The 144,179-nt window shown below is 43.3% G+C and overlaps 3 protein-coding genes across 6 annotated transcripts; 2 read left to right on the top strand and 1 right to left on the bottom strand.

The window, feature by feature from the left end:
- Nucleotides 1-32,458: 32,458 nt before the first annotated feature.
- On the bottom strand, nt 32,459-34,179 carry LOC118795343 (protein FAM43A-like). Its single transcript, XM_036553766.1, has one exon. The coding sequence runs from the start codon at nt 33,951-33,953 to the stop codon at nt 32,913-32,915; it is 1,041 nt and encodes a 346-aa protein (XP_036409659.1). The 5' UTR covers nt 33,954-34,179; the 3' UTR covers nt 32,459-32,912.
- Nucleotides 34,180-38,408: 4,229 nt separating this feature from the next.
- Nucleotides 38,409-66,650, top strand: LOC118795341 (probable cation-transporting ATPase 13A3). 4 transcript variants are annotated; one of them, XM_036553765.1, is made up of 33 exons: nt 38,409-38,616; nt 47,321-47,391; nt 47,791-47,964; nt 48,121-48,291; nt 49,234-49,304; nt 49,618-49,701; nt 50,362-50,431; nt 50,608-50,742; nt 51,390-51,462; nt 51,779-51,910; nt 52,531-52,713; nt 53,201-53,358; nt 53,453-53,641; nt 53,990-54,051; nt 54,223-54,373; nt 54,597-54,713; nt 55,053-55,070; nt 55,160-55,313; nt 55,699-55,819; nt 56,216-56,340; nt 56,973-57,145; nt 57,891-58,019; nt 58,661-58,740; nt 58,830-58,872; nt 59,126-59,235; nt 59,530-59,626; nt 59,825-59,897; nt 60,012-60,189; nt 60,815-61,002; nt 61,362-61,450; nt 61,584-61,664; nt 62,931-63,023; nt 64,508-66,650. In XM_036553765.1, the coding sequence occupies exons 2-33, from the start codon at nt 47,341-47,343 to the stop codon at nt 64,670-64,672; spliced, it is 3,738 nt and encodes a 1,245-aa protein (XP_036409658.1). In that variant the 5' UTR covers nt 38,409-38,616; nt 47,321-47,340; the 3' UTR covers nt 64,673-66,650. The 4 variants fall into 4 exon arrangements, with proteins under 4 accessions (XP_036409658.1, XP_036409655.1, XP_036409657.1 ...); XM_036553762.1 differs by lacking the exon at nt 62,931-63,023; XM_036553764.1 differs by lacking the exons at nt 38,409-38,616; nt 61,362-61,450; nt 61,584-61,664; nt 62,931-63,023; nt 64,508-66,650 and having other exon boundaries at nt 47,341-47,391; nt 60,128-60,189; nt 60,815-60,893.
- A 1,351-nt stretch (nt 66,651-68,001) lies between these two features.
- Nucleotides 68,002-98,168, top strand: LOC118795757 (dynamin-like 120 kDa protein, mitochondrial). Its single transcript, XM_036554473.1, has 32 exons — nt 68,002-68,161; nt 69,491-69,812; nt 71,381-71,474; nt 71,919-72,026; nt 72,719-72,772; nt 75,412-75,476; nt 76,056-76,175; nt 77,146-77,199; nt 77,594-77,698; nt 78,138-78,224; nt 78,337-78,450; nt 78,623-78,703; nt 78,817-78,891; nt 79,298-79,369; nt 79,748-79,847; nt 80,344-80,474; nt 80,666-80,738; nt 80,842-80,914; nt 81,012-81,127; nt 82,218-82,282; nt 82,822-82,898; nt 84,021-84,186; nt 84,621-84,773; nt 85,164-85,272; nt 85,484-85,563; nt 85,765-85,905; nt 86,222-86,338; nt 86,769-86,862; nt 87,697-87,807; nt 96,230-96,298; nt 96,624-97,303; nt 97,633-98,168. The coding sequence occupies exons 1-30, from the start codon at nt 68,133-68,135 to the stop codon at nt 96,292-96,294; spliced, it is 3,051 nt and encodes a 1,016-aa protein (XP_036410366.1). The 5' UTR covers nt 68,002-68,132; the 3' UTR covers nt 96,295-96,298; nt 96,624-97,303; nt 97,633-98,168.
- The last annotated feature ends 46,011 nt before the right edge of the window (nt 98,169-144,179 follow it).

The following is a 144,179-nucleotide window of genomic DNA, read 5'->3' as shown; positions in this document are numbered from 1 at the left end:
ATACTGGGAACAAGTAAAAATAATCAGAAATGGTCACAGGGACTCATCATATTTAGAGTTGCCATGTTTGGTACTCTGTGGGCCAACTGTATATCATCAGTAAGGCAGGATTAGGGCCATTCTTACTCTCACATGGTCTCCCATAAAGATTAAAGTGTGTCAACTCTGATACTGTGCACCTACTGAGTGATTACGCTTGAGTTTTATCCAGACTTTGGTGCTCCATGATAGAATGGAATCATTACTTAATCATAAATTAATTACCTTATAGTGAAATAATGTATCTAAGTAAGAACACCTGAACATCTAACCATGATCACTATGATTAATCAGGCAAATTTTTCTGACTGACTCGGTCCTCTATAAGTGTAATGTACTATACTGGGGATTACCTTTAATCAGAAGGTCAAAATAGTACTGCCTAAGCCCCTCCTACATTTGCTTTCATTGGTTTCTCAGAAACAACATTGTGTAACATCAGCATTTATGGTTGTGGAGGTACATATGTGGTATGCTGTACATATGTATGTATGCTGACCGAATGTGTATCTTAATTGAGATGTATATTATTTTTGGAGAAAAATTATGCTGTCATATATGAAGGATGAAAATAATTTCTTGAACAAAAATCATACCAAAATGGGAATATTGTAGATGGAAAAACTGCATCTCATATCAAGCAATATGTCAGTATAACAGTATACTGTAATTAATTTTAAAAATCATGCCTTCCTATCTTGCCTCTTGAAGCAAAAAATCCAGCTACTATCTGAGTTTAAGAGCGTGAGAGTGGTGTCTGTCGTTAATTTATTTTCAGGCCTTACAGTGTCAGTTGACAAAGTAGCTATTCGAACCGATAACCTGTATTTGTGCAAGAAAACCTCAGTGGTGACTTCAAAGAGACCATTCTGCTTTGTGTATTGTATTTTTACCTCACCAGCAGCATACCTCTAATTCTTATCTCTGTGTCCACTCCAGCAAAAGGAAACAGCTTAGCTCCCTGCGAGTGCCTGGAGGCTAACAGCATCTTAAGAAGCCATGCTAAATTTAAACGGCCTCTTACAGGAGCCTTGTATCCCAGTCAATGCTGTGGATGGCAGCTGGTCCTCATTCATGTTCTGCACGTACACTTGGATGTGTTCTTAAACACCGAGAAGCTTTGAGTGAGCCCTCCATTGCTTTTGAAAAAGAAGAGTACCTTAGGCATAAATTTTAACTGTCTAGAAAATACAAATACAAACAGAAACAGTGTTTTGTGTGGGGGGAAAAAAGGCAAACTGGTTTACATATTTTTGTAAATAGTTTTTGTCTTCTTTTTGAGTTGTCTGTCTCTGTTTTTGTCTGGATGAAGCGCCCATGGAGACAGTTTCACTGACGTACTTAATCAAAACAATAAATTATACATTTTTGTTTCCTGAGGAAATCAAGTTCCTTCCTCCGTGCATAAAAATAGCTTTAATCTGTTCCATGCAAGGTTGGAGCTTATACCCAGTGGCAATTAAATAGTAAATTGGCTTCAGGGCTAACCTTCCTGCAGAATGTGGGACCATAACCAGGATTCCAGGCTAGGATATGACAAGGAAACTAATATTTAAAGTTAGTCATATGAAATTGAAATATATTGTAGTACACTGATAAATATGTTGCTTAGCTCAAGAATATATTGCAAATATTATTAAGATATATTACTGCAAAATAGTTTGCATATTTTAAATATATTGATTTTAGCTGAATAATATATTAAAATATATCCCCTCTCTCTCATTATCACTATATTTATATTTGTATGGGTAGCAAGCACTCTGGAGTAAATTATGTCTCTATTAAACAGAATGGTAAATATTTCACTTAATGACACCTCCTTTTTCCACTTTATTTGATGTGTTTTTATCTGATAATGAAGTATAACATTTACAGTTTTCCCTTTATCTGTGTTGTACGCCAACAGAGGACTATGCTGTGTTATGAATTGTAGTGAAATCACAAGGGAGGATATATGAAATTGTTGACTTCTCCAATTGTGAAGCTACTAAGTAGACTGTAGACTGTGCGTCTACAGGCTATAGTTTATGTGCACTACCATTAATTTTTACTGTCTGTCAAGGGGTTTTCCTGGATCCCCTTGTGCAAGTCTGTTCACTGTTTTATAGTCATCACTTGCATTCTCCAGGATCCTCCATTTATGAAACACCCTGAAGATTACTTATTTACTTATTTACAGTCATTAACGTCATTGGGTGAAGCAATTAGGTTATTTGCTTGAACATAATAATGGTGATATTGTTCCACTTACTGTACATGTTGAACCATGTACACACTCATGATCTCAGCACTATTTGGCACTGACACATGATTGAATATGTTTGTGTTCATTTTGTTCTGTTTTTCACTTTGTACAAGCTCTTTGGAAGTTGATCTGCACTTTGGAAGAGCACCCGCTAAATGACAAAACATAAATGTAAATGTACATGGTACAGAATAAATACAATGTTTGTATAAACTTGTTATTCTAAGTTAAGGACGACTCACAATATGGTGCTATAGGACTGAATAGTGTTTAATTTACCGGAAAGTAAAAATAATACTAAAAACAAAAACAATCAAATATGTCTGTCTATTTAACTGGCAGTATGTATCCAAGCATTGGCATATTCGAATCAGATACTGAAACATGCAGTTTTACTTATGAGTGATTATTGTTTTACTCATGTCTCATTAAGCTGAAAGTAGACAAAAAAGGAAATGGAACCAAAATAGATTCTATTTTCTCCAAGATTCTGCTTTTCGCTGTCAGAACAAATCTGGCGTAACTGGTGCTGATGTTTTGCTGCAGGGAAATTTGTCTGCAATTGATGTGGTGGACAGTGTGCCAAAATTAGAGGATATTTAGAGACAAACACATGTGAGCTGACAAAACCTTGCATTTTATCCAGTTTTCCTTTGAAAATGGTATTAATAGATTTGGATTTGGCCAAATTTTCCAAGGATCAGGCTTAACAGATGATGAAACACCACTTAAATTAATTTATTTGATGATCTAATGTGAAGTGTTGTCTTGTGGTCTCCCAAAGGCCCATACAGGATACAATTCGCCCTCTTCCAAATTAGTTTATCGAGGAAAGCCCTTACCCAAACAATATTAAAGGTTAGGCCCTTTCTGGGGTTTCCTACAGAAATAACCACAATGATCCTGAGTTCTAAGCTTACTTCTGTGCTATCTAGCCTCTTCTGAACACACATAATTCTGATGCAACATCATACCATGCCCTTAATAAATAGCCACGCTTGGACCATTTTTTACTCCCTGCCTTATCTTCTTCCGTTTGTTCTTCCTTTCCCTCTTAACTTTCCTGTTGCATTACATTCCAGAACCCCTAAAATATTTTCTAGCTCTGGTCTCTGCTGCTGTGACTCAGTATCAGCATTTGTTCATTGTTTTCAGTTACAAGTCAGAGACACTGTTCACAGCAGTGACAGCGTCTCCATCTCTATATTTATGCATACCATTGTTTAAACTGGAACAAAGCACATTATTTCATTAAAAAGATGAACACACTGGATAATTTTTAAAGTATAGCATCGCAGAGAGAAAATTAAGATAGTTTACAAACAATTAATTTTATTCCAAAAAGCAAAAAGTTGAAATTCTATATAGGTGCTAGCTAACCCAGTATTTTTGGGAAATTGATTAAAGGGTTTCTGAGTCACTAAGACAGTTACAGTACTTGTACTGTGCATAGGCTGAGCCCAACAGCCTGGGTTTAAACCTGGCTGTATAATCTGCTGACAATAACCTGGAGCCTACAATGAAGGAAAAATGGCTTTGTTTCACCAGGGTAGGGGTGGGCAGGCCAACCAAAGTCCCCTCATTGCACCACTCCCGCCAAACTATGACCCATTTTTTTCCATTCAATTCTTTAGCAGATGCTCTTATCAAATATTTACATAGCATACATCTGGCATATTATCCCATTTACACAGGGGGACATTTACTGCAGCCATTCCACTTAAGACCTTTGCTAAAGGATACAAAAGCACTGACCTGCATCTGAGAATTAGAGCTGCAGCTCCTCAGCCACAAGCCCAGCTCCTTGACCGACTTTTACACAACAGTGGGCACCTTTCTTTCTAATCGGTTACATAACGTTACCCTGTTATACAGTTCAAATTACTTACTGTGGCAAGCGTTCTTTTTAAAATGTGCTGCTGGTGTTAACAGTCCTTTAGTATGTGACTTAAAGAGTTTCACAGCTACAGTCCAGTTAGTGTGTATCTGATTTCTTGACAATGATTATTGGTCGATACTTAACCTTATACCTCGGCAAGGGCCTGCATTCATTAGTGACCTTGTGCAGTAGCACTTTTCTCAGAACTGAGAATACACTGTGATTTCTCATAAATGAGAATTTATTTCAGTTTTGACCCCTCATGATGGACTTTAACAGTCTAATGTGAATTTTTTATGCTATATGTTAAAAACAGGATTCTTCTGTTCTGATATTACCGTGATTTTAAAACAGTGACTGTTTGAAAAAAAAAATGTCCATGAATGTGATACACATGCAATATTGAATTCTGAAACTTGTCTGTGGAAATATAACTGTATTTATGTACCTCAAACAAATGTGACAGATTATTTGATATACCTTCACATGTTTGCAAAAGATGGCATCATATTTGTTTTTTTTTGTTTTTACTGACTTTCTCAAAATGTACAATACAGAAAATAAATTCATATTCTTGGAAAAAATAAAGTGCTATTGAGTGGTAGAGAAACCAAATTTGTGATTTTCAGTGGAAGTCAAAAGAAATATGATTACATATGAGACACATAACAGAGTAATCGGGGTTTATTTTTGCCACTAAAGATCGCTTCTCTTGACACAAAAAGCCTTATCTGATTTTGACCCGGAGTTCAGTGGACCAGGGATTTAGTTCCTGCTGAGTTGTCTCGTGATTGAAACCGGATTGTGACCTAAGGTCGGCTATGTTCTCCAATTAAGGAAATATTAATCAAGATTACTGTGTGCATCTCCAACCCTGCCACATGTCCCTGTCTTTCTCAGTGTTTTAAAAATAGCTCCCAATTTCACCCCCGACAGTGTGCGCAGAGAGGCCCAATCCTAACATTCGGATGCTTTTCTATGGTACAGAATTCGACCAGCGTCACCAATAACATCACCTTTCTGCTGCACCAGCCACATTCACATCTATTGGATTATTAATTGTGTACCTTTAAATTTTATGTCATGGATCAAGATACTGTGTGGATTTAACTCATCCCTTTCAGAACAGGCTTTGGATTTTTCCAAACATGAGGGGATGAATGATATTCTGGACAATATTTGTATTACAGTCAGCTATCATCACATTTTAGGCTCATGTCACTACACATGAAGTCTATTAATTATATATAATGAGTATATATATATTTATTTATTAACACATCATAACCATTTATTGTATGAGGTGTATGGCGTTAACAGCCTTGTACAGCACAAGCTGTGTGTGAAATGTAATATTCATGTAGGTTGGTAACCGATAGGATCAATAGCTGCTGGAACAGAAGTCTTGATGACCAGTGATTAATCATCATTGTGAAAGCCTAAAATCAGTATTGGAATCTTTTGCCTTAAACAGATATGAATGGATCAATGTAGCGACTTGATGATTCAGTTCATGGGGTGGGCATTACTCTGAACCGCTGCCAAAGAGAAAGGGAAGATCAGTGCGGCAATTGTGATCATATAGCTGCAGTTTTTACTGCATGTATCCCACTCACACACACATACACAGCTCTAAGCATTTGGACGTATCAGACAGTTCAACAGCACAAACATGCAGCTGCCATTCATTGGGGTAACTGACGATCAAATGTAATTGTGTATACCTCTTTACACAAGGGGATGGCCACCTACCATTTGTAAATTTTGTTTCTTGGAAGTGATTCCACTGATTGCAAATTGCTCGTCATTAGTGCACTGTGATCATGAACAAGCCACAGATTCTTTGTGCGTGGACCAATCAGCTTAGTGCAGGTCACATTGAAAATTCTTTCTGCCATTGGCTGAAAAATGCAAGTGTTATTTTCTGGCCCATTATGAACGAAGGGACATTGTCTAAAACGGAACATCCATGGGGATGCTTTCTGATGCATACAGCACAGCAAACACTTAGAGTGCAGAAGGAATGCTGAAGATGAATATCAGGTCATAATAGAACTGTCATCATAACTAAAGTAAAATGGGACTAACTTACAGTACAGAGTGAGTAGCATTCATTTATTATCTGTTATAAAACTGAAAAAGGGAGAGTAATAATGGACAGCCTTCCTGAAAATGACACTGACATATATTGCTGATTGAGAGCAGAAATTCCCAGTTGTGGATTTGCATTGGGTTTGTTATACCCTCTTCCTCTTCTGTGGGACAAACTACATTGGTTTTACCTGCCCTGAGGTGTGTATAACCTGTGCATTATTTCATCTAGTTGCTCTATTTGCACACATTAATGTGTGTTGTAATTCTCAGGGGAATTCCATGCCCATATCAGTTTTCCTTCATGAATGTGGTTATGTGCTCTGCGGTTAACAAGCCTCCTACGGGAACAGCTTTTGTTCAAGATCATTTCTTTGTCACTAAGAAGCCTCACTTTCAGTCAGTGTCATTCGTATTATTACAATTAAGTGCTTTCAGCTCACAGAGACACATTCTGGAAACAGGGGAGTCGTTGGTTGCTTGTGAAGTGATTTTGAAAACCCCCTGACTTTATCCAACGTTTTTTTTTTTTTTTTTTCCTTCCGAACTCTGCTTATTTGCCTTCCGTTTCATTCTTCATTCTGGTCATACCCACACAGCACAGCTCATTTGGTCTGCTGCGGCAAACATGCTTCAGATGATTTGGGCGCGGGAACAGCAGATAAGGAATACACCAGGGATTCCTTTTTGACAGGTGATTACAAGAGAATGAATGGGTTACCAATGTGTCCTGCCTCCTCACGTGTGTCTCCGCTATTAAGCTGAGAGGCCATTAGTCACAATCTATTGTTAGCGGCAAATTCCTGCCTACTAGGGGGAAAAAAGGCACACGAAAGATTAAGCACGTGCGCAACAAATGTGGTCTGAGCAATATGTTAATGGCATAATAAAATACATTGTCTGTGTAAGCTCATCTGTTTTATCCCCTATGTCTCCCCAAAGCACGTGTGGACTCTGTTAAAATAGGGCACATATAAGCTGAAAGCACTGCCAGGATTAATTCATGTGTTCCATTTTCTGACACACTCTGGGTGTATTAAACGTGCCATCAAGGGTCCTACATAAGAGCTGTAGAAAGCCTATGTGCCTACATAAGACCTCTGTAGCTCTTTCATCAGCACATAACACACAATGTATGTATATACACACACACATACATTTAGGTGTGATTACCTCAGTGACGTTATATGATTGAGGGTATGTATACTGTATATATAATATGCTTTATGTATACTAGCCTTTCTACATCTCACCAGACCTAAGTTTTGTTTATGGAGTGAAGCTTTTCCAAAAGGACAGAGGGTATTTGATCTGAGAGTCACACCTCTGTAGAAACAAACCACAGCGCTTCAAGGACATCTTCGCTGTCTCCTCACATCCTCCCTCAAAAGAGTCCTGGGGTCACATGTCACACTGCTGCAGATGAAATGGGTTCCACTGCCACCCTAAAGGAACAGGGTCACATCGCGCTGTAAGTGTAAGCAGTGACATATCGCTGTGAAAAAAGCAATCAGAGCTGTGTGTGCGATTCCTTCCGGGTTGTAGGGAGGGCCTCCTGGTGGAATGGAGGGTTTGCACAGCAGTATTATATTTGCACAGGGACACACCTATATTCATACAGGGATATTCCGATTTTAGCACAGCAATATTACTACACTCATACAGGAGCAGTCCCGCGTGTGCACATGGACACTCATAATGTCCAGTTCAGTTCAGCGATGTTCCTGTATTCTCACAGGCAACATTAATGAATCTCATCTGGTTTTAATGGAGCACCAGTCCCACACGATACTGCTACTGCAGACAAGCACTGTGCTCAGAGTAGGTCACTGCAAGTGTACCTCTTAACATTAGTCCTACCCCCACGGGGAAACCGTCTCCCAGCGCCACTGTGCCCACGTGCCTCGTGGCCCTGGCAGCCCACGCCAGGCCCTGGGCGTGCGGGGTCGCCATGGCAACGAGCTGTGGGAACAGCAGCGGTGGAATGTGAGTGGGCAGGCAGGTGTAGGTGTCTGTCCTGTGATGTGAACCAAAGAGTGCCATCGTGATAATCAGAATACCGGAAAACCACTCTGTGACTTGTGATGAACTTACACTACAGAATGAACGGCATTCATGTATAAATACATGCTATCAACTCAGAATGCTACAGAGAAGCAGGGCAGAATTGTGTTCTTCTATATGCAGCTTGTAACCCTTTGATATTGTTCCAGTGGTCAAGAATCCCAGTACCTGCTCCCTCACAAAATAATGGTAGCATTATGTAGCAGTATCTGGCAGTTAACCAGAAAGTAAGATTTTAAAAGTCTGTGCAAATATGCCCTCAGTAGATCTTCAAAGTACTAAAAGACATGAATGTGAGGGGTGATGGTCTACCGCCATGCATTGTTTAAAGGCTATGATTTATGAAGCAAGTGTGCTATATTTAACAAGACACGTGCTTGAGTGTCATGTGGGTCTGGGTTCAAGCCTTGGTCTTGTGTTCATTTGACGCTCTGTGTCATTGTTTGCTGGAACAATGTGAGAGACACAATGAGATTAAACAGATGTGCCGAGTGTGCACTACAAGGCCGTCTTCCAACAGACCCTTTTTTAAATCGTGGCGACTGCAAAGCTTCATGAAGGACAATGATTTTCTTTGTTCTAACATCACCACCCCCTGGCATGGCCTTGATTTCTCCAGTATGGCTAACAATGCAAGATAATTCAGAGGCTTAAGGCTTTGAAAGGTGTCATTTTAAAAGTTTTCAAAGGAAAAGTCATATCTCTCACTTTTCATATTTCTAGTTTCTTACTTTGTTGAACTCTCTTGAACCTTTTGGATCTCCTGTCACATATATTGTGTATTTTGCCATTTACTTGTGTTCAGTATTCGAACATATTTTTAAATATAAAATATTTTATAAAATATAAACATCAAAGTGACCAATGTATAGTAGCGAACAAGCCAGCTGGTGAAGCTTTTGGTAATAAAACATTTTATGATGAATATTACCTCGCTTTATTTACCCCTTACTGTTAGTAAATATTCTGGTGCTGTTGGACAGAAACAGTGTATAGACAAAAAAAAACAGAGCTGCTTTCTTTTCCATTTTTATTGAATTGAATCATTCGATCCAGTTTGGCTTACCAAATCGATTCATTAGGCTAGCAGCAGAACTGCTGTTTCTGTACAGCCGGGCTGTGGTTGTCATGGTAAATAAAATTGAAATGTACACATCTGTACCTTTTGCAGAGACTTCAGCATGTTCAGCATTTGAAAAAATAAAACTTAACCGGCTCACTCAACGTGTTGAAAGAGGTGGATAATGGTGATTGAATATTCACCATTTACATAGCAAACTAATTTTTTAACACTTTATTTCACATCACGTTTTACATTCGTATCACATTAATAAGAATACCGCCTTGCATCCATCACATTCAATGAACCAAGTATATCAACTGAACTATGTGGACCAGATGAGCCAAAGAACTAAAAGCTTGAAAGAGCAAAAAGAGAATAAACACTGAAGAAAGACTGAAACATATCAGACAGATGTCTGGTCAGCCGATGTTTTAATAATACTTCCCGTCAGACGAATTAATGTACTTCAAACCTTTAGTTGCTGACAATTTGACTGCATTTTGTTTGAATAGTGTATTTCTTTGGCCTATTTTGCATTGTTCATTCATGTCAGTGCTTAGCATGTTGCTTACTTCCATTTAACAAATGCTCTCAGGCTTCAGAAGACCACAACAATCACCAGTTTTGACTGGCTTGTAGCATTTAAGATTTCTGATTAGTTTTCCCAATATTAAATGCCACCATTAAATACACTGCCATGGATGTGTCCTGTGTTATCTGTGCTAGAGATATTCACTCCCTGATGTTCAGTGGTGGATCTCCAGTGTGAAAAGAATGAGATGACAGAGAAGATTAAGCGTAGTAGCAACATCCTGACAGAAGGATCCCAGAGCTGCAGTTAATTAATAAAATGCCTTGAACAAATGGCAGATTCTTAAGATGGCACCGCGCCGCGATATTGGGTCACAGGGTCAGCGCAGACAGTCCGTGTGTTTGAGACAAGGAAATGTCATTTCCCTTTTGTCATTTATCATCCTGATGGCAGGAATTATCACGTGCAGTCATCTTACAGCAGCGTCGGCCCTGGCTGTCCATTAAAGATCAGGTGCTCGCTTTCCTGCCAATGTGGTCTTGTTTATCCGGGTGGAGATGGAAGATATGGACAAAGACGGCTTCAGTTTTTCTCAGTCCTACAAAAGGCTTTGTAGAACATATAGATCCGCCCATGAACTGAAGATGGTGTGTTATCTGATGTATTTCACGTGTACAAATTATTTTGCGTTTGTGTCGAAATACTCTGTCCTGCTTTTGTCAGTGAATTAACCAATCAGTCTACAGTCAGATATCCCCGAAGTGTTTCACAGTGCACTGTTTCCTGAGGGAGTATAAAAACAAAATCATGTGAAGCTGAATGGCAAAAAACTGAAAAATGATTTTGTGACCCTTTGCAAAAGGCAATCAAGGCCAACTCCTGTGAAGTGAAAGGGGTTTGCTGGCTTTTGATAACATAAGGATAATGTAACACAATATTTTCTCAGTTCTTTTCTAAATTGTCCTTATCTCACAATGTGTCTCTGCCTGACAGTCTCTGCATGTCCCCCATAGACATATTATCATTGTTTGTAAGACTGCAAAGAGATCTCAGGTGCTAATGTAATGGTCAAAACCTGTCTCCCTGTCTCACACATGCCTAAAGCCTCCCAGTAACGGAAGCAATCCGTGTTGTGCCTTGAGCTGTAATGAGAGCTCATTGGTATTTTCTGATATTGTCTGACAAATCATTGACTCCCAAGGCATTCAATGAGGATTATTTATTTAACACTCTGATGGGGGTGGGGTGGGGGGGTGGGGAAGCGAGTCCCATTCCTACAGATTCTGACATTGTTAAACAGCTCACACCTCTCACACAAGTGGACTTTCAAGAATTCCCCTTGTAATCAGGCGGGTGACGGTTCATTTTTCAGTGTCAGTGACTAATCAGGCGATCTGAAAACCAGTCAGAGACTGGTGCGATCTTCCATGTTTTCATGTCCTCATTGGTTCCCTTTCATTCTCGCTCAGGGCTGTGGCTTAATCAAGGTATGCCTGGTAATGTTGAAGGGATTGATGGGTTGTTTTTAAATAGGATGTTGACATTTCACCCATATCTGCAATCCCTCTCAAATGCAATAAATATAATGACTGTTACTGCATGCATGTTGCACACAGCTTACCCCTGAAAATGGCTCATTTCTTTCATAAAAAATGATTAGCAAAACACAGTTAACCATCTGTTGCTTATTGTAATGTATAAGGTAACTGTTTGTGATATTGTACAAAACCAAATGGATTTGGCTTTTTCAAACTACTGTTAAATAAGAGCACTCCATCTACTGAAAAGAAATGAAAGTAAAAAAAGGTATTAAAAGGTATTAAGTTTTAATGTTGTAACATGTAATAGATGTTAAGACTATAATGGAATGTTCTGTCTTTAATGTAAATGTAAAACATATTTTAAAATAAATCATTAAATATGTTTCCATTCATTATACTTTATAGCATTATTTGTTGCATTCAGAACAGAATATTGCTATATATTGCCACCTAGGAACTTTAAGTAATCCTTGTCAATAGCAAATAATGCACTCTAACACTACTTTAAAATGTAATTTATACAGACATCATGTGCTCAAGGATAAAGGTGCATTTGGTGCTAGCCTCTGGTAGGTCTTGCTATGATGTTCATTTATATTGAATTGCACAGCAGATAATGTTAGCTGTAAATATTATTAGAATCCAGGAAATGGATGGTTTTCTAACTCCGTTTCTGACCAGCATCAGTTGCACATACTGGTAATAGAATTGGAGAGCCCCCAATGACTATGTTTGATTGTTTCCCCACAACACACAAAGGAAAATGTGTCACAAAAATAACAGTTAAGTCAATACTTACATCACTGATCCTCCCTCTGACCTGCTTATCGGTTTATTGAAACAAGCGCGTATGTCTGAGAAACCCACTCCCCTATCCATTTTAGGTAACTTTTTAAAGTTTGCCATCTATGGAGGTCTTGGTCATCACTGACTGTGAACATCGATATTTATGCGGGGTTTTTGGGTACCCAACTAGGAGCAATTGCATCTCCCAGAGACAGACGGAGGACATAGCCCCATCAGTTTGGACATAACGCTGTCCAAGCTGTTGAGTTGTTGACATTGTTGAAGCTGAAGCCTCCAAAGCCATCACAATTAATTTTGCGGAGGCTGCGTGATGAGTTTTTGAAACCGAGAGGACTTTGTGGGGAATTACGCACTTTCATTAAATCTGTCCCCAAACATGCAGATGACCCTCTGTCCCAGGGAGGCCTTTGATTTTCTCAGAACAGTTAACTCACAGAAGCTTGGCACTGCCTGTTACATCATCAAAATCCAAACGGTTGTTCTGACAAAAAGTAATTAACACTTGACTAAAGGCAAGCTGCACTTAACATAATTCATATGTCATCTATTGGTGTTACCAGGCTTACTCTCATCTCATTTGGGTGTGTCCCTATGCCTTGTGGAGTGGTCATAACCCGCTTTGATGGAACCAGCAGTTGCTCTCTGAAAATTTGCCCCTAGGTGAGTTTGGTTAGATCTATGCATTCAAGTGTTTTCTCAATGGAATTCCTGAAAACCAGGAATCATTTCTGCTGCATGTTTTTTGAAGATGTTTTTGAGCTGGCATCATACTGTATAACTTCATTAGACATGCACTGTGAATAATAACCACAAGGCTGACAATGTTTTGGAGGAAAACCCAAAGAAACCCTTTAGAAAAGTGAACCTAGTTTCCAACCTACCTGTAATCATGAACCAGTGTACAGCTATTATGCTTTTTGAACTCTCAATACAAAAAAGGTCAGTTTGTCATCAAAAAGTTATGCCTCCACCCAGTACACTCCTACTTTGCTCCACGTGCGACTCTTTGCTTTGCTTTTACACAAATTGAAAAGAAATCATAATAATGGTGCTTTGGTTTTGCAGCAGGTTTACATTATTTCTGTTTATGAGCGTTTTAGGGAGAATTGGATAGGGAGAGTCAAAGTCACATCTAAAAGACAAGCAAATGGCACTTGTTCTACCAAAAACCTCTCAAGCTGCCTGTGCCCGTTGTCAGTGTTCAGCGGCTTCAAATATACAGTGTCTCTTGATCCTTTTCTGATTCTGTAGTTCAGTCGATTAATCAAAAGTATCACTGAAAAAGGCAGTGACCTTTTCTGACAAATTTTTAAAACTGCAGCAGAGAAATTGACAACTGATACAAAAGACAGAGAAAATGGAGACACCCTTTGCTCAGCTAGCACTAAAAGACAACAGCTTAAATATTTTGTCCTCCATGTTCTCATGCAGAGGTTGCATAACTGAGGTGGTCACCAATGGCTGACCTTAATAAAGGCTACAGCTGTCAGCTGCCAACTGTATATCTGTGAGGGAAAACAAGGATACTGGCCTCTATTGGTTCTGCTGTTCCGTGTCAGCCATTCTGTGTGCACATGTAATTAGACAGCATGAGCAATCATTTATTGGTTCTCAGGGGTCAGCTAGAGGTTTATGTAATTTTGGCCTCATACGCGCGAAGTCACCCCGCCATGTGTTTTGTTTTGCGGTGCTTATGTCACCTCCAACAGCTGTGTCTGGGGACGTTGGGTTTTCAATGTGATGATCTAGGCAGTTTCAACAGCGGTTCCTGTGGGTTGTCACGTCGTTGATCTGCACACATCTGTTCCTCCTGATAAAAGGACCGAAAAATGAGTGGCATGCAGAACCAATAAACAAAGCCTGAGGAGATGCTCAGAACGTTCTTGGCCCAGCCAGAGTCTGCATCAGAAGGGGGCGTGTGACCCAGTAAACCCATGCAAGCCAAATTAATGCTGGGAAAGTATTACGCTTTGTAGGAATTTTCCATCTTTTACATCGTCTGCATAAGGAGAAATTTACAGTGCGAGAAGATCATGTCGTAATTTAGCTCGCTGCAATAAATCAATTCATCTGCTCGGTGCAGCTCACTGATCAGTATTTTACCCAGACAACCGTGAAGCTGATATGGCAACTGTCTCCTGAAATGAGCCTTGTTGCAGAGAGAGTTCTGCAGCTGCAACACACGAATATTGAATAGTCAGCTGAACATATCCCTATGCATCTGCAGTTGATGTATAAAAATTAACCCATAGAATCAAGTTTTCATAAATCAGCATTGCAAGCGCTATGAACATGGCATATACTCTTGATTCATCTTTATGTCTATGTCAACACACACACGCGCGCGCACACACACACACACACACAGTTTTAGTGCAGAGAGTGCACACACATATACAGTATATATATAGTGTGCACTCTCTGTACTGAAAAATTCATTTCAAGCTCCAATTTGATACACTGGTTATATTAAGTACTGGAAATAGAAGTGACCTTTCAATAGAAGTTTCAGTACTAAAAGCAGATATGATTCAAACATCTGGAAAATATGGTTTTAAAAAAGGACATACTTTAGTATCTGACTGTGAATCCACAATAAACCATTAATAACAGTATTATAACTCTTAAACATGTGTCCCCATGACTTTGCCCTACTGATCTCCCTCCATTTGCTAGTGTCTATTACTGTTGGACAAACCATCAACAATGTATTTGTGAATTATTCATAAAGCTAATATCATGCAGCTTCATTAAACATTTACAAGCAGAATGTATTCCAAAGTGTTCCCTTTATGACATTTTAGATGCTGTATGGCTGTTTGGGGTTTTTATGATGATACAAGTATGGCCACGTGTATGGAATTCTAGATGTAACTTCAAAGAAAATGATCAGGCCACTGCATATTCTGGTCTTCCAGAGGTCATGCTGAAGGGCCGTCTTGGTATCCTAGGTAGATTATCCTACTGAATCTTTCATTGAAGTGTGGCCAAGTCTGTTGGGTCTTCTCTGTGCCTAGTTAGGGAAAACATTAATCTTCCTTTAAATGCATGTGTGGTGGTTCTATCACTAATGAAAATCCTGGTTTATGAGTACCATTCACTAAGTACACTGTCTGTATGTTCCACTCATTTTTCCCCCAGGGACTCATTTATATATATTTATTGACTAAGAGAAATCTTAAATTAATTTTCAAGTATGAATTAATTAGTCATGTTCAATTTTAATGGTGAGGTAAAACACTGGTAATTTATCAGAGAACAGCCTTAGGTGCTATTTAGCATTACCATCAGACATGAATGGTGTGACATGAATGGTTCTTCACAATGAAAACAATTATGTTGGTAATGCAACAAATATGCGGATATATGAAAAGTATAATTGTTTTTTGTTTTTCTACGCATCTGCCTCTCACTTACTGTCTACACCCCTGAGGCACAGCTCCTGCTTTAATTTTTTGTATTTTTTTCATATTTTTTCTTTGTGTTTTATTGGATGGTAAGCAATCAGTTGTCCATATAATTGTGAATGGTCCATCGTGATAGCCCTGACAGCAAGAAGGCTTTTTCTTTAATCCCATTTAACAAGAACAGATTATTCTCTACAGCTCTGCCCTGCCTGTGTTCAAGGAATAAAAATAGCAATGGTTTGTGTCAGTCTTCAGTGCTGCTATTTGTTCTTCATGACGCCCCGAGTGTTAAGGCCTTATTAGTGGTTGATAATAAGCCTATGGGGAGCTGCGAGGCTTAACTGGGGAAACTTGGAAGTGAAAGCATTGGTTCCCCCAATCTGTGATGGAAAATCTAGTGATTTTCCAAAAGCCTTTGGAAAGCCAAAACTTTCTGAAGCTTTTGGACACAAACGACAAATACATCATCCCAGATTCCGTAGTGCACAGTTTTTGTTTATGAAGGTTAGTTTCTTCTCACAGTATACATGTGATAACATTCAGACTGTTTCACATTTTTAATTACTGTTATTAGTAGTGAATTACACACAAATTTCTCAGGATTAATCAAGATATTTTGAAAGATGGGTATTGGCTACATTTCTGTTGTATTCTGATAAAAACATATGATGTTATGTAACCAGTGTAAAATCAAACACAGAGACATGCTTTGATCTTAGGCAGAATAGCTGAGCAGTTTGAGGAATGCATTTTTTACTACAGGAATTGGTTAGTGTGCAAATTATGATTCAATGAAGGTGACGTTCAAAGTCACAGACGTATATAGCCTTATGTGTAAGTAAATCTTTGGGGGGTAAGTCAGCTAATGGTTTGTATCATGTCAACTTTTTTTATCGTGAGTTTGAATCAAATTGATATTTTCTCGGTTTTACGTAGTTCATATTTTAGAACAATGAAATAATGGGGTCAGTAGCTTGTAGGGGCTGGTCCCATTGACCCAGTTTCTAACAACGAGGTAAGAGCCAGCCAGGCCTTATTAGAGGTGATTCATTAGTTTTGAAGATCATGCTGGTCTGTCATGCTGGTCACCTCTGAAAATAAGATGAGAATTACAAAACAGGAAACCCAATACGAAAAAGTGTTGATTCTCAATTGAATATTGATCCAGCTCCACTACTCAGGCAATGTTGAGGAGGGCACACCAAGTTCTCAAAATCTTTGAGAAAAAAAAAAGCTTTCACTTTTCAATCATCTAAAATATTTGTGAAAGAGGAAAAAGAAATGGAAATGGAAATTGTTTTCTGGAAAAAGGATGCCATACGTTTGAAAAGAAATGTGTTAAGTTGGGTTGTAAAGGCTGAGTTATCTAAAGGCTGATTTGCACATGCAGAGTTTGTCCCGCCAAATCTTTTCCTGTCACGGCTTGTCACCGTGTGCATCAGTTTATGTGTCCACTGTGGATGTTGGGCACAGTCACAGTGACAGAGGAAAGAGCTTGGGCAGGGCTGAGAAAAAGGCCTCAAAGCCATGACAAAAATCACTGTATTGTATGATTTGTATGCACTCTGAATGATTTAGGAGTTGTGAAAAATTTCATGGTCCACTCTGAGCCTCTTTCACCTCTCTGGAGAGTTCCTGTCAAAGTGCAGAATGCCTCAGGAAAGTTTAAATTACCTCTCTGGTTCTGTACACCCAACAGTGTTAAAGCTCCTTTAGAAGGAGTCAGACTGAATATTTTGTAAAAGTATCATTTACATATGTAGTCCCATTGGTCAAATTTCATTATTGTTTTCGGAAAGCCTGAATAATTAAAAAAACAACACTTGATGCACGGTGATATCTTAGCAATACAAATATATAGCTAAACTGGTGTGAAATTACATGTGTGTTTTACGTCAAATCACAGTCCTAAAACAAAACTAAACATCTACAGTTAATGAAAAACACAAACAGGTCCGAGCTTCAAGCCATGTAAGGGAAACTGGCAAAGGCAAAAGAAAACGTAGATTGTCATTTTCCTGTCAGACTAGGTTGATATCCTGGAGACTGTTGGCTTGTGACTGTGCTCTTGAGTCAGGTTGCTTGTGTTCTCCTTTCCGTTGTATTTATTAATTTATTTATGATCCAGAGACATCTGTTTCCCCTGAGCGACAGAGAGAGACCTGTGTGTGAGCAAAAGCAAATTAGCAGCAGGAGGCGCAGGACTAACACAGCCGAGCGCCATCGGAAACTGCCAGGCACTGCAACAACCCTCTCTTTCCTCTTCACGTTCTATCAGCAATTTCAACAACAACAACAACAAAAAAAAAAAAAATCCAAATGCTTTGAATGGGCTGTGCCCGTGATTAGCCGATCAATTCTACTTCCAGTTGATAAGCAGTGCAGACATTGCAAGAATGTACCTTCCCTTGGCCACAATGCTTTGTCCTTGAAATGTGCCAACACCTGTTTCTGAAACATTGATAAGGGGTTGTTAAAGTTCTACATTTGTTCTTTTATTGTTCTTTTCCCTTGCCATTTCTCTGCCATGTGAAATCAAGCTTTAATGGGCTTCAGAGTAATGTTGTAGCATTTTTGTTTCATAATGTTTTATTATTTTGGTACATTTTTACAGGAATGACCCTGATGGCTTCCGTTGTGCAACACTGGGGTTTTCTTCAGCGATGTCCCAGTCCAGGTCACTCAAGTTTTCTTGCTTTATTTTTTTGTTACATACTAAGAGACAAGGAAGCACCCTTTTACAATAACAAACAATTTTCCTATGTTATCATCTTATTATGACTTTCCCCAAAGTGGATCAGGCTGACCATGTCCATTGTTGTCGTGTGGTAATTCAGCAGCATGACATCACTCGGATTCCTGTGTTTGGGGCAGCCTGCTGAAGGCTGTCCCATGCCTGTCTTTTGTTCTGGACTGTGCACATTGTTGTTGGTCCGGTTATTTAAGGCAACTAAGGTGCAACACTGGAAAGAAGCACTCCTCGGCCACAGATCTATTGCTGGAAATGCGTGCGGCCTTGCATAATACCAAGGCCTTGAAAACACAGTCACGGTCTTGGCTGAGTCTTTTCAGGTTCTCCGTCCCTGTTACCTTACCAGTAAATTCCAGAGAAGTGGACTGTACCATACATGTAATTTAAAAACAATGTTTGGGACAATCTGATAATAATGATCATAAACACTACTATGCACTATTACAGCACCAATTGTGTTGTTCAGTTGTGTCACATGGTTTAAAGGAAACAGTATTTGATACATTTTTATTTTAAATATTTTCATATCCATTGTCATTGGTCACTGTGACCAATGACAGTGTTCAGTGCTCAGTGTTATTTTTGTTAGTTTTGTTTTTCGAGCTGCAAACTGAGTGACTATCAGGAGCAACTTCTATGTGAATAAATACGGTATCCTCAACCAGTGCGGCAGTTACCAATTTAGCAACATGGGCAGGGTTTCCAATCCAACAAAGAGGAAGAGCTTTTATGGATGCCATATCATTGTGTCAATATAATTTTATTACCCTGAATCACTCTGTAAGAGCTGATGGTGCACTGTATTTTTAGCCTGCTGGTGTCTTGTTTTCAGGTCCAGTCTGAAATATCAGACACCTTTCTCCCCTTTAAAAAAAGGCACCTCCCACAAAGTTTACAGTGGGTACTACGGTGCTGTAGGGCCATAGGGAAACAGGAGCCAATCAGAGATAATCTGCTGCCACTTGCACCTCTGTGCACAACACAAGATGCCTGCCACATGTACCATCAGAATTTGGGCTGGAGCTAAATGGATTGTGGACTATTTATTTTTTTTTTTTTTGCACTATTCATTGGTCAATAAAAAGGTAGAAAGATGTTTGCAATTACACACTAATGGCCTATTTTACATTTGTGAGCATTTACCACCAACTGTGCACGCTTGCAGCATGCGCCAGCTGCATCACGCTGCACACGTGAAACAAAACGTGCGCAAAACGTGAAACAAAACGTGCGCAAAAGTATGATTTGGCTGCAGTCTGGCTTCTCTATTTTCGGTCCCATTTGTCAACAATTTGTCTTCAGCGGGCTGAACGCTTGCTACGTGCTGGAGCTTGAGCTACGTGCTTCTTAGCAGTGTATTTTGAGAACTGTTATTAAATTGAGCTGTTATTTAATTCAATGCTAGGCTTCCTAAGTCGAATCAGGGCTCCCTACTCCCTTACTGAAAATCTGATGTGAGATACTTTGGGGTCGTTTTTGAATCACATTAAGAAAAGTACCACAGGCGTATTATTGCCAGTGAAGAAATATTTCTGAAATCAAGTAATTTCCATCTGTTATAGAATCTGTCTTTATATATATAGTCATTCATGCTGTTATCTCCTCAGGGTTGGGCTGTTCCCTTCTCTCTTGTCTAAATGCCTTTTCTTTAACTCATCTTCAGTTTGCTAAGAATATTCAGAATACCAGCTACCAGCTGCATTTAGAAACAATTTCAAAACAGAAAAAATCTGACTTGTAATAAGTTCAGATGTTCCACCAAAGTTCCTCTATTTTTGTTTTAAACGGGGAACTTCTCTGTGCAGGCCCCTAAATTATGAAGTTCATTACCCAAACTCATAAGGACAGCACCGACAGTCTCAAAATTAAAGTTTCCTCTAAATACAGATATTACCAGGCCTTTAGCATCTGACCTGTACTTAGGATTTTCATTGTGTTTAATTTCCTCAGATTTGTATTGCTTAAAATTGTAATTGTATTATTCTGTCATCTTCATTAGTTTTTTATATTTAATATGTTCTTTGATTATAATTATCTTTATTTTTTTACTTGTTACTTTATCATGTTCTCTGCTTATCTTTTATGGCAGTTCCATCATCTACAGAACGAGTGGTGGCATTGAAAAAACTCTCTACAAATAAAGTTCTTATTATAATTACTATTATTTTGTTTATAAAAGCAGAAACTACATCATGTATTTCAAGGGCTTTAAACAAGTCTGCCATATTTGAAAGGCCCTTAACTTGGGGGGTGGGCTATTTTTTGCGGCTGTTATTGCCCCTTCCCATAGCCTCTCAGACAGAGGTTCCTGTGTTTGTCTATAAATGAACCTGCAGCCTGTCCTGCTTCTGTGACCTCAGAGTGACTGTTGGAGCCTGTCGTCACACAATGAGGGCCATTCAGGCTGGTGGCGTTGGGTGGCTCATAAGACCTGTAGGTTTTGTTATGAATGAAGCGAGAATGTCTCTTCCTGCAAGTGCTCTCTGAATAAGGGCTTTGTAAGTACTCTTTAAGTAGGAGTCAAAATGATCTCAAACATTGTGCCCCAGTGACAGACTGACAGACATAGTACAAAACACATACTACAAGACATAGTACAGTACATTCACGTGTGTGTATATACTTTGACACTGCCTCTAAATTTTGTTCACGGAAATCTATCATTTTTAGGAATAAATAAATGTCCTGAAATTATGCACCTGTTTTAAAGTAACTCAAAATCAGAGGCATCCTCAGAGCTTGAAAATTACTCTGATAGGTTTGATGAACAAAATTAACCAATGTGGAATGATGGTATGACCAGACTAAGACTTAACAGTAAAGTAAAGAGCCATCCAGACAATTGAGAGTTCAAAACTGGAAGCTGTGCAGACACCCTACTCTCTGGAGGGTGCTGTCCAGCATAAAGCATCATCACACCCAGGGCTCATAGAGGTCAAGGGTCATGTCCGAGTACACAGGGAATATTCTGATTTGTTTTTTATGGTTGAATAATCCTGGCCCTTGGGTCAACCTCTGACAACAAAACAGGAAGCGACCAGAATGTGTTTTTACTGCTAGCCATTGGACTCGGTCTGCAATTATGACTTTAAATCGCAGCAAAAATAGGTTAGTGCCTGCAATACAAACAACCACACCCACTCAGCTTCCTATATTTATCATCCATATAATTTCTTCCCCTATATTTTATTGCACTTTTGCAACAAACATCCGTAAAGATAGTAAAAGGTGTATTGCTTGCATTAGGCAGCTAAGAGTACCTGAGGGGCAAGATGACACCTTGATGACTGTTTACTTGGGCAGCAGCCTGTATCCAGGGCCTCACACATATTACATTTGTACACATGATCCTTTTATTCCACTGAATATTTACTGAAGCAATTCAGGTTACACGTTGACCTATGACCTGCTGCTGATGACTATAGTTGTCTATTCACTCCTCAAACTGAATTCCATTCAAGGTGCCATTCCCCACACTTCAGATCTAATATGAATGTGGAAAAAGTTGTTTACATTTTTTGCTAGTATTTTTAAATGCACAGAATTTGCATGTACTCGACATGAGTGGAAAATTTCACTGACACTGATCTTCTAAGCTTGCACTGTTCAGCCAAGATTCAGCTAAGGTTGTTTGTATTTTATGAGGTCATGTACCGTTCCTGCAATTCACTTTTATAGATTTAATTTGTTAGCTTCTTGCTCCATTGACTCAGGGATATTATAAACAGTTGGAAAAACAATATGTAGGACAGACTGTAGTGATAATAAATGCATAATATAAAAGCATCGCCTGAATGACTGCATAGTCAGGTGGGTCTGCAATGCTATTGGTCAGATTTCATCCACAGTCCACCTTTCCTGTGTTTCCTGTTTCCTTCTGTTTACAGTGGGCGATCTTCTCATCAGTGAGTACTGTATCACATTTCTGAGGGAATGTGTTCAACCAGGTCACATAGGGGTTTTTCAGTGCCAAGCAGAGAACGATCCAGATTCTCTATTGCACCTTTCTCTCTTATCAGCTGCTTTACACATGCTATATGAACTCCCTCAGCAGTGGCTGCCTGGTTGAATTTCTTTCTGGCAGAACCAGAGAAGCTAAATAGTTAAGTTAAAAGCTGGTATCTCCCTCTAAGAGTAATTCTTCCAGTTCAAATTCCTACTGTCACGTGATACATCCACACCATGGGAAAGGAAAGGAACAGACAGCTTCAACCAATCCAAACACTTCTGTCAGACCTCTAGCAGTGGTTGTATAAAACAAATACCAGTTTACAGACATAAACAACAGTTGGGCGAAGTACATGTGATTTATGAGAGAATAATATGGGTAATATCTGCCATGCAAAGCTTAGTAAAATAATTTGTTTTTATTAACTTTTCTTGCTCCATCTATAGCCAGAGCTAGGGGTATGCTTAGCCATAGGGATTAGCCAGTATTAGAATTGTCTTGAAGGAGGTTTTTCTGTAAATTCTTCTCATAATATTAATAAGAAGGAGAAGGGAAAGAAAAACAAAACCAGTATAATGTGGTGTAATGATGATGGTAATTATAAAAGGGGCGGAGCCTGTCCTAGAACAGCAGGTACTGTTTTTCTGTTTAAGAGCACATTTGAGCTGACAAGTCCAGCTCGGCAGCATGTCTCGCCCTTCAAGAGAGCGAATGTGAAGCACGCATATCAGTGGAATTCCAAGCATGCTAAGATTCCTACATGGCTGGTTCAAGAGCAGGTGAGATTGCACCCACAGTGCAAAAAAAAAAAAAAAATTTACTTGTAAGAGCATTTTGTCATCACATTGCTTATCTGCACCATGCATTTCATATATATGTGTGTGTGTGTGAAAAAGGAATGTTTAATTTCATAATTGTTCTCTTTCCGCATTTAAAACTTTCACAATACTCTTGCTAAATCATTCACCTCTTGGTGCAATGTTTGTCATTAGTCATTAGTCCGGCTGTAAAACTTTCACCTTGAGTGAGGCATGCAGTCAAACTGAGCACATCCACAGCATCCGGTATCAGTATGATCTCATTTGAGTAATGCAGCAAAAGCAGACGGGGCCCAGCGTGTCCCATGGCCACGGCTCATTGAGGATGACAGAAGATAAGGCCCTTAAACAGCATGCCAACCCCACTGCCCTTCCCTGAGATTCAGGAATGCCTTTTATCAATACAGTCAAGTTTAGCTTGACCGTATTCTTGATTCCAAATTGGCTCATCTCACCCAACAAAAAGTCCAATGCCATATCTGGCTTTTTGCACCCTGAATGGAATCAGAGTGGGAATCCACAGAGTGGGAATCCATCCATCTAATCCTAAGTGCTCAGCTGTTGTATTGCTGATGCGATGTTATTTAATTTAATTTACTGTTTATTATATAGGATTAGAGATTGAAATGTGTCTAATGTTAAATGAAGGTGCAGAAGATTCCCATTGGTCATGTTGTTTTAACAACTTGATATGTGTTACGGTAATATTCTGACAATGTTATGAATGTTGACTAGGTGCATTATCTCCCACTCCCCCATGCAGTATCTGAGCCATCAATATGCAGGTGTGTATGTATATATGAGGTATGGAGTGCGTGTGTATGAGGAGCAGGACTGCAGTGGAGAGGTGTTTGTCTATGAGAGGGACCTGTAGCAAGCCGTTTGCCTTTCATATATTAGGGTGGCTGAGTTGGGCACATTTTGTACTTATGTTGCACTTCTGCTTGGGAATAGCGCTTGCTCAGTGTGAGTGGGTTAGGTTAGTTTGTTTTGGTACGTCTTGGCTTCATTTTAGATCAATCATTGTGGCAGACCTATTTTTCCAGATGTTTGTAAGAATCTAACTAAGAATAAGTTCTGTGGTGTGTTGAAAGCATTTTTGTGTTGCTAATAGACTGTACAAATGTATTCATTTCCAGTACAAAATCCTAAGTCATTGTGGTGCAATATACTGTATTTATAGATAAAATATTTATAGACAAACCTCTCTAATTGGTTTTAAAAATGCATTATCCCTCAGTTTCCATGATAAATGAGCACTCTTAGTATCTTTCAATGACCCACTTCTTGTCACCTTTGTAAAATCACCCTCAGGATCTGATTGCAACGGCTTCCAGAATAAACTACATTCAATTACCATTTTATGTACGGCCGATGTTGAACAAAGAGGTCAAAACATTTTTAATTCGGTATAAAACACAAGGAGCGTACAATGCAGTGTTTTTTGAGCAGACAGACTGTTGCTGTTGGGTTTCCTGTTTTTGTTACCATTGTTAATGAAAGAGCTGAGGCGAATGGAAACTTGCTCCAGTGTGGAGAAGGAGCCTTTATCCCGTTATGAATTGCGGCGTTCCCTTGCATTCCTCCTCAGCTGCAGCGGGAGAGATGAGACTCATGTTCCACAACAAGGTCGTAACCTACGGAGACACAAGCTGGTCCCGGTCACAGATGTGCCTGTGTGTGTGTGTGTGTGTCCGCACGCGTATGTGTGTGTGTGTGTGTGTGTTTCTGTTTTGACAGTGGTGAAAACAGGCCAGGGGGCACCAGGGAATTTAAACAAAGGACCGGAAAGGAAGGAAGTGATGCAGGATTTGGCCCTGAAACAAGCCTGTAGCTGCTCACCTACAACTCTGTAATCTGTTGCACTGGAACAAGCCTGTTCTCACTGTATTGCACAGATATGCAGTCTGTTACACTACAACAAGCCTGAGCTCCATATAATATACAGATCTGGACTCTGTTACTGTAGAACAAGATTGCACTCACTGCTGCTGTTGGTTTTTCACTTTTTGTTCTTGTTTTTTTTGAATATTGCACATGGTATATACTGGGCGTTTTCAACACTCACACATATACACACATGCTAGAAGTGCCAAGTGGGGAATTTTCAAACTTCAAAAAAAAAAAAAAAAACCCTGTGCTTTAAACTCCAGCAGCATTCCAACAGAATGAGTCTCACAGTGGTTAAAGTGAAATATTCATAATAAACAACAACCAGCAGACTGTCCTTTCGGTAATCTGACTTTCTATTAATAATTCTGTTATTCTGCTTTAGAGGACTGTAGAGGACAGTGTAATTAGTTTTTTTGTGAAACGTGATGATCGAATATTATTAGACATTATCTTTTGCGGGTGAAGCTCAATCTAACTGCAATTTTCTTTATACTTTACTTGGAGCAAACAATTAAAGCAATTGCTCCTTTGTAGGTACTTAAACCAAATCATGTTTTTATTGGTCACCAAAGTGAATGTTATTTGTGAATCAAAAAAACATGTAACATTTGCTTTAATTCAATACTCAAGGAGCAACACATTGCAGTGTCATGGAATCTGGCCTATCCCAGCATATCTGCAGGGGGTAATTTGAGTCTTGTGCTGGTGGTGACTAAAAGGATGACACGCATGTCTCTGCTAAATCCATGGCAATGGACCATCGAACAGTCAAGGAAGATTAGGAGGAACTCTCTCCAGCTGCTTCCACCTGTCACCTGGACGAATCTGCATTGGACAGCCACAGACCAACCAAGGCTTAGCACCACCTCTAATGTCAGCACACCCCAGCTGTTGTTTCCAATACCTAGAATCTTCTTAAGTTTTGTATGGACATGTAGATGTTTACAGAGCAGAATACATGCTGCTCTGTGACCTGTGAAGCCTACACTGTAGATATCTCTGTGCCTGAGGAAGACCCATCTGGTTTAAAGTGTATCAACAAAGTTCATAAAGTATGTAAACTATTATACACTACTGGGCAGAACTGAATACATCACTGTTTGTGTTGATTTTTTTCCCCTTTTGAGCACTTGAGAGAGCTCTTGTCATAACCCCAGGTGTTTTAAGAGGAGAAAGCATGTGATGAAATGAACTCATGCTTTTTCGCCTCCATAAAAGACTTGTTCAGTGACTACATACTCTGAAATACCAAAACCAGTAAAACATGTTTGAGTGGAAAGAGCCAAGATCCCACTGATCAGTAAAACAGTAAGGTTGTAAACAAATGGTAAGGCAGTCTGCCAGTTTTCTTTCATTAAAAAACAAAAAAAATAAATGCTTTCTTTCAGGGAGGGTAGTTGATAGAAAAATCTCAGATGTACTTAATTTTGTCTGTATTATTAAGTGACAGCAAATATGAAAATAAACACATTAGGTTTGTTTTATCTCTCCAGTTGGTGAAGTTTACTAGAATACCTGCGGCTTCAATTGACACATGTTCACACATGATACAGCACTGCCTTTTCCGTTTACACCACACACAATCTGTCCTATTGGTGGCTTTACATTACCTCAGAGTTGGTATCAAAGCAGGCCCAAAAAGGTGGAGTGGAGCTGACTAGGTTTATAATGGTACCCTTTTACACCGAGCCAAAGGCAGCTCAAAAGATGGGATGAAGCTGACGTAAAGGAATCTTAATTTACAGTGTTAAAAGGGGTTTTATGTCAATAAAACATAAGAGCTACTATCTTGGTTATTTCGCAAGGCAAATCCCCTACCCCCAAGCTGAGAATCTTTCTTGTATCAGCATATCTCTCTAAAGTAAGGCAAGCTAAGTCTGATACCAGAGTAGAAGTCACATAACCAGCATAACCATAAAGATATCAAATTAAAAACTGTTGTTATAAATCTAGCCAGCTCTGATGGGTGTGCCTTGCACTTAGCTTGCTGGCTAGCTATATCATGTATTTATCTAGAACGATTTGTTTTACAATCATCGAACAGGAACCACACGTGCACAAAGTTGTTATCTCGTTGTTACAAAAGATTTATGTGAATTTGTCTGAATAAGCAATCAGCTCAATTGCTTCCATGTTGCCTTTAGGAGACTGCCCCAAATGTCACTCTTGCTTATGAAATCTTAAGGCTGTAGACAACTCATGTGGATCATCTTCAAACACAACCATTCATCATCTCTGATGACATTCAATAAAAACCACAAGGCCTTGTTAGTAATGTCCTGAGTGATTTGGCCTGAATAACAGGTGAACCCATTACTCATTAGAGAGATTGACTTGAGCATTGTTTAAAAAGGAAAAAAAACAGCCCATGCTATCCTAAGAAAAATCCTTACCTTGTGAATGACACCCACATGAAAGTCAATGAGAGAAAATTTAGTCAATTAATTTATGCTTTTTGTAAAGAGCTCCGAAGCTAATATGATATGATGCGCATATTACTCATTGAAGACAGTGAGTCCTCTACAATTTTCAGGAGTTTTTGGACTTTTACATAAAAATGGCACTGTTTGCGTCTGAATTTTGTCTGTGGCCTAATTTTTGTGGACATGTTACATGTCATTTGATTTTTAGTGAAGTACGAAGAAGAACTGTGCTATTACTGCAACTGAAAAGAGAACTCTTGTAACTTCCTCTGTGTAGAGGAAGAGGTGAAAACTTTGTTTGAATGTAGATGTAATTCCGCCTCCACATTCTTTGGTGAGGACTAAAACATATATAATCTGATGAGGTCTGTGAGGTGTATACATGGGGGGTACAGTTTTTATTGTATGAACAACCAATAGCATGTGAACTGGGCTGAAGTTCCAACAGTACTGCAGTGCCGGTAAGGGACACTTTTTGGCCTTCATATTTTAGAGGGCTTTCGTCACCTGGGGTTAGGAGCAAACCTACTATTGTACATTGGATAAGCCAATATAACTACTGCTAGGTCAGTTTGAGGTCTGTGGTTCACCTCAAGCACGGGTGACGTGGAGTTTCTGTAGGCCAGCCGGAAATGGACAAATTCATCTGTTCAACCTGAAGCCTCCCAGTACAGCTTAGCTCCTTACAGGCTGCAGGATGCGTCAGCCCGGCTAAACTTTCTAATGATGAAATGTTTCCCCATAGACACACTATATTTAGATCTGTTCTCAGAAACTCACTTAGCAACCAGTCTTTGATGGTTGAGGAATCTGTTCCCTCATTACGGGGTAAAGGAACATTTGCTGAGACGAAGCTGAGCATTGCCATCAGCGTCAGTCAGAAGGAAACTCTACTGCACATGTGACGCTCAGACTAGTCAAGCTTCACGGCCTAGTTCAGAAACTCCTAGCACTCCTTGGACTGCTGAAAGCTGATGATGATGATGTTTGACAGTTGATGATTATGATTACTTTTCAAGCATCTTATAGTGACTTATAGAGAAGAAGGGACAAGGTTAAACATATCCCTGTTGCCTCACTTGTGATGTTCTGGAAAATCTGTGAAAACCATGAATAAAGTCCACAACCTTTCATCCCCCCCCCCCCCCCCCCCCCAAAAAAAAAAGGAAAGCAAGTTATTCAGGTGAGGTCAATCACTCTCTTGTGGAAACCTTTTGTCCGGCTGCAAAGTCCAACTTCCCCCAGCTGGACTTTGTAGTTGAACAGAAATTGCAGGCTAAGAAGCAGCATCCAAAGGCCAAAACCACATGTTTCACTGTTATTGTCATGTTTATTTAAAAGTACAATAAAGTTGTGTTTTCAAAGGTCCTAGGTTTATCCTCCATAAAGTACCATCAGTTGGGTTTAGTTTGAATTCAGGACCATGTGTAACAGAGTTCAATAGCATGGATGTGTGAGCAACAGAAACAGGAATTGATGTCATCCCCTCTATATATAATCAGAGTGCGATTAACTCCCTTAGCTGAAGACCTTGATCTTAGGCTTGATGAAATAAATGTACATCTTGGTGTATCATGCAGATAGTAAGGACTGTCAAGGTCAGAACCCACAGCATGCCTGCTACTTACACCTGTCTTCTCTCTGGTTCTCCTGCTGTGGCTTGTTTCACTATCACACACATAGCACAAATAACATTCATTTCCATTAACTGCAACAAACAGGAAGCAAAGGGCACACACTTGTAGCATTCTCACAATGTTCCTGTGATATGACAGTTTTGCTGCAACATTTCAGGGACATTCCAGTCGGTGCTGCTTGCTCCCTGGGCTACATGCAGGTATTCTTAAGTGTAAGAGGAACCTCAACCATGCAGCAGTGCATGCATTTTTAAAAGGAGATCACCTTTCCTTGCTTAAAACAATAGCCGCTCAGCTACTGGTGCTAATCTGGATTGTTGCAACACAGGTTTTCCTTAAGGGACAGATAATAGGAATGATTTTATCTTCCAGAGACTGGTAGATTATGTTTTAAATGTATATTGGACATGTGGTAATACAATTTATGTTAACCAGAAGTGAACTGTTACAACTGGTAATCCATTGTTAGATTTATGATCAGGATTCAGTGGAGCACACAGACACCATTAAAAAAGTAGGTCATGTCTGCAGTTCATCAGGCTTGATTATACTTGACTCCTGCCTGTGGATTGCATACATATCTAAGGCACAAATTCTAACCACAATCTAACCACAAAGGTCCTTTGTTCTTAACTGAATAGAGTGGTGCAAGTGGTGAAATTAACAAACTATTGTGTCCGAATTTAGATATATTACTAATCTACCTGTCTTAGTCAGTTAAGGACAATGTGTCATCATAGTAGTGATGTTAACTGCAATAAAAATTATTCTTTTCCCCAGAAGAAGCCTCAAATCAGTTTCACAGGTGCCAAAAATTGACACTTGAAATGTGTATTTAGTGGGCTGATTGCCAGGATGACTCCAAAGCATGTAGTCACAACCATACCACAACTATACTGTAGCCATACTACAACCATACTATAAACATACAGCAACCACACTATAAACACGCTGTAAACATACAGTACCACAGCTATACCGCTGGTATACTGCAGTCATACTGCAACCGTGCTGCAGGTATCACACCATAGCATTGAAATACTGTCCCTGCCTTCACTGCAGCAGTACTCTTCTACAGGCAGGTGCGGGTGTGTAGCCACACCAGAAGAAAACCTTTGGTATGAAAACAGTTTCCGCTGTTTTGCAGACACAGACAGAGCACATGGCAAGTTCTGCTGTTTTCCACTTGTTGTTCCAGAGACAAAGTGAGGATATTTGTGTTCTGTCCAATGCACAGCATTCATTTGCCTTTTTTTTTTTTTTTTTTTGCAGGGCATGCTCTGTTTAATCACTACAAAATGACATATTTTCACCGCCACACTGGAAGCTTAAATTTTTAAGATTTTTAGATTTTTAAATATGGATTTATTTTTTTATGATTTTTTTTTAAATTCAGGATGAGCATTACTGCTATCCCTGTTTGAGCGTTGAGGTACTCTCACCATACATGCGTACCCTGCATGAAGATTTCTTATTCCAGCTCCGCTCTCTGCGTGTGCATGCGAGAGGCGCGGGAGGCTGTGTCCGTCAGACAGGCCGAAACAGAGACGCTGCCGTGCCACAGCAACAGGCTGTCTGGAATGCTAATGCCCACTACACAGCATACCCTGCTCCCGGAATGTCCAGGGGAGATGCAGCATAATCAGTGTTATTCTGTAATAAAGTATGATCATCATCATCATCATCATCATTCTGACCCTACACGCATGTCTGCACAGACACATGCAAGCATACATGCAAGCATACATGCACACTACACATTCACATGCATTCCTATGCAAACGCAGACACACATGTGCATGCACATAAACACACGTACAAGTATAGGCACAAGCATATGCGTGCGCGCGCACACACACACAGATGCATGCAAATTCAAGTCTGTCACACACAAACACACCACACAATCTTACACTGCTTGACAAACTGACAAGTGCACAATTCTCCCTTTGTTAATATGTGAAAACCACAATATCTCATGACATACTGATACCTTCCAGGTTCAGTTAACGTGTTTATTCACTGCAGGGGTCCTTTCTCCTTTTGTCTTTGGGTCCTTTACTGCCCTGCCATTTAAATTTAATGTGCAATCAGTAGTTGTAATCAGAGACAGGAGTGAATGCATTTGCCTATAACAATGCTGTGGCTGAACTGTGACTCTGAAATGCATCAGAGAGGTGCAGCGTGTCTGCGCACATTTCACACGCAAAAATGTACACCACCCCTCTAGCAGGTATGTTTGCTTTCAGACTAACCCCGGTGCAGTGGAACATGTGGGATCCACAGAGATGAGTCAGCTCTGAAGGGATTTCACAGTCTCTATTTCAGACCGCTGTCTCCTCTCAGACAGGAAGAGCCTGCATTGTTTTTTCCTGCCCCCCATAGCCAATCAAACGAGCACAATGTCCGACACACGTTATCTGTGTTCCCCATATGGACAATCTGTGGAAAAGCTCACAGTGCTCTCTCTCTCTCTCTCTCTCTTTCTCTCTCTCTCCCTGTGTCTCTCTTCCTTTCTCCATCTCTCTCTTCAAGGGATTTGAGGAAAAGTTGTGATCATAGAACAGTTGGCTTATTGTCAATTTTCTGAGCAGTGCTTCAAATAGATGTTTTTCACTAAATGTTCGCTAAATGTTTCATTAAATCACTAGATGTTTTTCACTCAGCATAAATCACTGGTTGAAAATTTGAACAGTGAGGTAAGCTGGACGGAATGTTGTTGTGTTGCATCACCATCACAGACTGAAAGTGCAGACACAAGAGTGTATTTCTGTGTTCTTACCAACTCTGAAGAACTCACAGCCACGAGTAAAAACATCTGAAATCAGCTGCCAAATATATCTCCCATTACAACTTCATACACTTGCTGTAATAACAAATACTGCAAGCATGAAGGGCACATTATTGTGGTAGGGGGTTATAAGATAGTCATGTTTTTGCTTACACGATGACAAACCAACAAATGGAGAACCCACCATGATTTACAGATTTGATATACTTAAAAAAAACTTCTGACCAGTCCAAGATTTTTTTTTTTTACTTTATTGTTCATTGATTCCAAGAAATCCCACGTTGCTTCATTAAAAAATAACAAATATTCTTATACACATCATTTATTTAATTATACATCTTAATACTTAAGGGTTTTTTCCTTTTGCACAGCAAAGATATAACATTTATGTTTATGAGAACATTTGAGGTGAACAATACCATGTACAATATAATGAACAGCAAAACACTAAAAAGACAATTCCACAACGGTTCAGAACAGAAACACGCATTATCCTGAAAGGATAGAAACAGAGATTCCCCATTGATAACAAACGGTTTTTAAACAAATGTTTTTCTTACTCAGAACAGTTATATAAAGAATTTGGCATTTCTTCAAGAGACAGGTCGGGGGTAAACAGGCGGTGGTCCGGTGCAATCCTTCTTACACAGTGATATCTTCTTTGTGCGCAAGTGTGTGCCCTTCTCCAGTCAAGGAAACATATGAGCGTACTGTCTCGCGAATGCGCAAACACGCCAAGTTTCCAACCCTTCAGATTTTTTGCGAGATGTTCTCTCTCTCTCTCTCTCTCGCGAAATCGTAACATAACTTTTAGTCTTCAAAGTATAATTTCAAGTCGTTGGGTTGAGGAGGCACGATACTACCGGCGTACACGCCCCTTGTGACAGACTACACAAACGCAAAATGTTAGAGAAGAGGATAAGGAGTGTTCTAGAGGCAGTGTTGACTATTTTTCTTTTTTAATAGACAGCTGTATAGTCAGCCAATTTCCTGCATTTTGCCTTCTACGAAGCCATTGGGAATGGAAAGGGGCTCCTGGCTTCCCTCTATAGAAGACTCGCTGCCCGTGCTCTCTCCTGAGAGTAGCCGAGTAACCCGCAGGTCTGCCTTCAGCGTCTGCACGTCGTTTCCAATGCACATTTCCCCAAGGTCGTTAATTATCTGAGAAAGTTCGCGCTTGCCATTGTCCAAACAATTGCTGTCGGTATCCAGAATGTCCTCGCATTCAAAGTGCATGGCTCTCTCCTCCTCCTCTTCCCCGAGCAAGTCCTCCGTGATTGAGCCAAGTTTAGGTGCGCTCCGGCTGCGCTCCACCGGAGGTTTGTAATAACACTGTCCGTTGAGAAGCTTTCTTATGGGCACCAGGGGGATTGTTTGCTCCCCTATTAGCTGCTGCTGTTGGTGTCTCGCATCGTCCCTCCGTTTCAGCCGTTTGAACTCCGCCAAGGCGGTCGCCGAGGTCTGATACAGAAGCAGCGCCATGGCTTTAGCCTTCTCCGGCTTGGACACGAGCACCGCGTGGCATCTGAGCATCACCGCCTTGTGCTTCATCTCATGCCTGTAGATCCATGCGAAAATCTTGGGAAGCCTCGGGTCGGCGACGCAGTAGGTTATCCGGTGCAGCAAGTAGAGATGACCGGGTCTTCTCGCCTTCTCGTCCACGTGCACCATCCGGATGCCCTGCGAGCTTATGGTGAGTTTCATCTTGGTGCCGTTTTTTCCCATCTCGCTCTTGTTCCAGATCTTGCTCACGGCAACATCGGTGCAGCCTTCACCTTTCGACTGGATGGTGGTGGCGTTCCCCAGATACAGGACGGTGTACGTGGGGTCCTCGTTGGTGATCTTCACCTTTTTTCTTTTAGATTTGAACATGCTTCCCACCCGATTGAGCGCACTCTCCGGGCACGATTTGGCGAAGGAGGTCAGCGCAGAGTAATTCAAACTCACGGCATAACCCTTCTGCTTCGACTGTTTCTCTTCTTCTATCAGCTCAAATTTATTCTTCCTCCAGGGCAGCATTATCTGGCTGTGTCCCGTAAACTGCTGGTAATAAAATCTCCAGTGGATGTTCCTTTTTCACCTGCACTTTGTAATCTATTACCTAACGCAGTCGATTTGCCTTTGCAACTGACTGCAAAGCTACTTCCTCATTTGTTATCGTCTGAACGACTATACCCCATTTCCCACACTCTCTCTCTCTAGCTGTGTTTCTCCAAAGGCAGAGTAGCGGTAGCAGCTGCTCAAGTTTATTCTACGGAGAACGCGATCAGCTGTAAATATACACTGGGACGAACCATTTCACTAAGACAGTAGGGGAGACGGAAAACGGGGAAAGCGCGCTGTGAAAGCCCAACACTTCACCTAAGATGCGCAGAATGGATCAGACAGATCCATTTGGGAACCGTCTCCTCTGAAGCGCATTCTCATGTGAAAGCACTTTTATTCAGATGACCTATATTTGTATTGTGTATTTTAAAAACTCCGTACAACTCACTGTGTTGTTTTGTATGTTCACATATGCACAGGTCATATTCAATGCTCATGCTGAAAGATAGAACCGAGAGGACCCTTGTTTTATGAACTGCTAAGTCACTGCCACTAATTCATAAACTATCGGTAGTAAGCGAGAACAATGAAATTTGATAGGCTTGACACTATGAGTTACAACATACCTGTGGTATCTAATCTACTGTGATAGGTTAAAGGGTTGTCATTTACAGCCATGTCTAAAGCCGTGGGTTCGAATGCAATGTTAAATTTAGAAATTGCATTAGTCACAATGATTAATGCTCACGTACCACGTTGATTTACATAGCACTATGACCTTTGTCGTCAATGCAGCCGGGTAATTCGTACCATTATCCTGAATTTTAACTTTTTAAATGTTTGATATAATACTTTACAATATCGCCATCTGGTGGAAAAAACTTGAACTTCTCATTTTTAACAGGAATAATATATTTACAGTTATTTATTTGGCAGACACTTTTATCCAAAGCGACTTACAAGTGAGTGCGTGAGTAATACAATGTAAATACTATGTTACAAAAGTGACGGTGAAAACAAACCATGCCATTTCGAAATGATAGCTACACAGATAACATATGAGGGAGACAGGCAGATAGAATCAGATAAAAGCGTTTTTCCCTTGGTGTCTCTTTTTATCACTTGCTAATCCTCTGATATGATATGCTGTTTCAAAGTTCATGTCTGTTATATTTCTATTTTCAGCTACAAGGTGGGTTAGTGAACCAGGAAGACAGTCGTTTTCCTCCTAATTAAAGCAGAGGGAATGTTAAAATGGTGCCTCTGATGTTAAAGACCAAACACTGCTTTCACAGTGCACGTCTAAATGATTTTGGTGTCTTAAAAAGAAGACATTCTGAACAGAATGTGGTCAAAATATGAGTCAGCACAGACAATACACAGCTTTTGAATGCATCTACATCCAGTAATTGCATTATATCATTTATTACATCTTATATTTTATGTTAAAGAAGTGTTATTTTATATTCAGTGTTGGTGTAGTTGCTCGGTGCAGTATGTGTAATGCGTAATATGTAGGCACGTATATTTTATATCAAAGTTATGTTGCTTTATATGCTGAAGTTATTTTATGATTATAATTTCCTCCAGGTGCGCAGTAAGTGAAGACCTTCCTCAGCTCAGGACAACAGTAATTGAAACAAAATGCAATCTCAGCCTTTCAAAGCCACTTTTGATTGCACCTGAAAGAAGCACCTGTGTTTAAGATGTGGAGACCATGCCATAAACAGGTTTGCCAACAGCGTCGTCTGTCAACATTAGAATTCACAGTCTCTGAAGTGTCACTTGGAAAAGCAGCCACCTTTTTGTATCAAGCAAGCTCAAATTAATTCATGAAAATGAACTTTTTAATTAGCCCCCTTGACTTTGAACGCTGCTCATTAAATAAGCATGTTATTAAGCGAACATGAGCTATGCCTTACCTAATCAAAGACTTCTGATAGGTGTACATAAAACATGAATCTCTGGGATGAATAATGTATACACTCATGTTGTGACCATCTAATTGAAAGTCTATGCAAAGCCCCTCAGTTATTTAAATGAAAAATCTGTTTTACGGCCAGAAGCTTTTCCCCCAAATTCTTTATCATATTGGGATCTTTTTAAATTAGTGGTTTTCATTGATCAGAACAGATATTGTCATTCAATTACACTGTGATATTAACTTATCTCTCCCCCACTAATGGCAAATCTGAGGTCACAACGGGTGTCGGCACATTTAACAGCAAATAGAAGATGTAGGGGATTTTGAATTTATTCACTGAAAAACAATGTACCTCCCTTGGTAAAATAAGGAAGTAGAAATCTAATATAAGGATGGGACAAAGCAGAGACCTCTGTTAGGTTGAAGCAACTGCTGGATCCATCTTTGTTGAACGTTAACATTTTGAGAGGTCTTAAGTCCAACTGTTATGGCACATTAAATTTCAGTAATGAATTTTGGCAAGTATTACATTTTTTTCTTCTTTTGTGTCATCCAGGGCTTACAGTTACTGAAATTTTTGAAAATTGTGTAAAATAATGTAGCACTTACTTCAATGTGTTACTCAAAGTTAAAGACAAAGCACCATAGCCATTAAATTGAATACTTTCCTTTTTGGGTCTTCTGTTGACTAGGTTTAAACTTGTTTAGGCCAAATATCATACATGATAAGGGTTCAAAATAAGGATTCCAAAGTGCTGTCATCATTGTGCCACAGCACTGGTGTCATTTCCCATTTAAATGTAAGCAGCAGAGTCCTTTTTTATATTTAATTGTGTCAGATGCCATAGCATTACATTACATGTGAGCACTTCATATTCAATTAAATGTAACTGTAACAAAGATCAGGTTGCACTGAATCGTTGTGAAAAAAGATGGGAGATCAATGTTGACTTAAAACCATTTGTTCTGACTTCCCTATTTATTGTTAATGAGCTGCTCCTAGCCTACATTTACATAATGTTTGAGGGGTCTTAGTTAAATCACTTCTATGCAGACTTTACTTCTTAGTATATGTTCCTCTCAGGGTAAGAGGATTTCCACTCTTACTATAACTGTAAGATTAAGGTTTTTCTTGAGGACACACGAGTCTGAGCGCAATAATGATGTAGCTGTCGTTCTTTAGATCTCCACTAGATGACAGTAGCGTAAAGAGAATATTGGACAGTGCAACAGTGTTGAGACCATGGTGTCAGTACAAAACTCACTGCGTCTCATTGAGTCTTTCACAGAGTATTGAAGCTACACACACACTTAAGGTGATCTGATACCTTCATTGCGTAACTTTAGTGTTGCAGGCCAGGTTATGCTAGTGTGGTACTTTGATTGAGAAAGTTTTATTTTAACACAGCGTATTGCATAGTGGTGAAAAAGTCTTTTGGTGAGGATGTCTTATTATTATAAATTCGCTGCTAGGGTTATAAAAGCCAGATTGGTAAATAACCAGTGGGATAACATTATTCAGCTGTATTTTATAGTTTGCAGGTTATTTTAGCCAGGTGGGTTATGTGTCTCCAGACACTTTGCCTAAATAGCCTGCCAGTTAGTTGTGCGTCATAGCTAGTTGGCAAGATGTTTTAACCAGACGATAGCTAGATAACTAGATAAACCGCCAGATAGCTCGCTGTAACAGCAGGGGCTTTTCCTCTGTAGCTAACAAGCTAGCATACCCAAGAACCTACAGACATATTCATGCAAATCATTATATTTAGATTATAAATTAGCGCATTTAGATTATAAATTAGTGGATATCATACACTGGAGCAGCGTTTTTTTCTGATCCTGAATGTTTCTGGCATAGTTTCATATCACTGTTTCTAGACGCCGAGTAAGAACGAAAGGGGAGCCCAAAGACTGAACATTTTAAACCTCCCGCCTTGCCCTAACACTTACCGTTCACTCTCTGTTCCTGGCTAGGTGATGCGGAGAAGAGAGAAGGGGAAAGGGACGGTCTAGGACGCAGGACCACTGTCCGACTGGATCACGGCATTTAGCTTGCTCCAGCTGAAACTGATATCAATGACACTTATTTTGCTCTAATGACGTTATTGGTATAATGATGGCATATTGACATAACATACCAGTTTGGAAGAGAAGGATTGGATGAACATCGCTTTAACTTGCATCGGATTCATGCAGAAAATTGCAGATATCTAAATCAAGTATCTACTTCAAATTTACCACACCATTCCTAAGTGCCCAACGCACAGTGCCGCGCATAAAAATAATGATAAAAAATGATATTATAACGAATACATTATTAATGCAATATGCAATTAACTACAAAAAAAAAAAAATATATCAACTCCAAGTGCAATGACAGTACTCAAACTGATGGACGATGATAATTACTGAATTCTCACATGGGGGGAAGAAAAGAAAAAACAATTTCTCCTTATTTGGGTGCCCAATGACCTCACATCCTGGTCCTCACTTCCTCCCAATGTGGTGACCAGCCAGATACATGCAATCAGTGGGCAGAAGATTCTTTGCTCTGGGTTGGTCTGGTTGGAAGTTATCAACACTGCACACGCCGCCTGTAGCGTATGTCGTGCAGCGGTCCCCATTGCTCCAGTTCTTCCAAAAAACGTCCTTCTACCGAAACGACCCGCACCCTAGAAATGACTCCCAGGTGATACACAACGAGTACTGGAGGTGAGTTGCTGTTTGTTTTTTTGACTGTCAACCAGGACCACATGTGTGTGGTTGTACTGTCAGTTAAAACTGAGCATGCTTGTGAATGTAGTTAGCTGTGCGCTCATGTCACGGAAAAGGACGATTCCGTTGTTTCTCAAGTCCCTGGCTTGCGACCTATCTAACGTTAAATGACTTTATTTGAAACTAATGGCTTAAAGAACTTAAGATAGCTTGCTCATAGGCTCATAACATTCAATCGCCTGATCAGCATTGTAAATATCTAATTTTGAGTGTTTAAATGAAATGTTTATATATGACAATCAGCTGGCTAACTCGCTTGTTAGTAATACTTTGTGGCTTGAAAGTTGAAGGTAATTGACAGTGTCCGTTGACTTCTTACTCACCTTTAATATTTCAGATCCTTTTTAGGCGCTCCTGTTCACGTCATATAGACATATTCGCTAATTAGCAAGCTATACAGAGTATTGTCGTGCTATGTGGGTTTTTTTTTTGTGTTAGAGCTGTGGCAATTGTCAGAAAATTTTCTGCAGACTTTGTCTACCGACTTAAGGCGAAGTCACATTGACTACGTGTTGGGGGTTCGGTACGGTGTTCATTTCTCCGAAAGCTGTGCGTGTTGGCTATTTACATGACCTGACTTGTTCCGAATTCCATCCTGGCGAAGTATTTTAACATTAAGGCGTCGATGTCTGTCACACCTTTACATTACCGAGTTCTGTCCTTTTCGGAGTGTCCTACAGAAAACAACCACAACGACAGTGGGGTCATCCCTTACAAATGTGTAGCTTACTTCTGTACGACGCAACCTCGTTTGAACAAACAAAATTAAGACATGGTATGGTCACACAATACGTATGGTCACACGGTGAATAGCCAGACTTGAACAGTTTTGCACTTGGCATCTTATTTTTGGTTAGAGCACTTCGAGTGCTTTTGTTACAGATGCAAATGCTTTCAGCACTCCATGATTTGATGTGTCACTTTTTGTATACCTAAAGCATTTTTGTTACCGGTACTGATATGTTGTGGGTGTAGCTGGAGTGAATAGCTAGCTGTAGGTTGGTTAAAGATGAGATCGCCTCCTGAAAGAATGTTCAGTATTGGATATGGACTGGATATAATTCTCATCAATGAATCAAGCAGTCCTCAGTCTTCACATTTAAAATATCTGTATTTGAAACAACAACAACAACAACAACAAAACAACAACAACAGTAATAATAATAATTAATAATTCCAATGTTACCTGCACTGGAATTTCCCACAAATCTGGAACTGAATTCTGGAATATAGAGTGATACCTTTATTTCAGATGTGTTTTGCTTCATCTCAAAATGATCACTTCTGAGTGGGCAATGGAAAAATCATGTTGTATCAAAAGACACTGCTATGGTTTGCTCTTTTTTATCATCTGAAGGCATCACTGCTGGAGTGGAACTCACAGTTTTCCCTGCCTCGTCATTTAACAACAGCATCTGTACTGTAACAAAATGTTCAGCAGAAGCACTACAGTTTGGTTGACAAAACACATTAGAACAGTAACAGCACATAACTGTAACCAGGGTATTACCCTGTCAAAATTTCCATTCTTGCAATGGAATGCTAAATCCTATTACAGTGTAGTACAGAAGGTTTCAATTGACTTAAATCAAGCAAGTAAGGACATGGTAAGCAGCTTGGAGATTTTTAAACAGGATGCTGCAAGAGCTGACTTCTTTGTTGCGCTTCTTGTAACTTGTCATTATAGGATGTTCAGCCTCTTATCTGAAAGGGCCTTGAAGGTTCTTTGCTACTGAAACCCATGGAAAGTATCTTGTTCAATATGTATTTGCAAATCAGTCGAGTGAAGGCCACATACTTTGGGTATGCCTGGTACAGTACAACCAAAAGCATTCCCTTGAATTCTTATTTGTTCTATGGATTCTTATAGAATGTGGAGCTCCTGGTAATGTGTGAGTGATGTATAAACACTAGTTTTAATATAAACTAGTGAATGTTCATGCCCCAGACCCTGTGCACTTTAAGCCAGCTGCAGATCAGCTACACATCAGAATGCATGCATATTTGTATATGATCAGCTCAAAATTGATGAAAGTTTACTATAATTGAGAGAAAATGTTTTGTGCATGCTTTGTGTTGTTGGGAGGATGGCTGAAAATCCTAATATGATGCTTCAGGACTAGATTTTTTCATAACAGGCCTCATTGCAGCAGAAATTGTAGATATCAGTCTGTTTATGTATTAATCCATCTATACCTCACTATGCCTGTTGCATTGTGACAGGTCACCCAACTCTGGCTAGCATGGAGATTACATCAAATCTATTGTGGACCTCACCCAGTCAGAGGTATCATTCAGCACCTATAAAATGGATTCTGGGATTGTAAAACAATGCCACATCTTTGATAGATCATTCACCTTTTTTTTTTAAACACTTCCCGCAACAAAAGCTCAAGAAAGATGGTTATCATCAAATTTATCATGGCAGTTTACATGTGAAGGAACATGGATCAGATCCAGCTGCTGACAGTAGAAGGAGGCCACACTATGGGCCAATCAGCAGCTGTCCAAGCTGTCACATGACCTTAAACAAGGCTCTGTGTTTTTCCGATGCTGCCAAACAAGATGCAGCTAATGTACTGCTTAGGATAGTACAATCAGACCTTTATCTTCACTCAGAAGAGTGTGCCGTGTGCTGTAGATTTCTGCTGGAGATGGAAGATCTTGCTGATGATTTGTCCAGCAGCGCTGGAGCTTACCGCAGTGGCTGTGGATGCTATGGATAATCTGCCTATTGACAGGTACTGCTAATGGTAACAGTACCCTCTAGAGGAGCTGGCCAAAACTGAGTGAGCGATTAGCCATGGAATGAAAGGAAGTCAAAGACAGTTTTTGTTTTTCTGAAAGTCTGATTAAATTGTGGCTTCTTGCTCAGCGTAAAGGCCACCCTTTGTGCTTTTTGTGTTATTAAAAAGTCCCCAAACCGTCAATTTCATCAGGCTGAACTTTTGACTTTTTTCCCTGTTCAGCACCAGCAAGTCTGTATTTGGAAATTCACTAGGAAATTCTTCACTACAATGAATACTGACATACTATATGAATAACTTCCAGTTCAGCTGGTGTGAACCAGGCCTAATTGTTCTTGGCTCTGTTATGACAGTAACAATTACAGAACTTAAAAAGATATGCAAAAACTGCACACAGGAGTTGTACAGTACAATGCAATTCAGCCTTGAAAACACAAAGTTATAAATATCAAGGACCCAATCAAAATGGATAGTCAAATGAAGTATGACTGAAGCTTGAAATCGAAAGTTAAACATTTTCAACTGAAAACATACCATTGACCTAGCACCCTCAATGTCAGTAGAACTGTTTGCAGTTAGTACAATAGTCCACTTCGTGAAACTGAAATACAAAATGAAAACAACTTCATTGCATGCCACAAACATTGTTCAATATTTTATTGTCATCACTTTGACTGGAGAAGATGGAGGGCTAGCTTCTTTCCAGGAATTTCCTTGAAAGACAGTGCTCTCATGAGAGCACCACCCAGGCAGGGAGGTCCAATCTGCCCCATGTATGATGATAAGAAGCGGAGAGATCCATGTTCCTACATGTAATTCCATTTCTTAAAGAGGATGGCCACTGCAGACTCATTCCTGTTATTCCTTCTTGCTTGGCTGTGACAGGGAATGTCTATGCAGCGGTGTAATTCACATCCTGCGGTACATTTACGCAGTGACTTATGCAGAACGTAACGCTGACACGTCACAGCTGTTTTGGATGCCGTCCAAAGTGTTGTTGTATCGTAGTGAGTATACACGCTGATAAAACGTACGTTATCTTTTATTGGCCCCAGATGTGTAGTACTGCAGAGTTTAATGATATGAGTGGAGATGGGTTATGTACCCTGGTTTTGGAAACAGTGACAGCATCTTTAAGGTGGCACGGATTTTATTAAACAATCCTCCTCAGGTTGCAGGACTAATGCAGATAGGAAGCTTTTTTTTTTTATTCCAATAAAGGACTTACTGTCAATTCTGTAAAGATGCAACTAAGAACATTTTAAAATGCTAAGTCCCATGGCCTGCTGCCCATGGGTTTTGTGTCCTGAACACAGATACAGGTTAATGTGAACTAAAGTGAATCTGAGGCTTTCGTTTACCCCCGTTCCCAAAGAGGAGGACTAGCAAGAGCATTCTGCAACAGAGGCGCTCTTGAAAGGAGATAGTCCACTAAGGGATGGCTTTTAAGAGTGTGAAACTAAACACATTTCTCTTACCTCGTTTACCAGCTAAGTGATTCATCAGAAGGAAATGGCTATGGTTTGAATGCTACATGTGAAAAACTGCTTCTTGGCAGAACTTCTCTCCACAGTTTGACTCAATGTGGACTAGCTGCCAGTTTTCCACAATAATTCATAAAATTGTGCTCGCAACAGTAGGCTTTATGGTCAGATTAATGATACTTGAGGAGGATATCACTGGCAGATAGCTGCCATGGCTGATCAGTGAAAAAAAATTGTTTACATGTGTCTGATGACAAAGATGTCAGTAATTCCCCAAAGTGCATTTAATGGAAAGTTCTAGGATTTAATCAGGTGCTGTTTGGTGGAGGTCTGTTAGTGTGTGAAATAGCACAGCGCACAGACAGAGCAAAGACTCATGGGAATGGCTGAGGGTGGCGGCTTGGATGTTAGCATGTGACTGAATGATGTCGAGGCCAAGGCCAACATTTGGTGTAATACTGTGGTCTCTGCTGTACTGTACAGATTCTGAGAAGGAAAGCCGTCACCACAGCACTGCCTGAATATGAATGAGTGTTCATTGATAAAGCAAGAAAGGAAATGGACCATTCACGTGATCCAGCTGAGCAATGCCATGGCAGGATCACCTTCTCTTAAAGGCAACTACAGCCACACTAGCAATTGCAAAAGGGCCTTACACAAAGGGCATTGAACATAATGCATAATCAAATATCAGATATCACATTTTCTAGGGGTGTGTGTGAGTGTAGTGGGTTAAACATAATGACCTATTGGAAGTTACTGAATAATATGTGAAATAATTTATACTACATATCTCAGCTTTTAAATCTAACTTACCACAATCATTTGACATGAATTTAAATGATAGCTTCAGTCATTGAGGTGGATGGAACTACGCAACCAAACGCATATGGGCAGGCATGCACCAGGATTAGGTATTAACCAGCAGCCTGTTCAGCTAACCTTGAGACAGTAGACCAATGAGTCCCTGCTGTGCTTTCATAGACCTGAATGGTGCTGGAGGACAATACAGGAACAACAGTAGACTCCAAACTGCAGCTAGACTTATGAGTGTGCTGAGACTTTGCTAATTGGGCTGCTGGCACAGGTTGTCACTGGGTTGTGATTTCTGATGCATGGCTGTGTTGTTCAGAGGTAGTTGGCCTGGCCTAGCCTCACAATTGAAGGCCATAAATCTGTATATCTGGGGGCAAAGGACAGCCAGCATGAACTTGCAGCTGTTTGCGTTTTTTGCTGTTATCTTCAGAAGGCACTGAAGACTAAAAAAATGCAAAAATGGTGTCCTGTTTTTGCCAGTTTTTCCATAGTGTGCATACACACAAACAAGTAGATGCACTTAGTGTCTACCCTTGGAAAAAAATACCCTATATATGTCATCCTGTTTAGTGTGTTTTCTTTCAGCCCAGGAGATGAGAGCTGTGAGCTCAGTGGCCTCGGCTTCAGCTCAGGGTTCAAGCTGGGGTCCCTAATAGTCCCTGGGCGTATTCTTTCGAAGCCTACCGCGACTCAGTGCACCCCTGCCAAAATAGTGCTCTCCCACAGTTGTCAGTGTACATTTTACATGTTGCGGCTTGGCAAAAGCTCTTATCCTGAAAACCTTATAAACCAAGAGTACAAAGTGCATGTAATAAAGGCACATGAAAGACTTAAGTCTTCAGTCTGCAGTGGAAGATGGCCAACCACTCGGCTGTCATAACTGCTACGGGAAGATGATGTATAGGGTATGACCATTGATAGAGGAGAGCTGTTACCCTCACCTTAATGTAGGTTAACACTAGCATTTTGAAAAGGAGAGCCATCATCGGTAGCCAGTTGGAGATCAAAGAGGGTAAGACATGGGGAAATTTGGGGACACAGCGGACCAGCTGAGAAGCAGCACTCTGGATAAATTACAGGGGTCTGATTGCATGTCCAGGGAGGCCAGCGAGGAGGGGGATGCAATGGTCCAAGTAGGAGAACACCAGGCTTCTATCTCCATCACACCCCGTCAAAAAGCTTGTGCATTTACCACACCCTGCCAGAATTCGCTGCCTCACAACTATAGATTTGTCTTTGTTACACCCTGACAAAAAATGCTCCCTCTTAACTACAATTTTGTCTGTCACACCCTACCAAAAAGAACTCCATGCCTCCGTTCCTGCCGGTATGAAGCTGTCTCTCTGGAGTGGGTGGGGCGGTTTGTGTCAGCCCAGGGGTACAGCAGGGCAGAAAGGGGGTGGGTGTGTGTTGGGGGTGGGGCCCCCTGTTCAGGGAGAGGGACTGGACTTTTGACTGCTGTGCATTGTGCAATGGTTCTTAGTTATTATCTCTAGGGCTGTGTCGGAAATTTTGGTTGACGATTAATTGTTACACAGATAGTTGAATTGTCCTTTTTCACTTGTATACTTCTATTATAGTTTAAGTCTTATTAATAATACTATAATAACACACATCCAGATATGTCTTTAATGAAGAGCCATTTATTGACAATGAACACACTTGAGTGTGCCTTCTAGGCTTTGTAAACAAATATATTGCAGAAGGGGTAGTTATGACATAAATAAAAACTTAAATGGTCTAAGCCTATTGAAATAATAGAAATAGAAATAATAGAAATAAAAAAGTAACAAAAAACACACAACATGCAATGGCCAAAATGGGCAATTTCCCAGTCTTTCACAACAATATCCCATCCTACTCCTCCTCACTGGTGAGATTCCAAGCAAGAAACACTAACTTGTTGTTAATTGTTGCTCATTGTTCTACATTCTCATGGTAAAGTCAGTAAAAGAGTGTCTATGAACACTCACACTCTTAAAGAACATTTCATCACTATGCCACTTCTCACTGTGCAGAGATAAATAGCTTTATCTAAAACTGTTACAGACCTACAACAGCGAAAGAGTAGATAGCAGACAACACTTTGACAATGTACAGAAAATGTACAAACACATTTACCTTGATTTGAAAATTGATACGGAAAAGGAAGGGTACAAACCATGAAAAACAAAAATCAATCAACGTGTGAACGTATGAACTGAACACCTTCTAGCCCTATAATCTCGATCACGTGATTATATGATTATTGCAACAGCCCTGCAACAGATTATCAATGAAGGATGCATTTTATTTTTTGGAATGATTCCTTTTAACTTGCCAGGTTTTTTTTTCCAGAGAAGTCATAAAAGTAGCATTGTTATTTGAATAGATCTTTATTTAAATTTTGAAAATATATATTGGAAATTTTGATTCTTTGTGAATCAGTGGGTTGATTAATCAGTTGTTGTGAATTAATTTGGATTTGTGTGTGTAATTTGGATTTTTGTCTTAAAGCTGCAGTGAACACGGCCTACTCCTGTGTATGCTGTCTGTGTCAGCCACACCTGAAATGCACTGCATATGTAAGCCATGAGTAATGAGTGTGCTCACATACAGTATACCCATTTAACACTAATGTACCAGAGGTTGTGCACATTTCACTTCCATATAAGATGAAGGTTGGTCCTGTTATGTACCAAATATGCCTAAGGTGTTGAGTTTTTGTTGACCAAAAGTTTCACTTTAAATACTGTACCTAGGAGGTGAAAACACATCTTTTCTTAGAGTAGGTATTTTAAATTCATTTTGGTAACAGAATCTGAGGACTGTAGGAGCTAGTGGATCCGTACAGGCATCTGTGCTCTGTAGGGCACCAAGGCAGAGCCCTCCGTTCATTCCTAGAGCAGTCAGTCAGTCTGCACTTTTACATTGATAACAGAGGGCCTGACCACAGTTCACATTATCATCAGCTCTGTGCCCGGTCGGTGTGCTGTCAGATAATTAGAGCTCTGAAATTTGAGTTGTCTGTTTTAATTACATCAAGAAAAAAAGGGAATACTTTCCTCATGCAAGGCCTCCCTTAGGAGATAACTGGAAGTGGAGGAAAGGGCATTCTTCCCACAATGCCTCTGTAGAGAGAAGCTGTTTCACTGGGGCTTTGCCAGTATTGGCACATCCTGTGGTGTCCCCTGCAGTCTGTGGAGATGTACAAATGCACTGTCTGTTCCCAGTGCATCTGTAAACCAATCTGACAGTAGTCGGTGCCAGCAAGCACAGGCAGGTAATCTCCCCGGCCACACCTTCCACATCATAAAATATGGCCTGAAGTGGTTCCTGCTGAAACCTGTGGGGTTTGCTCACTTTGTGCATGTGTTTGTGTGTGTGTCTGTGTGTGTCTGTGTGCATCAGTGGGTGGGTGGTTTTCAGTGTAAAATATTCAGTGAGAACATGAGGTAATGAAACTGTTCATTTGGCTTTTTTACTGAAGGCTTTGAGGTTTTTGCTGTGAGCATTCAGGCCTTGTCCAGCAGGCAGGATGAGCACTATCAGGTAATACTGATAAAAGCAGTTTTCTTAGAGCTCGGTAAAAGCATGTGTCTCCTGTGCTTTCAGTGGGGCTGCAGGGTACAAGGATGGAGAAGGAAGAGCTGAAGATAGTGAACAGAGGCCTGGAGGATGAAATGGTGAGTGGCACTGCTGTCTGTGCTAGTGTGGGAGACATTAGTCCACTTCCACAGACATTACTGCAGATCCATGGCCATTACTTCGGTTCCATAGACATTACTGTCATTCCACAGACATTACTGCAGTTTGGCCAGTTTTCACGCAATTGAACACACTGCCCACCGAATGGAACAGGATCTTACTGTATATCTAGAGGGAAAACTGGGCATTTTTTTCTGTTCTACTTTTGAGAGTTGTAGTATGTTTCACTTAAGCGGTGGTAGTCTTTTCCCTAACATTGTGTGCATTGAACCTTTGAACTGAAAGTAGGATAATGACTGGAAGACATGAGAGGGGTATGCCTCCGTGAACTGTTCTGTCCTGTGCCGTGCCATTCCGTGTCATGCTGATCCCTGCAGGAGGTGTCTGGGTATAGGCTGTGCCATTGGAAGCTGGCGCTGGTGGTTGTGGGTGTGGTCTGCACCGGCGGCTTCCTGCTGCTGCTCCTGTACTGGATGCCTGAGTGGAGTGTGAAGGGCACCTGCACCCGTACCACTGTGAGGGAGGCGGAGATCCTGCTGCTCCGATCCACGGTACGTCCTGCCCTGCGGGTGTGAGTCAGTCATAGCTGGCCAAGTCATCTGGAGATCCGTAAGAAAATGGGCCTTGGTGTCAGAGGGACAGAGTGTGGAAGAGGAGGAGGAGTAAGGACACTGTGATGTAGCGTGATGCCATGCCATGTGTTTCAGGACGAGTTCAAACGGTGGTTCAGGGCCAAGGTACGGGTGATGCTGACCTCAGGGAACAACCCCTTCCACAGCCTGGACCCCCAGACCTCCTCATCTGTGGCTAACGGCCACACCCCGCACAGCCCACCCCATGATGCCCTCAGGAAGTGTGTCGAGAACCAGCCTGTACAGGTACGATGTGCACAAAGACACACACACACACACACACACCACACGCGCTCAACATACACGTCACATGCATATACACCAAACACACCTCACATGCCCACACGCACGCACACACGCACTCAACATACATACCACATGCACATACACCAAACACACCTCACATTCCCACACACACACACACACACCACACATGCACCACACACACACACTCAACATACACACATGCCACAGACAGATACACTAAACACACTTCACACGCTCACACACCACACACCACACACTGCACACATTCACAGAGACACTGTGTTTGTATATGCTGTCAGAAGATAACAGTGCAGAGCTGAGGACTGATATAGTGTAAATGGGTAGGAAGATGAGGGGCTTTAGAGACTAACTCTCTCTGCAGTTTCACTCCGTTGGTCATCTTTTTCCTGAAGCAGAAATTACCATCTGGAAAACACAGTTATACTGCACATGCATTTTCCTTGTGTCTGTCTCTTACTGTAAATTAAACTGTGAGTGGCCTTCTTCTTGTGTCTGTGTGAAACATGCTGTGGCCAGTGCAGATTTTTTTTTCTCTTTGAGTGAGGAACTGTTTCTGCTAGAGAGAACCACTCAGCGATTCCACTTTAGTGGGCTTTGTCAGGAAAGCCTGCAGACTGAGATACAGGTGGAGAGGCGCTATAGACCTTCACCTCTATGGCACCCTGTCAGAGAAGTCTTTGTGTGTCTGCTGCTGCGTGTTGCACCCCCTGCTGGTGGGCTGACCTTCCCTCTGGCTTTCAGCTAAGCAGCATGTAGTGGACAACCATTTTTCCCATGTTGGACCTGCAGCCTGTTTCCAGACCGTCACACTGGTGGTCTAGTGAAAGTGAATTGTACCTCCATTTGCTCATTTGCTTTACGTTAAAACAGTTTTTTCTTCTGTATTTCTTTTCTTCTTAGATTCGCTATTTCTCACTCCACAGCACAAAATACTACTGGAATGATATGATCCAGAATTTTGAAGTGTTAAAGTAAGAGTTCTGTTCTATTCTCTTCAATCAGGTCACTTTTTGAGCAAACACTCTACACATAGCTATATATTTTCTGAACATTTTAAACACCTAATCCAATCAGTTGTGACCATTCTGTGATTCACTTGACCCTTTTAAAGAAAAATTTGCCCCATGTGCTCTGCATCTATATTTGTTCACCTTTGTGACAAAAGCAGAAGCCATTGCACAGCAGTGCATTGTGGGAAATACTGTTGGGAGTGAAGCAGTCATGACTGAAGTGACAATTGTGTGTGACCTGACCTCTCACCTACTCTCTTTGCTGTTGTTACAGAGGCTTGGAGGACCTAGAGGTGACCTGTTCCTCCATCCATGCACACCACAGCAGCGGATTGACCCCAGATCAGCAGAACCACAGGTACGCATGCCCAACAAGAGGGGGAAAACCCACACAGAACACAGCACAGCACTGATCTCTGATCAGCAGCACCACAGGTAGGCATGCCCAATAAGAGGGCTGGTGCAGCACCAACGGTCAAGATAGTAGTGTGGTCTTGCGGTAAGGAGCAGGGCAGCAGTGTGGTGTAGGGGTAAGGAGCAGGGCAGCAGTGTAGTGTAGGGGTAAGGAGCAGGGCAACAGTGTGGTGTAGGGGTAAGGAGCAGGGCAACAGTGTGGTGTAGGGGTAAGGAGCAGGGCAGCAGTGTGGTATAGTAGTACGAAGCGAGGCAGTAGTGTGGTGTAGTGGTAAGGAGCAGGGCAGCTGTGTGGTTTAGTGGTAATTAGCAAAGGTTGCAGTTTCAATTCCAAGGTGAGGTATTGCGATTGCATCCATAAGTAAGGCACTTAATCTGAATTGCTTATAGAATATCCAGAACATCCAACTGTATACATGGACAATATACATGTTAGGTAAGGGCACTCTGGATAAGGGCATTTGCTAAGTGAATTATTATTATTATCAATAAGAATAACTACTTATAAATACTTATAATAATATGGGTACTATTACGATTTTCTGTGAGGAATAAATTATAGCATTGTGTAGTTCTAACTTGTCTTTATTATTATTTTTTATAGGAGACTGTTTTTTGGAGTGAATGAAATCGAAGTTAAAGTGCCCTCAATTTTCAAGCTGCTAATTAAAGAGGTAGGTCATATGATGTATAATTCCAATAACCTGAGCACTTGTGAAATGTTATACTGCTGTAACCCATAAAATAAATGACAGTGAAAGAGGTGGAATATAAGGCCAAAAAAGCTTTTGAGGATACGATATTATACTATTTAAATGCAGTACATGCATGTTGGCTTTCTGTTTCCCAGGTCCTGAACCCGTTCTACATCTTCCAGCTCTTCAGCATCATCCTCTGGAGTGCTGACGAATACTACTATTACGCCTCCGCCATCGTCCTCATGTCTGTCATATCAATCGCTACCTCTTTGTACACCATCAGAAAGGTGAGCCAGAGCACTGACCTCAAGATGGCACTGACCAGTCAGGCTCTGTCTTTCTGCCCAAGGTTCACCTCGTGGTACATGCTACATTTGGGGGCGACAGTGGCTCAGGAGGTAGAGCAGTCAACTGGGGATTGGAAGGTCCCTGGTTTGAATCTGGCTCATCCTGGCAGAGTGTCGAAGTGTCCTTGAGCAAGACACTGAACCCCCAACAGCTCCCAGTGGCCAGTTGGTAAGCCTGTATAGCAGCCTCTGCCACTGGTAGGTAGATGTGAGGCATATAACTGTAAAGTGCTTTGAGTACTCAAATGAGTAGAAAAGCGCTATATAAATGCAGTCCATTTACCATTTACCATTTGCCTTAAAGTTGGAAGGATCTGAGATAAATTGATTGAATGTATGTTACCATGTTCTTATTTCACGCAGTTGTTTTTTACCATTGAAAAATCCAGTTCTCATAGGAAGAATGTATTTTATATCTGAAGTATTTTTTCTATAAAGCTTTTGTCTATTAATTAAATGCTCCTGCAGCAGTGAACAGCAGTAATGACACACAACCACTAGAGGGCAAAAAGGACAATAAAGTAGTGAGAGGCTGGGAACAGTTGAGTTCTTGCTCTTCTGAAATACATGTCTCCCTTTAATTTCAGCAATACGTTATGCTGCATGACATGGTGGCTTCTCACAGCGTGGTACGAGTTTCCACCTGCAGACCCAATAACGGTATGTCAGAAAGGAGCTGTAGTTTCATTAAGACCAGCCAAAGCTGCAACATTAAGCAAGAGCTGTTCAGTTACATTGGCCTCTTTGGGTGATAATCAGTGGGATAGTAGTAAAATTGATGTGAGATTCCTCTATACTAATCCCACTCCCCTCTCCTGACTCCACCTACCCATCTCTGACCACACCTAACCCCACCAATCCATTTCTGGTCACACCCTGACTCCACCCCAAACCCCATTCCCCCATAACTGACCCCAGCTGGACTCTTCCTCCAGCCCCCCCTCTAAGACCGCCCACCTGTGCTCCCTCTCCACAGAGGTGGAGGAGGCCCTGTCCACAGACCTGGTCCCCGGGGATGTCCTCATCATCCCTGCCAATGGGACCATCATGCCTTGCGATGCTGTGCTGGTCAGCGGCACCTGCATTGTTAACGAGAGCATGCTCACAGGTGAGAGGGCTGGACTCTTGTCTTTTACAACACACTGAAGGTACAGAGAGGTCAAACACACAACACACAGACCTGTCTTGTGTCAAAACAGCCACACCCTGGCACATTTAGAGATTTTATAGTATAATTTTTATAGCCTTTTATTAGCCTTTGTGTCCCATTGTGTTGCCAAGACACTATAACCTGTCACCTGATTGTGCCAGGTCCTTGAGCTGGAAGGGACTCTGGTCACTGTGGTAGAAAGAACAAGAAAGCGCAGTCCCTGTGCTGGAACTCTGGCTCTGGCTGGCTGTGCTGAATCCCTATGCAGTACATTACACTACATTATTGTCATGTAGCAGATGCCCTTATCCAGGCTTACAGTTACAGTTTTTTTTTTTACAATGTTGTCCATTTATACAGCTGGATATTTATGGGGCAATTGTGGGTTAAGTACCTTGCCCAAAGGTGCAGCACCAGTAACCAGAACCAGCAACCTTTTGGTTACGAGCTCTGCTCCTTAACCCCTATGCTACACTGCTGCCCCTGTGGGTTGGAATGCTGGGTCCCTATTACAGTAGCGCTGGGTTCCTATGCTGTAACGTGAGGCAGGCTGTGCTCAGCACAATGTTTCCCCTCAGGTGAGAGTGTGCCCGTCACCAAGACCAACCTGCCCAACCCGGGAGAGGACGAGAAAGGGGTGGAGGGTGCTGGCGTCTACAGCATTGAGGAGCATAAGAGACACACGCTGTTCTGTGGCACCCAGGTCATCCAGACGCGCTTCTACACAGGGGAACTGGTCAAGGCCGTGGTGGTCAGGACCGGTCAGTATTCTCAGTTTTCACACGATTCATAGCCATTGAGTGAATGTTGCTTTATGACGAAGAGCTGCAACATTCTCATGGAAGTAATGCTATTGATTAACATTTCACGCTAAAGTGAGACTAATGATTATATACTCCTGGAGTTAAACCTAACTACACAATTAGGGAATGGCATTTAGGAGTCTGCTATAGAGTCTGTTAGAGTATTGCGCTCAGAGCACATAAATTATTCTGTCAGTAGATGTGTGTGTTAATATATGCATGTGAGTGTACTTTGTATTTGTGTGTGTGGGGGTTTGTGGAAGTGTACATGTATATTTCTGTCTCTGCCTGCATGTGCGAGAGTGTGTGTGTGCATGCATGTTTCTGTGTGTTTGTGTGTGTACATGTGTGAATCTGTGTGCATGTCTGTGTATGTGTATGTATCTGGGTTTATGTATGTATGTGTGTGTGTGTGTGTGTGTGATAGTTGCTCTTGCCCTCTCAGGTTTCAGCACTGCGAAGGGGCAGCTGGTGCGCTCCATCCTGTACCCGAAGCCCACCGATTTCAAACTGTACCACGATGCCTACCTCTTCCTGCTCTGCCTGGTGGGCGTGGCCGGGGTCGGCTTCTTGTACACCATAGTCCTCAGCATCCTTAACCAGGTAGCCAGACACATGCAGCAAACACTATGATGGAAGGTGTGAATTCCGCCTAACCCATCCTAGGAATCATGCATGCTCCTGCTTCTGTCTACAGGTTCCTGCAAGAACCATCATCATCGAGTCCCTGGACATCATCACCATCACGATTCCCCCGGCGCTTCCCGCCGCCATGACGGCGGGCATCGTCTACGCCCAGCGGCGCCTCAAACGCGCCGGCATCTTCTGCATCAGCCCGCAGAGGATCAACATCTGCGGCCAGCTCAACCTCGTCTGCTTCGACAAGGTGTGCACGTTCTCAGTGCAGCCTGCTGGCTGAATCCATTGATTCCCCCTCCATTAAGAGGCTCGTCTCTCTGCGTGAAGCTTTTGGGAACCATGTGGACCTCCGCCTCTCATTTTCATTACACAAAAACCTGCCGCATGAATCAAGTCCTTTGCTAAAATGAATATAGATCACAACCTGGAAGGATGCTGGGTCTGAACTCATTGACGTCAGGATTTATTAACCTAGTGTGAATAAAACTGAAAGTGGATGTATGTTATTACATGTTATTATCATATTCTATATTTCTGTTATTACACTGTTATTGCACTATTATACTCCTATCATGCTGGTTTTCCCTCTGCACAGACGGGCACTCTGACCGAAGACGGTTTGGATCTGTGGGGGGTTCAGAGGGTGGAGAACAGCAGGTGAGACTCTGTGTTTGGTCCTGTTATCCCCATCTCTCTCTCTCTTTTGCTGTGTAGAATATTCTTGACTTTTTTCTCTTTCTCTCCCTTCCCCCTTCTCCCTCTCTCTCCATTTCTCCCTCTCTCCGTCTCTCTATGTGGAGTGCTCTGACTCTTCCTATGCCTTTCCAGTTTTCTCCTTCCAGAGGAGAGGGTGTGCAGGGAGGCCCTGGTGAAGTCCCAGTTTGTATCCTGCATGGCCACCTGCCATTCCCTGACCAAACTGGAGGGGGTGCTGTCTGGAGACCCGCTGGACCTCAAGATGTTCGAAGCCACAGGCTGGGTGTGTAACAGGGCATCTGATTTACCCCGGCCAGTCTACCTCAGGAGCTCTAACCCATTGCGTCTGTCCCGCATGGCCACACATTCACACAGAGAGGGCATACGCACACACACAACCACTCTCACTTACTCACACATACTCTCTCACTGAACCAAACACATGTGTGCGGGTGGGTTCTCCTGCTTCTCCCCGTTTGATCTGACATCCCGCTTTCTGTCGTCAGATTCTGGAAGAGCCCACAGAGGAAGAAACTTCCCTCCATAACCGCATCATGCCCACTGTGGTCAGGCCACCCAGGCAGCTGCTTCCCGAGACAGTGGTGTCTTCCACTCAGGATATAGTACGTGCCTGACTTTTCCCATGTCCTGCCTTGCCCTGCTCCTTGTCCCTACTTCCTATCAGTCTACACCCCCTTGACTGTCATTTCTCAGCGCTGCCCCCTTGTGGTTGTCTGAATACATACCTAATGTCAAAAGTATTCTTCATTTTGTGTTTCTGAGTCTGAGAATGTTACTTACATTTGTGTGTTGTTGTGGCTTTAATTCTTGTGTGGTGGTATGAGTCTCTCTTTTAAATTTTCCTCTTGCACGACATCCAGAACATATTATAAATATCCTAGACTATTTTTTCTTCAAAATGTGCTAATAGATCTCTGCTTTTTGTCTCTGGTGTGTTTCAGGAGCTCTGCGAGCTGTCGGTGAGTCTGCCGGCGTAACTCCTGGCTTGCCTTGTGGCGTTTTCAGAGACGAGCAGAGCAAACTCTCTGTGCGTTGTTGTCGTCCCCAGTCGTCCCACGACATCGGGATCGTTCGCCAGTTCCCCTTCTCCTCGGCGCTACAGAGGATGAGTGTGGTGGCCAGGCTGCTGGGCGAGAAGCGCATGGATGCCTACCTCAAGGGGGCGCCAGAGGTGGTGGTCAGCCTGTGCAAGAAGGAAACAGGTCAGGCTTTGTGTTGGGTCTTACAGTGGAGCGGTTGAAAAATGCTTTCTCTTTCTCTCTTTCTGTCTCTCTCTCTCTCTCTCTCTCCCTCTCTCCAGCTACCCCTCCCCTGCATGGAGACTCAATAGCCACTTGTCTCAATGAATCTATCTATTTTTAAAATGTCCACACTTGCACTCATGTTTTGCGGGACCGCATTTATCCAAAACTAATTTCATTTGTTTTGTCGTTCTGCAAAGCCTCTGGCATTTCAGTTGACTGCAGCAGAGTTGGGTAGTCTGTGAACTTTTACCTAGAAGTAAGAACATTAATTTAAAAAAATCCTTTTCCAGAATGTTCAGCTTATCTGTCTCGTCGTCACCTCCCTTCACCTCTCCTCTTGCAGTGCCAGAGAATTTTTCTGAGGTTCTGGAAGATTACACCAAGCAGGGGTTTCGGGTCATTGCCCTGGCCCACAGGCGTCTGGAGTCCAAACTCACCTGGCACAAAGTGCAGAGCATCAACAGGTGCTGTCTGCACCCTCCGTCCTCGGGGAAAGCATTGCTTTCTGTAACCAGAGAGGTCTGAGCATGTAAAAAAGCTGCCAAAGAGCTAGCTGAATAGAGTTCACTATATATACACAAACTAGGCATTGAAAACTACATCTGTTCACACTACATCTGTGACTTCTATAATCAGTCAGCAGTGAATTCTAACCATTGGTGATTTTCTATCATTTACACAATTTCAACATTGAGCAATTTTATTGGCTTTTTACATTAATCTGTAATAGACTTTCAGCCATGTATATGACAGTTTGAGAATGTGTGAACTATGACTTTCTAAGATATCATCCCGTGTCTTTGTCCCTTTTAGACTTGGGGGCTAACCAGAATACTTTCCTGCCTCTTTCCTCCTCCCAGGGATCAAATTGAGACCAGAATGGACTTCCTTGGTCTGATCATCATGCAGAATAAACTGAAAACAGAGACACCAGGGGTTCTGGAGGACCTGCGACGTGCTAACATTCGCACCGTCATGGTCACAGGTGAGCTAGGCAGTGTCACTCAGATCACTTGGACCACACAACTCTTGGCTTTATCTGTTGAGAGCCCTTATGGTGACGTCGCCACATAGTGGAAAGAGGGCTGACCAAGACAAGATATGGAACGCTATACACTTGACGTCGACAACAGTCCCTGCTGAACCAAAGATTCTATCTTTAGACCTCCTTAACTGTGGAACTCCTTGCTCAGCAAGTTAAACAGGGATCACAGCTGCTCAACCAAGCCATGGAAGAGAGCAGCAACATAGTGTATCCACCTAAGCATGTGCAACAATCATTCACAAGGCTGCTGTCTTTTAAGAACGCTAGAACAGACTTGTCCAGAGTTGAAGCAGGGTTTGTGGGATTCATCTTGTCAAGTCTGTATGATTAAGTAGTAATAAAAAACTCACTTTACAGATTGTGGAGAAGCTCCAAAGTTCATGGAGCCCCCCGGTGTTCCAAAGTTCAGTCTCAGCTTACTTAACCTCTTATCACTGTATTAAATTAGGTTCCTGGTTCAATGGAGGAAATCTACGCAATGCTACATAGGGGATCATTTACGTTCTTATACTGCCAGCAGTTGCTCCATAATTGATGCTGAATGTATGACGCAAGGTGAAATTTCCATGCAGGTGATAACATGCTGACGGCAGTATCTGTGGCACGAGATTGTGGAATGATCCCCCCGCAGGACAAGGTTATCATCGCCAACGCCGTGCCCCCTAAGGACGGCCGGTCTGCCAGGATCGACTGGCACTATGCGGATAATCCCGCCACGCAAGCAAACAAGGGAGCCCACTTTGAGGTTAGTGCCCTCTTGTGGGCGATACCTCATACTGCAGCCTTCCAGTCCACTCTTCCTGCCATCACTGAGAGGGAATGAATTTACATTTATTCATTTGGCAGACGCTTTTATCCAAAGCGACTTACAAGTGAGGTACAATACAACACAAGCGAAAAGAGTCAATGAATAGTTGTGATTGACCCCTACAGAGAAACATGTGTTGTTTATAAATGTCTAAGTGGACAAAAAATAGCAAACAGTAGCTTGTTTGTTTGAAGCTTATCCTGATTTCTGTGACGTGAAATAGTTTGGAGTAAATATTACAGTATCTTCACGGGTACAAATAATGTCACCCCATGTAGACCAGAACCAAATATTAATACCCATGGTAAACAACAAAATATATACCCAGTCTGAAAAACATTTTCCCTGCAAGCTAATTAGCTAGGGATCAACAACATTATATCCCCTGCAACTAACCCAGGCTCAAAGTTTCTCAGAAAAGAATATTAGTTTTAAATGAGAGAGAGGCGTATGGCGCTAGTTTAAAGTCTTTGGTACAGCTCAATCCACGGGGGATTGAATCCACAGCCTTCTTGGATCATGGCAGGCATTCTAACCACTAGGCCACTAGTTGAGGGAAGGTTCAGATGGAATGTAGCACAGAGTACTGTATTTAGGGTTGACATGTTGCTGCCGTCTTTTACATACCAACTGTAGCAGTCACCTGTGGAACCTACCTGTCCGCCTGCACTTGTCCCCCCAGGTGGTGGACATCGGTCTGGAGGAGGGTGACCCGGAGGACAGCCAGATTCTGCCGCACACGTACCACTTTGCCATGAGTGGCAGGTCCTTCACCGTCATCACTGAGCACTTCCAGGATCTGGTCCAGAAGGTCAGAGGAAAGCTCCGCCTCTTTTCTTAAACAACACAAATGATACAATGCATAAATCAACATACACGCTCAATACTACACATACAGCATCAGCACAGAAAGTACAATCAACACACAATAAATACGTCAATAACAGACAGTACAAAAAACACAAACACTAAACACAACACATACAATATTAATAACACAGATAGAGGGAACAGCACAGACACTGAAAAGAACACATACAACACAACCTGTCCATGTGGTGGCTTTTGCATCATATTATATGTGTGTATAAATAATGTTGTATTACTAAGTATCAGTGTGGAGGAGAGGTTAGTTGATACAAAATATTGTATATTTTACTTTACTAGTAGTATATAGTATATCAAATTAGTGTATGTTAAGCATACTATAGCTGTACTATTTATAGCTATTGTTATACTGTATTTGTATGTATACTCTTAATCCTCCAGGAAAAAGATGTCATAGAGATGCCTTCTGAGCAAAGGCTGTGATGTCATTAGCATGCGACTCCAGTGGGAGATTCAGGATATGACATCATTAAGTTGTGATTGCACAGCGAGTGATGCAGGGTGTGACGTCATTAGCATGTGAGTGCAGTGGATGATGGCGTGTCCCTTCTGTTTCGGGTGAAGCTGGCCCTCCACGGCACAGTGTTCGCCCGCATGGCTCCCGACCAGAAGACACAGCTGGTGGAGGTGCTGCAGAGTGTGGAGTGAGTACCCCGGCTCAGACTGATCTCAGATCAGCTCAGACGCTTCCCGCTGACCACTGAACGCCTGCGTTCCCCTCTTTCATTCACAGCTATTTTGTGGGGATGTGTGGAGATGGAGCAAACGACTGTGGGGTGAGTTGGAACACTGCTTACTTGACCATCTCAGACAGCTGTGTACTTTAAACATGCAGCTAGCAGGGGACTGTGTTGCTCACCCATGGTTTACATTAACTTAATGCTATTGGTAATACTTTCTGAGCATGCAATGCTATATAGTGTAATCTTTTGCAAAATGACATAATTACACTTTATATCTGGATTTTGCAAATAAAATGAACCCAGCCCCCGTCCCCCATCCCCCATTCCCCCGCCTGTCCCTCCCCAGGCACTGAAAAGAGCTCATGGTGGGATTTCCCTGTCAGAACTGGAAGCTTCTGTTGCCTCCCCCTTCACTTCCAGAACCCCCAACATCTCCTGTGTTCCCAGCCTCATCAGGTACCTGCGCCATGGGCCCATACGCCATCTCGCTGCAGCTAGGCTCTGCTGAAGACAGGCTTGGTCTCTATCCTGGCATTATTCAGATGATGTGGACACAAAGATTACTGATGTCAGGCTGCACAAGTTAACTTGTGGTAGGGCTTGAATAGTGTTACGCTCATACTCACTGGTCTGGGAGTGCTGTTAGCCTGGTCTGACACTGTTGCGCATTCACCTTGAATGGGTATACTTCTGATCTTTTGTGCTGGAAGTCACTCTGCTAAATAAATGTAATGTAATGTTTCTTTCCAGGGAGGGGCGTGCGGCCCTCATCACCTCCTTCTGTGTGTTCAAGTTCATGGCCCTGTACAGCATCATCCAGTACATCAGCGTGACCCTACTCTACTCTGTAAGTGCTGCGTCTCTGTGCAGCCCCTTTACAACACTGGCCTCAGATCAGCTTGTGGAGCTACAGGGTATAACATCGGTCTGCAGGCTTGCTGTCTGGCTGGTGATTTGAGGTCACTGTAGATGAGGATTGGGGGAGGGGGTGGGGGGAAACAGTCCCTCTGTTTCATTGTGACCTGCAGCTACATGTCCTTTTCAGATCTTCAGCAACCTGGGAGACTTCCAGTTCCTCTTCATCGATGTCGCGATCATTCTGGTCATCGTCTTCACCAGTGAGTACGAACCCTCGCCCCCCCCCCTCCCCCATCCACTGAGCCATCCTCACTGCACTCCACTGTTCAGAGGTTTCCATTCCTGTATGTGTGTATTACTGTGCTTGCGTGCAGTGAGTCTGAACCAGGCCTGGAAGGATCTGGTGGCTCAGAGGCCCCCGGTGAGCCTCATCTCTGGGCCGCTGCTGTTCTCCGTCCTCACGCAGATCCTGCTGTGCCTGGGCTTCCAGGTGCTCTCCTTCCTCTGGGTGCAGAGCCAGGGCTGGTACGAGAAGTGGACCCCTGTCTCCGAGTGAGTGAGGCACCAACAGCGGAGAAACTAGATGAGCAACATTACCTTCAGAAAAGTGAAGGTTCTGATAGTGATCTAATGGTTTCCATGAACAGTGTGGGTTGTCACCCTGTCAGTTCTGTCTGCTAGAGGGGAGTAATGGAGTGGATGCAAGAGGGTTGCATCTCCTGTGATGTTCAGAATGGGGTTGCATAAATAAAACATGCGCTGTTGAGTCTTTTAACCAAATTCACTTCAGTAATAGTAAGCATGTGATGGCGCTAGGCTGTCCTGTGTGCAGCGTATGTGTATAGGGGCGGCAGTGTAGCATAGTGGGAAGCAGCAGGGCTTGTAACTGAAAGGTTGCTGGTTTGATTCCCTGCAGGGGCACTGCTCTTGTACCCTTGGGCAAGGTACTTAACCCACAGTTGCCTCAGTTAATATCCATAAATCTTTATATGGACGTAAATATGGATAAGAACATCTGCTAAATGACTGTAATGTAATGTAATATTGCTTGTATCAACAAGCAGTAATGATTCATCTTGGTTTAGATGGTATTAGTCTGTATATCTTGTAAGTAATCGCATCTGACCTTAACTGGTTCTGACCCGTTTCTGCCTTTTCTGGTCTCTCTGTTCCTCAGTGCCTGTAATATGACCAGGTCCAACGTCTCAGCTGGTCATAACTCAACTGACCATGGCGACCACAGTGACAAAAACATCAAAAACTACGAGAACACGACTCTGTTCTACATCTCCTGCTTTCAGTACCTGATCGTCGCCATTGTCTTCTCCAAAGGGAAGCCTTTCAGGCAGCCAAGCTACAAAAACTGTAAGAGGCTCCTTGCTCACTTTCTTATCCGTCTTATTAGTGGTTACAGATGAACACTGATAATATCACTGCTACAGTGCTTACGCAAATGAATTTGCATAATGAGTTAGCTGATTTGAACCCTGCTTAGGCAACTGCTGTTAAGCTTTAGTAAATATCCAGCTCTAATAATGGGTAGTGCTTAGCCATTTATCCAGGGTGAATTACATGTTGCAGCTTATAAACAGATGATGTAATCTAACTGATATTAACAGGGATTTATCTTTTTCATAAACTGTGGTACCTGATTTGAGTGTTGAGCGCTGAAGCAGGAAGAGACAGCACTTGTTAACATGAGCATGTCCATTCCTTTATTTCAGGGCCATTCCTGGTGTCGGCTTTTGGGTTATACTTCTTCCTGCTCCTCATCTTACTGTATCCTATTCCTGCCGTTGATAACGCACTGGAGGTGAGTGCAGAATAACGCGCCGGCGTAACACACAGAATGACCAGGGATCTAGTGGGCATGGTCAGAGTAATGTTCTGTGGGAGTGCTGTCATTGGCTGTCAGATCACATAGTGTCTCCCCCCCTCCCCCATAGATTGTGTGTGTCCCTTACCAGTGGCGAATCACGTTGCTCGTTATCATCATAGTCAATGCAGCTGTGTCGGTACTGATGGAGGTAAGCCACTCTGTCTGTCTGTGTATTTGTATGTCTGTTCAGTATGTAAAAAAAACATTTCAGGTGTGTTTCCTTGTGTGACATTTTAATACATACTCCATATAATGTCCTATCACACAGAAAATAGTCCCAAAATAAGAGGGTCCAATACAAGGGCAAAGGCATATCACAGACCTCTGATGGATGTGTGTGCATCAGAGGTCTGTGATATACCTTTGCGTGTTAGAGATAGATTACGTTATGTGTGTAATGTATTTTTTGGTAGTAGTTTTGTTACGCAAGGTGATTGATAGGACCGTGGGGTTGGAGAGAGACTGAATCTTAATGTGGTCTCATGTAGAAGAATACGGGGAACAGCGGAAGCCGATGTTGTTGAACCTTCGTTGAGATACAGCTTTGAGTGTCTAAGCGCCGTGTGGCTCAGGGGCTGGCCTCAGCTTGCGTGGGTGTGCGGTGTGAGTTTGCTTGTGCTCTGTAACACGGTGACATCCCTGCACTCTCGGGATGCTGTTCTATAAGGTGCAGGACACAGGGCCCCTCTCGGCACAGGTGGCTCAACTTTCCTCTCACTCTTGTTGCGCTGGTTTCTGAACCTCTCCAGCCGCACCTGCGTTCCGCAGCACTGCCTTGTATTCGGCTCTGTTTTCACTTCTCTGAATGCTTCATTCTTGGGGAAATGCAATACTGGCTCCTTACTGCACTGTGGACAGTGTCAACGGAGCATTAAAGACTTCTTAAAGTTTCTTAATCGTTGGTTGGTGTCAGTGTCATTCACTCTCTAGGACTGACTGGTGCCAGTGTTGCCCTCTGTGTTTGGGAGGTGCCAGTCTCCCACTCATTGTGGATTTAGGTATTGCTGTAACTTTCAGAGCCTTCAGCTCCAGGTGAACTGCAGTCCTGTCCTCACCCCTCTCTTACAGGACTCAGAATACCAATTCGTGCAAGAGTCAGTTCAGAGTGGCTCCTGGCACCTAACTTGAATCCTTATTAAAATAAACATTTTTAACTGACAATCACAAAGATTTGATACATTTCCACAATCAGTGATTTTTAACTGACAATCACAAAGATTTGATACATTTCCACAATCAGTGATTTTTAACTGACAATCACAAAGATTTGATACATTTCCACAAAACGGCTAACGATCAGATGTATTGTAACAACCGAATCGCTTGTCCTAGATGAAGAATAGTAACAATCAAAGTGAATGAACACGATCTGCAGCTCGTTTAATTCTGTCCTGCACACTGCAATATTCCATAGACCTTCGTCCTTGATGTCATCTTATGGAAGCTTGTGTTCAGCCGAGACAAGCAGGGCAGCTACGGCCTCACCTCGGCTGCCCAGACGCCTCAGGTTGGGAATCTGTCGCTTTCTCTTCCTGCTGCTTTCTGTGCCCTCTCCCCACCCTGACCTTCAACCTTGCACGCGCAACAATAATTCCTGTGATCTGGCCTCACTGCTGCCCCCTGGAGGGGAGAACAGTTCTCGCGCTCCCCTCAGGGTTGGTTGTGACCTCTCCTTCATCCTCTAACACCTCAGTGCTTGACTGTGTCTGCTACAGTAATGCCTAGTACACACGTAGTAGCAATTAGCTGTGCACATGTTAGGATTTCATACACAATTTAACTGATTAATGTCTTGTACACATCACAGTTTCAGCTTCAATTTAGCTGTTTAATGTGTAGCACAACCATGATTTTAGCCTAGATTTAGTTCTTAAATGTCTAATGCACGTGTTACAGAGTTCTGAGATTGTGACACATAATACAGTTCCTTGATTTCGAAACCTGTATGGTGTCTCAGCCCACACTCTCACTTCACTCTAACTTCAGCAGTTAGCCTACTTGTGATGTGTCAGATTCACTGGGGGTACACATGTTTGTGACTTTCTACAATCGTAATACATACTAGGTCTCATCCCTGCTGCATAACTTGGCCACCAGAGAGACAGTAATCTGCATGCACTTCTGAGCTTTACAGAACACATAAACTGGTGAATGGATGCACCATTTTGCTCCTTTCTAGCACTGACCTTTCTGTAGTAAAGAAAGGTAAACTATCATTTAATTACAAACACTGAATGTTAGATTTTTTCCCCTATATACCAACAGATGCCTTTTCAATTCTAGTGGACTAAAATGTAAATATGATACTTAATTTGTTCTTTAGTGGCCTTTAGCCACTGTATGAAGTTTTGGCTGGTAGTCCTTGCTAAGCAGTTTCAATTCATGGCAAGAGTGTTTGAGAAAGAGTGAGAGTTTTATCACACAAATAAACTTTTTCACCCTCTCATTTTGCATGGCATGAAAATAACTACATTTACTAAATACCAAGAATTAGGAGAAGACGTATAATTTAAAATTAACGGGATGCAATGGCAGCAGAGGACTGAACCCCCAAAGCCAGGTTTACCCCCATATGAATTCCTGTTATGTAGAGCATGCCTTCTTGTGGCACCTAGGCTTGTTCTGTGTGAAGAGTAACCCCAGGGGCAGAATTTGGTAGGACATACCATTCACTTACAGATCAGCTTTTAGTAGGCACTCCTAAGTATGTTTTCTCTTCCCCCTAATTTACTCCAGAATTTAAGAAAAATACGTATATACTTACATGCTTGTTTAATGGTCATACATGTTAATTGACAATTTTAAGGTAAGGTAAACCACTGACATTTTCTCAGAACAGCCCCTGGTTCCCTTTAAAGAGGACAGTGTCAATGACCATATAGGACAATACTCAAAATGAGAAGGAGTCACCCTGTAGAATAGATTATGCTAAGGAATGAAAATTAGATACTTTGGTATACTGCTTTTATTTGTCATGTGTGATGTTTGCAGTCTGGTATTGACCGCTGGGGGTCCAGATGGCTGAGATGGCTGTGCTGTCAGAGAAATAAAACCCCTACAGCACGCTACATGCACTTGGCACAGGAGCTGCGAAGAGATCCCGACTGGCCCCCCAAACCAAGAACAAGCACTGAGGCCAGGGGCCCCCAATCCTAGAACCATCACTGAAGCAAGGGGACCCCAAACCTAGAACCACTGACAAAATCATGGGCTCCCAAACCTAGAAACCAGCACAATGGCCGGGAGTGACCTATCCCCAGACATCAGATCACGCCAAGTTACCCCAGATTCCTAGCACACCCACCAGCCATAACTGGACAAAGGGGCCAAACAGCAGAGACAATACTGCCAAAACGCACAGAATGGTTTCCTACATACATGTGAGGGAAGACGTTTTCACCCTTCAGCGAGCTTCCACGTGGATGCTCAGAAGAGGTGGTGTGTTGGGTCTCTCCTGACCTGCTGTTCAGAGTCCCCCGCAGTGTAGTGCCACTTGCCTGATAAGAGCTGCAAAAGCCCTGGCTGCAGCCCGTGGCCTCCTCATACCTGTTGATTGCTGCACCTTGATTGTTTTGTATTATTATTTTTCAATATAGAAAAGAAAAGGCATGTTAACAATTTGCAAGTGTTGTAAAGGTAATAAACCCATAAAATCTTGCTGCTTCATTGATTCTGAGGAATGGTGCTAATACACGTTATCGACCTTTTTGGGGGGAGACCTCAAAAACTTGTTTGAGACTAGAATAAGGTATTCACTTGGTACAGTCCCATGTGCATTGAGGGAAAAACCCTGGTGCCACGTTGGATGTCTAAAACATTCATAAACAATAACTGTCATCCTAAAATGTTGTGAGGAAAGTGAGGAAAGTTGTGAACTTCTTTTGGATCTTCTTCACTTTCCCTTTTTTATACTCTTTAAATGTTATTTTCTTCTTATTTCTTCCTGTGGAAGAAGAATGGAGGGACGATAATCACCATAGTCCAGGCTTTGCCAGACTTCTTTGCTGTATGGATGTTTTGGTTTTTTTTTTTTTAACAGAAATACCATTAATTCCTAATGGTTTTGGCATCTGCTGCCAGTGCAGGTACCTGCTGTAAGTGACCTGTAGACATATAATTAGAATGGTTTCAGCCATGCAGCATAAGTGGATTTGAGTCATGTAAAACCATTTTCCACAGGTCTTTACTTTATTAATTTAGAATCACTCAATATTCTGTGTGCAGGTATACCTCTGCTGAAAAAGTTCATTTTGGTCCATAAGGTCACTTCATTACCAGAGTTTTGTTATCAGATATGTCAGTTAGCATATATTGATAGATATGTTCTTGAACTTGAGAAAACAGCGGTATTTAGCAATAAATTGTAAACTACTAAATGAATAACATCAAATACACCTTGAACATGATACATACATTTATGTAATAAACATATGTAGAACCACTGGTACATGACTCTGTTAATATGTGAAATGACAGAGTTTGGTTTGTGTCATATTAGCAGTGAACTTTAAAAATAGTGAAAACATTTCAGATGTATTACATGACAAGAATGCTATACCCCGACACATAGAAAAACGTAAAATATTGGACCAATTTTGTCATTCCATATATAGACTCTTACTGTATTAATGAACTGTAGATACTCTCATGAACTGTAGACACTCTAGGTTATAGAGGGCTGACTTACCTGTAGAATTATAAATGTTGGTGAGCGAATAAGGTTCACACTAAATTGTCAAACAGCAGTACACCATGGTCACAAATGCTATATGATTAGCCCACCCTACCAAAAAAACTGACCTCACAATTGCTTTGGAAATCAGTTATTTCCTAAAATTGAGTCCACTGTCTCACTGTCTCTTTCTGTATGTGTAAATATGTGAAAATGTCAAAACCAGAAGTGCCTTGATGTCCAAATACAAGTTAAAATGCATTACCTTACACACTTAACTGTATTTCTTACATTTGCTTGGCTTGTAGCACATTAATTTAAAGTCATTTCTTTTTTAGCACAAAGGGTTTATTCAGTTTGTCAGTTTATGTAACAAATGCATTTTAATATCTGTAAACAGATTTTCTGTTTGATAAGGACAAATTATTACAATGAAAAAAAATGTTGACTATTAATTTTTGCTTGTTTGTTTGTTTGTTTTACCCCTATGCATTAAATGTGATCAGTGTGCAGGTAATCCAAAGATAACTCACTTGTGAGTAGTGTGAAATGTAGTTCCATGTTGTAGCGGTGGGCAATCTTCTCTAATAACTAACGCCCAGCATTACTCAGCTTGTCTGATCCAGCTCGGTAAATGAAAACAAGAATGAATTCTCTCAAAAATGAATTCTCTCAATAGAATCAGAATATTGTGGTTTTTAAATGTTAACATGATTTTAACTTGTGAGTGTTTTCAGTTTACATTCATAATGAGATTGACATAATTGTATTTCATATTTTTATAGCAATGGTGTAATTAATCATTGTTATGCTGATAAGGGGAGTAGTTATGCATTTGAATTTCTTTTGGTACTACATGGCTGTATAATTTTTATTGAATTAACATTTGTATATGTTTGTTATGTCTGAATTTATTTAATGTACTGTTGAATTAAAATTCTATTCAGTTTCTAGGCTACAGCTCTGCCATTATGTATGCATTTGTGTCAAGGTGGATACAGTTGTCTGGGAGCCTGTAAGAACAAAACAGTTGCACAGTAGAAAGATGTATGAATGCCTGGCAGCATGACATCGTTGCAAAAATGAGCTTGGATTTGCATCTTCTCTATTCTCTTATTTATGTGTAAACAAATACTTAATTCTCCAAGCAATGTGAGAAATGCTAAAATTCTTACACTGAAACTAAGTGTGCTTATTATGTAAACATTTGCACAAGAGGTCAGTAAAAACTGATTTTGAGGTAGGGGAATGTGTAACTAAATTGAATAGTTTGTTTTTTTTTTATCTTGTTTTCACTCAAATGATTTCAATAAAATTTTCTGTGCCAATTATCCTTTTAATGTTTTCTGTTTAAATGGACTATATAGAAGTCTCAAAACAACAGATTTTTTTCATATTTCTTTTCAAAAAAGAAAAAGAAAATTGAAGCATGAAAAGTATTGTTTATATATATACATAACAAACTACAAATGGAACGAAAGCAGCAAAGCTACAGCTGCAATTACATAATTCTCTGTCTTCAGACAATTAATATGATAAGCCTTACATACAGACCACAAAAACGAATTCGAAGACATGGTTTGTTAGACGTTGCAGCAACTTACACATAAGTGCTTACACATAAACTAGCTTCAAAATCTCCCAACGCTCGCTTTGCCAGTGAGCGTCATGCCTCCGTTCCGACCTCAGCGTAGCGTAGTGTTAGTTCACATGTCTGAAGGCTACATAAAGAGTTTGAACGTGAGGAAATAAAGAATACGGTCATTGTTTCCTGCCGGTTCCAAATACGAGGTCGTACCAATTTCAAGGAAGTTGCTCATGTAGCGAGTCGGCTTGTTATCATTGTTAGCCCACTGTTGATGGCTACGCATCATTTTAAAATGGAATGAAATACCAGCCTGTTGGAAGAATAAATTTAGATATTGACACTGACAGTCCAGCGTAATGCTACGAGCAGGAAACGCTGTCGCCTGGTGAGTTAGCTAGCTAGCTGTTGCAGCGAATTGTACGTGCTAGTACATGCAGGATTGTCATGACACAAATGGGGCGTGGATGACAAACAGCTCTCAGTTGCTATTTAGCTGCATTGCCAACTAATCGACAAATCCATTGCTTGCTGGGTCACTGTAATATAACTACTCTGTAATGTTGATATGTTTACGGCAAGTAAGGTACGAGTCTCTGAACCAGTGACAGAATAAGGTAGCTAGCGTGTCTGTTGGTTAACTTGACACGTTTAGGTAGCAAGCAGTTCATCAAAAACTGGCTGATTCAATTTGTAATTTTAACCGTGACAGGCAAAGCCAAAGTTGTATTTTGCTACCTGTTGGTTATCTTTGGTCTCTGTTTCAGAAGTAAGCACACTGACATATACATGAAAATAAATTTGTGTGACTAACGTTTGAAGCTAGCGTTGCTTGTTTCATGTTGTCCTTATGTAGCTGGCTAACGTTAGCAAGCTACATACATGAACGCATTACAACAGTTTATGCAAATCAGTGCGTCGCAGGTGGTATTGTAAGATAATGTTCTAGGTCGGAAAAGATATCCCTTCTGCTTCTGCGAACTATAATTCGAGTATAGCAACAGCTTTTGTTTGCCTGATGAAACCGAAAGTAAGTTGACAGGTGAAGGAATTAAGACAACTTTAAGTACAATGGAAGTATGTGCGGAAAATGAGATATGCATGTGGAATTCTTAAGGGAACTGAATGTGCATTTAGTTTAGACATTAAATCACATAACTTACGGCCTTTGAAAGCTCGTCTTGTCTGCATCTGATGTTGCCTTCACTTAAGTATGAAAAGCGGTGTGAAACATTCGATTGGCTACGCATTTGTAAACAAGTCCATAAGCAAAACCGAATTTATTCCATCACATAAACTAAGATTCTTAACTAATTTTTCGTCAGACAAAAAACGTCCTGTTTTGCCAGTAACACAATGTAGAATATTTTGCAATTTCCGCAATAGTTGCGATTGGTTTATTTTACGATATCAAATGCAACTCCGCCCACCACAGGGAGTGTTGACAACTCGTGCGTTTTAGGCATCTTTAGCATTAGTCATTTCATTAGTTCACATCTCCGGAAGAGGGCTAGAGGTCGAATATCTCCGAATCACTCCGATTTGACAGAAGACCCACTATTCTTTATGCAAACAGAGTGGCTTTCAAATGCTGATGGTGTGACGTTATAGCACTCTTAATTATCTGTTGCCTATTTGCCTCATTAGTCAGCAGGTGATGTAATTTTCTTATATGTGTCTGCATGTAGAGAATGCATTTTGGTTTCTTGCTTCACAGTGCGGCCTGCAGGATCCTGGTGCGCCCCTGCATGGCTGTGAGGTTCCCCCTGCCCTTACAGAAACTGCACCCGCTGTCCCGCGCCATCCATCACCGCTACTCCTCCAACACCAACCCCTGCCGCCCCAGCCCGTGCCCGACCGCCCGCCACTTCACCTCGCTGTCCCGCCCCCCACTTCGCTCGTCGCGCCTCTCCTCCTCCGGGGGGCAGGGCTACCAGCAGCGCCGCAGCCTCTGGGTGGTCCAGTTGGCCAGCAGGCTTCTGAGACTGCGCTATATCCTTCTGGGCTCCGCTGTGGGAGGAGGCTATACTGCCAAAAAGGTACTGGTCCCCTGCTTCACACACCCTATATCTGTCTCTTTCTCCAGAATACGTGTTTACCGATACATGTAAAGATAGAAGATATTATAATTTAAGAGAAATTTATAAGAAAATGGCAATATTCAGCAGTTTTGTTGTCATAGTGATGACTTACATTGTGAACAACTTTGTATGAAATCCACCCTGTGAAATCCCGCCTACAAGTCGGTTGCCCACTGTGTGGGCCAGCAGGTCGAGGAAGGAAACGTGTATGGGTGTTCTGCTGCACTAATCACGCTTCCTGTCTGATATCGTGTCTGAATGACAGCAGGAAAAACAGACTGGCATTAAGATAGAAGTGTGTCTGCTCTTACTCACAACTTTGCTATAGATAGAGTGCGCATATCCATCCTGGTGATACGTTGATAAAGAAATTAGGTATCCTGCAGTCTACATTGTAATATTCTGCCAGTGCATTTCAGTTACTCAAGGAATAAAAGTACACGAAATCTAAACTGAAAAAATGTCTTGTCATTCACTTGTAGATATTTTACTCAGAAACTATGTATTTAAACAGGGAGAAATTTGCAGATATGACTGATCTTAAAATCTCTTAAAATCTCTGATCTCAAATGCAAGGAAGTTAGAAGGTCACATATTTATTTTATTCATCTTGTGATAATCATATGTTGGCCTCTGATTGGTTTTGAATCCTCAGATTTTAAAATGAAAAGTCTTTGTACAACTCAATTTCTAACCTCACCTCACATGAAATTTGTGCTCCACTCCCCACTCGCAGGATGTGTCCAAAGTTGTTTTAAACCTTTTTGTTGTGATTGGGTTTTCCCCACAGATATAAATTTACTTTCAATCAAACAGCAAGGCATAGGATGCTAAAATAGGTGCAATGTCTTGCCTTCAACGCTGGGTGGCGCTATCGCTCCACCCAGCTTGTAGCGTCCTCCCTCTCGCTGAAGCTTCGGTGTGATGCTTACAGTAAAGCTGTGGTTCACGAAACCTGCTCCACGCAGGCCTGAGCCTCGAGTGGTGAACAGATGGACGCGCACGCTGTCATTCATGCTTCCCCTCCTCGAATCCTCTCTCGGTTTCTGTCTGTCTCTCGAGGATTCCGAGTGCACATCTTGCTCTGTGGGATGGTGTTTTGTGTCGCGGGTGAGATTTGTCAGAGCAGAGGAGGTGATGGATTATGGGGGAAAAAAAACGATCGAGCTCCGGCAGCTCATCCTTCTGACACCTCCAGGAAAGACACAGAATGTTAATTAATGTTCGTGCTGCCGAACCCTCTCTCATTTTGTCTTAACAAGACTTCTACCGAGTTTGTTTTTTATTATATAAAAACAGACATCATACCTTGCTAATTTTACCTTGCATTTACCTTGTTAATGTCGTGAGGGCCTTGTTAACATCTCAGCCCACACACAGTCGCCTCAGCCCAATATGGATGACCTGCGTACTGTCTTTGCACAGCAATGGGAGTTTCATCCTTCCTTTAATCAGGCATCCTTCAAGCAACAAAGACAACATGTTTAACTACTGTAGTTTCTACTGTCTGCCTTACTGTGTTTCAGACTTACGATGAATGGAAGGACATGATTCCAGATCTGAGTGAATACAAGTGGCTGCCCGATTTTGTGCGGGAAATCACTGACCATGTGGACATGGGTAGGTGTGTCGCTGTTAGGTGTCAGTAGCACGATGGATACAGACAGTTCATACTGATAATTTTTTGCTTTAAATCAATATCTGAAATGAATTCTCAAAGTTGTCTGGAAAAATTCATTTAAAAAATTAAACCCAGGGAAAGCATGCAGTTGGACATTCTGAAGGCACACCAAGTGCATTGCCTTTAGGCTGAACAATAAACTCCTTAAGATAGTATTCCAGTGTTTGTCATTGAAAAGGGTGTTGTGCTAAACTGCATGGCAGAAGTTCAGGCGTTAATCTCTCACATGCTGTGACTCCCTGTGATTGTATGGGGGATGTAGTCTTCTTGAGAGTATACCCCCTATGGCTGTGTGGGAGATGTAGTCTTCGGGAGAATGCCACCATCACTTGCACAGACCAGTGTGGCCCCTGTTGACGATGCTGTCATTTTGTGCTCTGCAGATAAACTCACCAAGGCCTTGCCTGATACTGAAGAGCTGGCGAAGCTGCTGCCTGACCTGGGCAAGATTGGAGAGAGCTTCTCCTTCCTCAAAAACCTCCTCTCTAATGGTGGGTGGCTCTTTTCCTGTCACATTTCATATGTCTGTGTTTTTGTTATGTGAGAAGCCAATCAGTTCTCTCTGTCTGAGTGACCTCCTATGTTTTGGGCAGCAGTGATTAGGAAGCTAAGCTTGTAACCAGAGGGATGTGGATTTTAACCTGAAGTGGGTCACTGCTGTTATACTGTAAAGCAGGGCACTTTATCTGTATTTTGTGTTTTGAGCCATATAAATGGGCAGTATGTAAGAATGTAATCTATAAGTATGCAACTATAAATAACACTGGATAAGGACATTTTGTTCTGAAAATTATGATCTTATCTGATCCATCATAATAATATCATAATTATATAAAGTATAATTTGTAAGAAATAAGTGTATTTTTTTTCCTCTTTAATCGAAGTTCTGTTCATGCATTTGTGATGCGTGTGTAAGCTCACATTATATAAATATCCCAACATTGTCATCGGATATGGCTGTAGGTTTAGACTGGCAGGTGTGTAGCAGTGTGTGTTGATTCAGATGTGATGTATGTGTGGTTTGCTTCAGATGCTGTTGATTGACTGCAAAGGCTTTTCTCACAGCGTTGCTCATGGCCCTTGCAAACAAACCTGTCCACGTGGAAGCGTGTGGCCTGCTGTCTCCATTTTCTTTCCATCCTTTGATTTATTTCACCTTCCTCTTTGTGCTGCTTCTTCCCAGGTGTGGTTATGGGTAGTGAGGTCACAGGAGCTACCGGTCTGCATCTGTTGTTAGGTGTGTACACCCCACTTTGTGCCTCCGTGGTGCCTTCTCCTGATGTCACGGCACACTCACTTTGAAATTCTCCAATCGGCACTCAGGACTTGCAGATGCAGTCTTTTCTTAGTTAAAGTCTGTAGGCCAAATACATGTAGTTGATCCCCTTTCTGGTGACATAAGTCATAAGGTGGTAATCAGTATGAAGATGGCTGTAGATTTGTAGATCTGCTGTAGGTTGAAAAGTACTTCTGATTGGTTAGGTCACATTCTTCTGATTTCATTTTATGGCTTCCTCCATACTTGGTTGATAGTCCATTTAGATTCAGGTCCAAATCAACCCTAAATTGTTATGGATTGCTTTATTCCAGCTGGACACAGAAACAGAAGATGGAGGAAGATATAGGAAGAGTTCAAGCTTATTTGGGTCAGATTAGTCTCCTGAATGATAGCAGTGTAGAGTTATGGATAGGGCTTGTAACCAAAAGGTCATAAGTTCATATCTCATATTTTGGGATGTTATATTGTGGACACAAACTCTTTCAGATTGAAAAATCCAGTTATGCCGGAATATAGGTACGTGTTTAGTTGTTAATCGATGTTTAGTTGTTAATCAAACTTACACAGATCAGACTGTCGGTCGCTCCCTCCTAGTTAAAATCATGTGTTGGTGCTGTAAATGTCCAGTTGCATAAGTGGACAGTGTGTAAAATTTAACATAGCTAAGCGACTCTGACAAATAATAAAAATAATTATAATAATATTTTACAGGTAGCTTGAGAACCGCACATGAGGAATCACACGATTGTTTTTAGTGCACATAATAACTGATACAAGTCTCTTCACTGTCTAATATATGTGCATTTTTTGTTTCCATTTTTCCATTTGCTTCCATTTGCTTGCCTTTCTGTAACCGTCTCACCTTCTTGTCCTTGTCCTGCATTGTGTCGGCTAGTTTGTTTGCCACTCTGTTGTCACATTAGCTGAATAGTGCTGCTACCCTCTCTTCAGTTCATCACCCTCTCCATGTGTGGTGCTGTGTGAGGTCTCAGGATCCTCCTGGCTTGGAAAGGGTCTCCCTCTGTCACTCTACTATGAGCCTCAAAAGTCTGGAAAAAAAAGACAAAACAAGCTGTACACAGAGTCCCTGTGTAGTTAAGCGGATGGATTTTTCACATTGTATCCAAATTAGTTACGTATATTTAACTCCAAAATGTTTGGCTCAAGATGTTGGAAGAACTGCTTTTACTTACAGTAAACGCAGAATAGGTTCAGTGAAGGATCACATTACAGCACATGGGAAAGTACTGTAAATATTCAAGGCAAAGAAAGACTGAATGGCCTGGATTTTACTATGTAGTCAATTACTTTTTATCTTTAAGTAGAATGTTGAAGTCGCAGTGATTGTGTGTACTGCGCTATCGTCATATTGTTGTGGTGAGTTGAGTTTTCAGTGACACTCTTATGGACATTGTAACTCACAGAGTGTTTTGCTGACTGCCACATACATGTGAACTGAACTATGTCCTCCTGACTCCATCCAAACAATTCTAAGCACTTGATTTATGACCAGCATTCCACTGTCCACACACCCTGCAGGAACCCTCCATGACTTACCTCCAGGCTCTCCAAAAATGTGACAAAGTGTCGGTCGCTGTCACTTCCTGTCGTCTAGTTTCTGGAGCTGTGAAAGCGCTGACGTCTCTGTGACAGATTGTCGGTACAGGTCACCGCAGTGGCACCAGCGTGCTAGAAAACCCAGTGTGGCTGCTGCTCCTTCCCTTTGCGTTACAGATATGAGCAACTGCTGATTGTTTGTGATATGAGTGTCATATATAATATGTTAGATATTAGGCCAAAGTGTCATAATGGTTTCATTGAGGGCCACCCAAAGTCAGACAAGACAAAGTCACACACTCCAAATTCCACAGACATCCCTGAAGAGGTGGAAATCAAAAGCATCACAAGTAAAGCTATTGTCATTGACAGGTCAAGACAGAATATCCCTGGAAGACCTTTGATTCTAAATACATTTAGATATGTTCTTGAAAGCAGTGTTCATCCAATACTTTTTCCAGACTTTTGACTTTTGATTGAGGTGTTGGTGACTTGGGGAATATGTTTTTAGCTGGTGTTTGTGTAACAGACTTGTAAATACAAGTTAATGCAGGTAAACAGTGTAGATTATAGATAATGATGCTGGTGATCTGTTGCAGAGTTAATATGTTAGTTAGCATTGCGTAATGTGTTACAAGGCATGCTGTAAGACCCTTGCCATTCGCTGGATCTGAATGTTGCCACTGGGCTGTACTCCCTGCTCCCAGATTCACACTCTGTTCTCAGGTCACAGAGCACTGTGTCAACACCTACGCCCTTACATTTATTTGGCATATTACATGTTTATTGCATTATTAACTAACTGTATATCAGTCACTTGTTTGTTTCATTATTATGCAACTTTGTATATATATTTTTTGTTGTTGAACAAATCTCCCCTTGGGGATTTCCTCAATTGTGGGGATCTGGAGAATGTATTCCCTGTGAATGGCAAGGATCTCCTGTGTTTTTACAGAAATGTGATCCTCTAAGTATTAGTATCCATATGTAACTGCAAGAGATTTCACATAATTCTTACTTATTTTGCTTTTTTTTCCCAGAGTCCTCTGGGGAGCCTGCACTTACGCCTGCTGAAAACCAAGGACCTGACACTGATGATAAGAAGGCATGTCATTCTGCAAATTGACTGCTGAACTTTTCATTTGTGTTTGTCTAGGTTTTTACAGGAACTCCCTGCATACATAAATGCTGAATTCTGTGTTTGTATTGGACTCTTTAGTGAACAGCAGTAGAACCACCTGTACACAGGAACTGAGGGCAGTTTGTGTCAAATTCTTGTCATAATCATGACCTCGCATGTTCAGTATTTTTAGAGGCACCTGTACCATATTGTGGTTCTTCAGATTTTTATTGTCCCAGTAGCAATTTCCGTGGCATTACATTAAGTTCTCGCGGGGTCCTCGCATTTCATTTTACTATGGAATTGGTATTGATTTTTGTATTGTGTGTTGATTCTCCAATTGTCCAAGTCATTATTAGAGAACCATTGTGAAAAATACTTTTTTTTTCTGTTGGCATGATGGCTGAAATGGTTACCTTAATTGTGAATTGGGGGAAGGTGTTTATTCTGAGATTGTTTTTACTGCTTGTTTTGTCTGTTTGTGGGTTGTCTTGTTCTGGGTCTTGTGTTGGTTTGGTTTGTCGTTTCACCGTATCCTATCTCTTGCTCTGTTGCCCCCTGCAGGATGTGCTGAGTGAGCTCATTCTTGCTCAGCAGCAGGTCCGGCAGAAAGAGGAGGAGACGCCCGAAGCACCGCCTGAAAACCCCACCCCACCTCCGAGCACCACAACACCCAAACGCAAGGTAACGGCACAGATTGCGTAAATGTAGAGCGGATAGTGATTCACAAAAGAGTCACAGTCCTGCAAACAAGTATCAGAAAAACCTGGTTTGTTAAACTCTCAAGGTGGTGCAGTTTGGACTTTATGCAGTAAGGATTCACCATTACATACCGCTATATCCAACTATCGCATACGTAAAATGTGCTGTGATTGGTTTGTGCAATATTTTGCATCCTCCAGTAGGCAATACTGCTGCAGTAAACTTATTGTTAAGTTACCATAAATTATTGTCTCAGTTACCATAAATTTACAAAGAAGAAAACATTCGAGACACATTGTGTGGTGTGCATATTGATATGCTGGCTTTGGTGAGACACGCCACGTTGAATCGTGGTCCAGACTCACTCACGTTTTGTCACTGGATGACAGTTCGGGTGATGTGTCCCGTCAGCCCCCCCCGTCGCCGCCGTCTGGGTGCTGTCACTGAGAATGAGCCGTTGGAGCCTTCACGCAGGCCCATGGTGTGCTTGTGTCATGCCGTACAGAGGAGCCAGAAACAGGAAATTTAGGCTGCTGTAAGGCTAACATGCCTGGTGATCAGATTGCCTAATAAGTTATTCATTTCCTGGTCCTGACAAAACACAAAAATGCTATGACAAATGGCTGAAATTGAGTATTTTTAGAAAGCAGAGAGTGGACTGCATGGAATATAATCAAGGCATTTACACGTTTAAATGCACCACACGTGTCTACCAGTTATGTATGTTTATCAGTGAATCTGCCATCTTTTGCAGATGCAGGGACGTTAAATAATTATATTTAAATTCAACATAATGCTGCATTTGCCATCTGCTGGAACTGGTTTCCTTCCTGCATTGACTTTGATTTCCTCCTCTATTAGGGAATCCTTTGCAATATGCATGTGGCAGATAAGGTTGTGTCTCCTGATTCCTGTTGTGCAGCTTATTCACAGCTAACTTTGTGTTTTACAGACCTCGGAGAAGGAAAAGATAGACCATCTACAAGAGGAACTGCTCCGCACTCAGGTAAAAAAGACAGATTTGATCCTTGACAGCAGCTGGTCTGTAGCATAGTTGTGAGGTAAAAATGTACATTAAGTCAAATATCACTACGTGATTCTTGGCTTGGCATATTTTCATAATATGTCATAATAAGACAAAGCTTTGTCACATTAAGTTTAATTGTAGATGCTGCAAAAATGCAGTTGAACCAATAAGCAAACGTCTTCTATGCTTTTCTCTGCAAATATGGTATATTTCATGGTAGTAAAACAAAAGTGCTGAACTTGATCTTTATCCCTCTAATTGAAAAACCACTGCAGTCTATTAGATCCTTTTGTGATGTTTAACCTGGCAGGTGTTCTCAGCTGAACTCCTAAAATGGAGTGCATTGCAGCTAATTTGTAAAACCCATCCTTAGATGAAGTACCAGCGCATGCTGGAGCGGCTGGAGAAGGAGAACAAGGACCTGAGGAAGGAGGTGCTGCAGAAGGATGACAAGGGCATCCACCAGAGGAAGGTCAAGGTGAGGGTGTTCATCTGGACCAGCATGTAACTGTACACAGAGAATGGTGTGTATTTGCATGACACATCCTATCTTACACAGTGACCCGTACACATGTAACCAAGCACTTTTTATAAGTTGCTCTGAAGAGCGTCTGTCAGATGAGTGAATGTAAATGTAATCATACACATGTATCCTTACGTACATGTGTAATGGTCATGTGTAACGTGCATGTAACATTATGCAGTGAACCATGCACGTGGAATTTTTCCCAGTAAATTGTATCTATGGAACCTTAGCTTAGATTGTGAGGTCTGGTCCACTCATATATTTGGGAGTAAGGAGGACTGGTCCATTCAGAGACGCGGGGGTTGAAGGAGAACTGTTCAATTTAAAAATGTTGGAGTGAGGATGAGTGGTCTATTCAGAGATATGGGGTGTGTTTGTGTCTCTCCTGCAGAAGTCTCTCATTGACATGTATTCGGAGGTGTTGGACATCCTGTCAGATTATGACTCCAACTACAACACTCAGGATCAACTACCAAGGGTAAGGCATGTAACAGGGTAGGTCCAATGTGGCCTTGACCACAGGGAGGCACTGCCTTTAACGGGATTCATTGATCATGTCTCTCTCCCTCTCTGCTGATTCGGGGTTCCAGGTAGTGGTTGTGGGGGACCAGAGTGCAGGGAAGACCAGTGTGTTGGAGATGATCGCCCAGGCCCGGATCTTCCCCCGGGGTTCAGGGGAGATGATGACCCGTTCTCCTGTCAAGGTGAGGAAACATTACATAACATTGCAGACTTGTAGCAGGTGCGCTTATCCAGAGCGACTTACATAGGTGACAATTTTAGATGTTATCCATTCATTCTGCTGGATATTTACTGAGGCAAGTCTGAGCAGAGCCATTAACTAACTGCTGTACGTCTTTTGTTTTTGGTGGTTAGGTGACCCTAAGTGAAGGACCTCACCACGTCGCCATGTTCAAAGACAGCACCCGTGAGTTTGACCTGGACAAAGAGGACGACGTAAGGACATGATGGATAGAGAAGCACATGAGCTATAATGAAGTTCTAACGCTGCAATGCTGGTGCTGTGGTGTACCTGCTGGCTCTGACGGAACCTTTATCATCCCATACAGCTGGCAGCGTTGAGGCACGAGATCGAGATCAGGATGCGCAAGAGTGTGAGGGACGGGCAAACAGTGAGCCCTGAGGTGAGACCAGATCCTGCCTCCGTCTCTGGACTTTCTGCCAATGCAGGCACCTTAGGCAGGAGAGAATAAAGCTGAGGCGTGACCCACACACCCGTCTTCATGTATTTTCATTATTAGAGACCTGCACTCATCATGTCATTATAGATTGTTCTCTTGACCATTTATACTGATAAGAAAGAGAATTACACCACATCACACACATAGTAGATGTTATTATCCAGAGCAGCTTGCATAATGTGCATATCTGTGTCTTTATAACTGCTGAATATTCATTGATGTAAATTTGGGTGCGGTGCCTAAGTCAAAGGTACAACAGAATTACACCACCTGGGAATTGAACTGCAACCTTTGGGTTCTCGGTCCTGCCCCTTAACCACTTTGCTGCGCTGTTCAATCTGTATTTTAGACAATTTCACTGAGTGTGAAGGGTCCAGGTCTCCAGAGGATGGTGCTGGTGGATCTGCCGGGAGTCATCAGTGTGAGTACAGTCCTGAATTTTACCCCATTACTCTCTGTGGGAGCTGCCTATTTTAGATCAGTACTGAGCGAGAGTAGGTTCTCTACACTGGCCATTTTCTGACTGAATTCAAACTGAATATACTGGTGCACCATTGAGACCCAGTATATTCCGTTCATAATTACTGTTACTGTCCATAATTCTGTGCACCAGAATTAATGATAAATTCACCAGTAAGTTTGTATTTTTTTTTTTTTTTTGTAAAGCATTAATGGTTGTTTTAAATAAGAAATGTGACAGTAGGTGAGAATGTGTTTTTTGCAAAAGAAAAAAAAAGGATCTTGCCATAAGGGTGAAAGATGGGAGTTCAGGCCAGGATGTTCATGTCTCTGTTTTCAGACTGTGACCGCAGGCATGGCCGCAGACACTAAGGAGACCATCTTCGGCATCAGCAGGGCCTACATGCAGAACCCCAATGCCATCATTCTCTGCATTCAGGGTGAGTCCTCCTCAGTCACCTCATGGTGGTATTCACTGAATCCAGACTTGATGTCTTTAAAGTTAGTCCTGGAAAACTTGAAGGGCACCTAGCGTTAATCTTGCGAATGCTGTCAGTATTTCAGTTGGCTGTTATCCTTGAAAATGTTTATTGACTTGAAACTTGAAACTTGAAGTCATTTTTAAGCCAATGTGTTAACTGACTGTGAATTAAGTCTTGCAGTGTTTAGCTAGATATACCAACCACCCACATGGTGAAGTCCTTTTAAAAAAATGGATCTAAGCCTATATGAAAAATGCTTCATGTGTCCATGTCAACACTTTGTTTTAAATGTTCTTTAGTGCCAAAAGTTATACCGAAAGAGCAAAGTATATCCATTATCAGAATGTGCATCAAATTAACGCTGTGATGAAAGTATAGGCATGAAGTGTAAGAAAACCTTGTGAAGTCGTATTTTTGGGGTGCTGAGGGGAATGTGGTCCCTGCCCCTGTGTAGATGGGTCGGTGGATGCTGAGCGCAGCATCGTCACAGACCTGGTCAGTCAGATGGACCCCCAGGGGAAGAGGACGATCTTTGTGCTGACAAAGGTGGACCTTGCCGAGAAGAACCTAGCCAGCCCCAGCAGGGTGAGCGGTGTTTGGTAGCCTTCAAAGGTTGGCAGTGTTTCATAGCCCCATATCGCCAGACGGGGGTGCTCTTTAGTCACATTTAAGAATAGGTGCCACCTGCGATCCTGGACGCGACTTGCAGAAAATCATTTCGATCTGCTCTTCCGATTTCAAAACAAAATTTCCTTTTTCCCCTTTTCTCTTTATAGATTCAACAGATAGTTGAAGGGAGATTGTTTCCCATGAAGGCTCTGGGCTACTTTGCTGTGGTGACTGGAAAAGGTAAAGGAAAATCTGTTACAGCCATAACAGATGTGATCGGTGTGTCATATTTCTGCTCCAGTAAATCACCACTGCACGAAACCTCTCGCCTCTCTTGATTTAGGCAGTAGCAGTGAAAGCATTGATGCAATCAAAGATTACGAAGAAGACTTCTTCCAGAGTTCCTCATTAGTAAAGTAGGTCTGAACTTTTTGGGTTTTATTTATAGTCGTTTCACTGAACTTTGGGACGCACGAAATCGTACAGATCTTTGACTTTGCGCCTTCTCCGTAGGAATGGGATGCTGAAGCCTCACCAAGTGACCACCAAGAACCTGAGTCTGGCCGTGTCTGACTGCTTCTGGGAGATGGTGAGCGAGTCTGTGGAGCAACAGGCAGACGCTTTTAAAGGTACAACGAAAGGAAGGCTGTTTTTACGTTTGTAAGGAGCGGGGGGCATTCTGAGAGATTTTGCAGATACTAGCATGGATTCACTTGGGCCACCTGAATGAATTAATGAACATTTTGGCAACAGGCTCCACCCTCTCACTTGATCTAATTTTTTCAGAATTTCTCCCTAATTGGATTGGTATCCAGATTATACCAGCAGGGGTTACTGTCTCTCCCCCAGCTCACCTCACCATCTGACAGATATTCATCCTAGAGTCTCTTTTTTGCAATTAGGGGCTGGTCTGACTTTAGACGTCAGTGTAACCGATTTATGATTCATCGCTCAGGCTTCCCTTCCCCCCCTCTTTGCCCGATCGATTCCTGGCTCATTAAACAATGAATGGAGACCTGCAGGGGAGACGAATAACGAAGCAGTTACTGTAATCTCCCCTGGGTCTGAGAGGAGTGAGAACTAGCAGCAGTTACTGTAATCTCCTCGAATATGCTCGAGAGGAATGAGTCTTTATGTGGCATCCAGTGACACAAACTGTTTTTTCTTCTGGTAAAAGGTGGAAGCCTTTGAAAATAGCTCTCAGAAATATATATTGTCTTAAATATATATTGTAGTTATATTTTGTGAGTAAATGTTGGTCTGTTTAGATGTAGCACAGCTGCAAAGCAAAGATACATGATGGCAAGGAACACAGGTAGCGGGTTGTGTTGTTGATGACATGACACTCTTTGTCGTTTCATTAAATATGATAACTAGAGGATCTCAAAGTGGCCTTATTCCGGTGTATATGAGTTTTAAAGGACTCGGATGTGAAGTCTATCAAATGAAGTAATGCACCCTTTAAAACCATCCCGCAGGTCTTGATTTTAAGAGATTAATAATGCCAGACGGGGAAATCTGAATATCAAACAAGAGCAGTGAGTCACAGGAGACTGCTCCATTGGCTTTTGGTCTGTTGATAAATAGCAGTCTAGTGGAGAGTGTCCCTTAACAGCTGATGTCATGCACTTTTAACTATTTATGATTGTGTCAGGAGACAGAGTATTGATCCATCTGCTCACAGTCTGCATTTTTATCCATTTTTATTTTATCTTTCAGCATCCCGTTTCAACCTGGAGACTGAGTGGAAGAACAATTACCCACGCCTAAGAGAGCTGGACAGGGTAGGACCACCTAAGACTCATGAGCACGGGAGAGGGAGGGGTGGTGCAGGGGGATGGAGGGCTAGATTTGATGGACTGTAGGTTGAGTAGGGGGAGGAGTGGGCAGAACAGAGGGGTTTTCTGGGGTAGGAGGGATGAATGAGACTGATGTCTGGATAGTGTTGTGTTTTCTGTGGGGGCTGATAGACCACTGATAAAGCATGTGTGCCAGCTTTTACCTCAGAAACATGATAGAGACAGAAGTGACTTTACTCTTCCAGATAAGGCTATGCTGTAGTAGTAAACAAGTGTGAGGCTTCATGAACCCCATAATAGGCAGAGCTGTAACGTACTGTCAAACACTCATAGATTTTTTTACAGAACGTGGTCACTCTGCTGCTTGTTTAAGATGTAAATCCTTTGAAAAAATCCTTGGATGTAAATCATTGGAAAAAAGAACTGGAATAGTTAGGAAAAGGTAGAAACCAAAGGGACGTTTCATGTTGTTGATAGGAACTTTGCGAAAGCTGCAATCAGCAGTCTCTTTCTTCATTTCCCAGAGCGAGCTCTTTGAAAAAGCCAAGAATGAAATCCTGGACGAAGTGATCAGCCTCAGTCAAGTCACACCGAAGCACTGGCAAGTACCCTTAGCCGATGACCCGGCATGCACCTCACCCTAGTCAGAATGCCCTACAGTTACTCTGAATTATGAATCCAGTTTTTTTTTTAATTCACCTTAAAAAACTTGTACACAATTTACACAAAGGTAATTTAATCAAACGCATTCAACTTACACTCAACATTCAACGCTGGCCTGATTCAAATTGTGGAAGGCAATTTTAATGAATTGGTTACTGGTGAATAAACCTGCAAAACGCTTGAAGTGAAAAGCCTTGATGAAAAGGGGTGATGCTAGACAAGGATGCTGGCTGTAAGTGTTCTGTGTAGTAGGTAGAAAAAGCTGTGGAAGCACAGGCCTCTTTGAGTTGAATGTATGGATGTTGTAGGGGTGCTAGTGATGTTCATTAGTGAAGCTGTGTCAGTGCAGTGATGAATGGCTTCCCGCTGATCTTACTGGACTCTGTTCCGCTGTTAGTCCTGGACGTGTTTACACTGAAGGAGTGGCAGTGAAATCTGAGCAGTTACTTGTGATATATGCTCTGTCATTTGGACGAATGAATCATTAACTGCTGCTGAATATGGGGTTAGTCAGTTTGTTTGTAAACCCCAACATTTTTAATGTGTCCATAGTGACCGCCTAGGAGTGTTGATCAATTAAATCGTTCAGAATCCTGACTAGAGTGATCCATGTGCTATGCAAGGATCTGGACCCTGATTTAAACCGTTCTTGTAGGCTTTTTGTGTCCAGACAACTTTGGAGCTGATGGACTACATACCCTGGACCTTTGACAGGAGGGGCTGACAGCACCGTAATTACCAAGCAAGGCTGGGTCTAAGTTAGGCTTTTCCAGGGGCAGTATAATGGCTGCATTTTGGAGGACAGGCAGTACAACTCCAGCTTACAAGAACTTACTTACAGTCTACAGTAATTGCAGGGCTTAGTTCTGACATACCTGTCTGAAATAATGGCATGAGAAAGGGACCTAATTTTAAAATAATGCTTGGACAAACCATTAAGGGATATTTCTGGAACACATTAGGGAGGGGCTCCAAGAAAATTGTGCTCGGACCCCCTCCCCAGCACACCCACTCTCAGTCCTGGTGCTGTGTTTGACCCCCCTCTCTTGCCCTTTCCCAGGGAGGCCATCCTCCAGAAGAAGCTTTGGGAGAGGATGCACACCCACGTCATCGAGAACATCTACCTGCCTGCCGCTCAGACCCTGGACTCGGGCACCTTCAACACCACCGTGGACATCAAGCTCAAACAATGGACAGATAAACAGCTACCACACAAAGCACTGGAGGTACTGACCACTGACTCACTGTACATAGTCACCCACACAGAAAACTGACCAATGACTATATACGGTCATCTATACAAGTATTCACTGTGCGTAATCACCAGTAAAAAATACTGACCACTGACTGTACACAGTCTTCTATACAGGTATTCACTGAACACATGGGCACCTATACAGCTGGTGACCACTTACTGTACACATGGTCACCTATACAGATAATGACTACCTACTGTACACACAGAGTCATGTCAAGATACTGGAAATACTGACAAGACAACACATTACGATCAAGCCAGCCTGTGCATACACTTAATGCTCTACACACTTTTGCTCTACACACAGGAGCCTGTTAGGTTTGCTGTCTCCTGATAGCGACCTGCTCAGTTTGCCCTACAGACAGGGGCCTGCTCAGTTCTTGTTTGTTGCCTTGTTTTCAGGTGGCCTGGGAAGCCCTGCAGGAGGAGTTCACTCGCTTCGTGTCGGAGAACAAAGGGAAGGAGCAGGACGACATCTTCGACAAGCTCAAGGAGGCCGTGAAGGAGGAGAGCATCAAGAGACACAAGTGGAATGAGCAGGCGGAGGAAAGCCTGGTACGGAAACGCGGTGTAACAGTCTCCCATTAGAGGGTTCCTGCATCAGTGCTGCTCTGTGTTAATAAGCTGAGGAATGGGCATATCTCAGGTGGTGCTGACGGCTAACCTATGCTGACCCGATCCGCCACGGCCCGGTTCAGAGTCTCAGGTGCAAAAGCTGAAACAGGTTAAGGCAAACTGATCCGCGCAGCTGCAGACCGTCGTCTGAGAAGGGTCACAGACTGGCCTAGCGAAAGATCACACTCTTGCTAACTAAACCTCTTACCGCAATCCTGAAACCTGCATGAAAGAAACCAGCGGGTTCCGGTTTCTGCTGGTTCAGCTCCAGGCTGCCCGGCTGGGGGCCGCAGTGAGAGCACCTTGTGAGGCGGCTGTGCTGTGTTTCAGAGGGTGATCCAGCACAATGCCCTGGAGGACCGCTCCATCACCGACAAGCCCCAGTGGGACGCCGCCATCCAGTTCATGGAGGAGACCCTACAGGCGCGCCTGAAAGACAGTACGCCCTCCCATTACAGTCACGGACACACTCACCCAGGGACACTTCTATTGTGTTTTCTATATGTTTTTTATTGGTTTGTTATTTGGAGTGAAATAATCGGTGTGCTTCTCAGCCTTTCAGTAATATTTTGAGAACATCACACGGTAGGCATTGGCACGTGGTCTGGTCCAGCTGATTCAAGTTTCACCAAAACCCTTTCTTATCCCAGCGGAGGGGGTCATCGGCGACATGGTGGGCCCTGGCTGGAAGCAGAGGTGGACACAGTGGAAGAGCCGCAGTCAGGAGCAGGTGAGTGGCCCCTACTTCAGACATCCAGCCTGGAGTCTGGGCTTTTCACTTTATATAAATCTGAGATTTGCACCTCTCTCTGGGGTGTCAGTGTGAAGTCTGGTGTGTGTCTGATTTCAAGGGAATGGGACTGTGAGAGTCTTTGTTCCGTTACTGGGTGCAGTGGCGGCCCTGCTCAGCGAGCTCCTCTCTTCCTTGTAGCATATCCGCAATGAGACCAAGAACGAGCTGGAGCGTCTGCTGAAGGTGCATGAAGACCACACTGCCTACCTGGCCAACGACGAGGTTACCACCGTGCGCAAGAACCTGGAGGCCCGCGGGGTGCAAGTGGATCCCATACTGGTCAGTCCAATCTACAGCAGGGCTCCTTGGGTATGCAGGGTCTGTAGGGCTACTCAGCCCTGGTCCTGGAGGGCTGAGGTGTCTGCAGGGCTACTTAACTGTAGTCCTGGAGGGGGCGCAGTGTCTTCAATGACTTCTGAAGATTCACATCAATCAATAAATACTGACTCAAATGGACATACTTTAAGTGTGTTTAATTAACACGATGATCAGTGCCTCCTGGTCATGGTGAAGAGCTCTGTGTCTGAGTGGTTGTTGTCTGACAGTGGGATGTGTCTGTGGTCCCCCCCCCACGTGCTCATTGGTTCCACTCCAGATAAAAGACACCTGGCACCAGTTGTACCGACGGCATTTCCTGCAAAGGGCGCTGTCTCACTGTAACCTGTGCCGGAGGGGCTTCCACTACTACCAGAGGAACTTTGAGGACTCAGAGGTGAGGAATTACAGTCAGAGATTTATTTATTAATTTATCACCAATGAGACCGTGCAAACTACATTCTTTCCTGATCCAGCCAAGGAGTTCCTGATGTTATTTATATTGTTTAACGGGGAAGAATTGTGCAGTGCAGAAACATTGAATGTAAATTTTTTTAAAAGATCTTCTGTACACTGTCTAATATAATGTAAATTTCTGTTCATCACAAACCATTTGATGTTACTGTTTTACACTGTATTTCTAACATATAGCCAGCCTGGGTTCCAGCTGATGCAATGAACTGGCCTTACTATCTGCTGCATTGACCAAACCAAACAAACAATTAACTGTTAAATGGCTGGTTTAGTCAGTTAATTTTTTTTTATCAGTCAGGAATATTAACACTGAAGTGGAATGACATGAGTGGTTATGTACATTGCTTGTACAGCTGGACTGTCACGATGTGGTTCTGTTCTGGAGGATCCAGAGGATGCTGGGAATCACAGCAAACACGCTGAGGCAGCAGCTGACCAATGCCGAAGGTAGGGTGGATCAACTGATCTGGGATCAGCTGCACTCTGGCACCTTATCATCGTACCTTCCTTATATCAGCAAACTGCAAGGGTTGGCTGATCTGGGTTCAGCTGCACAACGGCCCATCACTCCTTGTCGGTTTGCCAGGTCCATTTCATTTACATTTAGTCATTTATCAGGCACTCTCATCAAGAGCAGGCTACAAAATAAGAAGACAAAATGCATCTAATAGCAGAGTGATGTAAGACAGCCACATATATGCATTATATGTTTAGAGAATCATTTTTCCCCAGTAAGGAGACATACGTGCATAACATAATGACCTCACATTCAGCATTACTGTGTATATATACATTTTCATTTTTCTAGGAGAAGTGATGAACTGGTTGGACATTGTCATGTCTGACAGTATAGAGTATATTTACGTATTTATGTGTTCACTCTTTAAAGTTGCAAAATTATCCTTTGTGAGATTCTAATTTTAACAGCCTGGAATAAAAGCTATGGTCCATTCTTATGAATGAGTCTGGTTCATAATAAATGCCAAGGAAGATAAACCTTCACTCTCTTTTATTATATTTTAATTTATACTTTGATTACTCAGTTTATTGTAGAGTGAATACTGCCTAAATTAGGCACCCTTACAGGAACAAGCTTTCATTAGTTTAAAGGTCTGCTGTTATATTACACAACCTTGGGAAAGTCCATTGCAGATGGCAATGGTAGACATGATATCCATCCCTGTTCTCGATAGCCATGCTAGCGGGGTGGGCTCTTTGTGACTGTGCTTGGCGGGTGGGTTCTCCATGACTGTAGTTGACGGCCAATGTCTCTGGCCTCAGTGCGGCGCCTGGAGAAGAACGTGAAGGAGGTTCTGGAGGACTTCGCGGAAGACTCGGAGAAGAAGAGTCAGCTGATCACGGGCAGGAGGGTGCAGCTGGCCGAGAACCTGAGTGAGTCGTCGCGGACGTACGGTGCTCAGACGTCAGAATGTGAATGAGTGAAATGTGTGAATGAGTGAATGCATGAATGTAATTAGCAGTGGAGGGTCAGGCTTCATAAACTGTGTTATGGGTGGAGCAACCACACGCAGTCACTGACTTGTTTTAACAGAGCAGAACTGTATCAGACAATCACTTCCAGTATGACCCCATTTTGGAGCTGATGAACCCCCACTTTTCCTTCTCTTGTTGAAAGGCCTGTGACTGCGAAGTCAATGTGAAATAGGTAGCGCACATGCATATGTGTTAGTGCTATAAGAGTTAGCGGTGTCACTGAGAACAGTTATAGCACATACATTGGGGAATTGGTTACAGGGAACTGCTGTTCAGAAAAATACAGCTTCCTGTTTTCTTTGTGCTCATTTGGAAGAGTGACGCTTTTATAAAAGTTTTATGACAATGCGATAAATGCAGCTGTTAAATATCCCCTTCGTGTGTGACGGGAGGTGAGACCCTGAGAGTGCGGGTGGAATACCTTGTGGGGGTTGGAAAGGCCAGCAGAGGGAGACATTAGTCAGAGAAAGGAGAAGAGCTTTCAGAATGGTTTGTTCTGACGAATTAATGAAGAATGAATTGCTGAAATACTCATCACCCTGATGTGATGCAGATAAGCATTAGGCTGTCTGTTAAGTTATGATGTGCTTCTGAAGTTAGGTTCACTGACAGTTTAGTTTCAATGCAGGAGGACATCTTAATCCTGACATATTGACTCATATTGATATTTGTCTATGCCAAAGTGGCATCTTTCTCTCGGATGAGATCTTTACCATTTAAGATGCTGAATAAATACTGGACCCATTCAGTTTAAGCATCTTGCTGAACAGGAGAACAGTAATGCTTTGCTGAGGCTTAAAACCTGCAATCCTTTGACTTCAAGTCTTTTCTTTACCATATAACCTGGAGGCACAGCATTTGTGGGAATGTGTGCTTGCAGTGAATAATCTTAGGCAGTGTGTGTGAATACAGTACACACTCTTTAGGAATGTGTGTGAATACAGTAGACACTCTTTGGAAATGTGTGTGAATATAGTGCACATCTTGTCACTTTCTGTTCTCTGTGGCGGTTTGATTTTTAAATTGCTGTCTGGCGGAGAGGAGAGGGTGCTCTTCAGGAGCATGTAGGCTGACACACGCAGCACCCCGGTTAAAACGACCTTCGTTTAAAAGACGGCAATTTGTGGGCTCGGCAGACAGGCCACCATCCATGTCTCCACTCCAGGGCAGTGGTTAACTACACTCTGCCTGCAGCCCAAATTGGAGTCCTCTTTCAGATGACACGAGGTTAGCGTAATGGCTTTTTAACATTTGTGGCCTGAGGCACGAAACTTGCCTTTTTTTCTGTCAAATTATCTCTTTTTTTATGGCTGCAGGGTTGACCTTTATTAAACCCCTTGGAAGCCATGATTTTACAGAACCAGGGCTAACATCATGAATCCTTAAATAGTATCCCCCTCTAAAATTGTAGTGTGAAGGTGGGGATTATGAGTTACTTAAAGTTGACATTATGAACATTGTGTTTAAAAGTGTACTCTTTATGATCACAGTAAAACATACAGCAATCCAGGTCACCCGAAAGTGTTTGAGCTGGAGCTACAAACAAGCTCTTCAGTAAGAAGAATCGGCGAGTTAGCGCTGCGGTCACGTGACCAGATGTGTTCGGCACAGTCCCGTCGGGCCCTTTGAGCACGTGTGGGGCGCCCCGCCGGTCACGTTCCCAAAATAAGTGACCTCATGCCGAGGTGCGGCACGTCCGCCGTGTCTCTCCCGAGCGAGACACGCATCCACACAGGATGTGCTCGTGTTTGGAAGCGGGACGTTTCCCTTCAGCGGGGGTGACTCACCGGACCAGACGTCCGGGCGCAGCATGTGGCGTTGGGGGCGTCCTGCTGCTGGGGATTCTTTAATCATTAGCGATGCTGGCGGAGAGGTGGAACAGACAGCACTGTGTGTTTCTCTGTGTGGGATATGCTAATAAAGGCAAGCCCAGGCAAGATGACGGGGTCTGTCGTCCTGGCAGCCGGCTGCGGCTAGCACGCGGGGAAAAACGCTCTCCCGCGGCGATCAGCTGAAACCCATTGCTGGGAAGAGGACGGTAAATGATAACGGGAAGCCCTCGGCTAAACAGAAGAAGCCTTCAAAGGCACGCCGGGTGTTGAACCCCGGCGCCGCTGAGCGTTTAACCGTAAATGGTCATCAGACGTGGCCATGCTGGCGGTGGTTTTCGGAGGAGGGCGAAGCCCCCGAAGCCCCGAGCCTGCAGGAGTTCTGCTGAGGTGAACAGGGAGACGTGGCAGCGTGCCGGCTCCTTCCTGCCGCCGGGCACCCACTGGCAGTCCGTATTTAAAGCACTCGCTTCACTTCCTCCACACTGTGAGTTCCCGGTAACATCAGCGCAGAGCTAAAAAGAGCATTCGAGCGGAGCTCTGGCGGAGGGGGGGGGGCTTGGGGTTTGGTTTGTTCCTGGGCCTGCCTGGGCAGGGGGACAGCGTGGCCCAAGCTTGACCCCGCTCAGGGAGGGAGAGGACATCCAGACGCCCAGCACGGCGTGCCCAGGCTTGCCCAGTGGAGTGCTCTGGAGACGGTCTGTTGTAGGTGTCAGGGGGTAAAGTCCATGTCCAGGCTGGCTGGCCCGTCTGTCTTTTTTGAAAAAGGGGAATGTGGGGTGCTCCGTTGGCCAGGCCTGGGGGGCGTTAGCAGCGTGCCCTCACGTGCGGCCGTTCTGGGTTCCCTCAGGAAGGGCTAGAGGACGCCAGAGCATGCCCCTGTGCTGTGCTCTGAGCATAAGCCCCGCCCCACCGTGCTCATTCAGTGGCAGTTACTCTCAGCGCTCACAGGTGACCGAAGACTAGAGTAAAGCCAGCTTTGTTAAAGCTTCATCACCGTGGAAACAAGACAGCATTGCAAGCCTGTTAGCATTTTGTCCAACTGTTTTTTTTTACCTATCAAATCTGTTTGTGACTTTATAGGTTGGTAGACTGATAAGCTGTAGGCTAGACTGCTCTCTCCTTCCCTGACCTCTGCAGCAAACTCTCCCAGAGTCTCAGGGAGTGATGTGGTGTTTAAATGACACATGCTTTTCCCGCAGAGCTGTCCTTTTCCTCTGTACAGTGCACCCTCTCCCCCCTCTCCCAGTATAAACAGTTTACTAGAACCTGACACCGCTGGCAGCCATCGGGGGCTCTATCTAACAGCAGGCCGGGGGATGGGAGGTTGGGGGGGGGTAGGAGGGGAATGGTTCTCGTCAGACGGAGGCCGCCGCTCTCTGAAGTGCCGAAAACGCTGGAGAAGAGCCAGCCGCGTGCATCTGCCAGAGCTCTGTTTGCGGAAGGGGGAGCTTATCGATTATCAGACACGAGGACATGAAGCAGGCTAGGCGAGGTGAGGCGGGGATCGCGGCGCTAAGCCCCAGCGCATTCCTCTCCGGGCCTCCGCTCGCCGTATGAAGCCACGGCCCAGCCCTGACGGATGGCAGGCGGCCTCTCTCTCTGCTCCTTCATGTCCGCCTGCCGGGTCTCTCTCCCAGGGGGGTCTGTACTCAGGGGGGGCTGTGTTGCCTGAGGATCGCAGCTGACATACGCTGGCCAGTAGGGGGCAGCAGTGTGACGTAGGCATTTAAGAGCTGAGTTTGGAGCCCATGGGATACAGGTTCGATTAGCAGGTGGAGGCCTGCCGTTGTACCCTTGAGTAAAGTCCTGAACGTGAAGTTTAGTAAATATCCTATGTTGGTGAGTAGTGATTTTTAGAGGTAAAAAAGGACTGTTTTATCCTTAACATTAACTTAATTTCCATTGTTAGAGGGGAAGGCAAAAAATGAAATGCTGTCTAAGCCATTATCCCATCATGAAGCAGACAGAACACATATGGCTGTAACCTGCTCTCCAAGTCATGAGGCTCCTGCAAAAGATTAATGAGCTGCAGCTTTCAGTTTCCTCTCCAGCCAATGAACTACCTCCCTTCTGAACTCACCTACCAGCCAATCAATCACCTCCCCTCTGAACTCACCTACTAGCCAATCAATCACCTCCAGTCTGACTTTACCGAAAGCCCAGCCACCTCTCAAATTGAGTCACATTCATAAAAACGTAGAAATGTACCACTCTGCACAATCCTCTGTTTCCCTGACCTTCTGCATACATTTTTACTTGTTGCGTTTCTGCTTATTCATTGATTGTAAATTAGAATTTAAAGGAATGATTATGCTTTCAGATGTATTTTTGAGTTAAATCTGTGTATAAAATTTAGAATTTATATTCGCTAAAGTTCTGTTGAATTCTCAATGGTGGTGTTGAAGTTAGGATTAGGGTTGGGGTCAGTGTTAGGGTTAGGGTTAGGTTCACGGTTAATTTTAGGGTTAGAATTAAGGTTAGTGTTGGTGGGAAGGTTAGAGCGTTGGGAGTAATATTGTGGTTAGGTTTGTGGTTCGGGTAACCATTGGTGTCTGGCTTAATATTGGTTAGTCTTAATAAAGGTTAGGGTTGTTGGTAGGGGTAGGATATTGGTTGGTAATGGGGTTAGTGTTGGGTAAGTGTTGGGGTAAACCTTTGGGGTATTTGTGGGCAGGATTGCTTTGGGAGAACCTGCCTCTTAGGACAGATCGTCCTGTGTGCCGCCAGACCATTGTTACTGCAGGTTGCTGCCTCCCTGGCTGGTTCGTTCCCTCACAGTATAAAGCACACAGAGCCACCCTGCACTGCAGCCTTGATGTTAAATGCACATTGCAGAGACCGCTGTGGGACAGATAGGCGTTTGCTGCACTCAGACAGAGGAATAGGAAACCGCGTCGGAGCAGCTGGAAAGAGATGGGCCTGTCCAGTTCCTGGCTGTGGGGTCCTAGTCATGACCCTGTTTTAGAGGCTGAGAAACACACGGGCAGACCCCCCAGCGCATTCTGGTCCCTCCGACTGTCCATTCACCCCCCATCTGTTTCGGGGACTGTGGGGAGGTCCCGCTCTCGTAAATCTGTCACCGGCAGCGGTGAGCTATGTGGCTCCTCTGAATGGATGTCCCATTGGGTGGGTTTCCTTTCTCTCGCAGACGTTAAAAAAAGGCAATTCAAAGATGTGCTTTTTCCTGTGAGGAGGGTTCGGTGGGAAACGGGCGGCTGTGTGGTGGAGGAGAGGGAAAACCCCACATGACCCACGCTTCCGCCCGACGGCCCCGCTCTGTAAAGGTACCATATGACCCCCTGACCCCAGGGTCAGTGTGTCTGTCCCTTTAGCCCTGTCTGGCCCAGAGATGAGAGCTACTGGGAGGAGTTTAAGAAACATTTCCCTCAAAGATTCTGTACGGGGACAAGATGCTAAACGATTTATATTTAACATTGAAACCTGACACCAAATATTCCAGTTCCTCAGCAACTTCCATAGCTGAACCGAGAGAGAGTAATCTTATGGATTAACAGTCTCTGCTGTTGCCGCTAGTGTTTGGAAAACCCATCTGTGGGGCGCCCTGTAATAATAATTATTATTCTAATAATAGTAATTACAGGGTAGGTGTGTCACATTATCACCTTTTAATGCCTAGTTACAAAGCTTTCTCTCAGCACAGTGAGTAACTCAGCTTTGATACTTTGAACTTCCCATTCCTCTTTCTTCTTTTCATTTTTGCCCTCCTTCTCAACCCACTCTCACCTTCCTCAGGGTGTGACAAAAAGTGCAGCTGATTGAGAGATCAGGGTGGAAAATTATTGGTGGAAAGACCAGCGTCGACATGCCTGCCTCATTCTTAGGTATCGTGGCCAAGCCTGTCCAGCTTGGCAGCCACTTGCAAGGCTCCTTAACCAAAGTTTGCCAATGATAATTTGTGTAAAATAGCTGCTAGTGTCATGTTGCGGGTCCGCATCAGTATAGCATACCTAAAGTGACATCTGGCAGGTGGGTATTTCCATGACTGCTGGATGTTGGGGTAGAGATTAGCAACTACACACAGCTACACTGCCAAGTAATAAGTCTGTTTGGTGGAATGAGACTTTGCTGTAAACTTCATCCGGATGCAGTTCATTAGGTTCTAAGGGTTTATTAGGCCAGGTCTTTTTGGCCTTTTTCAGGCCACGTTGGAATTGTTCTGTTACTATGTTATATTAAAAGTCTCATATAACTGTTCTGTATGAAATGGATAGCATTTCCTTTGTACGGTCCTCACTTCCTCACCCGGGCCCGGCCCTGTCCCCGGGTTCTGCCGACCTCGCCTCTTTGTTAGCCAGGCATTCCATTGGGCCACGCTGTTCCAGGCTCTAATTACAGGCCAATTATCGGCTTTGGCTGCTACCGCTGCGCCATGCGCAGGGAGGGCACAGGGGCACGAATGTGGTGGTGAAAGAGATATCATTTCATGTGGAGATCAGGGGAGGGAAGGAGGGGGGGGCTGAATAGGACATGCTTCACAACAGTGTCAATGAAAAGGGCCTTCTGGGATAGGGCCCCCGAGGATTATGGGAATATTCATGACCAGATAAAGGGGGGCCCATGAATCGATGCATGGAGGAGCTCATCTTTTAGGTAAACAGCGCCCCGAATGGGGGGGGGGGTTTAAATCCGCTTTCTGAGATGACTGTGTCCATTCGTGTCGTATCTCTTCACAGCGACAAATAAAGTTCTGTTTCAGCCCTTTTCTGCTGTGCCGCCCTGCATTCGTGCCCTCCGGTAAACAGATGGTGGCTGAGAAAAGAATCAGCCCTCACACAGTACTCCTGTGTTACCAAAGCAGCACTCTTGCCCAAACACACTGGCCTTCTCTCCCTTTGAAGACCACCCGCTACAGAACCTCAAAACATGGAGCTAACTTCTCACAGTTTGACAGTTTGAAAACGGATAAGCTGAAAACTCAAGTGTGCTTGGGAGAAAGCCATGTTTGTTTGCTGCTCTTAAGTTGGTGCCATGAAGTAAGTTGCCACCATTGGACTTAGGGACATGTGTTTGGCTTTGATGATTCCAGAGATTGTTTGTGCTTTTTGTAGAGGGTTTCACTGCTTCACTGTGGTGCTTTTCAGCACTGAGATGTTCAGTTTCATAGCTTCTGTAGGGTTTTCCTGTAAAATGAAGATGACTTCTGTCTGTTTTCCATATCCAACCCTACTATTCAAGGTAACTTATCTGATTGACCACCCAGCAACCTTGATATTTATTGGCTATTTCTGACAGCCCAACTGCACCACTGAATGGCTTTTGTACTTCAGTGTACTGCAGTCAGATGGGCTTCCTATAAACTCACTGTATTTCAGACACATCACCTGCCTTCATGGTGTTTACGAGGAAAACGAGATTTGGAAAGAGATGCTTTTCTCTTTCGGCTGAACGCTTTATGACAATGCACTCCACTGACATTTTCTATTTTGTTTTATTTAATGCTGTTGTGTGAATAAACAGGAAGCATTCTCCAGAGAAATATTAATACTCTATTTGCAGCCTTATCATTCTGGCTGTGTGTAGAATGGACCTGGCCTTTTACTGTAAGGGTTGTTTAAAGTTTAAAGTTTATTTATCCTTATTATTCTTGCACTTACTCTTGAGCATGTCAGTCTACCACTTAAAAGACCTGATCCTCTGATGGAGGAGAGTTCGGGGACACATCAGAAAAACGACTTTTGGATTGGGTGGATGAACTTAACATCCTTTCACTGTATTTAATTTACAGATTATTTCAAATGAAGGGAAAACTGCAACTTTGCAGTTTTTATTGAATAGAAACAGCTCATTGCCATCAAGTGGCGTGTGAGTGTGTGCGTGAGTGTGAATGACTGTGGTCTGGTGGTACTTCTGGAAGCATGTCGCAGAAATCGTGACAGCAGTTTGTCTGTGACCACACGCCAGCCTGTCTTGGCGCGTCTGGTCTCTCTGAGTTGTTCTGTCATTTCATTGTGTGTTTGAAGTCATTTGAGATTGAGAGAGCCTAGCATTTAGTGTGGTGTCATATGAGAATAAATTGTTAAATCCGAGGTCATGTGTTCTCAATGGCAGAGGATGTACTCATGGCAATGGAGTGAGTGAGTGAGTGAGTGAGTCTGTGTCTTTTTCTCTCAAGCTCACTCTCTCTGTCTTTCTCTGTGTCATTCATGCTCAGTCTTTTCACTGTCTGATATTTGAATTTTTTTTTTTAGGTCCAGAAACTCACTTGGATTGTACCAAAGCAGATGCGCATGTGACATTCCTCAGATATAGGGTGAAAGTGGAGGCTGGCAAAAAAAAAAAAAGAAAAATAGTCTGCCACACTGGTGTATAGCTGCTGAAATAAGTGATTTATTAAGTGAGACAGGACAGTCTTTCAACCAGAGTATGAAGTATCGCTGTAATGGTTCAGGCCTTTGGACCACAGAGGAGGCTTTTGGTGCTTTGGCAAATTCACTAATCCCGTGTCTGTCTGTGCTTCCTTTTCTCAGAAAAAGTCAGAGAGATCCAGGAGAAACTGGATGCCTTTATAGAAGCCCTTCATAAGAGCAAGTAATGAGGCAAGTACTTAAGTCATCTGTCATTATTTCTCATGCACTTGTTTGAATAGTACATATGACAAGTTCAGGAGACTTCAGTCAAAGCTTGCAAATACTGTTATTAAATTTGTGGGTGGCTATGCCTGCTTTTAAGTTGGCTCATGAATGCTTTTGACACTACAAATACTGCTCACTTCATTGAAATATTATGGTTTTTGCTTGGTTTAAATGTGTGTTTAAGTCAGCACAACATCTACACGAAAAACATTAACACAAGTGACACAAAACTCATCTTTTGTCCGTTTGCTCATTGTGTATACTGAAATGTGTGGCTGATCTTTCTCAGGTTTTTAAGCATGGCCATCAGTGGAAAGCAGTGGAGCGAGTGACTGCCTATCATCGAAGACGAACGAGTCCTTCCTGGAAACGACCTCTGACCTTTTATCTTTTCTCTTGTCTGATGTGAACACTGCCTGCTGTGATTGAGAGTACCACGATCTGAGGACTGTGGAAGCAAGGCGAGATGGAGCCTGTACAGTAGAGCACTTTTGCATTTCTGGACGAACGTCACTTTCACGGCAGTTTTCCACCGATGGTGCTGCAACACTCGTCCTTTGTTCGTAGAAGATGTGATCTTCGGGTTCACCAAAAGCTGGTCTCCTGCTCACAGGAAATCTGCTGTCAGGGAGAGGGGGAGACGCACTCTTTGCTATGACTGGATCAAATAGTAGAGGGAGACCGCATGGGGAAAATGGCCGTTCCTTCACAAGTCTTTATGAAGCTGTGCTGATACACCACGGTACATCTGTCAGTGATTGATGGGAGAAGGCAGGTGGAGGTTGGTAGGCGTGAACAGACCTTGAGAAACTGGACTGGATGGACTTTGCAGTGAGTCTGACACAGGGAAGGGGCCAGGACCACAGCCACATCCTCCACTGACTCAGTGGCTCAGTCTAAGCAGTAACTAGATCATCACTCCCATTCTGTATGTGTGTGTCCTGTGCTGTGCTTGTATCATGCAGAATGGTAAGTATAGACATAGTTTGGAGGTTTGCAGGATAGCACCTTTTTCAGGCTGCTCACAAGGACTAAAGGGATTGCCTTTGCAATAGTCAGTCTGCATCACTATGTATAGCACTTACTTTGTAGCAGCTGGGAATTTGTCTTAACAGCACTGTTTTAGAGAGGTTAGAAAGAGGGTCTCATTTGAATGTGTGCTTCTGTCCCAAACTTAGGGATTTGTTATGAGAGGAAGCCTGGTATGTACACTACAGCTTTGTTAGTGAGCAGAGCCTAGCAGGATGATGTCCTCATAGGAACCATGTGTTTGTTCTTGTCCTGTTGTGTCCCTACAGCCAGGACACTTTTGACATGCCCCAGCTACAAGTAGTCCTCAGAATCGTGACCCCAGCGTGGCTCATTTTGGGTTTCTGTTAGCGGTCTCCTTTTACGGCCCTATGGGCGGGGCGTTAACACAGTGGGGGCGGAGAGTTGCTTTTCCCGACTCGGACCGTTTTTATGGGAGAGCGAACATCAGGAAGGAGGAACGGAACGTGCGATCACCTCAAGTGGAGCTACCAACACGCACAAACATGCTCAGATCAGTGGAACAGGCTCTGCTCAGTGGAGTCTCTCTCCTTTACAGGTACCTACAGTGACAGTGACAGTCTTACTCCCCAGCCAGTAAGATCCTCCGGGTGGGCAAAGGTTCGGGAGCAGGTCACGAGAAGGAAACTGTCACACCGGATTCCATACGTCCACATGTATGAATGCTAAAACCCAAAAGCTGTGTACATGGGAATGAAATTAAACTCACTAATTGTGTCACTGTTTGGAGGGATCAGCAGTGCGCTGTTCTTGTATTATTATATTATTATTATTCCACCGGTGTAAAGATGTGCTTTTGTTGTTGTAGAGTTCTCATCTGCTTTATCTCAGTTGTGGGCTTGCATGTTGTTATCCCATGGTATGTGAATTATTTATTAAATATGATTACACTTAAGAATAAACAAAAACATGAATGAAGTGTCATTTCACGTGCATTTGTCTTCCGACATTCCCTCTTGAATGAGAAGCCCAGCACAGAGCAGGCTGAGCTGAGCCCTAAGGCAGTGCATGGAGCCACTGCACTAATGGCCAGCTGATGGGTCACGCTGGGGATGGAGGTCTCTAACCAGAGCTTCCTCCCGCTCCTCGGGATGGCCAGACTGCTGCTGGCATCTCCATCCTGCCCTAGCGCGAGAGGGGAGGGTGAGACCCGGCTCCTTGTTTGATAAGGGCCCTCTGGGTCATGTGCACCCAGCACCGACTTACCGTTTCCACATCTCTGAGAGTGCGGCCACATTCCCTGATTCCCGCCCTGCGACTTCATACAAACATAAAGAAATGTGCAGGTCGCCACACCCAGCCCCCCCCCCCCCCCCCCCCCCCCCGCCCACCACCAGCCCACCCTCCCCATGGGGAATCCCTTTGTGATATGAGACGGCCACCTTGACGTCCGGAGGCGGACGGGCCGCGGCCACCATTATCATCTCCAAAGCCGCCCACATTGACTGATAGCCCGGGCCACCCGGCCGCCGCCGTTGTGTCCTAGCTATTATGCGGGTGACACAAAGAGGCCGAGGTCTGGTTAAGGCCTGCCGTGTCTGGCAGCCAGGCGGACGGTCACAAAGCGTCACCCCCCCCCCCCCCTCCCAGGAAGGACCGTCCTGCTCCGTGTGGCCTTTTTGTGTCTCTTGCTCTGTTTTTCCAGGAGTTGCTGAATGGACAGTGAGGGGGGGGCAGTGTGAGTGAATTCCACAATTCAGGGGGCGGACAGAAACAGACATGTCCCCGTTTGTTTGCAGGCTTGTCGGAGGGATGGGGCGACCCCTCCTCCGCCGCCCTTTGACCCCTGTGGGCTCGGGTTCCTCTGCAGGTTATCGGAGGTGTACAGGCCTGGTGTGTAGATGACAGAACAGGCGGGTTCGGACAGAGGACATTGCGTGCAGCGACAGTCACCGGTACTGCGAAACAGGTGGGGAGAGGTCAGCCTTGTCGTCATATTTTCAGGGTTTGAATGAGAGATCAGCCTGATAGAAAGATGTGAATGCACCAGGATTACCCCTGCAGGTTCTCAGTGGCATAAAAAATGATTGAAAGCAAGTTGATGAGACCTTTGTAATCCTGTATAAGGTTGAACCACCGGCACATTAGCAGCGGGCGGATGATAAACTGGAGTGCTTTAGATTCGTGTTACCGTGTTGAACTGTTTGCCAGAGGTGGATGTTTCCTGGATGTAGGAGCACTGCTTTGCGCTGTCTCCTGGGGCTAATGCTTTATGCGGCCTGGAATAAAAGTAACCGCTTCCTCCTGTTACAGCGAGGTGCCTGTTTCAGTGCTGGTGTCGGCCAGGTCACTGCCAGGTCAGAGGGGTTAACACCCCCCAGCCCCCAACACTCCCAAAATGTCCCGTGACCTTAAATCATGATTAATGTCCAACTGCCTAAAACCTTATTTCCTCATTTAAATCATATATCCAGATGCATTGCAGGAAGAGTTTGTGCCAATATTGTTTGTTAATCTATGAAACAAACCTTCAGGGCACTTTAACTGTCCTTCCTTGAAAGGAGACTGAGTTTTTGTCTGTGGGTTTATGTCTACGTTATGTTTATTTATATTTGTGAGGGTTGTAGTTAGAGATACTCAGTGCAGTTTCTCTCAATTGAAACCAGTGGCATAGGTTTGAGTGGCCCCAACATTACTGGATTTTCTCAGCAGTCAGCCAAAAGGAAAAGCAAAAAAATAAACAAAATGACATCACCCAGCAATTCCCGGACGGGGGGGAGATTATTATAAATGAATTAGTGCTATTGTGGGAGGAAATCGGGACAGATAATGAATTATTGATGGCGAACCTGTGCTACGGATCTAATGTTCTCAGCCGCATTTTTTCTTCACACACGCGCATACACACACACACACACACAAAACAGGCCTGTTTTTGTCTAGTTTCTTTCTCTCACAAAAGACTCAAGGCTTACGAATAGAACGCGATTCCCAGGACACCAATCACCAATCGGACATTGGCGGTAAACACCATAGAATCATCCAGAGAGGGGGGGGGGGGGGGGGGGACTGGGAGAGAGAGAGGCCGGTGTGGTGACAGTGGCCCACTTTCATGTGGAGATGAGCGTTTCCATGGATAGAGGAGTCACACAGCAAACGCGTGAGGCAGAGTGCGCGGGGGTGGCGGTGGTCTTAGGCAGATTATGTGCATATTCATGACGCCGGAGAGGCTCGCAGGTGAGGCCCGGGGCCTGGTGGCTCATCCTCTGAGTAAACAGCTGCCCGAAAAAAGGGGGGGACCAGGGAGAAAGTGTATCGACAGCACCTCTGATCCCTCCCGGAAGGAGGGGATCCTCTTGTGCAGGGCAGCAGACCCTTAGCTCTGCTTTCACCATTCAAGTGGCTCTGAGCCGCCGGACCCAAAAGGGTCTGGCGACATTACTTGAGCGGCGAGAGTGGTATCGTAGCGCTCCTAAAACCCTGTGCAAACACGCGCAAAGCCGAGGCACATGTGTGCCCGTTTCACAGAGTGGGGATGAATGTTTGCAGTCCTTCCTCTTCCTCTCACATGCGGTCGCCTTAATGGAGCGCAGGCTGAGCTCACCCGAGTGAGGAGAGGTTGTCCAGGTTGGTTAAGCCGCGCATGTTGAGGATTTTTGTGGTTTTAACAACAGCTGTGGGGGCTCTCGGGTCTTACCGAAAACGTGGAACTGATTTAGCTAATGCATCTCATGCAGTGATATGAGTGTTTGATATATGCTTCCTGTTTTTGCTCCATTAAGCCACCTCTCTCAGGTCAAAACCAGGCTCGCTGGCACTCACAAAGAGGAGATAAGATTGTTGTATGTGTGTGTGTGTGTGTGTGTGTGGACATACTCATGTGGTTGTAATAGCCTTGTCTGCCCCAGGGCTTCTGTTTCTGTCCTGCTGTTTCATCTCAGCGAGAGACACTTGTACTGTCTGACTTTACCTGCCAACCATGACCAATGTTTATGCAAACCTGCATTTTCGCGCTTTTAATAGATGTATTATTCAAAAAAAAAATTTAAGAGCTTGCCCCTAAACTTGAAACATTGCTTCACATAAAGCACAGCTGCTGTCAGTTCCATCCCTAGGGTATCAAAGTAAGCAGTCTACTTTCAAGAGATTCAGTATGCTATTTCACATATATAATATAAGAGATTTACATGAAGTAAATATGCACCATCCCCTGCATGTGGTGGAGACCTCAAGCAGATACAAAAGAACAAAGTAGGCCAAATGTTTCTGAAGTAGCTAAATGAATTCCTTCTCTTTGTGGATGGGGAAGCGTTCACCCCCACTCTCCCTGCGCATTCCTGAGTCTTACACAGAAACATGTTTTTAAATCCCCCGCAGACCTCTCTGTGTAGAGCGCAGCCCGGCACTGCCATTTCCAGGTTATTACCATCATAATGCATGCGGACACATTGCCCATATGCACCAGCAGCACATCATTTACATGCTAAGCAGGCGGCGGAGGCGTTTTTCTGGCGCCGTGTTGGTCATGAAACACGGGTGTGTTAACAGTGGCAAAGCCACGCATGTGAGCTTCGAGGGGCTCTTTCATGCCTGTCTTAGTCCTGGGATGGGATTTGCACAGGACCTTTTACTCTCTGGACATGTGCGTTCTCTCAGCCATTGTTTTAAAGACCGTTCCCACTGCTTTCTATAGTGCGTTCCTTCTTTTCTTTGTGTGTAGCCCACAGCTCAAAAACACCATTCTGTCTGCCTCCTGTAGATCTGCCAGTTGGAGGTATGTAAGGTTATTTTAGGAGCTCTAATGCAAGTCAGAAGAAGGAGAGACCATTTTTCACCAGAGAAACTGCGTGTTTTACCCTTTCTGATCCCAGACAGGGTGTTCCAGGGTGTTCCTGGCATTAAGTTATTCAGCTGAGGGGCCTTGTGAGGGTACGATGCAAGGGTGTAAAGGGTCTCTACCACCTTCATTACTGTTGAGGCTGATTAACACTGAGGCAGTGTTTTTAGAGGGTCCAGACAGTATGGTGTTGATGAATCTCTCTCTCTCTCTATCTCTTCTTCATGTCCTCTATCTACATGCTATAGCAGAGGTCAGCTCTTATTGGTAGATGGGATGGTAGATGGGATTCAAGACAATGAACTTCCTCGTCTTCATTTAATTTTCAGAAAAACCCTTATTCATCATCCCAGAAAGTATCTTTATTTTGGAAATGAGATATTTTTGACCTTCTTTGATGTGTTTGATTTATTGTTTCAACTGTTGACCCCCCACATACCACTGTACCCACCACTCATCAGGGACTCCACCTCTGTTTTCAGCTCAACTCCCCAGGGACCAATTAGGAATGTCTACCTGCCCGGGGCCAGTCTCCTCTGACCTTTGACTCCTGACACAAGACTTTGGCGCCGACAGACAGTGTGCAGGAGCGTCCGTGCGAGACAAGCTCAGCACCCGCCCGCTGGACTGGAAGTGACCGCTCCGGCCACGGGGGTCTGGACACTGACTCCGCCCTGACGGGGGGGTCAGCAGGAAGTGCCACAGCTGACGAGTGACGCAGCAGTGGCAGATAACCCGGCGGGGTCGGGCAGTAACGAGACCAACTCAGGCCGTCAGGGGTCACTGCTCGTTTTACACCTCAGTGAGGCAAGACCACCTCAAAGATCATCTGCGGGAGGATTAGAATGATGTATAAAAGTGCGCTCATTTAACTTAATATGCACGTCATGTAGAATGTGCATCAGGTGCCAGTGGTTCAGCTGAGGACTGTGGCAGCCTTTGTCAGAAAGAGGGGAGAGTGTGTGAGTGTCTGTGTGTGTCTGCCTTATTAGGGGTGGACTGGCATTCAGGATGTTTGTGTGTATCTTTGTGCCTTTACATATATAGGTATGTCAGAGGAGGGGACACAGGGGGGAGGCGTATGTGTGTGTGTGTGTGTGTGTGTGTGTGTGTGTGCGTGTGTGCGTGTGTGTGTGTGTGTGTGTGTTGATCTCTCACAGCTGTCTGCAGAGTTCGGCTAACGAGGAGACAGCAGCATGCCAGGTCTGAGCAGCCAGCCCACCAGGTTTAGCGTCTGACGACGCGCTTGACATTTCCATGTGCCAAAGCAGCACCTGACCTCCATATATCTCTTCTAATGAAGCCAACGCAGCCTCCCTCCCTTCCCCTCCGACAGCTCCGAGCTGGGGGCAGCTCGCACGAGCAGCCGGTGGGGCTTTCCAGGTCACAGACAGAGAGCAATTAAATCAAATTGGAGGCTTCGCCCGGGAGCAGGCCGCAGTGGGCCCAGATGCCCCTCTAAGCCCTGCGTTCACTGATAAATGAGAGAGCAGAGAAAAATCTGCTGCTGGTCATTAATCTCACACTAACCAGGAAGAACGCAGGGTTGTTTCATTTTGTTAATGAGCTGGTTACTCAGAGCACGCAAGCAGAGGAGGAGGAACGCTTGATCCATAATGGCAATATTAAACACCCCCCCCCCCCCCCGCTTCACCCCCCCACCCTCGGTTCACCCCCCCCCCGTTGCCTTTTTTTTTAATTACCGCCTGAGGGGGCTTTTGAAAAATGGCTTCCGGTTTGACTCTAAAGGATGGTAGAGGGGGAACATGGTCGCATGTTTCACATGAGCACAATCCCAGTGGGATCTGCTGCCATGTCTCTTATCCCTACTGGTCCCCCCTTGAGGGTTTGGGGATGTAGTGGTCACTGAAAACAAGCACACGCAACACACATCCCTTAATCTTTGATCGCTTGGCAGAAAAATGTCATTCAACATAGAACATACTGTAGGTGTGGACACTGGGGCGGCAGTGTATATTGGTAAGGAGCAGGACTCTTAAATCAAAAGGTTGCTGGTTTGATTCCCTGCTGGGGCACTGCTGTTGTACCCTTGGGCAAGGTACATAATCTATAATTTCCTGAATAAATATCCAGCTGTATAAATGCTTAACATGTAAAAAATTGTAACCTATGTAAGTCGCTCTGGATAAGAGCATCTGCTAAATGCCAATAAAGTAATGTAATGATGCGCTGCTTGCATGTTGGTCAAAATAGTTTTGACGATAATTGTCATTTATTGCCAAGCAGAAGGCATTAATGCGTGAATTGTTGGGAAATGTTTCGGTGGAGAGATGTATCTGTTTTATTGCTTATGGAGAGTCTCCTGTTTTGTAAAAGCACGTTATCGGGGTGGAAGTGAGATCCGTCTTTCCGCGCGTTCTGTGAAGACCCGTCCCTCTGGGTCAGAGATGTCAGGGATGTGACGGACGAGCGGTCAGTGACAGGTCAGCTGCTGCCTGCGGGACGGTCTCCTAAAAGCGCATGGACGCAGTCACACATCACCCGCCAGGATGGATGGGAACCTGGAGGAGCCATCCTGACATGACCCCCCCCTCTTATCAGACCCCTCTCTAACCTGGGTCAGGACCTCACCCCCTCCTCTTAAGCCCCCTTATCTGGCCACTGTGGTGGAGATAAGGCCTTTCATGCCAGGGCTCAAGGTGGATTGCACGCAAAAAGGAAGTTTAATGACACCATAAGGACAGCGGAGGTTACCGAGGTCATCTGACTGACGTTGGTTCGTTGGGTGAAGTGGTGTAAGCGGAGGCTGTTTGGGAGTGTCTGAAGCTGATAGATTCACATATTAATCGCAGTCAAAGGTGTCTGTAAAATTGATAGGACCTCAGAAAAGGTTGGGAAACCCCTGCATGGTATGGAAAGCCCAAGCTACATACGTAGGTTTTGGAGACAGAAGCAGAGTAAAGGAAAGGTCTTGGTGTTGGTTTGCCATGGCCCCGCTGGTCATTTTTCAGGGGAAGAGGCCTATGCGTGGAGCTGCTCTTGCTGAATTGTACCCAGCCTGAAAATGATCGGGAATTTCATCAGCGTGGGGGAATCTCATTATGACAGCTGTCTCACTGGCCCTTGTGGATTCACTGGCACAGATTCTTCCCAGCCCGTTCCAGGCAGAAATGTGAGTGAGTAAAGCAGCCTCTGAGAGGCATGCCTGATAGGTACGAAGTGGTCATGTGACTGACAATGGGGATTACACAGGAGTACCTGCAGTGTGCGTGTCCAGGGATGCAGCGCAGGCGGCTGTATGTGTGTGTCTCGGGTTTGAGTGAGCCAGCCATCTTTAGGATAAACCGTCTGTTCTGGGGACAAGCACATCGATACCTGTGACTCTTCCAAAGCAGGTAGAGTCTGAGCAGTACAGTGCGGTTTACAAGCCACCATCTTTATGGCACTCTGTGAGATCTGCCTCTTAGATAAGACCGCAGAGGGTTTAGGCAGTAAGGAATGCCTGAGGCAGGAATAGCCACATGTTGGTTTAGGAATGGAAGGTTCCCTAAGCAAAACCTGAAGCACAATATTCAATATATTCAGTCTTTAAAATATTAAATAATAAAGATTAAAATCTAAAATTGAGTATACTATCCAACAAATGCCATTTTTTGACAATAACGTTTATTTAACGAATGGTATTGATGTCAGTACATACAGTGTAGCATTGTGCTGTATAAAATGGTTGATGTGTAAGGTCTGTACCTTGTCCTTAGTACAATGGCAATTATACAATGCAAATTATACAGTTTGATACAATTTTAGCAAAATTTGATAAATCATCGCCAATATTCTCTTCCAGGCAGGATGAGTGTTTTTTTTTTAATATAAAAAACACATTTCTGGTGGTGTGGCTCACACCTCTGTACAATGAAGCAGCACTTGAGCTCTGCATCTGCTCCGATCTCGGCAGCTTTTCTGTTGTTGAACAGACAGACACTTTCGGTGTCATGCAAGGCGAAAAGTCCTGAATGAGTGTACGTCTGTCAAGGGGGAAGTGACCGCAGTGATTAAGATGGTGAGGTGGAGGGCAGGATGGAAGGGGGGTGGGGGGTTGGGGGGGGGGGGGTTCCCGTTGGCCTCAAACCACAGCCCTAGCATGCTGTCCTGGGCCAGGAAGTGAGTGACCTTAGGTCGCGGTCTCCCTGGGGTGATGAGTCAACCCTTAGCATCCCGTCTCCTCCCATCCTGCGCCCTCCCTAAAGAGACCCTGTGATTCATCCGCCTGTCCCCCCTCACCAGCCCTGCCACGCTCAGGTGAAGGGGCCCGCAGGCCCGCGAACCAGCAAATCGGAAGCAAGGGCGTGTCAGGCGGCCTGTCACTTTTTATTTATATCAGCAATGGCAAAAGTGAGGTCTTACATGGGCGAAAAAAAACCATATAACTTCAATTAAAAGCAAATGCATTGTGGTTGACTTAACTAGGGGCCAACATCTCTATTCAAAAAAGAGGAGAAGAAATGAGATGTCACTGTCTCATGCTTTCGCTTGCTTAAAAGGGAGGTGCTGTGCCCTGTCCTTGACACTAACATCTTCTGCACAGTCCTGTACGGCATCTGCGTCCTGACATGGCAGTGCTGGAGTTGCACAAATACTAGACAACTGATTCTCCTGTCACTCAGAAGCATGTCACCTGGTTGGTGCAGGGTGACCTTCTGTTTTTAAAATGAAAGCACACTGATTTGCTGGGGTTGTGTTTCACAGCTGTGGCATAAGCTGGGGCAGTTTTATAGGGGCAAAGAAGGGATCCATTCCCTGTGAATGCCCTAAATCTATACCACAGAAATTAGTGCAAGTGTAGTTACAGTTAATCACAGTAACAGCATAATATATGCATTCTCTTGAGCAGCGTGGCACAGTGGTAAAGGACCCTAAGGTTTGATTCCCAGTTGGGCCGCTGCCATTGTACCCCCTGCGAAATATGCTCACCCTGACCTTCTAAGTATCCAGCTGTACAATTAGGTCTTTGAAACCTTATATAAGTTTTGTGGGGAACATGTGTCTGCAAAGCAATTGAATAATAAAAATCCCTTAAATGAGGAGTATTCAAGTATGAAACAGCTCACAATGCCTTTTCTGTTAGAGCACAACCCGATTGATTTTATTTATGTTCTTAAGACTATGACTCGGATAAAGACTCGAACTTGGATGATATCATCATTCTAAAGATGACTGATTTCCACTCAATTAGAAGGAGTTCAGTAATTCTTCTTGGCCTGTTTTAATAGCACTAAATCTGAATTATTCTCAATCTACATGGTGCTGAACCTAAGTGGTGCCGAATCTCGTTGGTACTGAACATACATGATTTTACTTTTGCAAGCATTTTTCATTTTGTGCCATCATGCCGTCATTGTTCACCATTTTAGCTGTGGGCATTTGACAGAGGTAGTTTTATGTGGGGAAAAAAAAGTGGAGACAGGAGTTGAAAGCTCCTCTGTCAATCAGCTAAAACATGACTGTCTTTAAGGGCACTTCCTGCTAAACATCAGTCTCTAAAAGCCAAAGTGAACATTATGAGACCATCTATCTCTAATGGGAGAGCTATGATGTAATGAATTATAACGTAAGGTAAATGGAGAAGTAGAAAGTAATGTGAGTGCTCATTTTGTTGACAAACCTCAGTATGGGCCTTCACATCCCTATTTCTTTGTGCAAACTCTTCTCTGAGGACTTCTGCCACTTACCTCTCCTCTCCAGGCAAGTAATCAGCACAGTTACACAAGGAGCAGAACAAGGCTTCCTGGGAAAACAAAAAAATGCACTTTTGTTTTTTAAAGAGCCCACCAACTACCACCCCCCCCCCCCCCCCCCCCCCTTACTCTCAATGGAAGCTGCCATATTTTCTCGTGAGACGGTCGTCGTGGAGACCATTTATTTCCCCCTCCCCATTGATATCTCCTCCTCCCCACCAACATAAAACAGAGAGGGGCCTGAATGGGCTCTGGGGTAGGTAAATGTATTCAGTGACATGGGCCGGATGATTCAATTGGAGAACACTCCTGTAACATTTGTTTCCAGGCTTGTCTGAGGGCTGGGACTCTGTGTTGGGCCCATTGTTAGGCCCGCTGTCCACACAGGCCCGCAGTTAATGGTGGCCTTGTCCGCCACCGTTGGAGCAGAAAGTCCTACGGGGGAGCGGGAGGGGGGTAGGCCACCTCGGGGGTTTCGGCGGGGAGCCCCCCTCGCAGGGACTCTCAAAGGAAGTGCCACACGGGACCGCGAGGAGAGCCATTGCGGGGAAAAAAAGCATTCAAGTGCCCCTTTTGCTCCTTCCACATCTGGTCTCTGAGCGCCAGGGCCCCCCTGCCACGAACTGAGAGAGGCTGTTTTTCTCACCCGGTGTACCAGTTCGCATCGCCTCTTCGCTGCCTCTTTGCTGTGATGTGACGCGGAGGGCGACGGAGGCAGGGGAGGGGGGAGGGGGTTGCTCTGTGAACCTCTGTGGGTGGGACAGGTGGGAGAAAGCGAAACGCCGACCCGCCAGGCCCACACACGACCAGTTCACTTCCACACGCACTCAGCCCCACTCTCACTCACGCACAGGCCTCCCACTCGAGACTGTTCGCTCAGTCTGCCAGCTTTCCCTCCGAGGCTCCAAGACTACAGCAGGGCTCCTCTCTCCTTCTCTCATGTTCCTATCCTCTCCACCCTGGCTTGCAGTATTTATCCTCCATATGTAGGAATGTGCTCTCACAGACCTATGCTTTAAAACCCCTGGGACTATTCACTGAAAAATGATAAAAAGTTTGCCTTACAGTTACCACTAACATATGTTAAATTACATATATATATATATATATACTGGCCCATGGTAATATGGGATATTCACTTTCAGTGGGCGTTTATTTCATCATAGACCAACTCTAGTTTCCTTTTAAGATCTTCCCAATGACATACTCAGATTTGAAGTTGTTTTAGTCTTCATTTATCAGTCAATTCCATTTTCCTGAATGTATGGAAATATAAGTAAATAAGTAAATAAAAGTAAATGAAAGGCTCTAAAATGTAAGCCACAAAAGTGTTTCTATGAATGATTGTGTCATTCAAATGTGTGTGTAGTGAATAATCCTCATTATTTACACAGGAAATTCCTTCTAACATGAAATCGGTGGCAAATGAAAGCCAAGGACCATCAGAGCATCTATGAGCGAAAAACTATTCCCTTTTTTTCAGTTTAAACTAATCTACATTCATGGAAACTTGGCAGTACAATATTTTATCAACAAAATGTCACGTTTTATGCAGAGCTCATATTATTATGCTGTAATCCTGAAACTCGGATTGGACTGACCTATCTGAAGCGGAATTCAATTCTAGTTTGCCAGAAGAATGGCAAAATAAAAGGGGACCCCGTTCCTTTTGTGGTGGAGGTCCCATCTGAGTCAAACCACCCCTACAGTGCCCCCCCCCCTGCCCCCCCAGACCCCTGACTGAAACAGCTTGGGTAGAATATGAGTCAGGGGATTAGCAAGACGGCCGAGTTACCCAGACCGAACCGAGAGCACAATGCGTTCGCCCTGGTTTGTGACTTTTAGATACTTCTTGAATGAGGGGAGGACAATGAGGTAGACTTGGGGGGGCACGCGAGGGAAAAAAAAAATAAAAAAAGACAAAGTTAATAATCCTGAGGAATAATAAATGGAGGGATAGAGTGAAACAAGCCTCCAGCAAGCTGTGCTGTGTCAACATTTTCATCCCAAACAGCTTGAGGTTCAGAGCTAATAATTAAGAATTAAGAAATGCACGAAGAAAGGGAGGCTATGGGGCTAATCTGTCCTGGGAGGAGACGGGCATGATGTCATTGTGTGAAACAGTCCTGAGGAATGCTGAATCTCTCTCCGCTTACTTAGCCCGTAAAGTTATTTCTCTGAAAGTTAACATGGTCTAATAGGTGGCTGAAATGGTGCATCACCATTGTAAATAAGCCATGGAGCCAGGGGGAGGCTGGGGATTTCTCCCAGGGATATTTAAGCTCCTTTAATTTTCAGGTGGGAGATCATGGAGGAATCGCTGCCAGCAGAGATTTCAAGCCAAGAGAGACTGCCCAGAGAGAGCAGCTACTGATCCTGCGCATTCGTCTGCCACTGATCCTCTTCATATACCAGCTACTGATCCAGCTCATATGCACACATAGTAACACGGCTACAGCCCTACAATCACCACCACGGTCGTAAAAAAGGCTGAGGGAATGTAAAACCCTATGAGCTGGTGAGGGCACTTACATGCAGGCCCATTTTGCTCTGGAAAGCTGCAGGGCAGCGTCTGTAAAGCTGATATTACATGTTTCCTGTGGACACAGGCAGGTTTGTGTAGATGCCTGTCTGCTGTGCTGAGCTTTGGGTGGCTATCAAAATTAGGTCCAGTACATTCATCATTGTAACAGAACCTCTCTGTCTCTCCTGGTGCTGTCTCATCAGCCACACTGAAAGATTGGGGTCTTCCCCCCAGAGGTTTGAATGCTGCAGAGTATTCCAAAATTCTTACTGCTGTGGGACATCCCAGGGCTACCTCTTTTCCACCTGTAGATAATTCTACCTAACCCACTGGAAAGGTCAGGACAAGGTAAGCATCACAGTGAAGAGTAATTAACAATTTATAGAAGAGGGAATTGATAACAGGACTGATACTCTGCTTCCTACCCCCCTCCCAGGTCCCTTGGATGATACGTCTGGACCCCCCACCCTGGCTTGGAGATGCCTTGCACAGGTAAGTGTGTTTGAAGTTACACTGCACACACAGAAAACCACACACGCAGTATGCAACACGCAACACAACACAAGGGACCGCTCCCTGGCCCTGTCCTCCATTGTTAGAGAGACGGCTGCTCCCTTGGCAACACGCTTCCCTGCTCCTGCTCATATGAGTTTTTAAACCCGTTCCCCAGCTCCCGCCGCCATAATGACGTAGGTGGTACAGGTGTAGATACAGGTGTACCTTGCTCCAGCTCTGCAGTCTGGCTCCTGTGATTGCACTCCTGGCGAGTGTTCCAGCTGCTGACAGCACCCAGCCCTGCTGTATGGGAGACACAGCCAAAGGAAAGTAATCTACAAGTGTCACTGACATTGTGTGCACTCTGCTTGTTTAACCTGAACGCCTTTCTCTGGAGCTCACTTCCATACACCTTTTGAATTGTTACAAGAAGCTATTCACATTTTAAGGTGTAATTACATAATGTTTTTTTTTTATAATGACAGTGTGGGGTAACACTGTAGGTTTGTAGGAATGTAACTTAGAATGAGACAGGACAGGTACGCAGGCCTTAAAATGTTGCTGTAGCTTAGGTCCAACCAAACACTCCCTTGGGTTTATTTTTTTTTTCAGGGAATGAAAGGTAAAAATCTGGATTGAGACTTTTAATGAAAATGACATTGCTGTTTATTCCTTAAAGCTGAATGCGAAACCATTTTAATTTAAAATAATTTATGCATTATTTATACCAAAATGCCTCTCCATTTTCGAACTTTGATTCATGGTCCGTATGGGTTTTTTTTTTTTTTTAATTTTGGCGAAGCAGCTATGAAGTGTTGGGTATCCTGGAACTCTGACTCATTCCACACTGGGTTTGAAACACTGGGATACCAGGGACTGGAGTAATGATGCAGTGTACGCTGAGGCACCAGTGTTAACCGATGCATGTTACATGCTGCAGTTACACACACTGCCACTAGAGGGGAGTGTTGGTTCTTGGTAAGCTGAACATGAGTCCATCAACATGAGGACTGAGAAGCTCATTGAAGTACCGCTACATTCACAGATTGCTGAAACCCAAACTTTTTTTTATGAAAACTGAGCGTAAATCAATGAAAACTGTGGTGTCTTTGGTGCATGCCAGCATGCATGCATGCATGCTGCTAATATTACTGCACTCCCCTTTACATAATTCTCTTCCCTGAGAAATGTCCAGGGTTATTCAACACTGTGTCTCAGTCATGTGTCTGAAAGTACAGTGCATGTTCCCTGAAAAGCTCACCCAGAGGGACCAAAACGTGAGAGTGTCTCTTCTGCTTCTTCCTGTCTCTGACTGAGACATCCAACCTACCAGAACAGTGTGTGTATGGTGGCTCACAAAGGCCATTATTAGGCAATACAGGGTTTGCCAACACCAAATTGCAAGATTTTTTTATGGCAGCATTTGATGGTAATCAAATGGGTTATCTTGGAACTGATACCACTTTCTCATCCAATCCCACAAGTCAAAAAGGAAACTGATAGATCTTTGTTGAGTGATAGGAATGGAGCAGAGAGTTCAACAGAGAGCAAACGGAGTCAATAAAACAAGGCCATGTCTTGTCAGAATACTGATGGGTCATAAATTATTGAGAGTGATTGAGAGAGCTAGGACATGACCAATGTAAATGACAACTAGTTCAAGAAACACTAATTACCCTCTGCATTGCAATTGCCAAAATTTCCCTCTCTTTTCTTTCAAATGACGCCCCACACCAAGCCCTTCCTCACTCCCCCCCCAGTAATCTCCCTCCTATAGGTTCACACACTCGTCTGAATTTCACCTTTAACAAACATTATTATACAATGCTTACGTGTGAACTTTAACATTGAAATATATCCAATATTTGCACTGTGATACAGGAATGTTTGAGAGGGGGATTTGTGTGGAGATTCACTGCTTCCACAGTGTGCTTTGATACTGTAATTGTAACTGGCCAGAGGGGCTATGCAAATTCTGTTTGTTGTACAATTTAAATGTATTTCAAAAGGCTTTGATCACTGTGTGCTGCAAACTTATTCTCATCCCCAGCTTTTAAATGATGTCTTTTATAATCAATATTCAAGGCATGCATTATGATACAAGATGATTTTAAGTATGGTTTATTTTCCATCCTAGAGGCACTCCTCTTTTAGGAAATGTTCCAGGTGAGATTACTGTTCATTTTAAACTCAGCAACATTTCATGCCTTCTAGGGACATCCAGTGCAGTGTTTCACTGAATTGTCTTTTTGTAAGTGGGTGCTCTGTTTTTTTCTGGTATAATGAAATAGTTATTTTTCTTAAGGCCTTCACAGATGCATAAGGAGGGGGGCTGGAGGTGTGTTACATTAGAGGTAGATCCTGGTTTTTCTACACAATAGAGGAGATGAGAGAGAGAGATAGGCATCCGTGTTTATTCTTCCACTGACCCAGGTGTGATCTGCACACTGGTTGGGGGGGGGGGGGGGGGGGGGGGAGCGGTGGTTGTGCTTCATTCACATGCACCAGGACTTCATTCTCATGTGCCCGGACCTACTGGATTAGGCAAATGCAGGCCCTCGAGGGGGTGGAGATTAACGGACCGTCTTGACAGGACATGATGGATTAGGGCTTTTGTGGAGGGGATTGTAAACTTGCGGGATTGGCGCAGGGGACGTCGCGAAGGGGGCTGCTCCGGCCGGGGATCAGCCACTTGTCGACAGGGGATAATCCCGTTTGTCACATCCCTCCAAAAAAAAAAAAAAAAAAAAAATCAAGGACAGGAGAGACCGGCGAAACCCACTCGCGTTCGGCCGTCCCCCCGGCGGAATCTCTGTCACAGGGCTGCTGTGTGCGGCACACATCTGTGCAGTAAAAGCTGATTAACCAATTAGGCAGAAATTGGAGATGAAATCTGGGATAAGCACGTAGCAGGAAACTGCAGGAACGTGTTTTCATTCAGCGTTGAGGATACGTCAGAGGAGCCGAAAGTACATTTTGTGCGAAAGAGCATGTTGTTTCCATTTCAGTCAGAACCCAAGTGCCTCTGTCTCAGGCATGCTGGGATATCTTAACCAGATCTCCCCTGCTGTCAATATCGGCTTTGTTTCATGTGGGTTTGGTCTTATGCTGGACATCATTTTATACCCCATTATCCTTCCTTTTGATATTCAAAACTGTATAATCATTTCTCAGTGATAGTCTTGAGGTCTTCATCTATGTCCAAGATGGCATCTATGCATTCCACTGAGGAAACCTATCTGTGAAACCATGTCTGTAATCAGTGTCTCTGTGGATGAAATGGCAGGATTTAGGACCCAGGGGGAGCTGGATCTGAGCGTGTGCAGTGTGCCTCCACACTCCTGCCATGCTCCTCGCTGGCTTGTCACCCAGCCGTCGCTCCTCGCTGACTTGTCACCCGGGTTGTTGCTGATCTCGGCGCAGCTTGTGCCACCTCGTTCCCCCGCCCGCGAGGCGCGGAGCGGCACGTCAGGTGCTGCGCGTGGGTGTCGTCTCGCCGCGCACGTCCGGGCGGGGCGCACTCAAAGCCGTGGCGGTCTGTCGCGCCATACGTTCCCCCGGGTGCCGATCGCGGCAAGTGCAGCGCATTCCGCTCTGATGGCGGTGAAAGGGTTAAATGCCGCGGTCTGACCGGTTGCAGTTGATACAGGTATGGTCAGCACAGGTACAAAATGGCAACAGGACTGCAAGAGCAGTGACCAGGACCAATGACCCCTCCATAAATGCATTAGGCCTGGGTTTTTCCTTGACTCACAGCTAAATGCGTTATCTACATACTTTGACATTTTATCGATACAGACACATTTCTTAAATTTAATTTGCTGATTGCTGAGCTCACCAACATGTGTTTGTGTGGAATATAAGTAAAACTTGAGGTGAACCGTGAGTGAAAGCGAGTGATGAATGCTGGTTGAATCCGGGCCTAAGTTCCCTTTGGCAAGCTGACACACCTTTGAACGCCTTTTCCATCCACAGACGGCCCTTCCACCCTTTTTAGAGCCATGGAAAAGCCCAGCACAATAGTGCTTTGAGCATAACTTGCTTCTATGGGCATTATCCACAAGGAGAAGGATTTCGGTCTCCTTTCCCCATGTCTAAAATGCGGAGCAGGCGCCTTCTCCACACTGCTGTCAGAGAGACGGAGCTGCGGCTGACTCACAGCGTGTCACAGTGCTTCAGGCATTTCGTATCCTCATGGAAGAGCCATAACTCCCTGCGGTCTGTCCTGTAATCCCGAATGTGGCTGTGATTGGCCCGCTCACGCTGTCGGAGAGCATGCCGACTCCCTAACGATCTCTCCGTCTTCAGCAGGGAGGTCAGGCCTCTGTCCTCTGTGTGCCAGGGATCCTACTGTACCTGAGAAGCACAGAGTTACACAGAGGAAAGATGGGTCTCTAAAAACTCCGTCTTGATTCTGTTATGTTTTTTAACTTCTCTCTTTTTTTGAAATTCACTCCTGTTGCTGCCTCCTCTTACTTCTCTGAACCTGCTTGATCTCGTCTGATCAAGCAATCTCAGAATCTGCTCTGAAGTGCAGAATTTTTTTTTTTTTTTAATCTTTTTACTCAACCCTTATTTAACCAGGAAAGTTAACTGAGAGCCCTTCAAGTGCATGTGGCTGTGTCCTAGCGCACATGGGTAATACAGTGACCCCCCCACCCACCCCCTGGCACCTGGGGGTTATTTTTGAGGTCCAAATACCCACCCACGCACACACACACACACACACGCCCGCACACACCGTGCTCTGTGCTGAAAAGGAGGTGGGGGCAGGGCATAGGGGCAGGAGGGGTTGCTGCTGTGATGAGTGGGTGGGGCTGGTTTTCTCTGTCTCCCTCCCTAACTCCGCTGGACGGGCTCCAGCCCAGACAAACCGCTCCCTGTTTGAGGGGAGACAGAGCAGCTGCCCTCTAAATCATTATTAATTGCGCAGAGGATGGGAGCGGTCATCAAGGGAGAGCAGCTCTTTTTCTGGATTGGGGAAAATCCCAAAGTGTGTGTATGTGTGTCTGTGTAGGTGTGCACGGATGTGTGTTTGGGTTTGTCTGTATGTGTGCACGTGTGGGTATGTATGTGTATGGATGTATGTATGTGTGCGTGCGGGTGTCTATACATGTATGTGTGCATGTGTGTGAATGTATGTATGTGTAGGAGTCTGTGTGTGCGCGCGTGTGCATATGTGTGGATGTGTGTGTGTTGGAGAGCTTGATTCTGGCTGCAGTGGATTGTGGGTTTGTAGGAGTCATCGGGAATGAGGATAATTACATATTTTTGGGTTAGAGGGGTGGTTTGCACGTCCGCCCCGGTTTAGCTGCCTGGCTCACCGCTCGGGTTAAAAACACATGTGCAAGGCTCTTGAAATCCGCCAGTCTATAATGCTGCCTTGCGTCTTGCAAAAGTGCACTTGGCATTCAGGGGGATTTTCTGCGTGTGGCTTCAGCAGAGGCCAACGGGTTCAGGCTCATCATCTCTTAAGTGCTTGCTCTTACAGCGATCCACCCAAACCATCACACACACACCAACAGGAAACAGCCAGGACACACACTTAAGAGCTAAGCGATCTGGACTAGAGGAGGACCACACCGGAGGAATGGAGTCTGTGTTTACTGAATATGTGTGGCAGTATGACTCCAGTCTTAAAGTCTTAAAGTCTATGACAATAACCAGTCATACCTCCTTAGAGGCTGACTGGCCTTCCCATAATCTTCTAGGACCAACCACAAAGAGAAGTCAATGAGACCCTTCTGGCTTCTGCTCTGTTTCTTTGATTGGCCATTAGCAAAATAATTTATCTTACAATGTTCCCTCGAATAACCTCAGCTTTTTATTTTACATTGATGATGTTAACTTATAACAACTTGTAGCAGAATGATCTTACAATGTCGTGGAGGGACAACCCAAACCACCTCTGTGATTGACAGCTGTCTCTCATCTCTCTCTCCTCAATCACTCCAATTGAGCTCCGCCTCTTCCTACCGTCACTCTATGTGCCCTGAACCCAGACAGATGAGGTGTGTTAGCATTGTCACCGACTCCCCATTTAAGGCTTTCGGGAGCAGGTGTAAAAAAGCATGTTTGTAAAAGTATGCACAAGAATATTTTACTTTCAACCATAAAATCTGTAAGTGTAAGTGAGGGTCAGGCATTTTCCCTCTGTTTTGTGCCGCTGTATTGGGCGTGCTACGAGAAAATCAGAAAAGGGAGGTAAAAAAGAATTCAGGCGAAAGGATTTAACATTATCCTTGCCCTCTCTGACATGCAGATTCACCCCCTGGGGGGGTCCATGTGCAGGATGTCAGACGCCCACACTTCTGCAGTCATGTGCCCCCCCTCCCCGCCCCACCGCCGCCCTCAGTTCGCCCTACCTGTAGGGTGCCTCTACTTCTCAGCTAGGGGGTCCCATTATTGTCTGTATTGCCTGACCCCCTCCCATGCACAGCTATGGCTGTCCCATTTGCCTCCTTTGTCCGCTGGCTAATTTCACTGCCATCCCCCCTCACACTCTGTCCCATCACTCTTAGTGCTGACAGGCTGTGGGTGAGTCCTGACTGATGGTGCTGAAATCCACTGCAGGGGAGGACAATAGAGAACGCGGGTCTGTGCGGGGGCAAGCCCAGACCTGCCCGGCCTCACATCTGCTACAGAGGGAAAGGCCATCGGCTGAGTAAACCTGGAGCTTGCTGGAAAGGTCTGACCTCACCGTGTTGGTTTAACTGGTTTAGTGCTGATCCGTGTGTTTAGAGGGTGAGTCACAGCACAGAGACTGCTTGTGGACTGCGCCGTTCCTTCAGGGCAGACCTGATCTCCCTCTTAAGACAGCTTCTTCAGAACCGCGTGGATGTGAGGAACACATCACTGTCGTGATGCTTGCGTTTGCACTGTGAATACTCAGTGATATGTAATCGGTTTTACCACGGGCCTCTATTTTGGTCACAAATCTGAATGAAACAGTGCCTCTCTGTCCTGTGTTTATGGAGGACTTATTCATACCATATTCCCATGTTGGATTCATGTGTTACACAACAGGATGAGAGGATCATAAATAGATACATCACATGGCACAGCTGAATTTTGGAAAAGAAAAAAAAAAAAACTCCAAGAACTCTCTTTATGTTAAAAGATCATTTTACATTATAGACAGAGTCACTGACTTGTTTATTTTTCATCATAAATTCTTTATACCTTGTTCCAGAGTATGGGATGGAGAGTGCTTTGAATTGACTGCCTGCAGCTGATCAGGGCTCTCTGGCTTCTACTCTTCCTTATTGATGTGGAATGCAAGCCAGGCCTCTTCTAAAACAACTTCCAGTAGCATCCTTTCCATAATAAATATGAACAGCTGAACATTTTTACTGCTTAAAATGGCCCCAGATTGACACTTTGGTGAAAATGAAGTGATTCAAAAATGCCTTTCTTAATTTCTTAATTTAATTTCTAAAAATTTACTGTCATTAGGCTGACAACAATATGTACTATTATCTTTATAGATCAACAAAGAACTTCTGTGGTGACAATATTAGGGTATATTATGTATTATAAATTATAATTATAAATTAAACATTATGTTATATAAACTTGTTTAAACAAATAAACAAAAAAATAGGTCTCCTGCTCAACAAAAAAGCCTTTTACTGTAACCAGGCACTGAGCGTTTTCAATACCAACGAGCTGATCTCAAAATCTTCCGGCATTGTTGATAAGGAGTATCCTCTCCTAAATCTTTCAGATCATATTAGAGGTTCTGCCCTCACAGATATGAAAAAATGTAAATGAAGACTAAAAGTCAAAATAATACCTTGGAACCACCAATAATGTTCTGACAGGGTGAGCAGTTCTTCTGCTAATTCACTAAGTGTCCAGTTATCCCTTTATGGAAAAGGAACATATTTGTTGTTTATTCAAATCATGAAAAATATTAATGATCATCATATTATTCAATATCATAGGATCATCATTACACATGTAAAGATATATACTGGATGTATTTAATAGTTAAAATAACAATGAAGAATTAAAATTGTAGTTGAAGCAGTAGTTGTTGTCAATGAGATTAATAGCACTGTAACTGGGATCAATATGTCTGTTTTACAAGGGCTCTACTTCGTGACGTCCGTGTAAAGTATATGCAAAGTCCTCATTCACGCTTCACATGGAGAATGTTGGGGAACTCAAGGAACCTTCTGTGTTTGGTAAATGGGAGTTAATTGAGTAGGAGAGCTTTGTTCTTATTTCATTAAATATATTGGTTTTGCTTGGTGGCTTTCAAAATAAAAAGCGGATTACACATCAGGGCTGGGCGGATCCCTCCGTGGGGGGGCGGGGCCTCAGAAAACCAAGGATACCGTCCGGCTGTCATGATCCAATCAAAGTGTGACCTGGGCTACTTTTGTTCAACGCCCTGTGTGACCACTGCATGCCGGTGTTTGATGTCCAGTCTGCTTAGCTGGCGTGTCCTTGTGCTAGGATGCCAGTCCATTAGTCTGCCCGTCTGTCCATCATTCAGTCTGTTTGTGTCTATCTGTCAGTTACTCTGTCTGCGTATGTCTGTCCATCCATCCATCAGTCTATCTGACAGTTTATCTCTGAATAGGCTGGTTCTTCATGGACTCTACACATGGGGTGAAAGTCCATTCTGACTTCTTTTCTTTGAATGGGCATGTTTGAAATGTAAATTATAGTTAACTTATATGGGAACCATTTAATAATCCTGAACCCTATCATGATTGGTTCAACAAATATGTAGCTGGTGTAACCACATACTGTAAACGACACAAGCGGAGTGTGACGTGGTCTCCTTATTGTGGTTTAAGTTTGCTTTAAGCATGTGTTTAAATTGTATTCTAATGCATTGCATGAAAAAAAAAACATCCAGCTAACAGCGATTCTCCCACTAGTCCACGTGGCCACTCAATGACACCCTCAGAAAGGCCACAGCAGAACAAATGCATCAAATAGCATAACTGCTTTTACAAGAACCAGCCACACTGATTTTGTGTAGAAATGCTGCCCACAGTCTCTCCCAGTGCGGCTCGGAGGTATCTCAATGGCAGTTAATTAAGATGTAAAGTGGATCAGAGTGACTCCGACCGGGTGACATAGCGCTGGTACACAAGTCTCAATTTGGGACTTCAAAGTGATGCATACCCCCTTGCTTTCCTCCCCTAAGCACCCCGCCACCCCCCCCCCACATCAATGAAGCGCGGGGCATCCCTGCCGTGCATGCAAACACGCTTTTAGCAGTCCATGATCAACAAAGACTGCTCCCTCTCCCAACGTCGTCATACCTGACCGGGAGATGACGCCTAATAAGAGCAGCTGCTCAGGTCTGGGGGGGGGGGGGACTTCAAACGCCAGTCACTTGATTTCAGTTTAGAGGAAGAAAAGTTAATTTCAAGGTTTGTTAGCGATCCTGGGGTGAGTCTAAAGAGATTTCACTGTGCAGGAATTTGTGCTCCGAATCAAGGACCACGGGGGCACTGAAGCCCAGAGAGGGGCTTTTAGGGGGTGATAGGAGGGGTGAAGACAGTGGCAGCCCGAGGGCGCAGGTTCTCTGCCCCCCCGCCCCCAGCCTTCCCTCCTTTAGTGTGGCTCTGGAATAATGTCCCCCTGCCCTCGGACAGGGCGAGGGGTCCCCTGTCAATATTGTTTTTTTGTGGAAAGGCATTAGTTAGCCAGGAGGAGGTAACAAAGGGAGGGGGGGGGGGGGTTGGTAGAGACTGGGGTTGGAGGGAAATTTCATTGGCATCTGTGGATAAGGCTGTTTGCATGATTATGAATCCAGTCCCATTGCGGCTGATGGAATCCCCCCAGCTTTGCCTTTGATGTACGTCTCTCTTTCTTTACATAAACCGGGATGCCAAATGTGTGCTGACATTCCCAGCTTCTGTGAGGGTTTATGTCATCCTGTTTTAGGTGCTTCTCTTCCTCGGCTGTCCCATGGTTCAGGAGATGAGGTTTTGAGCTGATTCTATGAATTTCTAGGCAGAAGAAGGCTTGGTACCACAGAGCTTTTTTGGGGACCTTTAATATTGAAACAGGTATTGAAGTGTATGTATGCTGTGTAAGGATTTCAATGTACAGCCTTCACACTTATCAAATGATCACAGTCTCCTCAGTGTTTTAGTTTAAATTAAGCCCAGCCTTGCTTCAGCTTCACTCTAACAGCTTTCACCTTTACTCAGACATACTAATATGGTGGCATAATGACACAATATTAGTATGTCTAAGTAAGGGTTAATGACTTCGCTGAGGTCCCCTTCTGATATAAATGTGGAGTTTGGGAAATGGGTGATTTCTTAGAACAGAGAACGGGAAAAAGCCGGTGAATCATTGTCAGGTCTTTGGAGATTAACTATTAATAAGGATTCAGATCTGACTGTGCCATTTATTATTACATAACATCCTTCAGAGTCAGCAGTGGATGCATTTTTAATAAATGGTGTTTTTTATTTATGAGGATGGCCATCCCTCTTTTTTGACTTTTAGTATCCTCTTGCAGTTTGGCTTTTGATGTCTGGCCAAATGTTGATGATATGTGAAAGTTAAACCTCCATGTGTAAAATAATGATAATATTATTATTAAAAATTTCACCATAGTTTAATAGATTAATCAATGAGAAATATCCTGTTTTGTCTGTTAGGCAAAGCAACTTTTATTTGATACATGATTGTCTTCCAAGTTCTTATTTGACCTTTTAGCATTTATTTTTTTTTTTCTAATTAAAATGAAAACTTTTGCTGTTGTGCTCTGGCTCCCACAAATTCAATCCAATGCCAACATATCAATGAAAGCTTGAATAAACAAGGGTAATATTGTTAAGAAATGTCAATTGCATTTCAAGCCTAGCAACCATTCTACAATTTCAAAATTAGTTCAAAGGTTGCCTGCACCCTAACTTGCCAGCGGCATAAGTGACATAAAATACATAGATCTAACAAGCAGATGCTAACTATAATAAGCCAGCAAGCCATTTACAAAGATAGCCATGTTAGTGTTCAAGTACAGCAACAAAAATGAGCTTGTGTTCACTAGTAAGATGAATGCATAGTGAGCTGAAATACTCTTAATAACAATGAGAGATCTTTGCTTGATGTCACTCTTTCTGTCCCTCGCGGCGTTAGTAATAGTGCTATACTGTCATACTCTCTCAGTTTTAGACCCAGGAATGCTCAGGTGGACATTAGTTCAGAGACCAAGAATATACATACTGACCATCCTCACATCAGTCTCATAGACACAGGAACAGGGAAAACAAAGAAAAGAATAAGCCTGTCTTGAGATGGAGAAACATATACAATGGGTGACAGTGTAATGAGTATCAGGTGGTGATTATCAAGGAAAAAAATCTAAGAATGATTATGTTGGTGAAAAAAGGTGAGAGGACAGCAAACTTCAAGTTTAAGTTCACATTTTTACATTTTTAAGCATATACTCTGCATTAGATTTATGTACACAGCTGAAGTGAAACGTCAAAACATCCACCAAAGGGCTTAGAAGCCCAAATTTCCCCAGATAACACCACATAGCATCAATTTATCAATGAGCTGAAAAGAAGGCCTGTGTGGGTTTTCCAGTCACCCATTCCCGGGATGTCAACGAACGGATTCTATATCAAGATGACGTAAGCTATACCCCCAATCCGAGCTATATCCCAAATCCTTTTTATTCCCGTTGAAATCACAAATCCCCATTAAAGCCGGGGCCGGACCGTGGTACGCGTCCTCAGGGTAGCCCTCCTGTTCAGCAGAGTGAGGCAGTGTGCCTCCCCTTTTTTAGGAGTGTGTTGGATGAATCTGGCGCCCGTTCAGCGCCCTGTCTATCTCCCGTGTCATCACCGTGCTGCAGGCGTCGGCTCCCGCTCGTGCGCAAACAGTGGCGGGCGCCGCGTGCTGCTGCTGCGGCCGGTGATAAGCCCGCACTGCAGATCTGTCTGCACCCCGGTCCGAATGAGGGAGAGGAACTGACAATGCCTGTCTTGTTGTATCACAGGTTTTGCCTTTCCATGTCTCCAGAGGTCTGTCGCTGTGGAGCCTCGCTGCTAGATTGCGTGAAGATTTTTGTAGAAATGTGATGTTTGTTTTCGGTATGAGATACAATGAGTTCCGCAGGGGCTGTAGGATGTTTTTTTTTTTCTGTTAAACCTCTGCATCACCCCTGGCTAGAGAGGTATGAATGCATTAGTAAAGCAGGGGTGTAATGGGGGTGCAGATGCAGGGAGGAATGTAGATGGAGAGCTATGAAAAAGTGTGTAGATGTACTGTAGATCTACAGAGAGGTATACTGGTGTGCACTGGTGTGCATGTATAGAAAGGCATAAGGAATATAAAATAGCTATAGAGTGATATATGGGGGTAGAGATGTGTGAGTAAGGTGCTTAACATGAATTGCTTCAGTAAGTATACAGTTGTATAAATGGGTGAGATGTAAGTTCAGTAAGTCAATATGGACAAGAGTGTCTGCAAAGCAAATACTGTAAATTAGATGTTCTGTATGTTCATGCAGCTGTAGAGGGGTATCAGTGTGCAGGGATATAGAGCCTGAAGCACGGCTCACCTCCACTCCTGTGTCTTGGAGATAAGAGGTGATGAGGGAAGAGGAGGGACACAATGCCCCCCTGTCTGCCACTCTGTCCCATTTTAGGAAGATAAGGGGACTGGAACTGTTTCAAGACCTGGCGCCACACTCAGCCTAAATTTGGGGAGGGGGGGGGGGGGGGGGGGGGTCTTCATTTACCAGGGGTATAATAGCTCTTAATGTACCTGTCCTGCCATCCAGGTGCCTTTGCCCACGAGCCTGGCCTACCAAACCTTGAAAAAGCAAGGTCTGCTTCATGTGTCATCTGCCACAAGGACCACTTCTTGGCCCTCTGATTATCATTGCATTTAACAGTAGAGTGAGACAACCAGATCTGTAACTTTATATGTTTGTTGATGTTAACCTGTTGGAACAGAAGATGCTCTCTGCTATCCAACATGATGTAGCTGACTTGGAAAAGCAGTGGGAGCAAAATCAGATGCAGTCAGTTTGGAAACAGATACCATAGACTGTGCTTTCAGTGTCTCCAATCAATTAAACATTCTGCAGGATGCAGAAAGTTCAAAAAGCCATTTGATTATTTAAATATTTCATTATGTAAATGACAAAAGCCACAATGTTATTTAACCTCCTGGAAAACCATTAGATGTTGGGATACAGTTGGCAAAATTGTGATCAATGAAGGAAAAACTCATTTCTTTGGATTCAAAAGGTCTACTCATCAAAGCCAAGGGTGCAAAACCTCTGCAGGAAATAACATACTTACTCTGGCATTCAGCAATTCAATAAATCTCATGGCCAGATGAAACAAAACTGCTTTGCCTCCGTTTGTAGGCTGAGAAAGAAGGCTGCACTGTGGAGTATTAACCTTTTTTAAACCGTGTTTTCTACATGTACATTATCCTTTTTTCTTGATGTGCAGAACCTTTTAGAGACAGATACACTGCAGACTCTATCTTCATTTAAATCCATTTCAATGAGAGTGGTAATGGAATTAAGTACATACATTTCTAACATCGAACAGTAGTATGTACCACCAGTTACCTTCTCTCTGGGAAGGAGGTGGATGATCAACAGTTGTATCATTTTAGTGGAATTATTTGACAATGACTATCCTGGTCCCACAGTCCAAATTAAAAAGGTTTTGGTAGCTTGTGGTTAATAAGTTAGTTCTGAAACATATTCTTTTTTTTTCAAATCAAATAAAACTACAGTTGTATCAGCATTTCTGAGTTGTAATTGTGATAGGATTTACTTTGTATGGATATGACTTGATTTTGAAAGGTACAGAAAATCTAATTTTAGAATATTGATTTGTTTATTCTAGCTGTTATTTAAATTTATTTTTAAGTTCATACCAGTTATTATTAGTTTATATGTGGCTTAAATGTGGCAATGTGACAATGTGTTGGATAAAATGTCTTTTTTTTACTTATTTTATGTGCATATAGCACGCCTGTAGCCTTAAAAATCAACATCTGACAATCATGAAAAACAAATACCAAGTTTAAATTTTACAGAATACAATAAACCCCGGTTTGGCATTGTAACTTCAAAATAGTGAAATGTCCTTTGGGGTCATCAATTTTTTCTTGCATTCTTTAAACTATAAATATTCATATTTCCATATTTCTGAAATATTCCACTGAAATGGATTCACTTAAATTGTTTGGGAAGACATACTATTGCCAAGGCATACATGGTTTGTTTTAAATAATTTGATTTTAGTATTTTCATAAGATTTCCGAATTTTAAAGTTTGTATGCAGTGTTTCGAAAAAATGGGTGATGAATACCAGTGAAAGGAGGTTGGGAAAAATATGTGTGTGTGTGTGTGTGTGTGTGTGTGTGCGTGTGTGTGTGTGTGTGTGTGTGTGTGTGTGTGTGTGTGTGTGTGTGTGTATCTGTGTGTGTCTGTGTGTGTGTGAGTGTGTGGGTGGGGGCGGCGTACTTTGCACATCTTCGACAAAAACATATTGTGTATGGGCAGGATGAGGAAAAAAAGTGTCAAAGATCGAGCTGTGCAGTGGTGGGGCATATGCGAGACCAAAAGGCCACGCTCAGCCTCTGAAAACGCCAAACTATAAATCATCTTTTCCACTGCTGTAAAGCTCATTTATTAAGTGTGTGGCCTGTGTCGGAACTTGGCTCTGACCTTTACCCTGTCTGTAGTAGGGTGGTTAATTAGGAGAACTGGTCAGTGTGGTGACCCTGGCCAGCATAGCTGCCCGCTACTCCGGACAATACAATTGGACACAGCCCTCAGGATGATGGAGAGCAGTGGACTCCCGAAACTGACCACTGAGACAAATACGGAGTGACCCTTCTGTTTTTTGCTCCCAATGGCCCAAATGCCTTCTTTTACAAATCATATTTTGGCCTGGCGTTGGAGCTTCACCAGGTGCAGGGATCTTCCTTCCTAAATAATACAGAGAGGACCACCGCCATGCATGAAACCCTCCTACAATGTTCGCTTTTTCCTCATATTTTCACAGTTGCTCAAATTTTGGTCAGTAATCATCTTACAGTTGTAATTTTTGTTCATTCACCAGCTTTCCAATCTATCTTTGTTTCTCAGGACTCAAAATGTTCTTTGAAGATGGAACTCAACCTTTAACATTACAATAACAGTTAGCCTTAGTTTCTTGTACCTAGCAAACAGCATGATTCCAGTGTTAATTTCTACTACAAAGTCCTGCATGTTTGAGTCAAATGATTCAGGGTTTTGTTCACATGGCTCACCAACATTAATTCAATCCCTTTTTTGAGATAAGGTTCATGAATGTGCTGCCAGTCAACAAATTGCAGTGTTGAAAATGAGGTTATGATATGGACATGTTTCCAGCTTTGCTTCTCTGACCCTTTCAGCTGCAGTAGGGAAGAACCATGATGTAAATATGTTACACACTGAGAACTGCCGTACAGCGTGAATATTTTACACACTGAGAACCAGCATTCAGTGTGAATATATTGCACACTGAGGTTAAAAAATGATCATCCTTTCCAGTGTGTGTTATCTCTCTTACCCCACTGCACTGACATTATCCATTACAGCTAATTATTCTTTAATCCTGGGACATCATCAATCATGTACATGCTGACCAAACTTAGTCTGGCGACATGCTCTCCTCCACCTAACAAGATCAGAATTACCATCAAACTACTTGATTTTATTCTGAATTTCAAACTCTCCTTTAAATTAGATTTGTGGGCGTGGCCCCTTAGGTCTGTTCTCGGGTTCACAGTCCATTCATACTCATGTGTTGTCTTTGGCTTCGTGCTGTTTGGGTAATTACAGGATTCGGCACTGAAGCTCACGCCAGTGCGTTTAATTCAGTTCAACCTGTTCTGAAGGGGTATGAATTTACACAGGTGTTGTCCCTCACCCTGTGATCCTGTAACCACAATGGACACTTGCGGGACTTCTGCCACCTCACGGTTATTAACAGTCACCAAGGAGCTTAGAGGCAACCTTGGCATAGCCCACAAGCTATAGAATTCACACTTTATGTTTAACCCATCAACAGAACTTTAGATCAGCCAGATCTGAGGAAGGAGTCAGTTTGTACAGCCAAATTATCCTTAAGGGTTCACCAAAGCTCTGAATGGGCTTTTAACCCAAAACAGGGGATTATTGTGGATGGACTTTTGAAATCATTTTTGAGGGTGTTAGATTTGGAAAAGAACCTTAAATTGTCTTTTTAAGAGAATTTCAGTCCATTCCAATGATATATATATAGTGATATATATAGAGAGAGAAATGATTGTCTTGAAGTATATTATGTTTGAGGTTAATTGTCTCATTGTCATTGGACATCATAGACATTTTCAGAAATGCTTACTAGCCTTGCCATAAGGCCCTTTTATGCATACTCAGATGTATGAAGCTGTTGCTTTTGGATAAATCTGGACTTTTATTTCATTAAAGGGGGATGTGTGTCACTGATCTTTTTCAAAGCAGGTTCGGCATGCATCACTGGACACCATTGCTCATCTTAGGAAAAGGTTACCTTGGGGTCCTAACACATTTTATGGCCCTTATGAAAGGTATAATGCTCTATTCACAGAGGAGTTTGGTGTACGCCCTATAAAGAGAGAGGGCAGTGATAGGGGTAAAGTTTACCCCCATGGTTTTGGGTAAACGGCTGCAAAGAGGTGGGCGATTTCAGCATCTGCTGTTCGGCTTCTAAAAGGAGGGCCTAACTGAGGAAATTGGCACCGAATGTTTCCTGAATCAGCAGTGACAGTGATGGATGCAATGGGTCACCAGTTTCCTCTGGGACTGAAAGCCCATCACCTCTGCTTTAACCTTCAGTAGCCAATCAATTTGCTCTGGGCCATTATTCATCACACATGCCCCACCCACAGCTTCCAATCCCCTCTCTGGGATAGAGCTGGCACATTGTCCAGCAACGCGGATGCCCTTATTTACAAAGATCGATGGATTGATAATATATTGATAATATGCTGCTTATGTTGGTAATAGATCACTTTCCAGCATTTGAGTGTGTTTAATGAGTTACTGCGTATAAATTTATATAAGGCAAAACACGGGTTTTGCTGTTTAAAATTGGCATTTATTTACATCTACTTACATCTACATCACTTACATAACATTTATCAAGAAATTCTACTTTACAGTGAAAATGTTTACTTGTTGGCATGGCATTGATGACTATGCACAATCGTAAAATCAAAATGGTCATATATACAGTACCAGTCCTAGGTTTGGACACAACCAGCCATAGAAGGTTTTTTCATTATTTTTACTATATTCAAAATTTTAGAATGATAGTAAAGACATCAAAACTATATAACACAAATTAAATTATGCAGTGACCAATAATGTGTTAAACAAATCAAAACAAATCTTATATTTTAGATTCTTCAAAGTAGCCAATATATATATGTATATATATATATATATATATATATATATATATATATATATATATTTTTTTTTTTTTTTTTTTTTTTTTTTTTTTTTTTTTTTGAAAACATTATTACATAGGCATCAACTTCACTATTTATATTTGTCTAAGAAACAAATTTCAAGCATTTAAGTATAAGTCTTTAGATCAAAATGTCCCATTGAATGTTTCCCATTATCTTAATCAGGTGTGTCCAAACTTTGACTGGTACTGAATATTAATAACATTGTTAAATATACTATATTAAATAATATTAAAAATATTATTTTATTTTGAACAAGCTATTAAATATGTAATACATGTGAATTCTGCTTTTCATTCCAGCTGGGTTCTCTGTTAATCATGATATGGAAAAACAATACACATGATGTTCCTACAGGACCAGTATTAGGAAACACCACTGTAGGACGTTGAAATGACTTGTTTAATCCAAGCAGCACTAAAATGATGGGCTGTAAGCACTTCGGTGTAAATAAACAATAAAAAATAAACCTTATCTTTAAGTGTTTATGGGATGATGTCTATCTGGTGCTCTTAAGACTGGCACCTCTGTGCAAAGAGTGGGTCTCCACTGTGACTGTCTGATTCAGTACCCTGAGGTAGGCCAGGAAGGGGGAGCCATGGGGAGTCTGGGGGGGATACAGTCCCGCTGAGACCCTTCGGCCAGAACAATGCCAGGATAATTGGGAAGAGGCAGGTGCACTGACTGGCTCTAATAGCCCAGGAACAACATTCCTCCCCTCTCCCAGGTCTGGATACTTTTGTTTCCTTCTAAGTCTATAAGAGCATTAACCAATGGCGTATTGGCTCTTGTGTAGAAGTCAGCAGGAGCTGCGTCAGGGGCCGGGCTTGCTGTTTTGTTTCTTTTTTTTTTGTTTGTTTGCTTGATTGATATTTTTAATCCTCTTGTGTTTGTCCTGGTGATCTGCTAGTGAAAGACCTGAAAAGATAACTTTTCAAAAGCGTTCTGTGGTCATTTTTATGTGAACATTTGAGTACTGTTGAGAAGTGCTTTGGCTCATTTGTCCCTTCAGTCTAAACTCAATGTATGTTACACACAAAAGCAGAATTTTTAAGCTGGTGTTTTCTGATTTTCATGCTACATTTTCATTCATTCCTTGCTGTTGTGTGAGGTTCTGTAGAAAGGAGACTTTTTGTCCAATTCATTTCTTCAGCTCAGTTGCAGTGGCACTGAACAGACCTCCTTGCCGCTGCAACCTGTCAAATCCGAGACCTCACTGCATTGGCTTGTTCCTTGCCTGCTCTAGCTCTGTTCCTGTTTCCACTCCTTGTATTGTCAATATGGCCCATCAGAACTGAGGGGCTCGTGGACGTATTGAAGGGAATTGTGCGCTAAGCCCAGCAGAATTAACGGATTGTGGTTAAACCTCCGGGCTGATCTGTCGCCAATCCTCCTTAGCCTCCTTGTTACAGGAGCCAGTCATTGTGGACGGTGAGATTGTTGGACCGTGTAAGAGAGGTTTCTTTTTTTTCTTATCCTCATGCTCTTCTCTTTCTCTCTGTTTTGTCTTTGTCTTTACTGGGGATTCCCCTCTTGTTTTGTCTGAAGGGTGAAAGAGGTTTGTGCCCATTGTGCTTGTCGTGTATCAGCACAGCTGCACTCTTAATTGGCACGAGTCACTGGCTTTCCCCCTGTGTCCTGTATATTACCAACAAATAATTACAAGCGATATAATTGGGATATAATATAAAAGTGAATAATTAAAATCTGTAATCTACAGACCATGCTGATCGACCCTTTGACTTGCATATTTGCAGCACAAAATTCACATATGTAAAAGAATATGGATCTTTTTATGTGCTGTTGGTGTGACTGTTGGAAACAGAGCAACCTTTCTCTCAAAGCTGGTAGCCTCTCTCCAGGCACTATTTTTACGCAGTACTGATGAACTTTTTTTTCCAGGAAGCTGTTTCTCTTGTAGGGTTCAGGCTCAAACACATGTGCTACCGTATCTATGTGGATTAGGGCTCTGATCACATGGCCTCTGTTGACTGTTTGAGCAGTTCTCTAGGTACCATGTCAACATGTGGGCTGTTTAAAAAAACTCAGCACTATAACTGTTCCACTGGCGGGGCTTTATTTGCTGTTGAGTCGGCAGTTATAGCTGGTTGCATAGCAACATGACAAGCTTTGACTGGTATACCTGTTGAAAAAGTATTGAGCTTTCTGAAAGAATTTGACAAATATTGATGCCTTTATTCAGTCATGCCTTCCTGACATGACTTCCTGTTTTTAGCTATGTTGACAGTTGGGAGTTATGTTGTCCCAGGGTGATTATCGAAGCTGTGCTGGCGGTATTGATTAGACTGAAGTAATATTTGATGTTCTGTTCATGATTGGCACATTTGTGTGTGTGTGTGTGTGTGTGTGTGTAACATGTTGTGTAATTACTATGTATATTTTTCTTACACATTCTGTAGTTTGAAATTGTCTCATCAATGCATTGTCACTTTCTGTGACATTTATTTAGTGGTTTTTAAGTCATATTTACTAGACATTAAGTACTTGTTGAAACTAAGTAGAAGAAACATTAACAAAACTGTACTGCTGAGATATGTGCCTGCTTTTTAATTTTTAGTAAACCTAAAGCTAGCTCTACTTGGAAGACCATCTACATTTTTGTAAGCCAAGTCTTGGAGAAAAAGTAACTCCCCTTCTCACACAAGCTCTTTGTTTGGGAGGAGCAATGCTCAAACAACCAGTTGAAGGTTATGTACTCTCAGTTCCAACAACCACATTTGTAAGGTTACTACAGCAACACACGCTAACAGCGCTTTTTCAAGGTTTTGCTCTCTGATTGGCTCGAAACTGGGATTTCCTGGGAAACGGTGGAATGGGTGGCCTTCTACCATGTGCCTTCCCAGGATGTGTGAACTCACTGAGGCCACAAAGCAATACAAACCAACAATCACCCTTAACAGCTTGTTAATGATTTTATGGTCTCAGAGATGACACCCAGCAAAATAAAGCGATGGGACAGCATCCATGACCCTACATGGCTGTAAACGTGTATTAACCAGATAACAGGCCTTGTTTGTGAGCATTTAGGAGAGACAAAGCCTGCACCCCTGCCACAAATGGAGGGGAGGACTAAGAGAAAAGAGAGGGTTTTACTCAGCTAATGAGCTGCCTCACAGGGATAAAAAGGGATGGGTCTTTAGGGAGAGCAGTTGTCCAACTGGGTTGCGCTGATAGTGTAAACTGTGTGGGTGGGGAGTGTGATGGGGGTCCATTGTGGCCATGCAGATTCATCTTAGGACAGTGTCAGTGCAGTGGTTTTACTGGAGCGGGCTCATTACTAAAGCCTCTCTTCTGTAGGGCCAGAGAGAGGAAGGCACTCTGGTGAAGTGTGTCTTAATCGGTAAAGGGCCCTAAAAAATGGGAACAACGGAAAATGTTCTCCTGGAGAGGTGCTTCCATGACCACTTTCAGCCTGCTTTTTAGTGTTTTGCAGAAGTGGCATTTACTACTGCTGCTTTGAATGTACAAGAGCGCGAGACCCAACACACGATCAGTCTCAATCACACGACCCCTCTCACTTCCTACAACCTATCAGTCACCTCTCAAAGCAGCATTAAAATAATTACCTCCCTTGTCTTAGACTAATGCAGAGAGCATTTCTGTGATTATTATTACAGCTTAAATAGAAGCCGCTGGTGGTGGTAGGAGTTGTAGCATGGCTGTTGCATATGAGATGTCATAGTTGTAATGAGATGTTGGCTTGGACAGTCAATCATGAGGACATTATTTCAGGATAATGTCAACTCTGCCATGCTATGTGTCTAACAGTTGAAATGAATCAGTTCTTCTGTTGAGGAGTCACAGCTCATATGCTCAAAACTAACTGTAAAGTCAGTTACATATACAAAGTATGAATATGGAAAGTGATAGCTTTTGTTGTTTATTTGCTGAAACCCATATCTATAGCAAGCATGAATTCTGAACTTTATACAGTGTCTCTTTCACCCAACTGGATGTTCACTGAGGCAGCGCAGGGGAAATACCTTGAATAATAGTATAACTTATTGCAGTCCTCTTCACAGAGTTTTGAACATGCAACATTTTGGTTACGTGCCCAGTTCCCTAACCATTACACCATCTGACCTCTAGGTCCAGTGATGGCAACAGAAGGTTCTTTTGTAATTAAGCCAAGCTTAATGCAAGAGGCCTGATATTAGCATGTTAATGGTGTGCGGCACACAAGGTTGAGAGAGTGGGTCAGAGGATGAGCAGTGTCAAGGGACACCCCTTTCCTTCTGGCTGGACAGTACTTTGCGTTTAGGATTAGTGGGGCGATAGACGCACCTAATCTGTCCCCCCGTCCTCTGCAGAGAGGGGCTTTTGGCATGCCCCGCTTCCATTTGCGTTTGCTGCACCTCTAATTACATCTCCCAGCCTTTTATGGCTTTGTGACATGGCTGCCAAAGCCTGGCTTCATCCTTGCTGTAGAGCTGCCAATCCCTCAAATCCTCTCACCCAGCGGTGAAAGCCTCAAACACAGATGTAGGGTGTGAGCTCGCTAGCTGTTGTTTGCAGTTTTCACACCTCAGAGAAAGAAAAACTCTATCTATGTACTCCACAATGAACCAACAACCATCCATGTGCCACAATGGTGCACACTATAGATTACACTCTCAACAAGTGGTTTCTCTTAGGCCTATAGAGGAAAACTCTTTCAAAGGTTGCGTTTGATATTCTCAGAAGAGGAATTCGTTCTTTTTGTTAGGATGAGTTGGAGTTGTATTTACTGAACTGTTTCAACTTTGAGACGATTTTAAGAAAGAAGCAATCAAGTAAAGTAGCAGGGCTGTAATTAATTTAAACAATAATGTATGTGCTTTTCAACTACTTATAAATTTCACAGATGGTGAATTTTACAAATATGAACGGTTAATTTGTATTTGAAAGTGAATCAATGCAGTTTACTATTGCCACAGGCACCCACAACTTAATCACTTAGTAAATTTAGAACCTTTGGAGAGATTTTTGCATCTTTTTGCTTGCTGAAATGGATGTGGCATCCATTTGGATTATTAATCTTTCCTCTCCCACAAGTTTTTACTGCTTTTCCCAGTTAGCTGTGAGCTATGCTTACCAAGGAGAAAGAGAGCTCTCTCATGATATTTTAAGAAAAACAGTGACATACAAGTTGTGCCTTATTTAGGTGTGTGAATTATTCTTAGATTAAAGAAAATTGGTGTCTTAAAAAGCCCCGTATGAGTAAATAGCTGATGATCTGAATATGTACTGGTGTAGCTGGGCGGTGTAAGACCCTAGGTCAGTGAACAGTCATTGACAGTTTCACCAAAGGGAAAAAAGAACCCCAAAGAACATTATTTCCTCTTTCTTCTAAGAGGTAACAGTTGCCTGTCATTGACTGGTAATTGATGCCATGTTTAGAAGCCAAGTAAGATCTTTGAGTGATTACGTTCTAAGAAACATCAGCCTTGTGAAAATAGGAAACCAGCTTCTCTTTGACACGTCAAAAGTAAAAGTGTCAAAACGGTTAGGCTGTCCATATCTTTCACCTCTCCCTTTCCCAGTCTACATCTCTTCTGTGTCTGCTGGGTGTCTATTACAGCATCAAACCATGTGTCTGAAATTATGTTAATATTTAGTTAATTTTAGCCCTCAGGTGTTTGTCAAAGAGAGAGCACCTGAGGAGTTGAGATCTTTGATGGCAATCAACTGTTCTTTCACAGAAAATTAAACTCTTGAATTTTTTTTTTTGGCTATATCAGGCATGCACCAATCCAGAACTGCCAGCAACTCAAGCATTTGCTTGACAGTTTGAAACACCTTCCTTCGGAGACATTATCCGATTCTACTTTCTATTTGCCAGAAAACATACAATTTCACACTACAACATGAAAAATAATAAAGGTAAACTACAAATATTTTTAAAGTGCAGCTGCTGGGGCCGTTTCATGTTCTCTTACGCGTCAGTGGCTATCTGTATGGAGTTGAGCCTTTGGTGCAGATGGGGGCTTGTCTCCTCTGTGTTTGACTGCATGGGAATATAGGAGGGTGAGATGCGCACATCGTTATGGAGATAGTGGGTGTTTTCTGTGGGTTAGGGCTTCTAGGTCTGAAACACCACTATCACCTCTTTTATCACTTTCTCATAACCAGGAGGACTTACCAGCAGTACCTTAGATTTTATATAACAGATTTCCAACGTGCCCATCTTGGCTGCTGGGTTTTTATTATGCCACATTCAGTTTTGCTATACTGGTCTCACCTGCTGATCAGTACAACCTTTGTCTTTACTGTAAAGAGGTTTATCAAGCACCATTCAAGATATATTTCACCTAAGAACTAACAAATAAATAAGTGACAGTTTTTAAATTCCCCACAGACATGTTTCCACAAGAAAAAAAAAAATCACAGAAGGAAAGAATATGTAGATAGTTAACTTGGGGTATTAAACCATAAAGAAAAAAATATATATTTACAGAAATGCCTTTGCTTTCTGTATGTGGCCACTATAAATTTTTCAGTGTGCATATAGAAGGGAAGGCAAACCAACAGATTTTAGATGTCTATGTGAAAAACTTCATCACTTAAGTCATCAGGAAGCACTTGAATTTTTCACTTTTTTAAAAGCAGTTCTCTCTAACAAGTACTTTAATCACAAAATGTGGTCTTTAACTCAGAGACTTCAATCTTTCCATCATAAGGACATAACTTATGTTGGCCTAGCTTTTATTCAGATTGGCCCCACACACAGATCAACACCCTCTAACACACACACACACACTTATTCTAATGTGGACCCAGGCCTTGTTTGGAAAGGAGGGCCACACAGTGACAGATGATGACTGATCTTTCCTCTATTGTCATGCAAGCCGTTAAGTGGCTGAAGTACAGAGAACTCCACCGGTCTTGCTGTCAAGATGAGTGTGAAAATGCAGTCTGGGCGTAACTGGGAAGGAGGGAATTCAATCAGAGAGTTTTAATATATTCAGTGAAGATGTTCAGCATACAATATGTCATGTTTTATTATGTGTTTTAGCTTGACCATGGGAGGTCCTGAGATGAAGCATGGGGAATTCACCATCCACCATCACAGTTCTTGAAGTGTAATGGAAAAAAACTCCCCCACAGTGGTCATAAATGAGGATCCATTATTACTGACTTGAGCCACATGCTGTCACCACAGCATAATCTCCCTATCCCTATCAAAAGTACATTTTGGAGCCCGTCGCTCCTAGCCATCAGAGAGACCCCGACGCACATCCTTGGTCATTTGCTCCTTTGAATAAATCACAATGTTCTCCTGCAGAGGACATCATTTTTTGATTGGGTTTCAAATGAAAAAAGAAAGGTGGTCTTTGCTACCCAGTGACAGCTGTGGGGAAGGTGCACAGCCTGCTTGGGTGGTCTGTATGCAGAGCAGTGAGATCCACACAGACAGGCCCAGGCCTTGTGTTGGGTTAGTGTACCATATGACTCTCCGCAGCTGGTGTTTCAGTGTATCAGTGTATGGAAAACAGTGGGTAAGACTGGGTAATCCAAAAGGGCAGCTCAAATGGACACGATCAAGGTAAAAATCTTTCCATCATATGGAAAAAAGATACGTTATTGTACTTGTTATGACATATTATGTTGCCTGTCATGGAGCGGCAGAGTAGCATAGTGGTAAGGAGTAGGGCTCATAAACCGAAAGGTTGCTGGCTTGATTCCCCACTATGGCACTACTGCTATACCCTTGGGCAAAGTACCTAACCCAGAATTGCCTCAGTGAACATCCAGCTGTATAAGTGGATAAGAAGTAAAAACTGTAACCTATGTAAGTCTCTCTGGATAAGAACGTCTGCTAAATAACAACGTAATGACATACTTTTCTCACTGTATGCCTCCAGCAACTAATCCAACACATGCTTAACCTGTTGGAGTTTTAACCATAACATTTGTGTGACAAGAGCCATATCCAATCCAGGTACAGAGCTTTACCACCAAATAAATGATCAAGTTTAGTACTTTCCCTGGCATGATTTGTTTATATGTTTGTGTTTGCATGTATTTACGTCCATGCAGATACGTGTGTGTGTGTGTGTGTGTGTGTATATACATATCCGTGTGCATGTCTGCATGTGTGAGTGTGTAAGTGTGTGTGTCCATAAACCTCCCTATCATGCCAAGGCCATATTCTTATCACCCTGTAAGGTGCAAGATCAAAGGAGAGGTAATCCCTGGCTTCAGAGACACATGTTTCCTCCTCAGATTTAGCTGAAAAATAAAGTGTCCAGGACTCTTCCTCACTAGCTACAATCAGAGCCAATCAGGAACTGCGCTTTTTCATCACTCAGGCAAGGGTTCCACCAATTGCCACTCTGTGTATAAGGCTGAACTGAAGTGAGAGTGGAGACACTTGGAATGGACGCCATAAAATCTTTTTAGAGCCTCGCCATTATGTGAGGATCTCAGCAGCGCAGTGAAGTGGGGCATAGAGCCACCAGTCAGACGGGCGGGTGACATCACACTCGCTAGAAGGCTACAGAGAGCGGCGAACTCGTCCACGAGGCTTTTCTGGCCTTTATGACTTATATGAGCATGCTGCCATGTGACTCATTGCTGGTGTGATTGAGTGTGGCGCAGTGGGGCGGAGCTGGAGACTGTGAGCACAGCTGGGGGGGAGCAGAACACTGTCTCCAGGTAATTTATACCCCCTCCCACCACCAATCCGCCATGCCCGGCTCCATGAACTCATCAGTGACTCAGCTAATAGCTTAACCTGTCACTGTTTAGGTGATGACATCATCCACGCGCTTTATGGAACACAAAACCGCAGAGCGCTTAAAAAAAAAAAATAGCCCATGGGGTCTCCTTTTCGATTTATAGCTCCCCAGCTCCCTGGGCACCTACCTACCCACCCACCCATAAAAGCGCATTAATCCCACGTTATGAAATCACCAGCACCACGGCCCCAGACCCTCTGCTGCTGGCAGGAAACGTGAACCAGCAACATGCGTGAGAAATGCGTGACACGTGCATAATGGGAAATTTTCTGAAGAAAGGGTCCTGCTGTCTGCCCAGCTGATCGCATGTTTTAGCTACGGAGACGTGCAAAAAGACACTCATGAAGGCAAAGGCTCTGCGTTGTAATTAGTTTTAAATAGCCTCGCACAATGGCAAGACAGCTATACCCCAAAGAGCACTACATGTTGTCCTCTGAAACCATTTCTGTAGGGCACCTTACAGTTATCATTTAACATGCATATCTAATCAGTGCCTGATGATGTCTGGAAAACATTAATACATATTTGAAAGCAGCCCCAGACAGCAGATTTACATATGGTTGCTCTGTCCAACCAAACACTTACCCTTGGTTTCATGTTTTATATTCTTACAGAGCAACTGGAGGTGCTTTGAAAAAAGGGTGAAGTAGTTCAGAGCGTGACATTGCCCATGAGGTTCAGTGTTGCCTGTTGAATGATTTGCTGTCCAGAGGGTACATGGACAAGTGTGTTTAACTCTTCCACACAGAGCACAGGAAACTATTAGCGCTTAAACTTAGTGGACAGTAACCTCCTAGCATGTGAACTGTGACTCCTCCAGAGGTGACAGTAAGCCGCTTACCATATAATCCGGGGCATCTAAGCATTAATGATGTATACATTAACTTACACATCACTATTGGTTCTACCAGATAAGCTAAATTTAATCTTCTTCCCTTAATGTTTTGCCACAGTGGACACAAACAAGTGCGTGTCAGTGGTCATGCGCTTGCATTTGTGGCAGCGTATTCGGGTGCGTACAGCCGGGGAGGTCAAAGTTCAGCCCTATCAGTGGAAAGTGAACCTGCTCTCCCGCCGGCAGGCTGCGCTTGTTTATGGCCGTTATCGGATGCTGCGAGCCCCAGAGGAGCTGCGTGGCAGATCTGCAGAGGGGGGCCGAACCTGGCGGCCCTTCGTCTTTCCCACGCTGATAGGGATCTGCAGCGTGCCATAAAGAGCAGTTATAGATCACGGCGCGTAATAAAGAGATCCCTCCTGCCAGGCTGCGCTGCTGCCTTCGCTGCAGCCCCTGATAAGGAGCGCCGCGGCGCCTCGGCTCTCATCCCTCATCCCCTCTGCTTTTATCAGAGACAACGCCAAAAAGCTGCAGCTGCCCACGCCAAGAAAGAGGGAGAAACACACACAGAGGCAGAGAGAGACACACACACACACACAGAGGCAGAGAGAGACACACACACACACAGAGGCAGAGAGAGAGACACACACACACACATACACACACACAGAGGCAGAGAGAGACACATATACACACACACACACACACAGAGGCAGAGGCAGAGGGAGAGACACATACACACACAGAGGCAGAGAGAGAGACACACACACACATACACACACACAGAGGCAGAGAGAGACACATACACACACACACACACACACACACACACACACACACACAGAGGCAGAGAGAGACACATACACACACACACACAGGCAGAGGCAGAGGGAGAGACACATACACACACACACAGAGGCAGAGAGAGACACACACACACACAGAGGCAGAGAGAGACACACACACACACAGAGGCAGAGAGAGACACACACACACATACACACACACAGAGGCAGAGAGAGACACATACACACACACACACACACAGAGGCAGAGAGAGACACACACACACACAGAGGCAGAGAGAGACACATACACACACACACACACACACAGAGGCAGAGAGAGACACACACACACACATACACACACACAGAGGCAGAGAGAGACACATACACACACACACACACACACAGAGGCAGAGAGAGACACATACACACACACACACACACACACACACAGAGGCAGAGGCAGAGGGAGAGACACATACACACACACACACACACAGAGGCAGAGAGAGAGACACACACACACCCACACACATACATATATATATATAGAGAGAGAGAGAAGGGCACACAGCACAGAAAGCGATAGACAGCGAGAGAGATATACACGCATACTCTCCTCATGATTATTATACAACGCGTCTTTCTGATTTTGCATTAACATATGAAAGTTGCAGGTTACAGCTTGTCTGTGTTAGCTGGCATCTATCTGTATATTTTTTACCATCAAAATAGGGTTCAGATACAGGTTGTGTTTGTACTTTATAATACATTTTCATATTAATATATTATACAGAAGATATAACCTTCTCAGTTTTGTCCTTATAATAAAGTCTTTCAGAGTGGTTCTATGAGGAATTGATGCTCAGGGAATGCACATTGTAAAGAAAATACTTTCGTTGAGAGTCCATTTTCGGTGGACTTTTCAAAGTTTGTCTGAATATTTGCCTGCAATTTACGTTACACAACAAGTAGATATATATGTTAAGTTATAATTATACAGGAACATTTTATGCTTTTGATAGAACAGGTGTTTAACCTTTTTAGCATCTAGGCTAGTTTGAAAAAAATTCCACCTGATTGACAGTAACCATAAATATCTGTCCTCAAGTAAGAGTTTACATACATGTGTGTGGTATCAAATCAAAGGAAGCATTCCAGGACTGTAAAAAAAATCAGAATGTCTTTCCTAATTTGCAGTATTAAATTAAATAACTCATTAGCGGTTGTGGATGAAATGAGTTTATTCCTGAGTAGAACTGAACAGTCACCGCAAACTTGCATCAGTGAAGCAGTATCAGTGAATATACCACCTGAATGTTCCTTTTCTGTGCAAATCCCTGGGTTTTAGCAACAGCAGCTATTTTCTGCGCTGGTTCATCACGCTCCATGCCACAGTTTGACAAGTACACAGCGCCTATCTCTGTGTGACACACGTGTCAGATACAGCATGTGTGATTTTGACTGGAAAGATGCTGTGGTGAAATCCATTTAGCTATCTCTGCAAGAAAACCACCTAACTTATATTTTCCCATCCAAGTCCATCTGTAAAACTCTCCCCCAATCTCCTTAAATAGATTTAACATTACAGCACTCCCATTCTCAGATGCTTACAAGAAAATGCTAAATTTAGCATTTTTCAAACACTCGCAAGTTCCACATTGAACGCCTCTGTGATCATGTTGAAGACAGCAGGTGTGATGATACTGACTGATGTGTCGCCCATAACGACGGCATAATGAGAAAATAATATAAAACATTTTCAAAAATTCAACACAAAAACACAGACCCCAGGATCCAAGGCTTGCTTTTCTCACTCTGTTCATACAAATAATGCCACTTGCCTGTTCTAAAATGGAGCTGGTGGAGTACAGATCTGCTACCATTACACTGGTAGTTGAACCTGAGGATCACATATCGAAACGTTCATTACTGTGCTTACATTTCCAATTAGGGACATTATTGTACTGACCACATTACAATAAAAAGAAAACAATATTAAATCACAGTCAGCACAGTTCATTTCAGTGATAACTACATTCTTTCATAACAGGAATTATAAAATGGCTCATATTTAATTGAGAGAGATACACTTGACATACCAATTGCATCAATTTTACAGTAGAGCCACTACAAGATGAGTGGTGGCAGTCTGGCATAGGTGCACCAAAATAAGGACTTGAGAAATGTTGCCCCTCATCCAATGCCCTCAGTAACAGATAATAAATTAGTTATTAGACCCTTAGTTTCTATGCTGTCTAGTCAGGTTGTACGAGATAGCTTGTGATAGGGCTTGAATACTGTTATGCTCATTCTCACTAGTCTGGGAGTGTTATCCTGGTCTGACACTGTTGCTAATTCAACTTGAACGGATACACTTCTTTTGTGCTGGAAGTCGCTCTGGGTAAGAATGTCTGTTAAATGAATGTAATGTAATATAATGTAATGTAATAAAATGATTTCTGCTCCGAGCTTGCTTTTTCCAGTGGCATCCCCAAGGCGGGAATAAGCAGGGCTTTGCGGAGCCAGCTCCCAGAGGACAACCCAACGCATCGCAGGGCACAACAGGGACCCGAGTGACAGACCTCTCCGACAGAGGTCACGTCAGCAGAGGCAGCTGACGGCAGCAGACTAGCATCTCATTGATTCATCCATCCATTCATTCACTGGTGTATTTGGCAAGGTTGTTGTACCTCAACGAGTGCCAGCTCCACCCCCCTTGCCGCCCCCCTCCCCTCCCGAACAGCCATTGTTCAACAATCACAGCTCCGAGATGCGCCAAGTCAGTTGGATGCCCTAATGACAGGGAGATCAAGGCCCGGGTTACTTGGCGGCAGGGAGGGAGGCCCCTGTAGTGAGGAGCGGGAATGGCGCTGTAATCCGAGCGGTATGAAGGAGATCTGAAAGAGAGGGAAAAGACTGGCAGCCTGCTGGTGCGCTGATGGGAAGCCTGAGGAGGGAAGGAGCGGCAGATATTCAGATCCCGCACTCCTCCCCTCGTCTGTACTTCCTGGTTGAGGAGGTTCCAGCTGGTAACTGGAAGTCCCACTGCCGTCTACATTCCTGTCCTATAATAGCTATGAATGATTACGCCATTAAGCAAGGCCCTGATCTGTACTGCGTCAGTGAAAGTCTGCCCGCACAAACTGACCATATATAAAATAAAAACAGCACTAGTTCCTGTTTGGGGGGGGTAGAACACTATTTGGCTGTTTCCTGTAGGGTGTGTTCGGAGCAGGATACAGCAGGTACACAAGCTTACCTTTACTTATCCCCTCTGGCTGTTTCTCTGAGAGCCTGCACTGGGCAGCACAGAGAATGCAGAAATTTGAAACGGCGTGGTGTCGAGGCTTTGTACAGGTTATTCCCCTGTAAAGGGGGGCGGGGGGGGTGGAAGCTGAAACCGTGACTATGGCAATGCCACCCCCCCCCCCCACCGTGACTCACACTGTGATGTTGAGTTCATGGGGGCTCTGTACAAAAGGGCTCTGTTCTAAGCCTAAGACAGGAAAGACTCACAAGAGCATTTTTACCTAAGTATCAGTATGTCCTTATTTGGACATATCAAAACCTGTGTGAGATAGCATCCAGACAAGCCCTGCATTTTCTAATCTGGAAAGTGAATTTTTTCACTTGAATTTGAATTCAAGTGAATTTTACATGGTACTTTCCCATGAACTTTCTACCTTTCTTACTCTCTCTCTCTCTCTCTTTCTTTCTCTCTCTGTCTCTCTCTCCCTCTCCTCCTCCTCTCTAACCCCTCCTGTGCCACACAGAGTCTGACTTGGCGCTGGCGTGCCCCGGAGCGTTGGCACAGACGCGGGGCTTGGCACAGCTGAGAAGTGGGTCTGTGGGGGATGTACTGTGGGGCCCCTGGCAGGGAGTCTGTGGTGTGGAGTAGGCTGAGGGCGCGCCACCATGCAACGGCCATGAATGAGCGGCCTCTCCAGAACTGGCACGGCACCGTGTGAGCCAGGGCCTGCCGGGTGCGGCAAGTTGGGGCAGGGTTCTGCATCAGGGGAGCTCGTATTCATTTCATTCCTTCAGTCCGTAGGACCTATTTAACTAGCTCTTGTACTGTATGCAGCATAAAGAAATCCTCCATAAGCACCCTGCAGGTGGCCAATATTACAATCTCATGAGCTTAGGCCAAGTGTTTCCAAACGAATCTAAGAACACAGTTAAAACATAACCACCCAAGGAAACAGAATGAATGATGTTGAACAGATGACAAACATGCCAAACAGCTGGGTGTGACACAGCTCGTTAAATGACAACAGGTGTCTCCTGATATAAACACACACACAGGCATACGTATATTGAATATCCATCTTATCTTATATTGTCAAGTGAGGTGTGTTCAGGAAACACTGAATGACCCACACAAATACTCCATCAATGTGAAAGTCACGAATCTATTGAGGTGTACAGGTGATTGCAGTTCTGACTCTTCTAATAGCTCCATCCTATTAGAATAGATAGAATTCTGTGGGTTAATGCCAGAGAATAAAAACAGCATCAGTCATGCATCAGCTATGACCAGGGCGCGGTAACCCTTGCCGTAGAAAGGGTTAAACATGTGCTATGTCACTCGGCGTCTGTTTTGTCAGGGGGGTCGGCAGACGGATTGCCGGGGCCGCTTGAGAAAACAAAGCAGGGCACACTCCTGTTTGCCGTTTCTCTCTCCTGCCGGTGCGAGCAATCAGCCGTGAAGCGCCCCGTCTCGACTGGGTCACCCCGGCTCTTTGAAGTAGGTGCTGAGATGTCAAACGCAGACCCGTCCTGGCTCAGGAGAGCAAATACCTCTCGCCTCAAAAGATGTTTGTTTTCCTCCCTCCCCCCTCGCCCACAGGATCACATCAAAGACGTTCGCAATCTTTTACGCTAGAGGACAATGGACAAAGAGGTGGAGGAAGAGGAGGAGGGAGGTAAGTGGCAGTATAGGTGATCTGAGCAAGAAGGTAAAACACCATCCCTGTGACTGGTAGAATTCTCCCACGATGCTTTGTGGTTTGAACTTGACATGTGATGATCAACTTTTGTACAAAATTTGTCTCCTTGTTGCAAACACAGGCAGGGCATCTACATCTGTCAGTGAAGAGGAATTTGCTCTGTCCATTTTCTGTAGTATAGTATATTCAATAGTATATTCATTTATGCATTCTGCTTTTTGCTTTAGTATCACAAATTGCAACACAGATGTATGCGAAACTGAACTGACTGTGTGTGTGTGTGTGTGTGTGTGTGTGTGTGTGTGTGTGTGTGTGTGTGTGTGTGTGTTTGACAGTCCCTCCACCCCTCTCAGGCTGCTTCCTGGGAGAATGTTGAGGGTACACCACACAAATGGTGGCTGGGGGTGTGACACAGGCATCTGGTGGAGCTCAGGTTGAAAGGAGCGTGTGAGGGAAAATGCACGACGATGATCTCAGAGAGAGGAGCATTGAACAGCGAC

Source organism: Megalops cyprinoides, chromosome 20, assembly GCF_013368585.1.
Source record: "Megalops cyprinoides isolate fMegCyp1 chromosome 20, fMegCyp1.pri, whole genome shotgun sequence".
Classification (NCBI taxonomy): Eukaryota; Metazoa; Chordata; class Actinopteri; order Elopiformes; family Megalopidae; genus Megalops; species Megalops cyprinoides.
This window is presented reverse-complemented; position numbering and strand designations above follow the sequence as displayed.

What these genes read in the sequence shown, in the direction of transcription:
- LOC118795343 (XM_036553766.1), bottom strand. Translation starts at nt 33,953, where the DNA reads ATGCTGCCCTGGAGGAAGAATAAATTTGAGCTGATAGAAGAAGAGAAA.
- LOC118795341 (XM_036553765.1), top strand. Translation starts at nt 47,341, where the DNA reads ATGGAGAAGGAAGAGCTGAAGATAGTGAACAGAGGCCTGGAGGATGAA. An exon ending in GAGGCCTGGAGGATGAAATG is followed by an intron (nt 47,392 to 47,790) that starts GTGAGTGGCACT and finishes TGATCCCTGCAG; the next exon opens with GAGGTGTCTGGGTATAGGCT. An exon ending in AAGTGGACCCCTGTCTCCGA is followed by an intron (nt 60,190 to 60,814) that starts GTGAGTGAGGCA and finishes TCTGTTCCTCAG; the next exon opens with TGCCTGTAATATGACCAGGT.
- LOC118795757 (XM_036554473.1), top strand. Translation starts at nt 68,133, where the DNA reads ATGCTACGAGCAGGAAACGCTGTCGCCTG. An exon ending in CAAAAACCTCCTCTCTAATG is followed by an intron (nt 72,027 to 72,718) that starts GTGGGTGGCTCT and finishes GCTTCTTCCCAG; the next exon opens with GTGTGGTTATGGGTAGTGAG. An exon ending in GGCAAACAGTGAGCCCTGAG is followed by an intron (nt 78,892 to 79,297) that starts GTGAGACCAGAT and finishes TCTGTATTTTAG; the next exon opens with ACAATTTCACTGAGTGTGAA.